Raw genomic sequence first — 122379 nt, 5'->3', positions numbered from 1 at the left:
AAAACTAAAAACTAAAACTATGTATATATTTAGATGTTTTATCTTTATGTACTCGTAGGTAGTGTGAATTAATGTACTTTTAATATACCTATCTAAGAAATTAAACCAGATATAGATATACGTGTTACTGTCATTTTATAAATATACAATAAGTAGTAATATTTTATTCTATACAATTTCATTTTTAAATCACAAAATATTTTTATCATTATGAGGTCCGCATGTCTGTAAGATATCAAAAACTATTAAAGAAAATATTTAGGCTGACTCTTTAAAATAATAATATCATGTGGTTTTGAATTATATACATAATTTATGCTATGAATGGATATGATTAAATATTGTTGCTTGAGGGTTGGCTTCTTATGTATCCATATGTATTGGTATCAGCCGATAGTATTACTAGAGTAGATCGTAGATATAAGTAGACAATTGTTTTCATACGCTTATGTATAGAGGAGAATATTATGTTAACTGTGCATTGCATTTATTTCTGTGAAAATATGTTTTAAAATGTTCAAATTTTCGTAGCCATTTGGAAATGTTCTTTCTTGCTTTAGCATGAAAGAGTATTTTTGAATACGTCTCCAAAAATATCTCCATATCTGTTAAACATATTTTATTAATGTGTGTGTTACGGTATTTTATTTATTTATATAAAATATTCATCATGTATGACCTAAATGTATCATTTAGATATTATTAGCAAACCACCATTCGATAAAATGTAGAAATATAATTACCATCTCAATGTGCATGTATTAAATTTTAATCATTAAAGTTTTATAATATCAGTGAGCTAAAGATCTGCTTAAACTTAAACTATTATAAATGATAATGTACCTACTCGTATATTTGAGAGTTAAGCTACTTATTATTTGAGTTTAAACAAACTACCATGTAAAATGATGCCTATAAAATAGGTATCCCATTAGGTGAGAATATAAACATGAATATTAATATAGCAGTAATCCATAAACCGCATGGAAAAATATTAAACTTTTGTATTATAATTATTTAGGTTACTATGTGTGTGGGTGCTGGACACCAAACGTATAACACTTGTCTGTCGAACAACCGCAAGCCACTGATCATTGTGATGACTACATACGAGACAATCCATGTTTTTCAATCAGTATTGAATGTCCTATCTTCTTTCACTTGTATGCGGTGTATCAAGTCAATAGTTATATGCAAAGGTTTATGTTCTAGGTAGGAAATACTAGCTTTTACTATAAATATTATCTCAGACTTTTACGATAGCTCAGCACCTTGCATAGAGCACCAGCATCATCATTATTTATTAACCTAAGTTTTCGCCAAAATATGATTTCTCATGTTGTAGAGTAGTTAGTGGAGATGTTGCCCTCAGTGTATAGTATTCGACACATAATCAGACTCGATGTGATATTTGTAGATGACATGAAGTGTCGGCGATGTTGTTGACCACAACTTGTCGTTTGTTCCTAGATATTTTATTTTAGAATCATTTTATTGTTTCACGTGTTGTTTTAATTATTATTTTGATTATAATTTAAATGACAAAATGTGTTTTTGTGGTGAGATCATGCCATTGTGTATTAGTTTTAGTATGAACTTTGACAAATAAATAGGAGATTTATAACATACTTACATTGTTTTATTTTAAATAAGTACCACTAAAGTTGACTTCAATTTTTAAATATCTATTGGAATTGAAAAGGCTTGGTAGCCTTATGATCGGATCGCTGGTAGTAGAAGCAATGTTTATTGGTGTATTACAAAGGATTATTTACATGAAAGATAACTTAATACCGCGATGTAGTTTGCGGGATAGTGACATCTATGTAAATACGTAAATACTACTTGATAACTGAACAGGAATCGTATTCAATTTAAGCATTTGCCCTTATATGAATGAACTGTAGGAACTGTATAAATGGCACACACTTCTTTAATTCAGTAAAGTAACATAAATATGACTTTATATGACGGTAATTATACTGATAGGTACAGTTATTACTTAGTTACCTACTGCGTATATAGCTACCGAGCAGGCAGTATCGCTCTAACCCGGGGATTGCTGAGTGCGCAGATCAAATTACGTTCCTGCACAAAACTGCACTCGCAAGCTCAGTCACCCGTCATACCGCACAATGTTAACAATAAATACTTTCATTTTCATAATTATTTGCGTGACACCTCTCTCAAACTGTAATTCCACCATCAGTGCGACGCTGGACCACATCAAGCACGTATTGTATAACTACGACAGTTCATTGAGACACCGTAGAGACGCCAACAGGACTGTAGTGGGGGGGTTTACTGATGATTTGCTGGGGTTCCTCAACGAGACGGAGCGCTACGGCGAGTGGCTCCGCTACTGGGACGCGGGGGCCTGCGGGGGCGCGGGGGACGCGGCGGGGGGCGGGGGCGACCCCCGGTACGTGAAGCGACACATCCACCACGGACTATTGCTGGATGCGGACGTGCCGGAGACGCACTGGTTCGAGTACAAGGTATGTTCTAAACTGTATGGCTATTGGGGCTGAAAGCTACTTCTAGGTGTAGTATAGGTAATTAGGTACTACTAAGCAAGCAGCATCTTCATATGAGACAACATTCCGAATTCCGAGTTCGAGCAATGGCGCGGCCACAAATCTATAGGTACAATAAGTAGATTAAAGACATCAGAAGCCAACTTGGGGTGATAAAACTAATAAACTGAAGCGGTGAAGCCTCAACATCATCAACCTAATCTTTGTTATTCATTCCTACTTCAAATCAATATCTTTGGTGGCAACTGATATGCTTAGTAGGTATCAATAGTAGTGTAGTGCCTATCCATGGAGGCATTGCCTACCTACTTACCAAGCTATTGCTTACTTCCCTAACTTTCTGTACCTAACATCATGCCGCTGCAAATGACATCCTTATCCCACCTTCCCATAAAACATTAAGAAAGTAAGATTACTTAATATTTTCTGTTCTAAGATTAATTAATTTAATTTAATTCAGATAATAAAATGATTTAATTTAGAGCTTTTCCATCTGAAATACAGGAAAAACTCTGTTATTTCCTAGTTCAGATCAGCATTTTAAACTACCTTTAGCATTAAGAGTTGACCTATTATTGTAAATCACATTTAGCATTGAGTATTTTCTGAATAAATATTCTATTATATTCTACCTTCCACCTGCCCAGTCGGTGTTCAAGAAGCGCTACCGCACGGGGCGGCACGAGGCGGCGGCGCGGCGGCGCTGGCGCGACAACGCGCGGCACGTGGCGACACACAACCGGCAGTTCCTCGCCGGGAGAAAGGGGTTCGCGCTGCATCTCAACCACCTCGCTGACTTCGTGAGTAGAGCGGTATACACTGGGTTACAAAAGTTCAGCAGAGGAGGGTTTGACACCAGGAGCGGGTCTATTCCATTCTCTGTGCGGGTGATGTAAGTAGCTGCACCTGGTTTTCTCGAGTGGAACCTTTATGCAATTTATCCCCAGGGTCTAAACTGCCTTCCTAAGCTTGGACCATTTACCACCGCGCTGGTCCACTGGGGCTCGGTGGGTTCACTAAATATCATGGTTTCCTCTTACTCAAATTCAAAGAACACATTGGTACATGTCAGCGCTGGTATTCGATCCCGCTTTAGCGTGAGAAGCGGGCGCTCCGCACCGGTCTCAAAACCGGGAGGGGGTCATTCTGAACAACATTTGTTCTTCAATAAATTAGAGATATGATACACACAGATATACAACACCCTATAGAGGCTATGTCGTGCAGGGTCCCTCGGAGTACACTCGGCGCATGCTGAAGCTGCTGGAGACACCTGACCTGCCGGACCCCGCGCTCGACCCGCGCCGCCGCGCCCTCGCGCGCCCCCGCCACCCCGCGCCGCGCAGTGTGAGTTTGAAATTACCTATATATTACAATGCCACAGCCTTTTACCTTTAATAATATTGAAATAGCTGAGAAATAGTTAAGGTTAATATGCTACCACCACCACAAGTACTACCAACCTACTTACTTAATAAATGTAAAACGCTAGACCGACACCACGCGCTTGCGTGTGTGTGTACGCCTTCGATAGACCGCTATACCCCAAAGCGCGCGCTTCAAAACGCCTAATGTGGTAAAAGCAAATGTTACGGTAAACTGTCAAGTCTATTCGAATTTACAAGCAATAACGCAAAGCTAATTCCAGATGTCGCCACTGGTGAGTAGGCCAGATTCCCCGGTTCTAATTGGTTGGTTCGTTCAGTCGCCATTTTTCTCCCCAGTAATGTAATTGGTCAGAATCTGAAAGGCACAATCGATTGTGCTGCCAACGTTTCACTTAGATTTCTTCCCCATTATGTAAAATGAAAAGTAATGTTTCAGTCGCCATCACAAATCTCTTTACATTGCAGGTGGACTGGCGGTCGCGCGGGTTCCGGCCGCGGCGCGCGCGGCAGGCGGCGTGCGGCGCGTGCTACGCCTTCGCGGCCGCGCACGCGCTGCAGGCGCAGCTGTACCGCCGCGGGGGGCGCTGGGCCGACCTCAGGTACGAGGGACAGCTCACACACGCCCATCCGACCCCGAGCTAGGACAGCTTTGACACATTAACACCAAGACCCAAGTACAAATATCTCTCTTAAAGTAATAGCTGCCCCAGTCGGGAATCGACCTTTCGCAAGTCGATCGGCACGCCATCGCCATTTAGCCGGAGGGCGTCCAAGCTCTATTGTAGACACTCTTACCCTTCTCGTTAGAGAATTATAATGTACCTTGCTTTTGTCCCATCGGTTATCGGTTTTTCGAGAGATTTGACCAACTTGATGAGCTATGTCGGTGACTTTATATATTATAAAGGTAAACAATGATCTTATTTTTTTGACGGCTGAATCGCGTAGTGGTTAGTGGCCCTGACTGCTATGTCGAAGGTCCCGGGTTCGATTCCCGACTGGGGCAGATATTTGTTTAATGACAGATATTTGTACTCGGGTCTTGGGTGTTGATATTTATATTTAGTATGTATCTATCTATGTATTTTTGTAGATATATCAGCTGTCCAATACCCATATTACAGGCTCTGCCTATTTTGGGATCGGATAGCCGTGTATAACATTTCCCCACATATTATTTATTTATTAGTATTATTTATCTACATTAGTGAGAAACATAAAGTCCATGCTTGCTTTCCTGCAGCGCGCAGCAGATCGTGGACTGCAGCGGCGCGGACGGCAACGCGGGCTGCGCGGGGGGCTCGCTGCGCGCCGCCTTCCGGTACATGACTCGCGATGGACTGCACACCGAGGCAGACTACCCTTACCGGGGAAAAGTATGACCAATTATTTATTATACACCCATTTTACCATTTGGATTTTATTCTATTTTTAGCGCCATCTGTTGCATTATTTTGGAAGTAACTCAAATTGCTACTCAGCACTAGATGGCGCTAGTGTATGCTTTTAGAATTTCAATGTATTTTAATTCGTTAAATAGCTAGCTTTAGTGAAAGGTGATAGGTATTATTTAAAAATAATCCTCGAGGTTTCTCATTTAATTCAGTCTACCAGCAACATGTCTTATTTCGTCAAACTAGATCGACTCTTCCACATCCATACTTACATCTTTCACTCACGCGCCCATTTCATGCTTACACATTTCACACTCGTGCCTAACTACCTCCTCCCCTGGCTGTGTGTAGAGAGGCGTGTGCCGCGTGGGTCCGTGGTGGCGGGCGCGCGCGCGGCGCTGGGCGCTGCTGCCCGCGGGGGACGAGGCGGCTCTTGAGCGCGCGGTGGCCGCCGTGGGGCCGCTCGCCGTCGCCGTCAACGCCGCGCCGAGGTCCTTCCAGCTCTACCGGTAACTAGACATCATCAGCCAGCAGCTAATAATCAGCCACAGCTGAACGTAGGCCTCTCCCAACGAGCGCCGCAGCACTGTCCTCAGCGTTACTGCATTAGATATCTTATTGAACAGACATACGAATTGAGAACCTCCTCCATTGACTTATACATACATATATTATATTACTAGCAAACCGCTCAAGGAAATAGCACCCTTGCGCTGGCCCTAAAATCTGTCATAATCAAGTCATAATTTGATAATATTTCATCTGCTACTCGACAGCAGATGGCGTTAGCTGTAGTTTTGGTATGTATATTTCACTACGGAATAAAGTATTCTTACCTATTATTGTAATTCCATGACCATGATCTCCGTGGCTCCAGGTCTGGCATCTACGACGACCCGCTGTGCGCGCCGTGGGTGCTGAACCACGCCATGCTGCTGGTGGGCTACTCGCGCGACCACTGGACGCTGCTCAACTGGTGGGGGCGCCACTGGGGCGAGGACGGATACATCAGGTACATCAGAATGGCTAGCACAGGGCGCTTTTAAGACGTGACAAAAGTTTTGCATCGCGCTCACTCAAATCGCGCAGCCTCAAGAGCGAGCGCGACGAAGAACTTTTGTCACGTCTTAGCGCCCCGTGCTGCAAAAATAAAGACGATTTTTCTGTGGTAGACAGGCCAGCATTCGGTATTTCTCATCCAGTCATTTGGATGTCTAATTTAAACCATATAAAGTCATGGTGATATCGATAGGTCGATACCACGCCAACTTAATACATTTAAATACTATTTGTTTATTACAGAATTCGCCGAGGCCTCAATATCTGCGGAGTCGCGAACATGGCTGCGTACGTGGAGCTGTAATAATGTTAAGGAATACTGTTAATAAATAATCAAAGTATAAAACGTACCCTTTTTATTCCTTTTAAGTGCAAGGTAGGGAGTGGTAGATTAAAATTACTATGATGATAAAGACCAATCATAGATAGTTTCCCTTTCACTAGTACTTTATAATATTGGTAATACTTAACTGCAGAATATATATCTACATAGCTATACAGGTTATGTTAGGAATCACAAGGAACCATAATTATATTATAAAACCATGATAAGTTGATAAGTAAGAACTACACCTACCTATTCGTTATTTTATAACAAAAACAGACCTAAATGAACATTTTAAGAGTACCTACCTATTTATAAAAAACAACATTAATATTAATTTTATTAAAAGGTGACTAATCTAATTATTTTATCATACGAAGTAATTTTTATAATTCAGATAAATTAGTAAAATGTAACGTATTAATAATAACGTGTCAACAATCGTTAATAACCGTTGTAACGTATTCAAAAATAGAAATTTCATCTCACGATGTTTTCCTAATAGATACTTGTTCAACTTCACTTTATGTATTTCCAGTTAAATCAAACCATACCGCGATGTACAAAACGATGTTACAGTGCCATCTACAAGGCATTTTGGAAACTGAATATTTCAGTCTGTCACTGCTGCTGCACATGCATTACAAAAAGATATCTTTAAGTAAGTATAATAATGGATGACCATAAAGATTTATAGATACTTATACATAAAAACGTATTACTTATTAGCTTAACGCCGTCGCCGTACGCCGATTGGTTCGGTTCGGCCTTAGACAAGTAAACCACCCTTTTAGTGAAGAGGTGGCAAGTGGCATAGACTAATACACCTTGTGCAAGTGGCAACCCTCAATACAATATTCCTTCCCTTCCCTTCTCGAACCTAGTGTAGGCTTATCAACCGTTCGAGCATTGGCAACGCAGAGCATGGCGGGAGCTAGTGCAGCGCGGCTACCGCTAGGTGGCGACTCTCCCGAGCCATATAGATTGGATAGATTCGCGTTTACTCGCCTCTACTCGAACGGTGTGAAAAAACTTGCTATCCCAGTAGTCCCAGTACCGCGCAAGCCGCTGTCGAGTGTTCACTGTACAGTTGTAAACGTCACTAGCTCACGGGGATTTGTTTGTCATTGGGATTATTCCAACTATAGTGCCACAAACTTATCTGTTCCGGTGAGAGCGAACTAAATTGGTCCATATAATCTATGTCAATATGAAATTCATTAGTACAGTAAGTTATGAGGTATGGACCAATTTAGTTCGCTCTCACCGGAACAGATAAGTTTGTGGCACTATACCTAGGTACGAGTAATAGAGGAATACAAATTCGCTTCTCGGTGGTTGAGTTGAATAGTTATTTGTGTGACAAGTTTGTGATAGTGGGAATATAACCACAATAAGACCTACATGATCCTTCGTATCTAAACTGCATTCATTCATACTTGTCACAAAAGGTAAACAATCTTTGTAGTGTATCTTTTTATTACATAAAAACTAATGAAATACTTATATAAGTACTTACTAAAAGTCCGTCTATTTCAGATACTAAATTGACGTTAATTAGTTTTTGATTAAAAATACACTACATAATTGTTTTAGTACCTTTTTTGCCAAGCTAGTAGGTACCTAGCTACTTAATATAAGTCAATGATGGGAACTAGAATAAATTAATTATACAGTATACATTTTTATATTAAGTAGATACTTACTTCATATAAATTTTTGTATGGCACGTCTAAGACATGTCTAAGATCTGCCTCCATGCTGTATCATGCCCTTCTAAAATCAGTCATCAGACTCGTCAGGCACTCACTCTCAGACTCACTGTAAAAAATAGAAAAGTTACTGAAGTCTATTCTTTTATCTCAGATAAAAAAAACTTTTGTGATGATAATTATATTTTTAAGTAGTTATTCAATGCGTCGTCGTCTGACCCCACATCTGCCGCCACACAGTGCCCCCTCCCCGCCGCACACCGGCAGACGCGTCGTCAGTCGCCCGCCAGTCGAGTCCGCGCCGCCGCGTGCCGTCGTCAGTCCGCCCGCAGTCGCCCCGCCGCCGCCGCCGCCATGGACAACCGTCCCGAGTTCCTGACGGCCTTCATCCAGCTGTACGAGCAGCACCCGTGCCTGTGGCGCGCGCGCGACCCCGGCTACTGCAACCGGCGGCTCAAGGAGGCGGCGTACGAGCAGCTGGTGGCGCTGCACCGCACCGTCGTGCCCGACGCCACGCGGGACACCGTGCGCCGCAAGATCAACAACCTGCGCTGCGCCTTCCGCAAGGAGCTGAACCGCGTGCGCCGCGACCCCGCGCACCGCCCCGCGCTGTGGTACTACGAGCTGCTGGCATTCTGCGCCGACCAGGAGCCGCGCGCCGCCCGCAGCGGGGACCACCGGGCGCCCCGCGCTAGCGAGGTGAGTCACACGCACGATACTACTACTATTGAGAGCCTGTGCCGTTTTGTCGTCGCATCGCGCAAGTGGCTCTCATCAGACCTATCCGCAGACGAGTCTGACGATGTATAAGTAATAACATTTATAATTACCTACTTAAGTATAAACAAGGCAAAGTTGTGCTATATGTGTATATTAAGTAGGTAAGTACCTAACTAATTATAAGTTATTATAAGTAGGTATTGTTTAGTTCAAAAGTACCTAATATTAATAAATTTACTTAGGTCATTAATTTTGGACTCAGTGGGCCTTTCGTACATTTTGTTACATTCCATCGTTCTTTGAGACACCTTTACGACTACTGTTACCGTACCACCACCAAGCAGCGTCGCTCGCCTATCAAATATCTGTCAGATCCATACAAGTTATGTCAAATTTTACAAGCGAGCGACGCTCATTTTTCGTGGTGATGTTGGGTAGGGGTCCGGTAGATATGCACTCTGAAGTTTAGGACGATCATTAAATCCGTTTAGTAAATAAATTATCTTCGTAAGGTATTCCACTTTTCACAATAACATAAACGTCACGCAAGATACCTATTCAACTATTAATAAAAACCGTTCCCGCAAAGCACGTGGCAGGCCAATACCTCGCGGTCATTTACAAGTGAGAGTAAACAGTGTTGTGACTTGTGATTGTGCGTGTTGTGAAGTGAAGCAGCGAGCATGAGGACGAGCCCGCAGCAGTTCGAGCTGATGGTGGCGTTCATGGAACAGTGAGTATCAACATCCCCCCACAATTATACTTGACTTAAGTAAGTACTTGTTTAATTATATTCATTCTTCTGTTCATTAGACATGGAGATCTCTCCGGGCCGTTCCTCACCAGCAGAGGCAAGATAAAAGCTATAAAGCTGTGGACGCAGCTCACCGCGTCCCTCAACAAGGACTTCTACGGAGACGCCAAGGCTCAGGAGAAGTGGAAGAAAGTTAGTTGACCACACGTGGCCTAGCACGGGGCGAAAGACGCACACGCCAAGACGAGACGTGACAAAAGTTTTCTGTCGCGCTCTAGTCACTTCCTACGGTTTCGAAAGCGAGTGCAACTTTTGTCATGTTTTGACTCTTGAACTTGCGTCTTGCGCCCCCATCTGTACATTAAATTTGTCATACTGCGGTTGAGTTGTGTTATTTACATTTCTTGTGCTTATTAGGTGTGGAGTGATTATAAAAACAATGTGAAGAAGAAGGCGGCACGACTACGGCGAGCGGCAAACGGCGGCGGCGGCGGCGGGCGCAAGGTGTTCGCGCAGCTGACGGATGTGGAGCGGCGGGCGCTGCGGCTCGCCACGCAGCGGCAGCGGCCGGCGCGGACCCCGGGGGCCGGGGACCAGCCGGGGGGCGGGGCCCAGTCGGGGGGCGGGGACCAGCCGGGGGCAGAGGAGCCGCCGGGGGTCGCTGTCAAGGTTGAGGTGGAAGCACTTACGCAGGTAACTCTTTATTCTTTTATGACGATTTCATTGTAAAGTTTAAATTTTGTACATCACTGTATCTGCAGAATAAATGAACTACATTTAACTAAAAAAATATTTACCAATTGGAAAGAATCTAACATTACGAAGAAGACGGTAGGTAACCATAATAGAGATCAGCCTGACCGGCCTGTAATCTCGAAATTTCTAAAATACCGAAACAATATTCGCTCAAAGATTGACCGATATTTTTCGAAATAACAAAATTCGTCGTGGCACGTTGAGTAGTTTTGTTAACCGTGAGTGCGAGCGAGAGAGCAGCTAGCTCGCGTCCCTCGGAGCGCCTCGGCCGGGCTCGGCGGCGGGGGGGAGGGGCGAGGGGGGTGCGAGATCTCGGCTCTGCCATGAATACCGTAATACCGTGCGTTAGTCACTTTCAGACAGCTGTCCAATCATTGTTATTGTTTTTATTCTGTTTAACAAGTAAACAATACAATATATTAAAATGGAAACAGTGTTTATAGAATATAATAGTGGTGGGATTGTGTGGAACTACTTCCTGCGCGCGGACGACGCGGGCAGCGCTCAGTGCAAGTTGTGTTGGAAAATTATCAAAACCAAAGGAGGATCCACGACCGGCCTGCATGTACATCTAAAATCAATGCATAAAATTGATAGCAAAAATGTGCTAGCAACAGTCCGTCCCAAGACCGAAAGAGGTGCCACGCGGGTAAGTTCGGAAATTTAACATTTTATCTGTATATCTACCCAATTATCTATATCTCACAGCTCTCACACAATCTTAATATATAAGTAGCTACTTAAGTATGTAATATTTTCGTCATTGTATCGAAATCGAATTTCGGACCAGATCTGAAACTCTCGAAATTACGTTCCCATCCTCACACCAAATGTATAACGTGCAAACGCGATACACCGTGCCTTGTGCCTTGCTATTTTGTTTTTTTACGAAACGAGTAAGTAAGTACCAGGTAGTTCTGTTGGTCGTCGAAAATAAACCATTTTATCCGCACTTACTAAGGAAGTATTACTGTGTCAAATTAATAATATTCACTACTCGTAGAACGCGGTATAAATACAAGTGTCGATGTCGCTTATACGGACGGGCGAGTGAGGTGCGGGGCGCGGGGCGGAGCTACACCGTGCTAGTAGCGGCAACGTGTTGCCAGTCCGCGCCCGCCAGTAGCCGCTAGCACGCCACTAGCTCGCACGCTCGCTGCCACCCGCTAGCACGCCAGCACCACTAGCTCGCGCCACCATGGTGCGCTGGGGAGACGAGAAGACGCTGCAGTTCGTGCAGATGTACCGCGCGCAGCCGTGTCTGTGGGATCGCGCGAGCCCGCAGTACCGCAGCCGGGGGGCGCGCCAGCGGGCGCTCGCCGCCATCGTGGCCGCGCTCAACCGGCAACACTTCGGCCTCACGCTGGACAGCGCCAAGATGAAGATCAAGAACCTGCGCACCACGTACCACATGGAGGCGCGCAAGGCGCGGCGCGCGCCCCCGGGCCGGCCCTACCGCCCGCGCCTGCCCTGGTTCTACGAGATGGACGCCTTCCTCGGCGACGTGGTCGACGTCAAGGACGAGCCCTTCCTGGGTGACAGGACGGTGAGTTGCCGGCTTGAGGAAGTCTTGGTGTAGGCGGGGGTCAATACTTGTAAGGAGTTGATGTTTGTAAACAAACGATTTGGCAATCTTTCACGTGAGACACTTGTTTGGGGGGGTTAATATAGTCGTCGTTTAACCTCCTGGACATTCTAATATATTATAATCTAAACACTTACTTACTTATAAATCCTGTTTGGAAAGAAGCATAGTTTACGAGAAAACTGTCTGCCAATACGAATGGTTGCCATCTATCGCTGGCTTGATGTTTGCTCGTGTATAGCTGCGTACACACCGGGCCAACGAAGGCCAACGAACGGGTTACGTTGGCCTTCGTTGCTGCAATCTGCCCTGTATTATGTATGATAAATATCCATCGTTGGGATAACCGTTGGCGTTCGTTGGGCGTTCGTTGGCCCGGTGTGTACGCAGCTTATGGCGGCACGCGCGGCTTTTGGTTGCCGGATGGTTGCCGGCGGCAGTTTGCTTGCGGCTTCGATACGGAGTGGTAGTGTTGTCGTATAATTTCATAGAAGTAAATAACGAAATGACAGAATTTAACTGGGATAATAGTGCAGTACTTTTATTAATAGAAAAGTATCAAAAAAATGAACCATTGTGGAACCCAAGGCATATGGATTTCAAGAATCGCAACAAAAGAAATGCTGCTATTAGGGATATTGCTTCTGTGTTCAACATAGCATCATCAGAAATTGAGAGAAAACTGAAGAATTTATCCAGCCATTATTTTCGAGAAAAACGCAAATTTGAAGAATCTAAAAGGAGTGGATCTGGACGGGTAGATGTTCAATTGCCGAAATGGTTTGCTTATAAGGCGTTATCATTTCTTCGTGACAAGAATGCACCGGTACCGACTCTGAACAGCCACGCACCTATTGTAAGTACCCATCAAATTATTATAATCAAGTAGACTAGTTGGTCGCCCATTGATCGAAATTCGACCATAATTAATTTAAAATACATATTTCATTAAGTAATATTTTCGTAAATAGGGGTACAAAGATTTTTTCTCGCGTATTAATATTAGATACCTACTACCTACAACCCGGTAACAATACCACGGAGAGCGGACGGGCATACTCTCGTATTTGAACCTTATGCAGTCGGCAAAACGCTCACCGAAAGCGAAGTATCATATATTTGTATGAAAAACAAAGTTATTTTTTGTTGCCGAAAAATGTTTGTATTTTGGCTAGTTGTAGGTAATAGATACGTTCATTTTTCATAGATAATGGTACGGAACCCTTCGTGGGCGAGTCCAATTATTGATAAATGTTTCTGATTCCTAAATAAAACAATTATTTGAATAATCATATTTTATTTCTTTAAAACATTATATTTGATATTGCCAAGGAAGCTGACCTTGTTCCGATAGAAAATAACATTTTAGCTCATTTCTAATTAGGTACACTTGGTTCTACATTTCGAGCGACCTGCGGAATATTTTGTTGCTCTTCGTTCAAAACTCCATCAGTAGTTCTTTCATTTCTCTTCATAAAATTATGCAGATGCACACATGCGGCAAGGCGGTCTGAAACCCGGCGGCATGTGTGGATGCGCCATAAACAAACCGTATTTCTCACGTCACAGAATAATAACTAGTACCAGGTACAGAATGGCTATCAAAGAAATATGACTCCATCCCATAAGCAATAAGATCTAATTTAGATCGCGCTCCAGCCGCACACGTTTTTATTTACTTACCTACCAATTTATTTTTGAGGGAATATGCGCCTTATTTCACTGGACTACGGTGCATAATCAGTTATACGTGGTTATACGCATTGAAAAAGAAGCCACCTTAGGGTTGCCTCAGCACCACAGACTACAACGTTTACTAAGCAACGGACTGAGTTTGTAAAAAGAATGTCATGATATTAAAACAAAATAATTTGAATTTAGAATACAAAGCTATTCCAAACTTTTTTTCTATTGGAAATAACCAGTAAAAACAATGACAATTTCATAGTTAAGATATTTTGAAGTACATAAAATATGTATGAATCTAAGTAGGTACCTAAAACATTTAATTTTGTGAAAACATGTTTTTTTTTGTTATAATTTATATTATGGATATAATTTATGTTATGATACAGAACGTGTTAGTTTCGTTAAGCACTAATCCCACTCAGTGCACATTTTATAATCGATTCATTAATACATTTTGAAGGTAGTTGTGTCTGTAAATTTAATAATTTAACGAAAAAAATATTGGAATAGACTTTGTTCAACATGGAGAAAAAAAGGGTTTGGTTTGTAGTTCGGATTAATTTCATTTCAAATAAGGAACGTAGAAGAAATCAATAAAATACACGCACTCACGCCTTGTACTAATGTACTCCCTTGCGGGGTAGGTAGAGGTGCATTGCTGCACCCACTTTCAGATCTCCCACCCACCCCCTTATCAATAAAATACTTAGATTAGTTTTACCTGTCAGCATCTTTTGGTAATGTAAAAAAATTTAAATTTGGATCACGATCCGTATTTAAGCAATTAAATACGGCTCAGTATTTTTTTGCTGCTTTTTTTCTATTCATAATTCGCGCGCGCGTGTATCGTCTTCCGCTTGCGGCAGCCGACTAGATTTGCCCCATCGATGGGGCAGGCGCCAGGCTGGCGCCTGCGCCGCCCACGCGCGGAGTGACACAGGCCTGCCCACGTCTAGTCTAACCAGTGACAGACCCACGCGCCAACGTTGCCGCATCTCGCCAGTAACTTGCAAACGTTTGGTAGTACAGTACTTATCTTCTTTCAGTTTTTAGTAAGTACTTACACTTTTTCCATAACTGCCATAACTGACACGTTTTACAGTTACACCCTCTCTCTTCATGCTAATTCCAATATTTAAAACCTACCTCCCAATACCCAGTACCTTGAATGTAATGTGGGCCTTATTGTCTAATTTCAACATTTATTACCATGCGTTTTATTGTATCGTAAAGAAAAAATAATTCAATAACCTTTATTGAGGATAAATGGGCATTTTTCTGTATGGTATTTGCGGTGGCTGCGTTTTACGCGTAGTGAGACCAAAGGAGTAACATTATTGAAATGGATAGCAACGGTGCACCATCCGAGCTCTATTGTCTTATATGAATATCGATCGCGCCGCGTGCTATGTCCCGGAGCCGCGTTCGAGTGATCGTAATTTCTAATCCTCAATCGAGTGGACAGCTGCCCGCCTGCCAGTGTCAGTGCAAAGTGATCGCGATAGCGGAGTCGTTCCGTGGCGCGGCGCGGGGCGCAGTCGCGGCGCGCTCGCGGACACAGCCGCCGCGTTCATCGCTACACTGCACACTGAATAACGCTTCTAAGTGAACCGATATTTGGATAATCTGTAATGTGAGTATATCTATCGCTTTCCTTTTATGATTACAACATATTGTACAGCATAACAATAGTGATAGTATCACGATACGAGTAGTGTTGCTGCGTGTTAAGGAAAAATCGTTAAAGAGGCAAGTGGGGAATGTGAATGATATTGGCATTCCGCTCGCTCTCGCAGGTTCCGTTCGATGCGAGTGCGAGCGAGACGCAAGCAAAATAAACTGAAAACCGCATTCAATTCTCCTCTTTAACGACTCTGCTAGTGTCCGCAGCGCAGTAATATTTATACCTTACATTAGCACTCAACAACCTTTATCCCCTTACGTAGCATCGCTTATCTGTGTAAACTAACTTATGGATGTTAGATGTAATGCTACGGCGATAACGGTTCATAATCATCATCTATGCCTATAGCAGTTCACTGCTGGACGTAGGCCTCAACCAAAGCACGCCACTGGATACGATCTATAGCTTTCCGCATCCAATCATCTTTCGCAAGTCGTCACCCCATTTAGCCGGAGGGCGTCCTACACTACGTTTGCTTAGTCGCAGTCTCCACTACAGAACACGTTTACCCCATCGGTTATCGGTTCTTCGACAGATGTGACCAGCCCACTGCCACTTAAGTTTACTAACTCGGTGAGCTATGTCGGATAAGAGTTGTTGATTGCTTATGTGTCGGTGGTGGTTGTAGACTAGTTCTATCATCTGGTGCGTGTGTTGTAGCATGCCGGCGATGCGCAAGCTGTCGGCGCAGCAGACGGAGCTGCTGCTGTCGCACATGGAGCAGGACGGCGCGCTGGCCCGGCGCCGCGCCGCCGACGGGCTGCCGCTCACCAAGGCCACGTACCACCAGCACTGGGAGCGCCTCGCCGACCGGCTCAACCGCGCCGGCGCAGGACGCTACACCAAGACCGCCAAGGAGTGGAGACTTGTGAGTGCCGGCCTTTCAAACTTGGTGAACAATATAAGATATAAGAAAACGTCACCGGCTCCTCTGGTGGTACTCTGGAAATGTATAAAGATAAAATAAAAATGAAAGTATTTTTTCCTAGACGAGACGATAAATACTAGGGAATAGGGGCATGACATTATGATTACAAAAGCCAATAAATTTGACTAATACGGGTGGGCAATGGGCATGTCTACAACATACATCCACTAAACTGTACCCGTCCATGGCCCGCAGTACTGGAACAACTTGAAGTACAAGGCGAAGTTCAAGGCTGCTGAGAAGATGAAGCTGCTGAGCGGCGCGGGGGCTGTGGGGGGCGCGGGGGCGTCGCTGGACACGCAGCTCACGGGCGAGGAGTGCCGCATCCTCAACATCCTGGGCAGCGAGTGCGTGTTCCCGGACCCGGGGGGCGCGGGGGACGCGGGAGACGCGGGGGGACACGCTGGGGGCGCGGGGGACGACGCGCTCGCCGACGCAGGGATGTTCAAAGTAAGTCACATATTGAGCTCAGCGGCCTTAGCACCAACGTTTTTCTTTGAAAGGGATTTTTTAAAACTTTTCGGGGATAATCTTGATCTTGTAAATTATTATCTGATGAATATGGATGGCAGCAGAGATGATGATATGTTTGATTTTATTGATACTGTGTATTATTTATCCATATTACCATTACCTACCTCATTAATTTTAATACGGCAATTTCATTTTCATAAAACTTTAAGGTTGATTGAACCGGATATCTGTTGAAATTAGACAATATCACTCCTATAGCATTCGTTATTATTCTGTGACAACTGACATTACTGAAATCTTTTATGCTCTATTCAGACGTGAGCGACATGGCTATCACGATCGATAGCGATACTGTGTCGGTACTCGGTATGCGATATACCATATGAGTCAGTAACGCCTGGTACTGATGATGTCTTCCATGCCGATGCGGCTACGGCGACTGCTACTTGTTATTTAGGCTTCGCTGGTGTGCCCTTGTGTGGCTAACATAGCCAATCTTGGCGGTAAAAGTTCGTTCGCATATACCACACTTCAAAACTCCATTCTCATAATTATATGTTATAGCCGCAGGTGGTCGGGCCTTCAGCTGATCTCGCTTAGTGTCGAGATCTTTACGTCTTTTTTCTTCAAACGTGAAAACATTTGTCTGAACCCGGCGTCTCCATTCAGGCCTCTCAGCGGCGCACTTCTCCCAGTTCTCTGGAGCTATATTGCAGCTCTTCATGTGCCTCTTCAACACGTCTTTATATCGAAGAAACTGGCCACCTTGTTTCCGTTTGCCATCTCGGAGCTCCGAATAGAACACGCGCTTGGCCAGCCTCTCATCGGACATACGGGAGACATGCCCGCACCAACGCAACTGTCGTCTCATCAAATAGGCTTCAATGCCGCCAACATTTGCCCTGCGCAGTACCTCTGTATTGCGAACGCGATCTGACCATTTGATATTCAAAATGTCTCGAAGGCACTTGAGGTGAAACCTATCCAATATTCGGATGTGCTTGCGATATACGCACCAGGTTTCCGCTGAGTATAAAAGGTTAGGCAACACGATAGCCATATAAACAGCAATTTTTGTCGATCGTTTGATATCGTGAGAGCGAAAAAGCTTCAACTGTAGCTTTCCAAAGGCTGCAGAGGCCGCACCGATCCTGCTGTTTAGCTCAGCGTCTAGATCTCCTTTAGCTGTCAAGGTACTTCCCAGATATCTAAACTTGTCTACCTGCTTTAGAGTATCCTCACCAAGGCGAATGTTCAGTGCAGAGCCATCCGTTTGTAGTGTATCCAAGGACATAACCTCGGTTTTCTTGACACTGATTTTCAGCCCGTATCTACAGCAAGCCTCATGGAGTTTTGTCATCAGCTTTTGCAGACCGCCTGGGGAATCCGCCACAAAACACAGGTCATCTGCATACATGATCTCTGTTACGACATCATAGGAGACTTTGGTGCTCGCCTTAAGTCTAGCCAGATTGAATAGCTTTCCGTCCGTCCGAAAGCGAATGTGGATGCCCTCCGATTTGTCTTCAATCATTTCACGAACCACCACGGCAAAGTAAAGGGCGAACAGAGTGGGTGCTAGGACACATCCTTGTTTGACTCCACAGGTAACTGAGAAAAACTCTGTCTGCTCGCCATTAGCTGAGACACAGCATGTCATGTTGTCGTGGAGAAGTCTTATTAGCCTTACAAACTTATCCGGGCAGCCATATTTCTCCAGGATTATCCATAGAGCCTCTCGGGGGACACTATCGAATGCCTTCTCTAAGTCTACGAAACACAGATGAAGCGGTTGTCCTTGCTCTTTGCTCTTTTCTTGTAGTTGGCGTAGACTGAAGATCGCTTCGCAGGTTCCTCTTTGAGGTCTAAAGCCAAATTGACTCTCTGGTTGTAGTGTTTCAGACACCGGAATGAGTCTATTCAGAAGTATTTTGGCGAAAATTTTTCCAGGGATGCAGAGTAAAGATATGCCTCGGTAGGAATTGCAATCAGAACGGGCTCCCTTGTTTTTATACAAGGAGCAGATGCGTGAGATTTTAAAGTCGCTTGGAACTCGTTCTTCTTCCCACATTCGCAGAAATAATTTCCAGATGGTATTGTACAACTGCTCTCCTCCATACTTTAAGAGTTCTCCTGAGATGTTGTCAACTCCAGTCGCCTTGTCATTTGGTTGCTGCCTTATCGCTGTGACTACTTCTTCTAGTGTGAGTGGAACACACAATTCAGTCTTTTCAGTAAGTTTTGGTAGCGCCCTTATGTGTTGTAGATCTGCTGCTCGGTCTACATTAAGAAGGTGATTAAAGTGTTCAGCCCAACGATTCAAGGTGTCTACTTTAGAAGTTAGTCGTTGGGTGCCATCTTTGGATACGAGTGGCACATTAACACGGGGCACACTGCCGATTAACTTCCTTATTTCAGCGTAAAACAGTCCTAGACAGTTTGACTTTGAAAGCCAGTTGATGTACTCGGCTTTATTTTTCCACCACTGATCTTTTAATTCCCGAGTGAGAGTTCGGAGGGCCACACTGCTCTTCTTTATCTCGTCCAGTAACTGTCGTCCTCGACCTTGACGCCGAAGGAGAGCACGGTGCTTTGCAATCGCTTCGGTCAGTATCTGATCGTTCTCGTCGAACCAGTCTTCGTTAACTCTGGTTAGTTTCCCTAACGTGTGTTTGGCCGAGTCGATTATTTGCGAACAAAGGAGATCCCATATCGCCTGAAGATCACCGTTTGCGTCCAGTGTCGAGGTTGCGCTATTTAAAGCTTGACGATAGTCCTTTTGAGTTTCCAAGCTAGCCAGTTTTCCTATATCTAGACGCGTAGGTTTAGGTCTGTTGGATCTGATGGGAGGGCGAAGTTGCAATCTGGTTTTCGTGACTACAAGCTTGTGGTCCGTCCAACAGTTGGCTCCTCGCATTACTCTAGTGACGAGCACTTGGGATAGGTCAGCCTGTCTTACGATTGCATAATCTATCAAATGCCAATGTTTCGACCTCGGATGCATCCATGTAACCTTGTGCTTTACAGGTAATCTATAGTGGGTATTGGTTATAGCCAGGCCAAATTGAGCACAGAGGCTAAGTAACATTTGGCCGTTACTGTTCATATTACCAATACCATGTCGACCTAAAACACGCGGCCAAGCTTCAAAGTCCCGCCCAACTCTTGCATTAAAGTCGCCTAGAAAAAGGATCTTCTCCACCGGGCGAATGCTAATTAGTAAGGCTGACAAATCTTCATAAAAGCGATCCTTAACCTCTTCGTCGTTTGTCATAGTTGGAGCATATATGCTAATCAAATTCAGGAACTGGCTATTCTCCATATGAAGGCGCAGTGTTATTATGCGATCTGAGACATATACAGGGCATTCCACTAGGTCTTTAGCTATAGCGTTTTTAATTGCAAAACCAACGCCCGAACGTCTTGGCTCAGAGGCGGGTGTACCCTTCCAGTAGTACGTGTATTCGCCACCGTGTTCCACTAATTCACCTTCGTCTTCTAGGTGGGTCTCGCTTAGTGCAGCTATATCCACGTTGTATCGACGGAGTTCACGGGCCACTATGGCAGTTTTCCTTTCTGGGCACAAGTTGGAGTCGCGATCGATCAGTGTCCGTACATTCCAAGCTGCAAACGTCATGTTTGAGGTTCTTAAATTCTTTTTATTATTGAGCTTGTGACCACGAGTGATGGGATGCTTAAGCAGCCGTGGTTGCTACCTCCCTGTTGGTTTGAGGTAAGCAATTTTTAGGACACCTTTTCTAGTCCTGTCCCCATGCAGGGCAAGCAGTGCTTCCCTAAAAAGGGCTGCTTGGTCGCCCAGAGTGCTGCCGAGCTTACACTGTTACCTCTGATCAGCGTAAAAGCGACCACTCTCTCTGAGCCGCCTACGTGCAAACATCAGACAAAGCCCGGTGTGCATCACAACCGAACCTCTCTACCTTTGTTCATCGCCGTAGGGCTTTTTTAAATCCGGGTCCTTGTCCAAGAGCAGTCCGATGCGCAGATGATATTATAGTGCACAAGTGGGCGCGCAGTCACAGATGCACTCTCTCGTCCTCCCTCTTCTTAACCCGATGGAACGGAGACCGCTACGACCAGAGAAGAGTTTGGATGCAGTGTCTGGCCGACAGCCGCTAATAACCTCTACTGTCGCCCTTGGCTTTCCACCAAGCCTTTGCTATACACCGACTCCGCCAATGTCCTTTGCTTATCAGCCGTGGATTGCCTTCGTCGCCGATATAGTCTTCATGCACTCGCGGGAGGTGACCGCGCGTAAGCCTGTCCGCAGATGCGTGCAGGTCCCCTCGACCAGGTTTAGCCCACGAGCCGACGTGGTTTGCCGTGGTGTGGCCGCTGCGTGCACAACAGCTTCTTGGAGCCACTGGTGAGAGATTTGCAGGACGCCTGTGGACCAGTGTGATTTCTACACCCTCCCGGAGGAGAGCCGGCTGTAAGAATCTGAAAGGTACTACCACTAGACATCCCACTACACCACCACTGGTACTAGTTATTATTCTGTGGTAACGCGCGATCGCCATACTGCACCGTCTTATTTACCCAATGTTACCTACTTAATCAAAAATGGCGTGAAATCCATAAGACCACTTATTCCTCTTTTTAGTGTATATGTCGCAGCCGGATCGTATAATCCGCCGTATTACATTACGGCTGGCCGCATTACAAAACAGGGCCGCTTTGTAATACGGCGTATCAACGTTTAGCCGGATTGTCATTTCGATACGTTCTTCATTACGGCGGCCCACGTTTAGCCGCATCGTACTACTACTAAATTGTAGGGTGACCATGTCCATGAAATTACTGCTGAAGGAATTTTGCGGTTTCGGTAGTTTGACAAACATTTTGTAATCATAATAGAGTAAATATGCAATCATATGGACTTCCGTTAAAGTATCAAAATACTGTGCAAGGGCACCACTCGGATTGTAGGATCTTCAAAATTATTATTCTTCATCATCATCATCACTTCTGGACGTAGGCCTCTCCCAAAGCACACCACTGGATGCGATCTATAGCTTTCCACATCCAATCATAACCAACCACCTTTCGTAAGTCGTCATTTCATCTAGCCGGAGGGCGTCCCACACTACGTTTGCCTAGTCGCAGTCTCTTCAAGATCAAATAATCTTTGCCGGCCACAATTATATTTTTTGACCCAGTAATACTGTGTGGAAATCCGCCGACCAGCAGAATCCATGGTCACTTTAGCTGTTTGATGTGCGTTATAACTTTTGTACGTTTTTCACTGTTCCGCATTGATCGGAATAGATATTATTTAATTTCACGTGAAAATTCTTCTTGAAGTCACTGTTTACTAACATATTTAACACGATTACTTTGTTTTAATCATCATCAAATATCTGTATCCAACGCCATTATTGTTGTTATGTCAAGCAGCGTCACGAGTGTTAAAAAAACGAAACTAAAATATTTTGATGCGGCGGCTAATCTCTCGCCGTATTACATAACGGCCAGCCATATTGAATGACGTATGATGTCGAATACAATCCGGGGTATTTTCATTCAGCCATATTCAATACGGCTAAACGTTGATCCGCCGCATTACAAAGAGGCCCTGTCTTGTAATGCGGCTAGCCATAATATAATACGGCGGATTATACGATCCGGCTGCGACATATACACGACAAACTAACAAAGTCGCTCAATATATCAATACCTACGTCCCCGGAACTGGGCAACCGATACTGCACCGTATTATTAACCATACCTATGTCACGCTGTTTTTTTTAAACTAAACGTTGGAGGACTTTGTTGGAGACTTTACTTCTTGTTCTCTAGCACTTCCTACAGTAACTGGACCATGAATTAACATCTCGGATACAATACGATCCATGCTCGGCATGTCATTAGGTATATGTAAATATTATATCGCTCGACTATATGCCTCGTTTGACTTCAAAATGCTCCCACAATTACAGGGTCCACGGTCGAGGCCGTCGGCCGACATTCACCGACCAGCAAGCGCGGAAATTTTATACTTATAAATAGCTGATGTCTGAATATGTTTATGTTAAACAAATTCGGATAAGTATTGTGCACCCATCAACAGAATGTGATCAAAAATACCTAAATAGGTATTTTCTTTTGGCTGTCTATTCATGTTTAGGGACATTCAGTTACACATTTGTTTATCAAATGTTGTCGCTCGTCTGCCGGTAAACATTTCCCGTGGTATCGGAGAGCGAGGCAGCGCGAGCCGCCCGCACCAGTCTCGCTCGCGCAGCACCCGCAACAAGTCGCCCGACATGTCGCCGCAACCCCACGCGTGGAACTGCCAGTCTGTGCTGCAGCTGCTGCAGCTGTATCGCCGGTACCAGCTGCTGTGGGACACCGCCAGCGCCGACTACAGGAATAAGATGAAGAAGAACGAGGCGTGGGAGGCCCTCGCCGCGGGCATGGGCCTCACGCGGAGGGACGTAGAGATGAAGATCCACAGCCTGCGCTCGCAGTTCATTCGTGAGCGCAAGAAGGTGTCGTCGAGCGGCGCGCGGAGCCACTGGTTTGCCTTCGAGCCCATGAGCTTCCTCAACCAAGTACGTCACCACAGACTACCCGTTGTAAATGAACTAATCATGCACCTTCGCTGTAGTGTAACAGTTAGTTCGTGCCTAGGTATTCGGAATGTCGTGTTATAGTTGAATCGATAGCGGTTACGTCATGCGCGCGAAACAAGCCGCCCCCTGCCTCGCGCGGCCCCGCCGCCTCGCCCCGCGGCCCCGCTGCCTCGCCCCGCGGCCCGTATCTGCCGCGCTCTGGTTGCTATTATTATTCCAGTATTCAGAGTGTGTGCAGTGTACACCACTCCATACTACGTAAGCTATAATTCGTTGCCGCGCGCGATCTCAAACAATCTTTTAACTATTTACCTGCTTCTCGACTGACAATGGACAGGGATCAGTGCCTTCAACTAATACACCTCTACAGTCAATACAGATATTTATGGAATCCAAGTGATCCAAATTATTGCAAAAAAGCCCTGCGGGAGAAAACTTGGGCCAAAATAGGGCGGGAAATGAAGATGGCGCCCGCGGAGCTGAAGCGCAAGATGGAGTCGCTGCTGGGCTCCTTCCGCCGCGAGAGGCACCGCGAGAAGAAGAGCCGCGAGTCCGCAGCTACACTAGGTAACGTCCTCCTACTCCTGACCCACTATGTCTGGCAGTCACTGAAGTTCTCTTTGAACAGCTAAGTTCAGTTACAAAGTGGTGTTCCAGGCGACGACGCCGTGTACAAGTCTGCGTGGTACGCGTACGACGCGTTCAGCTTCCTGCAGGACCGGCCGGGCGGGGTCGGGGGCTGCGGGGGCGGCGGCGGGGGCGGGGGCTGCGGGGGCGAGGACGTGCACGCGCTGCTGCTGCTCGCCCCCGACATGCCCGTCATCAAAGTGAGTTTCTATTTCAACTGTATATCGCTCGCCCGTCACTATACCGTTATGTTTTGTTTCAAGTTCATGGCCGTGAGCGACTGTCACCGCCGCCGCGGCCGTCTCTCGTGTTGGCTAGACAGAGACAACACTCGGTGCGGTTTCACCGGGTCGGGACTCGGGTGTTTGTCATCGTCATCACTATCACTTATCAAATTATCATTCGGAGCAACCCGCTGCTAAAAACCGGGAAGCCTACTCTCTAACACGTTCCGTCGTGTCCATACGTTGATGACCGCATTATCGGTAGGTATTCTGGGTTACTGCTGGCTACTGCCAATGAACTGACTTCATGAACTTCAGAATAGCATGCTAGCATAGTAGCTATTTTGCGAAGCCGCGAGACGTGGCGCGCGATAATCGCGGAGGCGAGATTCGTGCTTTGTAGCGTCTCGCTCTCTCAACGGTGCAACGTCGCATGACTCGCGTGAGAGCGAGCGAGACGCTGCGAAGCTGCATGTTTCAACGGGTGATAGGGTGCGCTCCGCTGTCTCATTCAGCTGATTCAGCAGTAGCGATTTGGCAACGGCCACGGTTGACGCTATGCTATTTGTTTCACGTGCAAATTTGCGATCGCGTTGTTTGTTGTGATTTAACTTTGAAAGGATCATTTATGTACCTAGAGGACAATTTGTGTTTACTGTGTGTTAAACTTTGAAAGGATATTTGATATTACTTTGTGGTTTTAAAGTATTTTGTGTACCTATATTTTGGAACCTAAACCTAAATAGTTATTGCAATTAAAGAACGTTCGACAATAATTAATAAAAATGCCTAGTGTTGTGCCATTATGGCACTTTTTTGAAAAGTCTAATGATGGTAATAAAGTAGCGACTTGTAATTATTGTCGCCGGCAGCTGTCATATAAAACAACAACCACGAATCTCAAGAGTCATTTGAAACAAAAACACATTTCAGCATACCATAACTTACTAAACTTTGGTAAAAGTGTGGAATCGACTGCTGCGCTTCCAACGGTGAGTCAACTGCAACAGCAACCTATACCTGGTTCGCGTGATGTTGAAATTGTTGTTGGTGGAGGACGAGCACGTGGTGACACTCTGACACTGTCCCTGCGGGCTCCGCTGGTGGTGGGTCTGGGACACAACACAGTTAGGACTTTAGGACAGACTAACAATGTCAACCTTATTGAGCCGCCTACAAAAGTTCAAAGAGTTATGCATGCATAGGTATCTCAGATCATTGGTCTGAGAATCACTTGTCCAGTGTTTTTTTTATTATTATTAAAATTTTGATAGATAGATAGATAAGTTATTTATTTTGCACGGTATAATTTAATTAAAATTACGTTATTAAAAAATTATCAAATTACTAGTGATGGGCTGAATGTGGTATGAACTATGAACCGAAGTTCGGCTTCGGCTGAACATTCGTTTTAATTTTGCTCTTTGTCGATATTGATATTGAGCGGCAAGTTGTGTCTGTGTGTGACTCGCGTTCTCGCGAACAATGCACCCCTCCCCCCGCGATCCCCCGCCGCCCGCCCCGCGGTGCGCACAGTCCGGACTCGGCTATTCGGTATTCGCATTCGGTAGCAAATACCTACCGAAGTCATCGGCGCGTGGAGCGTGCGATTGTTTACATTCAACCAAAAAACCCAGTTGTTTTAAGTGAATTTATCAGGCTATTCGGTGATAAGTTTCGTTACCCTCACCTCACATCTTCATAAGTAAGCTTATTTCAAAATGATTGCAAGGAAAAAATCAAGTGTTTGGGCGTTTTATACAGAAAGTGACCAACCAAGTGTAGTGAAATGTGTCTTATGTGATTCTCTAATATCTCGTGGTGGAGTTGGACGTTGTGCGTCGACGTCTGCCCTGCACAACCACCTGCGAGCGAAGCACCATCGAGAATATGCACAGTTGAAACATCTCGTTCATTCCCCGCATCCGAGCGTTCCCCCAACTACGAACACTACTGTGAAGATAAAGGTAACTTCTCACTCCCACTGCCCACCTCCACCTACCCAGTCTACCCACACGCACTGCCCCGCAGTGTGCAGGCAGGGGGGCACTTCCCCAGTGATGCTCCTGAAGGACATGTTCCAGAAGGTCAGTAATGAACATCATTCAACCTGCCGAAGTTCGGTTCAACCAACCGAATGTGTACGGAACTTCCGCCCATCCCTACGAATTATGTAGTACCTATGTATTAGGGTATAGGTAATTCACCTAATTACGATCATGTGATTATTGGGAATTGACAATAAATTAAAACTCCGATGCCCTAATTAATAATATTAATTTGACGTAAGAACTAAATATCACAAAAAAATATTTTGCAGCAAACTTGACATAGCAAACTTACTTTCACAAGCTTACAGCAAATTTGAAATAAACTTCCCATAGCAAATTTGACGTAACTATAGGTATACTCGTATCACACAAAAAACAAACTTGCAGCAAGCATACCTACATGTTATCTGGGTCCGTTTTGCGAATTAATTTTTCTCACTGACTTCACAAACGTGTGCTCAACGTGACAACTACTAACTTACTTACTCTATGGCGACTACTCGTACTGACGTAAACAGTGGAAGTCGGCTAGTCGGGCACTGGCGCCGATAACGATAACTGACTGTACATTGACCCTGTCTAAATCTGCCTAAGCAAATCGCTATCGAGTGCGACCAATTTTTTCTACTTCCATGCATAGTTATTATAGTTCGTTGACTTCGTTGGCACTCACTCACTTACGCATCCCATTTCTGTGTGTCGCGTCGCGTACCTCGGCGGAGACGGAGCACTTACCTCCGCATCGTGCGAGACAGAGACGGAGCACGTACCTCCGCATCGTGCGAGACGGAGACGGAGCACGTACCTCCGCATCGTGCGAGACGGAGACGGAGCACGCGCGGCGAGACAGAACATCCGCCGGCGTCAGTTAGCGGAACTTCGCGCGCCGGAGCTCACGCGGTCTTATTGTTGTTATTACTCGGGCATCAATCGGTATCATGAAGCCGGTGAGCGCGCTGTGGGCGTACTTCGACCGCGTGGACAACGCGAAGGCGCGCTGCCGGCTGTGCGGCAACCTGTACTCGCGCAAGGGCTGCTCCACCACGCCGCTCAAGTGCCACCTGCGCTCGCGGCACCCCGCCACGTACCAGCAGTTCCTGGCCAGCGACGCGCGCCGCCTGCAGGCCGCCCAGGTCCGCCTCCGCCTCCGTGTGCGATCGTACCCACACGTACGGTCAGCTGCATAAGTAGCTATACACTTTTGTGCCAAGTCAAACTACTTATAAGATATCATGAGGGAATTCAATGAATGAAGCGGCTGTTTATTTATGATTTTGACAAAATACAAAAGTGGCTACTTATGCAGCTGACTGTACCTACCTAGTCATAGACCATAGTGACTAAAGCATAGTTTACACGAAGCCAACACTGGCTGCCAATAAAGCGCTGGCTTGGTATTTGCCTCGTGTAAACAGTTTTTCAAGCCAAGCCAGCGCTGGCTGCCAACGTGCCAACGCTGGCGAGAATAGAGCGCCCGTCTATTTTTCTAGCCAGTGACTTCCGCTCGCGGAGTGTCGGTCGCCAGTCATTGGCAGTTTCTTTGTTTGTTTGGAATTTCTGCGACAAAATGCCGAGAAAATTCAACGAAGAGGATACTTTAAAATTTGTACAACTTTATAGAGAGCACGAATGCTTGTGGGATAAGCGTTGTGAGGCATACAAAAATAAAGAAATGCGCGCTTCGGCATTAGAACAACTTCGTGTAGGAATGAATATAGAAGAACTGACTATTGATGAAGTTAAATCAAAAATAAAAAGTATTCGAAATACGTACTACTTGGAACTTGACAAAATCGAGAAATCTACGAGATCTGGGGCTGGGGGGAGCGTTTATAAGCCAAAAGCAAAATGGTTTGATGAATATGATTCGTTTGTGAAGCCGGTTTCTATAAGGAGAAAAACCATAGTAAGTAAAATCACATTATTATTTATTATTTTAAACGAAAATTACATTTAAGCAAAATTATTTATCTTGTATGTTTATAGTACTTTATAGGGTTATTCTGAATTACCTTTCTTTAATTATATCGGTTACTTAGGTACGTAATAATAATGGGTTCCCCTCATCTCGCCTAATCTTTATTTCCCAAAACTTGTTTCGCATAACTCGTATTGTCTAAACTTTTTTGGTCGAATCATCACTTTGCCAAGACTTAAGTGGCATAAGGCTCGTTTCGTCTAAAACTCTTTAGGCACAATCTTGAAACGCCTAAGGCCCAGTTTTTTGATCCGTGGTCAACTTTAACCATTAGTCAAATCACGTGTCAAGCATGACATCTGCATACGAATTTCGTTGGTTTTTAACCAATGGTAGCCATTTTTGACCAATGGTTGAGATAACTAGGGATCAAAAAACTGGCCCTAAGTCTCGTTTTCTCAAATTTATGTTCGTACAGGTATATAATCTTGTTTCTCCTAATATTGTTAAAATATAATACTCGTATATCAAGTATGTATTAAATGTACAAATTGAGTTATTTTTCTCCTACATCTCGAAAATCATTTAGGTATAATTATTACAAAAGCCATTAAACCCCATGGGATCGAAACCTAAAGATAGCCTCCATTTTTGCCTTTGCCTATGCTTATTTCTTTATCATATAGGTGGAAACTTGTTAAACGTATTTTATACTTAGTCTTAATTAATGTATTCTTGTTATATAGTTAAGTTTTCCTACAAAAATAAAATAAAATAAATAAATAGGTGCGACGACGAGCAAAGCGAGGAGGAGCGTGTTAGGTGCACATGGTCATCAACACATCACATAACGGAAACAATACAATGTAATGTTTGCGCTATGTAGGGAGACGCTCCGTCAAAGCCAAACGAATATTATTACTTTGTATAACCTATGCATTATTAGGCTATTCAAGATTTGGCCATACCATTTTTAGGCTAAACAAGATTATGTGAAATAAGTTTTTACTAAACGGGACTTATGCCATACGATTTTCGGCGAAACGAGACTTTGACCAAACGTTACTATGCAAGTATGCAATAAGAGATTAAGCAAATAAATCTTAGGCCAAAAAAGGTACAACCAATAATAATATAATTATGAGCATGAAGGACGGCAAACTTTATCCTTACTGATGATTTTGTCGTCATACCTACGGTCGACGACGACGGTTATCGGTTCATCGGCAGATATGACTTTCCAGTGCTACTTCAGCTTGCGTAAGAGAACTAGTTAGTTAACTTTATCAAAATACCTACATAATACTTAGTGCATTCCTGTGGGGTCACCAACTCACCACCACCAAACATTATTATTATTATTATTATGTTGTGTCGTTACCGTCTCGGGACCATGGGGTCCCGGGCATTTGGAAGGCGTGCATGGGGCCGAAGCCAACATGTAGAGGCCCGTTTGACAACATTAATCTATATGAAATGTGACACCAACCGACGATTTTCCCTGTGCAGACTATAGAAGTAAACCCAAGGAAAATCCCCGGTTAGTGCAGGACTATTGTAGGATATGGAGAAAACTAATACAGGGTTATGGAAGGGGGTGCTAAATGGACTGGGTAACTGGGACTATGGAAGGACTATGGCCCCTGCCTGACCTATGTTTCACACACGGATAAAAAGGCAGGGGGTGACTCGCACACACATTGAATGGGCCCCCCAAAACAGTCGCTAGCACATAACAGTGACGTAGCAACAAGGGGGCAACATGGCGTGAGGTGCTGAGGGTGGAGAGGTATACCAAGGCTCTCAGAGCAATCGCGGATGCCGGTCAAGACCCCTACAAGCACTTACTGGATATACATCCTTCCTCCGAGCATTTCTGCTCTAGCGGTACACCACTCAAGCCAGCCAATGAAGGCAAGCAAGAGGTGGGAGATCCTGTTCCTCGTCAGTGTTCACTCTGGACGACCAATAAAGGCAAGCCAGAGATGAGAAACAGGGGTTCTCCCTGGCATCGGGTGGGTGGGGTCGCTAATGCCCAACAGCTCGCCACAAGCTGCCCTGCCGCGTTATTATTATTATTATTATTTAACTCTTTATTGTACAAATATTACAAATAAAAGTACAAAGGGTGGACTTAACGCTATCAATTACTTAACAATATTTAAGCAGCGTCGCTTGCTAGTAAAATCTGACGTAACTTGTATGGATCTGACAGATGTTTGACAGGCGAGCGACGATGCCGCTGCTTATTTCGGTGGTGGTAGCTGACACCATCTATGACACTATTTATTAATCTTACATAATATTATTAAGTACCTATGCAATGTAAGTAAATTAAAAATAATATTTAGTTTTAATTATGAACAATTATAGCGGTCTATGAAGATAGGTAGCCTGCTAAAACAGACAGCTGTTATATCACACAAACACACACACTATCTCCCTTGCACACCGACACGACGCGTCCCCCCCCCCCCCTCCCCGCCCCCCGCGTGGACTCCGCTCCGATCCGAACCAGCCGGGCGGCCATCTTGCATCGTTTCGTTTCGTTTCGTCTCAGTTCAGTTTTGGTTCAGTTTTACGGCGCGTGTTGTTGTGGTTCTGCGTTTTCCGCACAAATAATTCTGCCTCGCGATTTAACTCTCTCTTCGTTTGTGTTTTGGTGCATATTCTGTAATCATACTTATATACGTTTAATACTTACTTAAAATACTATCTTTTTAACCCGGCTACTGCAATATCCGTTTGCATATTCGGTCTTGATTATCCGGCGGCGGCGCGGCGGCTCGGTAACATTTCTATTTCGGATTCCGACTAGTCGTTTCGGTTTCGGCTCTGCGAGCGGTTCAGTGCGTGTAGATAGGTGCGCAGAGGCTGGTGGTGGGCATGGGGAGGCGCGCGTGGATCTGGCAGTACTTCTCATGCGAGGACGAGTCGGGGCACGCGGCGTGCGCGCTGTGCGGCGCGAGCATCTCGCGCGGGGGGCAGCGCGGCCGCGCCGGCACCTCGGCCATGAGGAACCACCTGCGCAACAAGCACAAGCCCCACTTCGACCGGCACTGCCCCCCGGCCGGGTCCCCGCCGCCCGGGGGCCTCGTCAAGGTGATTCTCTACGCTCATGGGCCCCCGAACTCATCCCGGCCCCATTCATACCGCCTTCTTTACGTTTACTGAGTGAGTGCCTGTTTGACTGATAATTCTGCTACGATAAGAGGTAGGGTCATTATCATTAGGTGTTTTAATATAGGTAATATAGGTATCTCCCATTTATATTATTTGTTTTCGCGTACAGAGATCTAACCAGAGGGTTACCTTTTCTGAAACTTTTAAACGGGACGGTAAACAAGAAACCTTTCGTCGTCGTCGAAACAAGTGTTTTAGTGTTGCGATACCTAGTGTTATGTGCTATAACGTAGTGATTCAGTCAATCGTAGCCGCCATGATCGGGCCACTCTCCACACTATCGTGGACGTTTAATCGTTTATTGGCTTGACGGTGTACTGACTGTGATAATAATTTCTAATTCCGACTAGTTGTTTCGGTTTCCGCGAGCGGTTCAGTGAGTGTCACGTAGTCATTGACATATATGAAGGGCCCGCAGACTAAAGCACATAAGTCATTTTTTCCTATATTTTTTGTTAATCGCCAGGGGCATTATTTTGGCTCGACTCATAGCTGGACTAAAACACACATGTCAAATCATTATTATAAGTAGCTAAGTCTCAAATTGTTCCTTATGAACATTTTGAAAGCTACCAATTTGTAATCAGGCTAAACAACATAAGTGAACTTATGTGAAAAGGAACAAACACTCCACAGTCGCGTTGTGCCGATAAGGAACGACTTATGTTATAAGGTACCTAATAATTTTAACACCGTTTCTCAAGTGTCTTACTACCCACTAAATAAAAAATATATCTTCAAAGAATTTTGTTGAACAGCAGTCAACTACGGGTGGTCTACAAGTGGTTAGGTACCTACACGATATTTTTTATTACAATCCTGTGGGATATAAGTGTTATTTTGCTTCAGTCTTAACTTTGATTCTATTTTAAACAGTACGTTTAATCGTTCATATGGACTAGGCATAAACATCAACGGCAAAAACATCTTGCACCTTCGATTTGCCGACGACATCGTCATTATAGCCGTATCTGCAGGAACTTCAACAAATGCTGAACAGCCTATTCAAAGCTTCACGCCAGGTTGGCCTCGAGATGAACCTGGATAAAACTAAGGTTATGTATAATAACCACGTTTTACCGTGTCCAATAACCGTTGATGGCATGACCCTAGAAGTTGTTCAACAATATGCAGCTGGGTAGAAACAACTTCCAATCAGAGGTCAATAGAAGAATACAGTTGGGCTGGGCAGCATTTGGCAAACTTCGTCTTCTCGTCGCCCATACCACAAAGTCTCAAGACGAAAACGTCTTTGATAAGTGTGTCCTACCGGTTATGACCTATGGGGCTGAAACGTGGACACTAACAGTGGAACTGGTTCACAAACTGAAGGTCACTCAGCGAGCAATGGAAAGAGCTAATGCGAGAGAGAGAGAGATGCTTGGAGTCTCTCTGAAAGATTGCATCCGGAACGTAAGTAATCCGACAGAGAACTAAAGTCACCGACTTAGCACACCGTGTTAGTAAGCTTAGGTGGCAGTGGGCTGGTCGCATCTGTCGAAGAACCGATGACTGATGGGGTAAACGTGTTCTGGACTGGAGGCCGCGAAAAGGCAAACGTAGTGTGGGACGTCTACCGGCTAGATGGGGTGACGACTTCGCATCGACTGGCGTGCTTTGGGAGAGGCCTACGTCCAGCAGTGGACTGCTATAGGCTGATGATGATTATTTTGTTCAAGAATACCTTAGACCGAAATAGTGATTTCCAGACTATGAATCTGAAGAGAAGATAGTGCCCGATGCTATACCATTGATGTCCAACAAACCTATATTCAAAGAGAAAAAGATGATATTTCTTAGTTTTACAATAATTTGCCTTCTTCTGAAACAGCTCGGAACACACTCCCAGATGTTTTCAGTAGTGAAGAAGAGTTCAATAATTAGATAATTATTAATCATACACACACACATCTCTTCTGTGAGTGTATGATTAATATTATTATCTGAAATAAAAGCAACACTTCACTAGGCCTAATCACTTAAGTCATATCTAAGGTGTAGTTAGTAAATAATACGTATCACATAAGTCACTCAAAGTCCGCTTTTGACTTATTTTTTATAGTTTTTTATGTTCATCTAATGTATTTCATGTTTAACAATGAAAGTGTAATAAATAAATTATTAAATTCCAAATACATTGATTTTTATTATGTTTTTTGTTGTTCCTGTAAAAACTAAAGTGAAAATGAATTATGACTTATGTACTTTAGTCTACCGACCCTCCATATATTACTGCGTATTTTTATTGAAATTTATTGAAATCATTGCACGTAGTACACGTGTAGGTAGATAGCAGAGAGTTTGTTTTTAACACTTTGGTGGACACTTCAGTCAGGCCTGGTCCTCGTGATGTGACACTTTTTTTCCCCATACAAATAAAAACGACGTGTTATAACGTCTTGTCACATCGTATAGGATTGACACCGTTGTGATGTGACAGCGACGTCTTAGATAAACGTTGAAATTGGTACCTATTTTACATATAGGAGATATTTTCATAATCACGTTTTATCTCACAATAATTGCTTACATAAAGCCAAGGATTCGAAAATATCATTTCATTGTCTCTTAGCAAGCAATGGAGCATCGTAATCTGATGATATGTCTTAATTTCTACGATTATAGTTGCAAAAAGCTGTTATTGAAGTCTCGTGCATTTGCATCTTCAGTGAAAACATGTTTAGACAGATATGCTAATTGTTTCTGTGCATGTTAGTATACATAGTTATCTGCCATCTTGTAAAAAAAAAATGTTGTTTGGTGGTTCTCTGTGTTGTGACACCTGCTGACTGATGGGAACAAAAACGACGTCACTACACGTCGTGCGCATTTGGAGGCGGCCGTGTTGGCGTGCCGACACTTACACATTGACATTCAATAATTTCGTTGTAATATGACATATGATTAACAAAATCCTTGTAATGTGACACTTAATAGTAAACTAATATAGTGATGAATCTTACAAGTGAGTAAATAGAGCTTAAAATATAAAAACAAGAGCTCTAATTTCGACGTGTATACACGTCCGTCACATCGTGTTGTTACCTTGAGGACGTCTATACACGTCGTGTCCACTAAAGTGTTAAGTGGTCGTTTAAACGATTAGTTAGCTATAAACAAAGCTTTTTAAAAATAGCAGGATAGCGCGTTCCTGAGAAATAGCCTTTTTTTTCGTTTAAAGCTGGTAGCTCTTTGCAAATTCATCGATTATTGATTTGATTTGTAGTTTTCAACGCCATAGTTTAGTTTTAGTTTCGGTTTCGGTCCAGACATCTGCCATCTACCATTTATTTCAGTAACAAACTAAAGCGATGTACCTACCTATCACCTTCAACAGCTTGTGTGCAGTGTAGTCATAATTCACGAACATGAAATGATAAAAACGTTGCTTGATCTTAGGATGATAAAAACGCGTGGTCTTATCCACCTCAGCTAAGGCTATTGAAATATAGGTACTTAATTGAAATTGTAATAGAAATAAGATAAATTGTACCTAGGTACTAGAAAGTTGCAAAGATGCTCAGAGGTGTTTCACCGTTTCTTCTCCTCAGTGACTGAGGCTTTGGAATGGTGGTAGAGTAATATTATGAAAATGGACAAATAATTGTAATAAAATTTGATATACCTATAGGTAGGTATTCTATTCTATTAATTCTTAAATTGAATTAAATAAGTAGTCAAATAGATTGAAAAATACGTTGTAGGTTTAGACATTGACATTATAACGTATTTAAAACAAATAATTGATTATAATATACATATTTGGTAAGGATTAAAGTATAATTATTAATGCCTAACTAATATAAAATTAAAATTAAACTAAAAAGAAAATGCTGGCCAGATCGCTGCCACTGTCGGGTAGGGTACCCAAGACGCTGGCCGCGTTACCCCGTTGTATAGCGATGCTTAGCCTTTGTGCGAGGTAAGAGCCAGCCCTAGGGTCCCTTGAGACTTCTATTAGTCTGCTGCTGATGTCTTTAAAAAGCTGACGTGCCTCCGGTCCCCACGGCCCTAGGGTTTCGACTCCGAAAGGCACAAACATGTACCCCTCTCCTAGGGATGCATATTTGCGGCCTTTCATCATCTCCGCCCGCCCGGCCGCAGCGCCAGCCTCTCTGGAGGTAGATGGAAGATGGGACGGTGCTAGTGTGTCCACGCATGTTGCGTCCCACACCAGCAGCCGGCCCCTCTTCCATGGCACCAGACTCATGCCGTCGGGTCTCTTGCCGTCGTCCCGCATGATCCCGCTTGGCTCTAAGGTAGCGGGAACGTTTGCACTGGCAAGGGCCCGGCGGATGGTGTCGTTGAGTGCGGCATGGCGCGCTATACGCCCGGCACTGCGGCCGCACGATAAGCCGTGGTGACCGCGGCGGTCAGCATGTTCCCCACAGCGGCAGCGATGTGGTTTGAAGCCCTAGTCTCAGGCTGATGGCCACTGTCAAAGTAGTTCTGTCCAGCAACGTGCCTAGATTTGACGAAGGGTAGGCATTCAGCCATAATTGATTGTTTCACATTATACAAATTAACGCGAACGAGTTTTATAATTTAAAATCGTTTTGAGCTATTTTGCTGCGTTATGGCTAGTTACTGACGGTTGCGGTTTGATTTGCGCGGGAATTTCAGTATCCCAAAATAAAATTGTTAATATTTATATGTTATTTAAATCTTGCAGATACTTAAGTACTCAATTAAATTTTAAGTGCTGAACAAATTAAATTGTGTAATTATGTTCAGAAACCGTTCTGCTCCGTTGTGGAACTATTTTAGTAGAAATGAGGGATCAAAGATTGCGGAGTGCAATTATTGTAAAAAAAAATTATCTTTTAAGACAACAATTACCAATTTGAAACAACATTTAAAATTGAAGCATAGAAGTGTACATAAAGATTTTATAACACGAAGTACAAATGCTGCTGGTGGTGACTTGGAAGTAAGTTAGTCTTGTTTTAATTAACGAAAAAGACATCCGATATCGAATAATCATCATCAGCCTATAGTAGTCCACTGCTGGACGTAGGCCTTTCCCAAAGCACACCACTGGATGCAATCTTTAGCTTTCCGCATCCAATCATAACCAGCCACCTTTCGCATAAATTTATAAACATTCACACCTTGTACTAATGTACTCCCTTGCGGGGTAGGCAGAGGTGCATTGTTGCTGCACCTACTTTTCGCCAGTGTTTATGTTAGTCCCAATACTCCCAATGTAATAGAGGGCGAGCCTATTGCCGTTTTACGAGCACATCCAAGTATCGTAGTGGTTAGTGACCCTGACTACAGAGCTGAAGGTCCCGGGTTCGATTCCCGGCTGGAGCAGATATTTGTTTAAACACAGATATTTGTTCTCGGGTCTTGGATGTGCCCGTAAAATAGCAATAGGCTCGCCTCACCTACTTTCGTTTATAATTAACCTGAGAACTTAATAACAAATAACATTTAACTTTTTAAACGTGAATTTCAACGCATCGCAGTATCGTGTGGTATCGTTAAAAAGCATTTTAAGCGTTTAAGCATTGAGCTGATTTTATTAAGCATAGCATTTCGTATACAATTTAAGCCGTTATTTCCATTTCGGGCCTCTTCAAGGTGTGCTCATCTCATGCCTTCTTTTCTCTCGTTACTCCACATCCATACCGCTTTCTTTACGTTTACTGAGTGAGTGTCTGTGCCACTGATAATTCTGCTCTGATAAGAGGTACCTAGGGTCATTAGGTGTTTTGTCTTGACATATTAAAAACCTGTTTTTATTAAATTTCGCCTACACCGTACAGAGATCTATCCAGAAGGTAACCTTTTCTGGAACTTTAAAACGGGCCGGTAGTTCAGTTACCTACAAGAAACGTTTCGTAGTCATCGAAACAAGTGATTTTTGTCACTGCAGTGTTATTATTCTATGCTAAGTATATAGCATATACCTAGTGATTTGTATTCGGCTACTGTGTTTGTTGTAGTCTCATGGCTTGGTTCCTCTTCACAATGGGCCATGATGGCGACGGGCCACGCTGCACACTGTCGGGAACGCTCATTTGCTTGACCGTCTACTGTCAAAATAACACGTCTCGAAGATGGATATCGAAATGATCGCGGCTGCGGCAATATTTTTACTTATAGGTAATCATTTAAGTACTTAATACGGGTGAAAAAGGAATTATGAAAAGAAGATGTTGGAAGAGAAGGTGGTGGACGGTGGCCATTAAGCGGAACAGAACAAGGCACCTAGTTACTTATAGTAAATAAATAAAAATAAAATGTTGTTCGTTGATATCAGATGAATCAACGATTTAACATTTTAATTTGCATTTGATTTACTTAATAATAATATACATATAGGTAATAAATGCAGATTTGATTGGACCAAATTCCCAGATTTTATCAGAAAACGCGATAAAATGTCTCGATCGAATGCTAGTCCTGTGTGGGAGTTCTATCGAAAGCTGGATTATGGCGACAGGAAAGCTCAATGTAACACTTGTGGTGAAATTTTGAGCTACAAATCTACTACTACAAATTTGAAAGCTCATTTAAAGCGAAAACACCTCCAAGCGTATGCTTACGTTGTAAAAGCGGCGGCGGCGGAGGGCGCGGCGGCGGCGGCGGCGCGCGGGGACACAACGCAGCCCCAGGTACGCAGCCTACTTCATTTACTCATATTACGGTAGGTAGGTATCGCTTTTTTCGTTAGCTGAGGGACTATCACAGGCTAACGTGGCAATTCGCTAGCGTTGTAGGTACGATACTACACAAACATATGGAAAACAACAGCGCCAAATTCACAAATCACCTTACATTTTTGATAGTGACAGTTGACGATATGTTCGAAAACGTGATCGCAAACTGAAACGTTAGCGGCGGCTGCCGGCGCTGTGTACTTCTGTGTACATAACTACCTACGCGATTCGTGCGTCGTCGATTTTGGTAAAAAAGTACCTACCTACTAGGGCATGCAATACCGTAATACCGGTATTCGTAATACCGGTATCAGGGACAAAATTCACGCTTTTTTCAATACCGGTATTGAAAGTTAATACCGGTATTGAAGTAATACCGGAATCGGACTTTTTTAGGCTATAATAAAGCGATTAAGATATAGTATTCCTATGTACTGTGAAAGCGCACTTGCTTCCAACCGTTTGATGCAGTTTTCGGCCGTTTGATATCTACTGTTGTCCATGCGTAAACGGACACTTGATGTAAAAATAATAATTTATTGTAAAATTTAAACTCTAATACTCAATTCTCGTTAAAATCTATTACAAAATACTGAATTTCATTGCTTTTCCTCGTTTTATTTTGACCTATAAAAAAAAAAAAAAAAAAAAACACGCACTCACGCCTTGTACTAATGTACTCCCTTGCGGGGTAGGCAGAGGTGCATTGCTGCACCCACTTTTCGCCAGAGTGTATGTTAGTCCCAATGTAATAGGGGGCGGGCCTATTGCCATTTTACGGGCACATCCAAGACCCGAGAACAAATATCTGTGTTTAAACAAATATCTGCCCCGGCCGGGAATCGAACCCGGGACCATCGGCTCAGTAGTCAGGGTCACTAACCACTACGCCATTCGGTCGTCATTTTGACCTATATGACCTTTAATCACAATATATGCCATTTATTACAAGGAAATCTAATACCGGTATTAATACCGGGATCCCGGTTTTGAGTTGTAATACCGGAACTCAATACCGGTATTGAAAATAGTTCCGGTATTGCATGCCCTACTACCTACATGGATAGCGACTCGCGTTTCTTGCTTTTGCTCAAAAATATTAATAAAAAATACTGCATTGAATAATAGTCTCGTTTCGGGTGTTGTATCACTTTGATTAACTAAGATAGTCGTTGTTCGTGCGTCATTGGGATTTTATTCAGAACCCACTTGCTATATAATTAGGTATTAAGTACTCCTAAATTATTGTTTTTCCTAGTGTCATAGTTAAAACCTGCCTATACCATGGTTTCATACTCTCCGAGGGGAGCGGCGGCCGCAAGTGAGTAACCACAAACATTTAATGGCTCCTCTTCACAATGGGCCATGATGTTCATCAAATGATAGTCTATCATCGCCGCCATGATCGGGCAACCGTCCACACTGTCGTGACATTTGCTTGACTGTCTACTGTGAAATAACACGTCTCGAAGATGGATATCGAAACGATCGCGGCAATCACCGGCTATACTCTTACCCTTGTTTTATCTCTATGATGCTTAATTTTAGGATTCCAAATGCATGTTTCTTTTGGTATAGGTACTTCTATGATCTTAAAAGTTGCTTCTTCTTCTTATCGTGTCGACGACAAACCAACAAAGTCGCTAAATAATACATGCCCAGAACTGGGCCACTGATACTGCACCGCTGGTAGCGGTCATGAGCTCTTCCCGCGTACAGGTGTAGGGACACGCGGGGCATGAAGTAAGGTGCACCATAGTTTGTGGCGCTTCACACAAGCAGTTCAGATTTTGTGCATCCGTGAATCCCCACCTAGCCATATTGTCCTTACTACGACCGACCTGTGTTCGAAGTCGGTTTAAAGACTTCCAGGTCTCCCAAGGCAAGTTATGTCCAGGTGGGAGGTTCTCGGACAGCTGCACATATGGGGTTGGAAGGGACACTTTTTGACGCCAGAGAGCACACCTCGCTTGCGCTTGGCCAGTGTTCAGTGGATCAATACATTTCATAAAGCTGCGTCGACTTGGTAGCCTTTGCGGCGCAGGGATGAAGCCATGCATCGTGTGTCGTCCATTTAGGCCCTTTCTGCGGAACTTGCCACATTCCTGCGGACGTCCGGGGGCGCTATGCCAGCCTGTGGATAAAGCAGCTGTACCGGAGTCGGTTTTAAACAACCAGTTATAATTCGGCACGTTTCATTAAGTGCAGTATCCACCAGTTTGGCGTGGGCAGATCGACCCCATAATGGACACGCATATTCTCCTATGGGAATGTCACCTACTTTCTATACAGATTATTATCATCATCATCATCATAATCATCAGCCTATAGTAGTCCACTGCTGGACGTAGGCCTTTCCCAAAGCACACCACTGGATGCGATCTTTAGCTTTCCGAGAACAACATTGTGTGGACGCCATGGGCCGTCATTCCTGTGATGTACTCACCGACACGACGACGACTGTGCACGGTCGTAGCCGACGATGGCCGATCATAGACACTCATGCCCTCTACACTAACGTGAATGCTGTTGGCCATCATGGTCCATTGTGATGAGGAGTCATATGACCCCAGAGCAATAATGTCTTAAGCTGCGTACAGACTATGTAACACAACATGTTATAGGTACAACATGTGTTACATAATATGGATACTGAATGTTATAAAACATGGTATAGTAACATGTTCTAGTAACGAAGGGTAGGGGTAAAACGTACGGTATAGCCTATACCGTATATAGGTAAGATTCTTCCGGTAAGTGGACGCGCAACAGGTATATTGAGAATCGTTTTCCAACGTGGTCCATCTCCGACACAGTTATATTCACCTCGGCCATTCATCGGATCATTCGGTCCTATGCTAGCGTAGTGCTCGGCCACGCGCCCCGCAGCCCGCCCCCAGCCCATGGCTCGCCCCCAGCCTCCAGGCGATTCAGAATCGATTTCTTCGTCGAGCCACTGGTGCTCCCTACTTTGTTGGAAATTACAACTTGCATAAGGACCTTAGGATTCCGACCATCAGGAAATTTCTTAAGGATACCTCAGCCCGTTATTTCGACAAAGCATCGCTAGATTCCGTTAATCTCTTCCTCGTGCGATTATACTGTTAGGGTTTACAGGGTGTCCACTATCTGGAAAGTCAGGGAAAGTCAGGGAAAAGTCAGGGAAGCTCTAGGTGGTCAGGGAAAGTCAGTGAAATTGATGGGCCACCTGGAAAGTCAGGGAAAAAGACCTTTTTGTAGCATAATTTTTAGTACTTTCCTTTACGTAATACTTCTTTTTTACGTGAAATACATAAGTCATAAAATCAAATCTCGTTTAGTTTTGGAATATTTTTGACTGATCCTTACTATTAAATTATAATGATACGATTAAGTTCTTCAGAACAAATTAAATTTAAAGAATTTTAGAAGTTCGTGATAAAAAATAACGTGATTTTGTTGGTGCAGACGCGCTTATTAACTGGCTTTGAAAAATGGAGGAGGTTCTCAATTCGCTAATTATTTTATACGACAGCGAGACCGTATTGGTTGCCTCCGCGCGGCATCTATTAATCAATAACTTATTTTTTACTAATTTAGCAGAGCAAAACCAACTTTATTAGTTATATGTTGTACTGCATGTTTAATCAAATTTCATAAAAAAACTTACACAACTAATAACTTTGTTAGGCAAGAGAGTGCCATACAAAAAAATGGATCGGTTTCTGTTTCAATTTCTACTTCGATGGTAATCAATCTAATTTTGGTCAGACTATTAAACTAGGCAGTATAGCAACTTGGACTAAGGAAGCTGCAAGGCGGCTGCGTTTTTTTTCAGAAATTTTCAATACTCACACAGCAAAATTTGTTTAGAAAGACCTCCTAAGGCTTAAGAGGGAACCTCGAAAACAGGTATGTAGGAAAAAAATTACTACCGTTTGTGCACTCATGCCCCGGGGCTCGGGTGCTATACGATATGCTATGAGATAAATGCAGCTCGTCACTGACATAGGTACTTTTCTTTATAAAATTTCGGGAGAAACCGTTTCTCACCAAGTAAATAACAACAAATCTTTTTGATTTTGATGTTAATCGCATCAGCATAATATATTCAAGGGTTGTAGGATTTGCTATTTTAAAAAAATACATAGTTTTTGTTCAACATCGGCGTGATTTGGCACAGTTTTGATCACAAAAATTGCGTTACTTGAGCTGCGTATAAGTTTAATTCTATAGCAAATTTAGAGAAAAGATAAACGTAGTAATTTATTGTGTCGTTAATATCCTAAAAAAAACATAAAATTTCAGAACAACGTTTTCTCTTTTTATATGAACGAGCAAGAGCTATACTTCCCACTTCATATAATTTTTTTGCGGACCCTACTTAAATATTTTAAATTCAAATTCAAATTCAAATTCAAATTCAATTTATTTGCATAAACACAGGTTAGTTTTACAATGGTCTTATATGTAAGTTAGAACATGCCATGCTTTGCCATGAGGCGTACACAATAGAGAGAAGGCGTCGGTCTTAATTTAAACAATTGAAAAAAATATAAAAGAAAAATATGTCGGTACTTATTTACGAATTATTAAATTAAATTATACCGTTATTTAAAAAAATAATAATATATATATACATAAAATTATTCATTATTAATTGAGGGTTTATGTCAATAGAAATTATAAATTTTCAAACCTGCTAGCATACTTAAATATATTGTCATATAATATTATCTGTAAAAAATTCATTTAGGTTATAGTAGGTCTTTTCTATTAAAAACTTATTTAATTCTCTTTTGAAATAGAGTAGGTTATCAATGTCACGTATATATTTTGGCAGTCTATTGAAAATCTTTGGGCCCATACCAAGTACACTTTTACTAAATAGTGCAGTCTTATGAGGCATTGCTTTTAATAAAATAAATAAATAAAATAATTTTATTTCAGACTTATTAAATTAATTACAATCAATAGTCCATATGGTGGTTAGTAAACATGATATTATAATGAAATGGTTAATAAATACACAAACACAATAAAACGCACAAAATAACAAAAATATAAAAATATAAAAAGGGGTACACGGCCCGTTTGGACTCTCAGATACCTACACCTGCTAGAAGGCTGTCAACTTGACTGCATGTAGCCTTATCCAGCGCGCCAGCATCGGAGAGTCCCACCGGTCCGCCAACGCATTCAGGATGCCATTGGAGCCGCAGCGCATGCGGCGCCACATGGAGAGGCACCGCGAGCGCATGATCGCCTGGAAGCTGTCCACACGCGCCTCGGCCAGCATGCCGGACGCGCTGCAGAAACGCCGCAGCCCCATCAGAGCCCTGAATGCGTTGTTGTACTGGACACGCAGGTCGCTGTATGCCCGCTTCGTATAGTTCACCCACAGGCTGCAAGTGTAGAAGGACTGGCAATACGCCTTGAAAAATGTCACCTTCACTTCTTTGGTACACCCTGCAAACCTGCGGGCCAACATATTACATCGGACAGCCAACGACCTGCGCTCCCGTTCTATGTCTAAGTTGTCACTTAGGTCTGGTGTGACCCAGTGGCCCAAATATTTGAATTTGTTCACTCTTTGCAGAGGAGCGCCGTTCAACTCGATCTCCTGTTCGAACGGGTATGTCTTATTACCCGCTCTGAATAACATTAGTTCGCTTTTTTTTTCATTATATTTGAGCCCATGAGTCACTGCATATCGTTCACACATACCTACCAATTTCTTCAGTGCACTGACCGAGGGGCTCAGCAGGGCCATGTCATCGGCGTAACTAATGTTATTTACACACACCCCGTCTATGTGACAACCTATTTTGCTGCTGCTGAGCTCCTCGATCAGGTCATTGATGTACAGATTGAAGAGACGGGGAGAGGTCAACCCCCCCTGCCTCACCCCGCACTCCAACCTATACTCATCGGATAATGCATCCGCCCATCGCACATAATTTGTCTGATTATTATACCAAAACATAAGCATACATATTATTTCATTAGGTAAACTGGTTCCTTTCAACTTTTCCCAAAGCTTATTATAGCTAACAAGGTCAAAAGCCTTAGAAAGATCTAGGAAGCAGGAAAAAATAGGTGTTTTCCTAGATGTGTAGTATTGGACAGTTTGTTTGAGAGCCAGGATAGCACTTTCCGTTGAGAGACCCCGCCGAAAACCAAATTGCGCGTCATTCAAATTTATGTGCTTCTCCAGGTGCCGATCAATCAAACTGTCCAACACTTTTGCAATGATAGTCGCTAATGAGATAGGTCTATAGTTAAGCAGATTAGATGAGTCACCTGTTTTGTTTTTAACAATAGGAACGACAGTTGTACGCATTAACTTCTCGGGTACATAAGAATGATTCATACATAGATTAAACAGTAATGCCAGTAGTCTGGGCAGGTGAACCCCCGCATGCCGCAGGTGCTCGATACTGAGGCTGTCATGGCCCGGAGACTTTCCTCTAACCATTTTCGCGATTACAGAAGCTACGTCTTTGGAGGAGAATTTGACGGATACACCTGCGGGCTGTATCTGTTCCTCAGTATCAAGCACCGGCGGCGGCGGTGGCGGCGAGCCGAGCGGTGACGGCACTGTAAAATGGCGCTGAAATACATTAGCGATGTCGCGGGGCTCGTGCACACCCGCCACGCTCACAGGAAGGGACACTCGATTATTTAATTTGTTTGTAGATTTCCAAAATTGACTAAAATTATTTTTTGAATGGTGTTGCGCAATTATGTCCAGCTTTATTTGTTGCTCATTTTTTTGACACCATTTTAATTTTGATTTGAAAAATTTCCGCGAACTATTCATATTATCATACAAGCATCCACCTGGTGGTTTACCATGTAATAGCCATTCTTGATAACAAAGCCTAGCCTTACTATGAGCGTCGCGTACGTGCTTATTCCAACCAGTTACATAGGTACACTTGCGTTTAATTTTTACATTATAACTGCATTCAGCTGCCTCAGTGAGAATGACTACGATATTATCGTACAATTTATCTATAATAGTTTGATGACCTGTATCATAGCACATTTTATTACAACAATTAGCAATCTCAATGGGAAAATCTATTTCGCGTAGCTTAGAATGACATACATCATGATATTTATCAATTTGCAATAAATCACGTTCACCCCATACTATTTTATTTAATCTGATAATTGGTACAGTAATTTTAGGTTTCAAAAGATTAATATTACAAGTTATCATTAAAGGAAAGTGATCGGACCAGTAATTGTCATATAGAACCGAACAGCTGATTACAGTTAGTTTAGCGGCGTCCGTCACAACACAGTGGTCTAGCCAGCGGTGGGAGCCGTTCAGTTCACTCACGTACGTGTAGGTATCTACCGGGAGCAGTTCAGTGTCGATGCACGACCACGATTGTTCTAAGCAAAAGTCAGATAACTCTGTAGCAAATAACTCACCGGGATGTGCGTTGTAATCGCCTATCATGAACACAGAATCGATGTTATGACTTTCTATAATAGCATTCATTTCACTTAGGCATTCCGTGAATTCAATTAAGTTATCATTTATGTTTGTATGGAAATTCACGCTAACAGTGGAACCTGTTCTTGTGTTATTATACGGCATATACACTGAGAATAATAGCATTTCACGATCACAAAGATTTATTTTAATTGCTATCAAACGTGCACTCTTACACTTCACAACGGTCACATTGGGGAACTTAGCCTTTCTCCAGAGCAAGGCCACGCCCCCTTTTATTAAGTTTCTGTGTCGTCTGTTGTTGATTTTATCAAAAAGCTTATTATTATTTCTTATAAAAACTGATATTTCGTATATGTAGAGACACGGGAAAGTCAAAATTTTTAAACGTTTAAAGTAATCTTTGCAGCTGTCTGTTTTGCGCAAGTTACAAATGGAGCGTAAACATCTTTTTTGTGCTTTGAAGACATTTTCTCGGTCTGTACAGTTTCCCCAAAATATGACCCCATATCTTAATGTTGATGTCACGTAGCCATGGTATGACATGAGAGCTATATGTTGACTTACAGTTTTCGATAGTTGATAAAGAGCATATGAGTACTGACTAAGCTTTTTGCAGACTTGATCAACTTGGCTCTTCCATGAAAGTTTTTTATCTATTATTAAGCCTAAAAATTTGGTTTCGTCAGTCTCACTAATTGTATGTCCTAAGATATTTATATTTAATTTTGTTGTATCGTCATTATAGAAGTCCATTAGTTTCGTTTTATTTACATTAAGGTTAAGATTATTAGCGATAAGCCAGTCAACTACGTTATTAACGTTATTATTAATGTCAAATTCGTAATCATTTTCATTCATTTTAGTAAATATAATAGTACTGTCATCGGCAAAGAGTATCATTGAATGTTTGGTAATCTTTGGAAGATCATTAATATAAATAATAAATAGAAGAGGACCTAACACGCTTCCCTGTGGGACACCATTTTCAACTACTTTTTCGCTTGATGAATAAGTTATTTCAGTTTTAGTAAAAGGACATATCTTTTTTATCTGAGTTAGTTGAACTCTATTAGTAAGGTAAGAATTGATCAGCGATAGTATGTTACCTCTAATACCATATTTCTCCAATTTATTCAGGAGTACCTTGTGATTCACAAAGTCAAACGCCTTTGACAGATCCATGTATAGCGCTGATACACATTGCTTTGTGTCGATATTAGTTATTATTTTCTTGATGAAATTATATATTGCAACATTAATGGAGGTATTTTTTCTGAAGCCATGTTGTTCTGTTGCCAAGATGTCTAGATCTTCAAAGAATGAATATAGATTATTATACATACATTTTTCAAAAATCTTCGAGAATATTGGTATTAGTGCTATAGGCCGATAGAAGTCCATGATTTCTCTATCGTCCTTTTTAAATAATGGTACTATAACCGTCTTTTTAAGTTTAATCGGATAGACGCCCGTTTCAATACTTAGATTGATCAGATAGCTAAGAACGGGAGCAATAGTTGCTGCAACGTATTTTACAACTTTCGTTGATATTCCATCGTAACCAGTGCTGTTAGTGTTTTTCAGCGAGTTTATTATTAAAAAGATGTCATGTGCAGTTGTTGGTTTCATAAATAATGATTTGTAGTTTTTAATGTCCAATAAATTATTATAATTGTATTTTTTGTCATCATGAGAATTAAAATTATTATTATCAGAGTTTTTACTAGGATTTAAATTAGATTTCACTACATTTACAAAATAATTATTAAAATTTTCAGCAATGTCCGAAGGATTTTTTATTAATTCCCCTTTAATTTTTATTTGGCTTATTGGTTCAGGTGGTAAATTTCCCTTAGTCTGGTTTATGATTTTCCACGTTGTTTTAGATTTATTCGTAGAGTTGTAAATTTTATAATCGTTCTGATGTTTCTGAGTGAGCCTGATTATTAATTTAAGTCTTTTTGAATAGAGCTTGAGCTGTTTCTTATTATTGGAGTCTGGAGTTCGTCTATATGCCCACAGTAGCTCTCGTTTCCGCTTGCTACAAGCTTTAATACCTTTAGAAATCCATTTTGTTTTATTTAATGTCGTAATTTTTATTCTTCTAAGTGGAAAACACAAGTCATATAAAAGCTTAAAGATATTAAAATAGGCGTCAAATGCTCTATCAGAATCTTTTTCCTCATAGACATCATTAAAACTAAGACTATCTAGGCATTCTTTGAACTTTGCGAGATTTTCTGGTGAGTAATTTCGTCTATACGTGAACCAATATGGTAGACGACAGCTTTTTTTGACTGGGCATGTACCTAATTGCGCAGTGTGGTCCGATAGCCCCAAGTCGATGACTTGGGCTTTTCCGCCCTTAATATTAAGTATGATATTGTCAATGCAAGTACCACTACTCAAGCGTGTCGGTTGCCGAATTTTAAGTTTTAAGTTGTAGTTAAGGAGCAGGTTTTCAAAGGTTCTCGTTTGTTCACTATTTTTTAGAATGTCTATGTTAAAGTCACCGCATATGACACATTTTTTCCCTAAGCTGTATTTAGATAAAATTACCTCAAGTTTATCAAAAAATATATTGAATGCCTCCTGAGTATATTTTGGTATTCTATATATGCATACTATAATAATTCCATGGTCAATGAGTTCCAAAGCACAGCACTCAAAACGGTTTGGGCAGTTAAGTTTCAAAATTTCTTTTATAGGTTTAAACCTTGTGTTGTTTTTAACTAAGATGCAGGATCCTCCATTTCTATTATCCCTGCAGAAATATGTAGCCAGAATATAGTTTGGTATGGACAGTTGATTGACATCAGAGGCCATCATATTATGTTCTGTGACACATAAAACATCAACATTTGTATTGTTATCAGAAAGTTCATTCAAATTCACTACTAGCAAGTCCGATTTATTTATAAGTCCATTGATATTTTGATGCATGACACAAATTGAATTATACACGAAAAAAATCTGATGAATTATTATTATTACATGATACATTTGTGAAACTATGTTTAGTAGTGGCAGTTTGATTACATTTTCTATATTCAACGTTAAGCCTGGTCTCTATCAATGATGTGATGATCTCATTGACGTTTTTACATATATGTTGTAGCCCAACAGAGTTTAATTTGCCTGTGCGTTCTGAGAACATACTGTAAGTCAAATCATGATTACTATCGAACAATATAGCATAATTATGAGTCAATATATCAAGGCACATAAGATTATTAAATGTTTCTACTCTACAATTATACAATCCAGCTCCACAGATATAGGTAGGTAGACATATTATAAAATTAGTATGAGTAAGATTGGATATTCTTTCTCTTATAGTAGTGACGAGTTCTACGTAGTTGTTAGTGCTGAGAAAGTCGGTCTCTCCTATCATTAAAATACAATAGTCAGACAAAGTAAATCCCTCTAGTTTCTTCTCAATATTTGTAAGAAGTGCTTCAAGTTTTGAGTTTGTATTCTTATAATGACAGTATTTGTACTTTGTTGATTTGAAGGTACTGTCCAGTACATCACAAACTCCACTCTGTGTGTTGCTGCTCAAAATACAGAGTTTTACTTTATTGTAGGTCTTCTTAGGCTCTTGGCAGGCATCATGTTGCACGGTAGCGCTGTTCGTCTTTGTTTGATATTGGTTGAAGCGGATCGGTGGTGTCAGGTCGCCCTCCGAATTGGCTGACTCCTCTAGGTGCCCCAAAGAGCTGTCTGGTAGGTCTGAGAATATGTTAGGCATTGTTTTGTTACTGTTCTTACACTTATTCCGTTTTTTTCCTTTTTTAGGAGCACTATCTGATGTGAGACATAGCTTTGATAGATGGTCAACCTTATTTTTATACCTCTTTAACTCATTTTTCAAATCGAAATTTTCTGACAGCATGGTTTCTATCTCCTTTTCAGCTGATTTCAGTTGTATTTCGAGCCCAGAAACTTTTTCTATGAGTTTGTCCAGTTCGTTTGTTATTTTTATATTATACAGTTCTGAACAGCTCTTACTTCTGGAAATGCATTTTGATATTTTCGTTTGAAAATTCGTATTGATAGAACTGTATTCTTCTTCGCTTTTGGAATCGATAGAGTCCGATAATGATTCAAAAGAATTGTTTATGGGGATATTTACAATTTCTTTCCTGCGCTGAGTAACATTTTCATGCATCACAGGTGTGCATGACATGTGTTTGGTAGTGTAAACAGGCGTTTTATTGTTAATGGAAGTCGTATACTGTGTGGGTCTTTTTAATATAGGTGTACTTGATTTTTTCAAACATTTTGTGCACTTCCATGCCAGTCTCTTTCCCGGTTCCATAATGAGATATAGTTTTCTGGAGACATTTGAGCACTCATCCAAGCATAATATTACTTTACAATTTGTACATTGCAAATAGTCATTCTTTCGGCATTTTTTTTGGCATTTACCACATGCAAGAATATTTGGTGCCATGTTGTAAAAGTTCAATATTTAAGTGTTCTTCGTGCCCTCTGTTATCGAGTACCAGTACCAAAGAGTATGAACAATATCGATTTAACGTACAAGTTCGTAAGTTTTACGCTAGAAGTCTTATCCGTTGTTTTAACTTGTAGTTGCTCTAGTGGTTACTAGATGTCGCTGTGAGCTAAATATTATCGATAATTTGAATATTGTGTTCTTCGTGCCCTCTGTTATCGAGTAGCAGTACCAAAGAGTATGAGCAATATCGATTTAACGTACAAGTTCGTAAGTTTTACGCTAGATGTCGTATCCGTTGTTTTCACTTGTAGTTGCTCTACTGGTTACTAGGTGTCGCTGTGAGCTAAATATTTTCGATAATTTGAATATTATGATCCGTTAGTCCAAAGGTCATTTATAGGTCATATATATTGTAAACTGTTAGATTTGTATCTATTATATAATGTAAAATGCACTCACATTATGCTCTGGGTTTCTTCTTGGTGGTAAAATATTGACACTTTGCACAAATTGTTTATGTTTATATATTTTGTGAGATTCCGATGATTAATTCTTGAGGGAATCTCCCATAGCTTTAATTTTACACTTCGGCACAGATTCACACGGAGATAACAATAGTTCTTGTTATTTGGTCTGTCATAAATATAATGTTATTGTTATTTCGTTGATCACTGCACTTTATCTTTTTAAATAATTAAATTTACGCGGCGACTATGTTTACTGTGACACTAGCGCCATCTCTCTCTCTCTTTTACGCAGTCAAGTTTTAATAAGTGTCCATCAAATGAACGCAAAACTTTAAAATCAAGCTTTCGTCTTCAAACTACTTAATTAGGTTTATATTTTGATCTTTGGTCAGGGAAATTTTCTGAAACGGTCAGGGAAAAGTCAGGGAATTTTTTGAAGGATTCTGAGTGGACACCCTTTTAATAAATATTTAATAATATACCTCATTAATGCAGATTTTATTACTTACGCCAAATTCCCAAATCAAATATCAGGAAACGAGATAAAATGTCTCGGATTAATGCTAGTCCTCTGTGGGAGTTCTATCGAAAGGTGGATCATGGAGACAAGAAAGCTCAATGCAACACTTGTGGTGAAGTTTTGAGCTACAAATCTACTACTGCATGTTTGAAAGCTCATTTAAGGCGAAAACACATCGAAGTGTATAACGCGGTGACGGCGGCGGCGGCGGAGGGCGCGGGCCGCGGGGCGGGAGGCACGCAGGTACGCACACTTCTTCATTTATTCATATTTCGGTAGGTCTAGGTATCGCTTCTTACATAATAATAATTTATTTCACACCATATTGACCGAGATTTTATCCGTTACTTACCTACCTACGCCATCTATCGTCACCATGCCCCACGACTCTAAAAACTTACAAAAATCACTGACATTGATGCAGGTACTTATCAAATGATTTAAGGCCGGCTCCACACGTTGGTCCCAACGCTCATACCAATGTTGGACTGTCGAATGTCGAAACAAGTGATTTTTGTCACTGCAGTGTTATTATTCTATGCTAAGTATATAGTATATACTTAGTGATTTGTATTCGGCTACTGTGTTTGTTGTAGTCTCATGGCTTGGTTCCTCTTCACAATGGGCCATGATGGCGACGGGCCACGCTGCACACTGTCGGGAACGCTCATTTGCTTGACCGTCTACTGTCAAAATAACACGTCTCGAAGATGGATATCGAAATGATCGCGGCTGCGGCAATATTTTTACTTATAGGTAATCATTTAAGTACTTAATACGGGTGAAAAAGGAATTATGAAAAGAAGATGTTGGAAGAGAAGGTGGTGGACGGTGGCCATTAAGCGGAACAGAACAAGGCACCTAGTTACTTATAGTAAATAAATAAAAATAAAATGTTGTTCGTGATATCAGATGAATCAACGATTTAACATTTTAATTTGCATTTCATTTATTTAATAATAATATACATATAGGTAATAAATGCAGATTTGATTGGGCCAAATTCCCAGATTTTATCAGAAAACGCGATAAAATGTCTGGATGGAATGCTAGTCCTGTGTGGGAGTTCTATCGAAAGCTGGATTATGGCGACAAAAAAGCTCAATGCAACACTTGTGGCCAAATTATGAGCTACAAATCTACTACTGCAGCTTTGAAAAATCCTTTAAGGCGAAAACACGTCCAAGCGTATGCATACGTTGTTAAAGCGGCGGCGGAGGCCGTGGGGGACGCAACGCAGGTTGGTACGCAGCCTAGTTCATTTACTCATAAGCACAACGATAGGTCTACTTATCGCTTCTTACATACTAATAATTTATTTCAGACCACATTGACCGAGATTTTATCTGTTACCTACGTCACTGACACTGATGTATCAAATAGTATCAATATGAGAGTTGATTTGAAAATTACAACATATTTTTTGTACTTAGGTTTACAACTTTTTACAAGGTTTTTCTTGTCATACTTAAACTGGTCTAATTTGCGAAATGAAACGGATATTGTTCAGTAGTCGGGTTCACTGAACTGCTCTCGGTTTGATCACTAATTTAACTCCACTGTGGATGCAAGTTTCGCATAATTGCTACTTAAGCCCCGTAAATGCTATTACTTGAATGAACGAAAAACGCTGTATGGTTTGCGCGAATAACATGTCCAAAGTAATTTAGCTGAGGGACTATCGAAAAAGAACAGCGGCAAAGTCACAAATCACCTTACATTTGACAGTGACAGTAGTTGTGATACGCAACGTTAACGGAGGAGAAAATCTGGTGGTCGCAAACGTTAACGTTAGTGGCGGGCGGCAGCGGTGTGTTGTGTACTACTGTGTACGCGATTCGTTCGTCGACGATTTTGGTAAAAAAAGTACATGGATCGCGATTCGTGTTTCTTGCGTTTACTCAAAAATATTAATAAAAAATACAGCATTGAATAGTCTTGTTGTATCACTTTGATTAACTAAGATAGTCTTTATTCGTGCGATTCGTGTTCGGGATTTTATTCAGAACCCTCTTGCTAATTATTACGCCCAAATTATTGTTTTTCCTAGTGTTATAGTTAAAACCTGCCTATACCATGGTTTCATACTCTCCGATATGGGACCATTTCACAAGGTTGGAGGGAAAACGTAAAGTAGCGAGTTGTAATTATTGTGGGAAGTCTCTCTCGTACATCAGTACAACCGCCAACTTGAAGTGTCACTTGAAGCACAAGCACGTGGAGGCCTACCGCGTGGTGGCCACGGAGTCGCGGGCGCGGGCGCGGGCGGGGGCGGTCGCGGGGGCGGCGGGGGAGCGGCGGCCGCAAGTGAGTAACCACAAACATTTAATGGCTCCTCTTCACAATGGGCCATGATGTCCATCAAATGATAGTCTATGATCGGGCCACGCTCCACACTGTCGTGACCGTCAATTTGCTTGACTGTCTACTGTGAAAATAACACGTCTCGAAGATGGACATCGAAACGATCGTGGCAATCGCCGGCAATACTAAAGCTGCGTACAGACCGGGCCAATGAACGCCAAAGACAATTTAACAGTTAACTTACCCTTGTTTTATCTTTATGATGCTTATTTTTAGGATTCCAAATGCAGTGCCTTTTGGTATATTTCTATGCTCTTAAAAGTTGCAATAATTGCGTATGCATTGCGGCCATTGTGTGGACGCCATGGGCCGTCATTCCTGTGATGTACTCACCGACACGACGACGACTGTGCACGGTCGTAGCCGACGATGGCCGATCATAGACATTCATGCCCTCTACACTAACATGGATGCTGTTGGCCATCATGGTCCATTGTGATGAGGAGTCATAAGACCCCAGAGCAATAATCTCTGCGTGAATTTACGCCGCGGTTCGCGCCAAAGTGTATCCCTCCACACTCGCGAAGATTCGCAGTGTTGTTCGCAACTTCAATGGATGATGACGTGATTTCTGCTGCTGTTGGAGCTCTGCTTGCCATTGCTTACTATAATTACTTGTGTGTTAAATCTAAAAAGCCAGTCTTTTTTTCTATTATGTTCATCGCTCCCAAACTACACACGGACGGTCCAGACATATGCCAGGGCGCTTCCCGCCACCCCGCGCCCCGCACCCACCGCCGCGCCTGCCCCCACTGCCAGGTAGAGTTGCCAAGGTCCAAGGCCCGCAACAAATCGTCCCTAACTTCCTCCAATATGACGGTTGGACTATACGGTCTATACGTGGACGCAGAAGCAGGTACTCTATTCTTATGCGCCGATCAATTTCATTGGTCTGATTTTTCTTTCCCATGACGACTTCTTGACCAAGATAAACGTACTTCTGTACACTTTTATGACGTCATAGAAAGGGAACTTAATAATATGTAATATGTACCTCATTAATGCAGATTTTAATACTTACGCCAAATCCTCAAATCAAATATCAGGAAATTAGATAAAATGTCTCGATTGAATGCTAGTCCCTTGTGGGAGTTCTATCGAAAGCTGGATCATTGCGACAAGAAAGCTCAATGCAACACTTGCGGTGAAGTTTATAGCTACAAATCTACTTCTGCATGTTTGAAAGCTCATTTAAGGCGAAAACACATCGAAGTGTATAACGCGGTGACGGCGGCGGCGGCGGAGGGCGCGGGGCGCGGGGCGGGAGGCACGCAGGTACGCACACTACTTTATTTATTCATAATTATTACGGTAGGTATCGCTTCTTACATACTAATAATTTATTTCAGACCACATTGACCGAGATTTTATCTGTTACCTACGTCACTGACACTGATGTATCAAATAGTATCAATATGAGAGTTGATTTGAAAATGACAACATAATTTTTTGTTAGTTACAAGGTTTTTCTTGTTGTACATAATTATGTTAAATTTAATGGCTCCTCTTCACAATGGGTCATGATGTCCATCAAATGATAGTCTATAATCGCCGCCATGATCGGGCCACCGTCCACACTGTCGTGACCGTTAATTTGCTTGACTGTCTACTGTGAAAATAACACGTTGTTGCGGCTATTGAAGCTGGCAACATCGGTGCAAGAGGAGGAGCGCGGGGAGCGGCGACACCACGTATAAATGCATCATCTTCGGTTGTCCGGACCCTCTTACCCTCTTACCTTTCGGTCGGACGCACGATATTTTCATACATACATATTTTCTCATACAACCATTGTAAAACCTTACATTAAAATGTTCATACCAAAAATACAGTCCACTCATTTATTAGCTTAGGGCTTATCCAATCATCATAGTCAGGACCCTAGGCCCCATCACACGTCTCGAAGATGGACATCGAAACGATCGCGGCAATGGCCGGCAGTACTAAAAATCACCTGTCCCGCTGTCCCCGTAATTCTTGTCAACGGTACTTTCAGAAAATAAATAAAATCAGTCCGTTGGACGTGAGCTCCTCAACGGGGACAGCGGCACCTATTAAAAAAAAAAAAAATCAGACCCCGTTGTCCCCGTTTTCAAAATAAACTTTAAAAAACACAAGTATATTTTTTATATCATGAATTTTGTATAATATGTAACTTCACATCAAATCACTTTTTTAGCTTAGATCAATTCATAACTAACCTGTGATAATTTGGCAAATTTGATGAACGTGTAAATTTTAAAGGATGCGCTAACGGCACGACGAAATACTGCCGCGAAACAAAAGCACAAATAAGATTGTTGTTTGCAAAACTCTCATTGGCTTATTCTAAATCAGTCAACCAATAAGAGATTCCGTAACTACATTACACTTTTGAACCAAAGGAGCTGCTTAGGCAGCGTTCCCACTACGCCGGACCGGCAGATCTGCCGAAAACCGGACACCGGACAGAGTGTTCACATTACATCGGATCCCGGAAGAAATTCAGACAGTTTCTGCTTGAATATCCATGCTCCGAATGACGTTAGTGGAACACGGGCGGGGCGAGGGGAGCACGAGCGGGGCGAGCGGGGGACAGATACCGGCACAAACTCGTTCACATTACTCCGGGCCCGGTCGTTCTACCGGAAATTCGTAGTGACAAAACGTTCGGTAGAAATGCCGGGCTCGGCAAAAATGCCGGACCCGGGATAATGTGAATAGCTTCATATAAATTGTACAGCCACTAGCTCTTCCGGCAGATTTACCGGCGCGGCAGATCTGCCGGTCCGGCGTAGTGGGAACGCTGCCTTACTGATGTGAATGTAACATAATAAACGGTGTCGTTGATGAAATCGTAAAAAATGCATGTAAGTACATTTATGAAACTACTAAATACCTACCTATATTCGTTATTATGTATATTATTTCATATATGTTTGATGATTACATAAAAGTGTTGTTTTTTCATAGGTATCAACAATGTCACAACCGGGCACTTCGGGAGGAAGTGGCGATTTGAAGTACATAAACAGAAAGGGCGGTACAATACTTCTACATGCCGGACATCAATTTACAAAAAAATCTTTGTATAAAAGTGGAGCAGTCGTATGGGAATGCCACTTACGAAAGAAAAACAAGTGTACTGGTACATTAAAGATTAAAGTAAGTATTTAAAAACACATTATTTTGAATTGATTTTATTAAGCAACGATGACGTGTGGTCTATACATTTTATTTATTTATATATTTTATTTATTTATAGGACAGGCAGATATTAGCAGAAAGTTCCCATTCATGTAAACCGGATTTTAATAAAAATGAACTTGATAGTTACATGGAAGATTGCAAGAAAAAAATCATATCAGCGGATGTACCAGCCATACCGACAGTTTTCCATGCAACCATATCTAAAATCAAAGACTTAGGACTTGACAAGGTAATTGCGCTTTCTAAATATGAAAGCAAAAAAACTTCTCTTTATCGCAACAGAAATTCCACTTTTGTTGTTAAAAGAACACTTTTTGATGATATTCAAAATGTTACAATACCTCCCAAGTTTGAACATTTTGTACTAGCAGATTATTGTGAGGGTAGTACACGAATAATGGTGTTTTGTTCTGAGGAGGCAAAAAATAGAATGGCAAATCTTATGGACTTTTTTGGACTTTTAAAAGTTGCCCATCGCTGTTTCACCAAATTTTTACAATTCATGCCGATTTAGGAAGCGACTATGACAGCTCATTAGAAAATTGAGGTGGCTGGGTCATACCCTTAGAAGACCTGAAGAAACTCCTTCGAAGCGCATACTCACCTGGCAGCCCCATGGAAGACGTAAAAGAGGCCGCCCAAAAACAACAGTATTATAAAATCGCAAATTCCTGGCTGGAATCCATAGTCTTTTACTTGCGATTTCGAGGAAGCAATCATGTCTGCAATAAAGGAACTTTTTCCGATTGTAGGACTCCATGGTTGTTATTACCATTTTAATAAGGCTGTATGGCGAAAAGGTCGTGAACTAGGCCTTACAAAATCTAAGATCTTACGCCGCCAAGTTGCATAGTGCAGTGCTGCCATTGTTGCCAGATCATCGGATAATGGAGGGGTGGTTTTATATTGCCAATCAAAGTCCTGATGACAGCAAAAGCACTCAACTTAGAAAATACATGTTATCCCAATGGCTTCGCCCGAACTTTATTAAAGTATGGTGCAGTTTTGGCAAACGCCACCGAACAAACAACTTTGCAGAAGGGTGGCATTGTAAATTAAATAACGAAGTTGGCAAAAAAACAACCATTTTAAAACTCCTTCAACTTTTATACCGAGATGCCAATTTATTCAGCGTTAGGGCCAACCAATCACCAAACCGCCGCCGCAAGCTTAGTTCAATAGAGACTGACGAATTTATTATGGAGCGCCAAATTAAACATATTAACAGTGAAGTAACTATAGGACATTTCTTAGAAATGATTCGCTGATGAAACTGTATTATGATATTATTGTATTTTTTTGTATAGGTACTACATCTTCCTGGGATAAAGGCGCTGGGATAAACATTATGTTATGATTTATTATATATGTAGGTACTTATAAAGTTGATTCTGTGATAGATAAATATAATAATAATTGTGATAATTGTTTTTTGTGACCATAACTTTCGAGTTATATTTTTTGTTAATTAGACTGATTTTATTATGGTAGGTTAAGTATAAAGAGAGTTATTATTACCTAGGTAAATGGCATTGTTGATTCTGTGATCAAAGAAAATAATTGTGATATTTTTAAGAATAATACCTTAATTATTTTCTAATTAGCATGTGTGAAAAACATAAATAATTACTTATAATATGTAATCGTTATCTTTGTTTTAGATTTTTTTATTTCAATTTAAGCCGATCATGTAACATTTTGTTTCATTTTATTTTGTCCTTTTCGTGCTAATAGTATTCGGAAGGGACAACGACACGTAAAATTTTGACGGCCCGTTGTCCCCTTTCACTATTGCCCGCAAAGGGGACAACGGAATGAAAATATAATGACGTCCCGTTGTCCACGTAACGTAAAATTTAACAGTTAACTTACCCTTGTTTTATATTTATGAGGCTTATTTTTAGGATTCCAAATGCATGCCTCTTTTGGTATATGAACTTAAAAGTTGCACTAATTGCGGCCATTGCGTGGACGCGTGGATCATCATCATCGGCTAAACAAAGGGCAGTGGGAACCCGGCTTTATAACCACCTCTACCTGTAGCGGCCTGTACACTGACACTGTACGGGCGCGCCTGCGTCGGTTCAGTTTCCGATGAATCTATAGTAGTCTTTGGGTTCAGTTCCCCCGGGGCAGTGTGGGACAGCACGGACGATGGAGTGGACGAACGACGCGACGTGATATTCCAGTTCTTAACTCTCTACCAAAATGAACCAGCGATTTGGAATCGCTCGTCGCCACAGCACAAAAACAGGGGCGATGGCCATGAGGCGTGGTTACGGATAAAAACTGGTCTAAAAGGTGTAACCCGTGTAACTATACCTATCACGGAGTTAAAAAAGAAAAAATACTATTTTTGCGGGCGAGTGTATGTATTAATTTGGTTTTGGTCATTCTTCTTTGATGTCCTAAAAATTGTCCTTATAAGACAGAAATCGAAACATTGTGAACTAAACAAGTAGGTACCTAGGTATTACAATATTACAAATAGTTGTCCACGTCAACAATCCGTCTGTTCGACTTCGTGATGATGAGTTGGTGACCGAGTGTTAATTAATTGATTGCAATCACTGTTGTATATACCTATGTATATTATGCATGTAAACAAAATAAAAAACGAGTGTCCTTGCTTTTCGAAATAAATAAGTTTCGGAGAACGCAATGCAACCGGTGCATTGAAAGCAGCACCCAGCGACCGCCTGGCGCGGCGGCGGCTTGTTTAAAGGTCCGTTTAGTAGGCTATTCTTATATAGCACAGAGTACTTTGTTAATACTCAAAATTATATAGGTATATGTGGTATATAGGTAGGTACCTGACGTGATTTTAAACTAAACTAATTAAACTTTGAAAGTATAAAAAAAAATAAAAAAAAAACACGCACTCACGCCTTGTACTAATGTACTCCCTTGCGGGGTAGGCAGAGGTGCATTGCTGCACCCATATTTCGCCAGAGTGTTATGTTAGTCCCAATGTAATAGGGGGCGGGCCTATTGCCATTTTACGGACACATCCAAGACCTGAGAACAAATATCTGTGTTTAAACAAATATCTGCCCCAACCGGGAATCGAACCCGGGACCATCGGCTCAGTAGTCAGGGTCACTAACCACTACGCCATTCGGTCTTTGAAAGTATAGTTATTACTTTATACATAGTGTTGTGTACTTACATAAATAGTTTGTGAATAATTTATAAAAATGACAAGATACAGTGATATTTGGAACTTTTTTGAAAATTATGATGATGCTAATAAAGTAGCGACCTGTAATTACTGCGGCGGGCGGCTGTCGTACAAATCAACCATCACGAATCTGAAGACGCATTTAAAACAAAAACACCTTTCCGTATACCAGAAGTTATTAAGCAGTGAATCTTCTGCGCGGCCAGAGGTAAGTCGCCTGCAGTCTACACCTGTGGGGTCACCACCACCGAATGAGCAGCGTCGATCGCCTGTCAAATCTGACGTAACTTGTATGGATCTGACAGATGTTTGACAGGATAGCGTTGATTAAGGATACTTTTGTTAATCACTAGTGTCTCCAGTCGGTGGTGGTACGGTAGCTGGTATTTTATGGTCTTTAATGGCAATGTAACAAAGCAGAGCTATAAATGTATGACATAGCGTCTATCTATACTAATCTAAAGCATGTCGTTGTCAAAATGTAGCCGTTTTCCCCAACACTACACTATCTAGCACGTGACTTGTCCGTCATCCGTCCTACACTGGCCCGCTAGTGTCCGTACTGACCCGTGGCCTCGCGTACTGACCCGTGGCCTCGCGTACTGACCCGTGGCCTCGCGTACTGACCCGTGGCCTCGCGTACTGACCCGTGGCCTCCCGTACTGAGCGGCGTCTCCGTTGTTGCAGGACGAGCCGGTGGCCAAGAAGCCGCGCCCGGACTGCTTCTCGCAGGTCAAGCGCTGCTGCGTCGACCTGGTCAAGGTGCACGGCCGGTGAGTACCTGCACGACACGCACATATACATTACTACATACATATAATATATAGGTATAATACATATAGACTAGTACTAACCCCCATTTCACGCTCAAACGCATTCATCTCAACACCCTGTATAATAGTTTGACGGTACTGTAGCTTGTGGTGGTGAAACTGCTTCCGAAGCTTGGAGCCGCGGGTCCGAATCCCGCCTAGGGCAAACATTCGCGTGATGAGCACTTGTGATTTTCTTGTGTGAGGCTGTTGTTTATCTACAATGTGTGGTTTTTCAAATCCGACAAACTTTAAAAGTAGATTCTACGAGTAATTTCATCGAGAAAAAACCCCTAAATGTGGGGTCAAATCTCAATATTCTAGAAATGGCGGCCATTTTAAAGTTTTAGATAATTCGTTTTTTCTTCTTCATAAAAACCATATCTCGAGATTAAAAAGCCCTACGGGCATGAAATAAAATGCTTTTATCCGCAAAAAGTCATCTCTATCCAATAAAAATATCATAATTTGCTAAAAAGTTACATAAAATAAGTTAAAATAAAAGCACCTATACCTGGATCTTTTATTCGACGGATTTCTGACATTTCAAAAGTGATGCTACTTAAAAAGCTCTTAACCGAAAAAAGGAAAAATTTGGATCCATTTCTGGGCAATCAAAAAATAAAATGACAGATAATATATGGAATTCATATTAATTACTTTATTTTATTCTTTAGCTGGCATCACTTCCTACTAATTCAGGGAAAGTAAACCTTTTTAATCGATTTCAAAAAAAGATTCTTTATTCGGTACATACTTGTATGTACTTATGTAAGATTATTGGGACTGCACAACAAACAAATATACTTGCAAAATTTTATAGATGTATGTATGTTTATGATGTTTGTCCACGCATATCTCCGAAACGATTGAACCAATAGCCACTATTAATTTTTTTAATGGCTTACATTGAGCAGTCTAAGTATCATCATAATCGGTTAGTATTAATAATGATTAGATATTCTATTCTATTCTAATTTATACTTTAATTAAGTATATTATTTTTGTGATGTAAAGGGACGTAATTATTACTCACCGTAGGTATATCCCCTTTTAATTTGGAGCGCCGCACTTAATAAAATGGAAAGGTACATTCACTAACAAATAAAATGTATAGAGTAGTTTAGACTTAGATGTTCAGGGGGGTCACTCTCTAAATCGACGAACAAACGAACAAGAATTGTCACGCAATCGGCACGCTTAATACAACGAGATAGAGCCGAGCTCTTGTTCGTTCGTTCGTTTGAATTTGGTAGTAGCCCTCCAGACTCGTATTGAAAAAAGGGCTCAGCCAAAAAAGGTTTGTGATCTCTGACATGTCAAAAGTAGATAACTGTCAGAATTCCGTCGAATAAAAATCCAGGTATAATGTAGTTTTTTTAACAATAAAAAAAAGCAAAATTTTTCATTTTACTTGAATTTCTTTGAAAATAGCCCCCTTTGATGGTATTTTAATGTATTCTTTTAAAAGTATTTGAGTTAAGCTAAACAATGATACCAAAACCGTATCTCTACGTCGAGGCAATCAAGAATTATTGCAAGTTCAAAACACACCTAACCACTTTTTTCGGTGTTTCTTGCATAATTTTTTGTGAAAGAGTTCTGATTGTAAAGGAAATCAACTAACATGAGCTCCGTTAGGTGTGTGTGTGAGATGTCCCCACATATTTATTATTTATTATTATAATATGACCCTGACGCTGGTGGTTGCAGGTCGATCACGCTGTTCGACGACGCGGCGTTCCGCGCGCTGCTGCAGCTGATCCCGCTGCCGGCGGCGCAGCGCGCGCGCATCTCCTCGCAGTTCGTGCAGGAGCTGCTGGACTCCGACGACGCCAGCGACGCCCCCCACGATGACACACACGACGACGACGACACCCGGGACATGGTGGGTCACGCGCCACGCGCCGTGCACACTAGCACACACTCAGTTATATACACGCTGTTGCAGGAAAGGCATTGGTACTAAGTCAAAAGGGGTGACTCCAACAAATTTTGTTGAAATCGTTCTCCATAGTAAAAAGTCCTTGTTCTATAAAAAATATATTTTTTTTGTGATTTTTTAAAACTTATGGAACAGTAGTAAAAAGTTGTTCATAATGACCCTCTTAGAACCATAATGACCCTTTCAGCTTAGTATACCTACCCTTTTTGCAACACCGTGTATTGTACAATTTATAATCAACATCACAACCCTTCACGTCCCCACTGCTGGTGCACGGGTCTTCCAATGAAGGATGGGTTCTAAGCTTAGTCCACCACGCTGGCCTAGTGCGGGTTGGTAGACCCGTGGTAACAACGGGAATCATAAACAAATTCCCAGAATAAATAGATACATAACACCAAAGACCCTAGTACGTAATTCCAATAGGTTTGTCTTTAAATAAACATCTGCCCCAGCCGGGAACGAAACCCGGCCCGGGTTACGGCATAGCAGCCAGGGCCTAACTTCTATACCATCGGTCAATATTAGTCTGCTGATGCCCTGACTGGTTGTGTGTTGCAGGACACGACCACCGCTGACGACCAGGACGACGACGAACAGCCGCTGCGGATCAAGAGTGAGTACCACATACCTACCACACCTCGGCATTTCTATAGTCTGCGCATTTTAGCAGAGACACAATCATACCGCGACGTAGAAGTGGCACTAACTGTGGACATTGTGGTAGCTCCTAAACCGCATTGCATGTTCAATAAGTTACCTGCTAGATTTAAGACAATGAGATGGAACATGTTTGTCAGGGAAGAAAAAAAATGGCTATGTAGTAAATGTTTCTACACCGTACAAGAATTTATAAATGGAAAACATGACTCATCATAATTATAAGTATTAATACTGTGTGTTTCTTGTAAAACTTAATAAATATATGAATGTAATTTAACTAATATTTTAATTTGTAATGTTGCATGTTTAAATTTGACAGAATGTGCTGTACTTTCAGTATGATTATTATATATTATATGTCTCAATGATTTTCACTGATTATTGTAAACCAGCTTATTGTGACCACATTCTTTGCAATAAATGATTTTGATTTGATTTGAACCGTTGAAGCTATTTTCGTTAAGTTTATTTCGGATCATAGACAATGTTGACCAGAGCCCTGCTACCCATTACCCTGCAGCTATACATGTATCTGTACATTGCAGGCGTGGTGAAGGGCGAGGTGGGGGGGGAGTGCACGTGCGGGCGCGCGGAGGGGGGCGGGGGGCGGCACGACCCCACGTGCCCCGCCGCCGCCGCCGCCGCCGCCGCCGGGCAGACCTATTGGAACTTCTATGAGGTAAGTTTAAACACTATTTTTTGGTTTGATTAATTGTTTGTTGGTTTTCCAACGCACAAAGTAAGTATACTTAATAGTCTAAAAATCTAAACCAACGAACATAGGTGATCTAAACCCAATATACTATAGCGCATCACAATCTTTCCATAGATGAAACAATTCTTCAATTCGGCCGGTTTCTGAGTGTGAAAAGTGTAAAAATAAATATCTAAAATCATATAACACACCTTATTTGATTTTGGCCACAAACGGACTATTTCCTCTGTGAATAGATACCTAGATAGCAAATAGTCACTTACAACTCCCTCGCATGTCATCGTTATTTTGGTCCAAACATGTCCTCTTATGCGTAGCTCCCCGCGTTTATCGTTAATTAACGATGTCAACTATTTGATTACCGGTGCCCACGTCTATGCTCCTATGCCCTCGGCTGTCCTCAGCTGTCCTCACATGTCCTCACATGTCCTCACATGTCCTCACATGTCCTCACATGTCCCCTCACGTCCCCAGGTGTCGCTGGACGAGGCGACGTGCTCGCTGTGCCGGCGCGCGCTCACCTGGACCTCCGTGGCCACGCTCAAGGACCACCTGGCGCAGAATCATCCCGATGTCGAGTTTATAGACGACGTGAGTACCTAGCTGTAGCTAAATACTATAGCACTGTGCCTAAATACTATAGTATCTTGTAAATATTATGTATCATCATCAGCCTATAGTCATCCACTGCTGGACATAGGCCACTCCCAAGGAGCGCCGCAACACTCAGTCCTCGGCCTTCCTCATCCAACCACTGCCGGTCCCACGCTGCTTTTGCCTCTCATTATGTATACAGTCGGCTAAATAATATAATGTCGGGAGCAACGGTGTACAGTGTGCGAATAGCGATAACAATTTGTATGACAATTTGATCAGCGCCCCTGTCGGTAACGTTAGAAACTAATACAACGCATACAAACTATTGAATTACTATCGACTTAAGTCGACAATATTCGTGATACGCACGTGAGATGCACTTCCCAGCCGTGTCTCATAGGCGTAGGAATAGGGATGACAATGAAAGTCACTTTAAATAATCACTCCGTTTAACTATCTCACAGTAACACAACACAATAGCAATTTTAATAACAATACAGAGTAAGTCAAAACCCAGAACACAGTAAATACATCACAGTGTAGCTAAATACGGCTCTACTCTCCGTCGTCTCGCTAGCTCGCTGCCATCTCTACTCGTCGCCGCCAGTAGCAGCGCTGGCGTTCCATTAGCTTCCTCAACCATTATTTGTTTACTGAGTGTTTGTTTTATGGACTACTGTTCTGAGACGACCGAATGGCGTAGTGGTTAGTGACCCGACTACTGAGCCGAAGGTCCCGGGTTCGATTCCCGGCTGGGGAAGATATTTGTTTAAACACAGATATTTGTTCCCGTGTCTTGGTTGTGCCCGTAAAATGGCAATAGGCCCGCCCCCTATTACATTGGGACTAACATAACACTCTGGCGAAAAGTGGAAGCAGCAATGCATCTCTGCCTACCCCGCAAGGGAGTACCAGTTAGTACAAGGCGTAAGTTTTTTGTGTGTGTGTGTGTGTGTTTTTTTTTTTGGTCTGAAATCTTATTTATATTATAAATTTTACAGGACGAGGAGTTCCAGAAGGGCCCGGCGTCCAGCCCGGGCGCGCGCGAGCTGGAGGAGGTGTACCTCGACGAGAACCCCTTCGACGACCCGCCGCCCGCCAGGTACAAGTAGAACACCCTCTATTCTCTATTACATTATAGCATAGAATAACAATTAAGTACAGTAGTACTAGTACTCGTTATTCTATGTTTATAGACTAATCTGAAGTTTGACGAAAATTTTGCGTCGCATTCGCTTTCGAAGCTGCGCGACGTGAATAGAGCGCGACTCGCGTCCCGTGCTAGGCCTGTTGCGTAAAGAACCTTTTTCTAATTGTGTCGGTGACAAACACAAGAGCTATAATAAAGTTTGCCACCTTGCTGAAACGGAAAGTCAATTCCCGCTTCTCGTCTGCCTGTCTATATGTGGGTACGCTTAGTTCTTTGCAACTGATATAGGAAGTGACGAAGTTTTACCTGTATTCATACTAGAAATACAAATCCTAACTTAATATTACAAATGCGAAAGTAACTGTGTCTGTCTGTTACTTTTTCACGCCAAAACTACTGAACGGATTTGAATGAAATTTCGTATACATACGGTCTAGACCCTGGGAAAGAACATAGGCTACTTTTTATCCCGGAATTCCCACGGGAAAACATTTTAAGGCGGAGCGAAGCGCGCGGGAACAGCTAGTTCAAAATAAACAAACAATCCATTCCATTCCAGCTCGGCTAAGAAGCGCAAGAAGGCGGCGGCGGCGGCGGCGCAGCTGCTGCAGGGCGGGCGGGCGGCCACGCGGGAGCACATCGCGGCCTCGCTCGACAACTTCAAGAGCCTCGACGCCTTCGGGCAGTACGTGGCCGAGCTCATGAAGCTCATCCCGCGGGACAAGTGCGTCAAGTACCAGATACAGATCGTGGAGCGGCTGCTGCAGGAGCAGGCCGCCGCCGGGTAGGGGGGCCGCGGGGGGGAGTGGGGGGGAGCGGGGGGGGGGGGGGGGTGTCAGTGGAGGGGGGCGTGCTGTGCGAGTGAACTAGGGTCAACATCTAAATTCAATCATTTTTATTTGTCGTAAAATCTTTATAAGAAGTAATTGAAACCTTTTTCCATTAGGCTATGAAACCATAAAAAACCTCAAAACCACAATGATTTCTTTGTAATGAAAATATTTGAACAAAATTTCAACTAAACTGAATGTTCACGGCACATCACATCACATCAGGCGTCCAACACTTATCATTCATACATAAAATAAATTTACTTACGTGTTTATCAGAGTTAGTACAGCTTGCCCTCTAATACATAGTTTGAATTGATGTTTCCAAATGCGATTCCGTAAAGTACCGAACGGAACTTCACAAAAGATCTTAACATTCCACAACTAACTAACTAAATGATCATACATTATGAAAAATCAAACTGATCTTTAATTTACTGAATGATTCACACTCACTTAGCTATATGACTATTTAACTCCAACAAGCGATGCCCACAAAACGTCAATTCTACTATAAATACATGGTTGAGTCGCGCGCATGCTAAATATTTTTTTTCAACATGATACTCCAATCAGAAATGCGGTCGATATACACATCAACTATAAAGTCCTGACAGTAAAGAATACGATTTTTCAAAGACTTTTTATCATTATCAGTTATTTCATTATATTTACACACATTTTAAAAGCAAAATACCGATTGATAATGTTTTTAGCGGATTTGTCCTTAAATTATTAGAAATTGGAAGTTGGAAGGAGACCCGTGCCCCAGCAGTGGGGACGTGGTGGGCCGTGATGAAATAGAATAGATCGATTGAATACGGTCTTTAACAATTAGTTACGATCCACTTCCGTTTTCAGGACTTTATAGTTTTACTGTAGTAAGGGTAGTGGTGCCATCTGCCAACTTTATACTCGGTATTATAAAAAATATCATGAACTCCACTCCACTGACACAGAATGAAGGGCCAAATTAACAAAGGCTAACTAGGACCGCCACTAAAAATAAAACATGACTTGTGTTTAAAAGCTTTTTTTGCGAAAAACTGCTCACGAAGCAGTCGGTACTCGGTAATTTCTAGCACCTTACTTGACTTGACCTCCTCATATTTGAACTTACTTTGAGTAACGCAATAAAGTGTGTTTCTGGCGGAAATTAAATTAACTTCTACTACTTCTACCTACCCTACCTAGGTGCTGGGCATTTGGAAGTAGGTTCTAAAAAAAATTATTAGCATGATGATCAAAGTTACCTAGAAGTTTAAGAAAAAACGCTTTTATACTGAAGTTAGTATTTTTTGACGACCGAATGGCGTAGTGGTTAGTGACCCTGACTACTGAGCCGATGGTCCCGGGTTCGATTCCCGGCTGGGGCAGATATTTGTTTAAACACAGATATTTGTTCTCGGGTCTTGGATGTGCCCGTAAAATGGCAATAGGCCCGCCCCCTATTACATTGGGACTAACATAACACTCTGGCGAAAAGTGGGTGCAGCAATGCACCTCTGCCTACCCCGCAAGGGAGTACATTAGTACAAGGCGTGAGTGCGTGTTTTTTTTTTAGTTTTTTTTTTCAATTTGCGGTACTAGTTATTCTTTGTTAATATGAATGAATGTTAAAGGTATTATGTAATTTTGTTTGTTAAACTCAAAATGTATTACAAGTACAAGATTATTAAGTACTACGGCACGGTATGTTTATTTTTTCACAAAACCTAGGGTCAGTAAATAGCCTACTTTATGTTTACTTTTAGTTTGTAATATTCATACTGGTTCTGTAAATTCTCAGCATTTTGATGCGTATATATAAGTCGAGTCATTTACTTTTATTTGGTTGATTATCACCACTTAGTCTATTAGAATTCTGGTTGAAGTAACTTGTATTACAATTTGGATTTGTTATTTGTACATACTGTAAATAAGACTAGAAACAAATTACATGTATAAGAAAAGTGGTATCGCAGCGGCGCGCCTCGGCACCGGTAGTACAGCGGCGGCCATCACGCCGCATCGTACACCCTTACAAAATGTGATTGGGACCCAGAGGCCTCTAAAACCTATTTTGAGCAAGTGTTAAAGGAGATTTGGTTTCCCTTATTCTGGTTTTATTACAAGAATCGTGGCCCGGGCTGTATTAGCTCTGTTATTATACATTAACTACTATAATAAGTAAAAAATCGGTTTGCAAAGTACTTTTACTTTAGTGCTTTCGTTATGATAATATAAAAAGATCTATATAAATTAATAATTATATTAATTATTGATGAACCTGGTACAAATTACAAAAATTTGGAAAATCAGCATCACTCAAGTTTTTCTTTGCATACCGAATTATACATTATTATTATAAGTTATACAGATAAGTGTTTTTTTTGCCTACTTTACGTATTTTTTAACCTGGGTTCTCAGACATTCCGATCAATGAAGCGTCTATCTGAATCTGTTATAAATTTTGGACCAATTCAAAAGTATGTTTTGTAGACTGGATCTCTAATTTGATTGATTTTGAATTAAGTACCTACCTGCTGAGGTATTGATATTTCTGCTCTTAAAGTGCGAACATAATATTTTTGTTAATACGAACGGTCATGTTCGTTTAGTGTTTATGTCCATGATGTAGGTATACTAGGTATATCTTCATGATATTGTAAGGTTAGAATTCATAACGTCGTGAGTTTAAAAGTTTCGAATTGCACGTAAAAGGGTGTCATAGTCATAACGCCTGGTTTAACTTTTAATTTACTATGTTATGAACATTAAAATATTACATAAGAAGTAGAGTAAAAGTAACTAGATTAGTACTTTGCCAGAATGTGATATTCATTTGAAACCTACACTAGGTTTAACAATGTATATAAGAACATGTATGACGTGTTACGTGTATGCTAGAATCTAGGTGTTGTTTTGTATGACATGTGTTGCATTTATTAATTCTCTTATGAGTGTCATAAATAATATACCTACCTAATATTTCTAAGTTATGGTGACGCTGGACTAGGGTTTCGTTTTTCCCGACCTTTTTCTGTTCCCGGGAAACGGGAATTTTTTTCAAGATTTCCCGGGAATTCCCGGGAAACGGGAATTTATTTTAAATGCTAGTTTTTGCTTTTTTTGGGTATTAAAACACTAACAATTAAATCAAATATACTTTTATAACTCTTACTTTGATTACTCGTATAGGTAGAAAAAAGCAACAGTCAGATAAATTAACAACCAAAATTATAATGATTTGTTTTACATGCAAAATCATTTGTTTTTCTTAATTGTAAATTAAACCAAAGGTATTATGATTAACAGTTTGAAAATAATATTATTCAAAATTAATTACACTTGAGGCAATGTCTTAGAAAAAATAATTCATTCAGCGATTTAACGCTCAACCTACTTCTTATTTTAGTTTTTTCTCTGCGTTAGTAATTTTATAAAAATAAAAACGCGGACACAAAACCGGGACATAAAAAAATATAATTATAAACAAACAAAAACCCGACTGCACGCTAAAAAGGTGAAAACAAGTCCCAATGTTAATGGAAAGTATCGTGGGCGGGGACCACCAGAGGTTTCACCATTTAGCTGAATGTTACTTAGAAAACGGCCTTGTGTGACGGTCAAGTTGGTCCCCGGAGTCCCCGCCTGGGATACTTTCCATTAACATTTGGATTTGTTTTCACCTTTTTAGCGTGCAGTCGGGTTTTTTGTTTGTTTATAATTATATGTTTTTATTTGTAACTTTTTAGTTGTTTTTATTTTATGAAATTTTACGTCAGTAGTCGGGTTTTAGTTCATGAACTTCTTCATTTTTTATTTCAATAATTTTGGTGTTGTTATTTAAATACCTACAATATGCATATTTTTGTAATGTGCAAATCAAGCCCATCCATTTGATACCCCAAACGGCATAGTTGCAAAAATATTATTTTTTCGATCATCACGTTATGTCCTCTAGAGGGCGCTATGTACATTTTAATGTAACGTCATCGCGCCATCAATACGCTTCTAACGATACCTCATACATCAAAATCTATCAAGCCGTTTAGGCTACAGAAGGGAACAAAGAAACAGACAAACATACATACATACATACAATCGAAAAAAAATTACCCTCCTCCTTCGGCAGTCAAAAAATATGACAGGCGTCACACTACCGTTAGCTTTTACATACTCTTTGGTCACATATGTAAAGCCGATATTTTTTTTGGTTTTAGGTAAGAGAAACAGATAAATAAAGATGAAAATATAGCATAGAATCGATGAAAAATAATACCCGGGAATTCCCGGGAATGAATTTTTTTTTCCCGGTTTCGGGAATGACATATTTCCCGGGAATTCCCGGGAACGGGAATTCCCGGGAACACGGGAACGAAACCCTACGCTGGACTCAAATCTGCGTCTGCAGACGATACTGAGGTCTTCGTGACCTAAATGTGGTCGAGATATGACTGCTTAGAGTAGTAATGACTCTGGCTCCCACAACCTACATATTTTGACATTGTGTACCAATTTTTGTTGCTTTCTTTTATTTTAAAACCCTTGACGCCATTGTCATTGTATAGAAGTTTACCCAGCATTATGGCTTGTAGTAGGTATACACTTTGATGAGTGAAATGACTATTGATCTGCTCCCTAAATATAATAATGTACATGGAACAAGTCATTCGCACTATTTGAGGTGTATATCATTCATTACATACTGTATAATTAACTATGAAAAATCCCAAGAATGTCCGGCGGTATAGAAACAACGGTGTCCCAGTTATGAATGAATCATATATTTCATTGACACAGCTTATTAGAAACCTGACTATTCCAAATATGAATTACACCCTCTGTAGAGGTTTATAGCCCTAAATATGCCATAGATATGCTACTAAATAGATAAAACAGACAATAGATATCAATACCAATTAGTTACAAATAAGCCTAATAGAGGTCGTTGCCAGCGCCTCTGATAGCGATTGAACATACCGCCCGCCATGGACACACTGTCCATCAAATAACTGTAGAAATCGCTATACATTGAAATAAACAAAACTAAAAGTACACAAATCTCAGTAACAAAAACAAATAGTACACATATTGCATTACATAAACAACACTTAAAATATTAAATAACAACATAACAAAACAAATAGCAACTGGTAAAACACAAAGTTTGTGCTTGATCTTTTGACAATCTCCTTAAGTACATATAAGACTAACCACACGGATGAGATTGTCCAAACCAGCATGCCTTGCTTTGCTGCTTTGTCATCATAACGTCCATGAGCCCGAGTCATACCATTCTCCCTTACAACACAAATATCTCCGACTCTAGGTTCAGGTGTTGGATGTGCACATTTGTACTTTACATACTTGCGTACATAAAACCTAGCAAGGTTTATCCTATCGAACACCCAATACTTGAATCGTAAGTTCAAATTAAGGAGCCTGAGGATTGGTTGTTTAACCCTTTCGTCACCACCAGCCTCATCAACATCACCGCCCACCCTCAGGGCTCTCTTTGAGCCAATGAACGGATTCAGTTTGGTGTTTCCTGTGTTCTTTGACCCTACACAATAAATAACAGTAGCTGTTGCATTTGACTTCAACTCTAAACCAGCTTCTGCTACCTGTTCGGGGATACTCAACTCTTCTGCAACGTCAATCAACAGATTGGATAACAATGCTACCCCATACGGCTCCAGACGAGGTACGGAGATCTGTTTGATCACGTGATCTTCCTCCCCCCTTGCATCTACGATGCGAAACTCTACGGCTGCGGCAAATGCTTCAAAAACTGTTTGCAATAGATCTGTCATCTGTTTGTGAATATCGATACCTTGTTGTACAGATTGACAGCCCGCCAGTACATCACCCCTGGCGACAGTTTCTGTAAACATCTGCTCGCCTTCTCTCTCTACTTCTACCTTTTCTTCGACCATCTGAGAATGCTGTGACTGTAATTGCCAAAACCCTTGAAAATCATTCTCAGATATCTTTGCATGATTATTAACAACACTTGTGGTGGAACAGAGCTTGTTGTCCTTGCATTCGTTGGTGACTTGCCCGAAAAGTATCCAACCAAGTTTTGTGTTTTGGGCCAATGGGGTACCCGGAGGGCCCCTGATTAAACCATCGACTATAATTTGGCCACAAACCTCTGCCCCTAACAACAAGTCAATCTTGCTGGGGGTTGCGAATGTAGGATCTGCTAACTTAACCTGATATAACTCTGGCCACCATTGGAGCTTCACTTGTTGATCAGGAATAGAACTTGTAAGTTCTCTCAAAATGTGTGCCTTGACTTTAACTATACAAGCAGGGTCGTGTAGTGATTGAATTTGTATTTCTACGACATACTTAGAAGCACATGAAGGCTTCTTGTCACTACCGACACCTGAGACAACACATTTGTGGGGCACTCTTTGTAACCGCAGGCGCTGCACGGCAGCTTCGGTTATGAAAGAGGCTTGGGAACCCTGATCTAAAAGACTGCGAAGCACTTTATTTCCTGCTGAAGACTCGACCTGCACTAAAGCAGTAGCTAGGAGAACCTGACTCTGCATATTAGTGGAACAGGAAACAACCTTATTTGATTCACCTGGGACAGTTGGTGAATTGAAGGGCGTAACTCCTTCCTCGACTTTGTTCCCGGACAACCTTACGGGACATTTTTGTGTATGTAAGAGAGAATGGTGCTTTTTGTGACACACTCGGCATCGTGTGATCACCCTACAAAGGTACACGGTGTGGTTCGGTGCTAGACAATTAAAACAAAGCTTGCTGTTCTGGACAAACTCACGCCGCGTCCCTACATCCTCCTTACCAAAACTTTTACAATTTGCGATTTTGTGGGCATCTGAGCAATATTTACAGGTTACTGATGAAGTTTCAGTTGTGTGCAGTGACTTTATATGATTACTGTTATTGAGCTGAGTTACCTTTGCGTTACCTTTACCATCTAAAAACTCTAGAGATCTAAATCGTTGCTCAAGAAACTCTTTGAAATTAACTAACTCTGGGAGTTCTGATGATGAATCGCTGGTCCTAGCTTCCCATAACTTTCTCGACTCTGGATCCAGTTTTAAAGAGATTACATAGATTACAATTATGTCCCACGACTTCATATCAACACCTAAACTAGACAGTGCATGAAGACATTCATTTGTTGTATCTAGCAACTCCTTGATTGCACCAGCCGATTCACCTTGAAGAGGTTTCTGACTAAACATTCTTTTAAGTACACAATTTGCCAAATATTTTTTATTGTTGTACCGCGACTCTAATTGTTTCCAACAAACTTCAAAGTTGTCTCTACTTATAGGGATGTGTCTGACTAACTGCTCCGCTTCACCTACAAGGTAGCCCTTTAAGTAGTGTAGTTTCTGAACTTCGTCTAAGGAATCGTTTGTTCGGATTAACGAGTCAAAGAGATCTCTGAAGGTAACCCACTCATCATATTTGCCAGAAAAGGTTGGTATGGATATCTTAGGCAATCTTATGTTACTACTACTATCGCTCTGCTTCCCCGACCCCGAAGGCGCAGGTGTCTGAATCAACCTTTGCAATCTACTCAACTCTCCCTTTAACTCAGACTTATATTCGATATAAATCTCTTCAGTTGATTCATACACATTGCCTTTCATATAAGTAGACGCATCTAACATTTTAGCATCTACCTCGGTTATCATTTGCCTATGCGTATTATAGAACAATGTCCAATCTTTCTCTAAGTTATCCAACCTAGCCTCTACATAAGCCGCAGTACGCCGCTCTTTGGGCGCCTTTTTATAGTTGACTCTACTTCTTGAAATATTATTCTGAGTGTCAGTTTGAGTTTTAATGTAAGTTTCCATTTTGAAATTACAATAGTCTATGCCAAATCGATGATTAAATTTTGAAAAGTTTGTTTATGTTCGAATCCAAATGTCAATGTCAAACTGAAATAACAAACTCTTGACAAGTCAACAATGTAAACAAAGCGAAAATATGTAAACAAAGAAGTCCATAAACTAAAGCGTAAATTTTCAAAGTTTTTTCTTGTCTTGACTTTAAGGTTCTAAATTGTCTGACTCTCTTGAATGTACCATTCACCCGATCGGCCTCCACTCAGACCAATGAAATTAATGTACTCACTCACTGCACAAGACACTAAACCTGTCTTGCTCGTCGACTGTCCCGCCACCAGGCAGGGTGCGCGGTGCGCCGTCGCGGGGGCTCCTCCTCGGCTCCGCAGCAGCAGCTCTTCCTCGGGGTTGCCGCTCCCCGCAGGTCTCCGACTGCAGCCAGGCTCCTTCCTCCGCTCCCGTTCAGGCACAAGCACTGAGCACTTTTCACAAACTTTTTAGCCGACGATAGCTTTATTACCAGCACCATAGGTCGCTGGTTCAAATCCGGCTCGAAGGACCATGAAAAATCCCAAGAATGTCCGGCGGTATAGAAACAACGGTGTCCCAGTTATGAATGAATCATATATTTCATTGACACAGCTTATTAGAAACCTGACTATTCCAAATATGAATTACACCCTCTGTAGAGGTTTATAGCCCTAAATATGCCATAGATATGCTACTAAATAGATAAAACAGACAATAGATATCAATACCAATTAGTTACAAATAAGCCTAATAGAGGTCGTTGCCAGCGCCTCTGATAGCGATTGAACAAACTATTTTGTGATTGTACATAGTATTATAAGAATTACTTGTTTAAAAATAAGAATTTCCTAAAATAAATGAATGCTAATAGCATAAGAACCTACTTGTAGCTGTTATTTACATCCTTCTCACCACAGTATGGCTTCCTGCATGAGATGGAGCGTGCTTCGACATCGACCTCGGTGCTGCGGTCAACAGAGCGATGACGCCAATTCATAGAGAGTACGGGAAAGAAGAAGTCGAGTGTACCTACACTTTTATAAGTTTAATTTTAAACTTAAACTTATAGAAGTGTTGTGTTTAGTGAAGTCAAATATGAAGTAGGTACTTACCTACTCTAGGAGGTACTTAAATGTAAGCAAACAGGGACACAATCGTAAATTTATTCATAGAATAGAATAATTCTAATAATTTATGTCGTGTAAATTGTAAAATGATTGAAATTGAAATTCACATAGAACATTACAGTAAAGCTTACCTATACATGCTTATACCGCTTATACCTATCTTCTGGCTGGACCTTCTACCAAGGTCTACGGTACTCTACACACACTAGATGTCCTACTCTACTGTTTACTGTAATAGCATGTAGATGGCACTATAATTTAATCATCATCATGATCAGCTCATAATCGTGAAGTCCGGGAGGCCGGAGGGCGTCCAACGCTACGCTTGCCTTCGTAGTCGCCGTGCTAGTTTCCTGTTTATCGGTTGTTCGGCATAATATGGCCAGTCTAACTGCCAGCCTAACACAGAACGACAAACTCCGAATAAGTAATGTCTAAATAATCTGTACCGAAGTGTCATTGAATAAAATCTATTCTGTGTGTATGTTTTGACGTTGAAAGTTGAGTTGTTGATTTCATCGATTGCATTTTAATTTTCTTGTAAAACAAAGTGTTTTCTCTCATTCTTATCAAAGAATATCCGTAACAGAACATGAGTATGATGTCTCGGCGCGGGCTGGAGGAGGAGCCGGCGCCGGTGCGCACGAAGCCGTCGCAGTCGCAGCAGGAGAAGCTGCTGGAGCTGTTCGCGGCCAAGCCCTGGCTGTGCGCCGGGCCGCCGCGCTCGGGCTACGCGCGCGACCGCAACCGCGCCGCCTGGCAGGACATCGCCGCCGAGCTCAACGCCGACCTCTCCGGCTGCCACAAGACCTGGAAGCGCTGGGCCAAGGTGGGAGCCGCACCCGCCCGGCTATGTTTACTTAAAAAGATGTGTTTACAGAAAAATACAATTAGCTAGTTTTAGGCTTTAGTTCACTATTTTACATAGGAACCATTCTTTTTAATCAATGCTGCATGAAATTTTGTCTCATTGTAGTTCTGGTCAGACAAAAGGAGCAGCATAAAGAAGAAGGTCCGGCAGCGCACGATCGAGCGGCTGCACGCGACCGCGGACGCGGAGCTGGACTCCGAGCTCACCGGCATCGAGGAGCAGATGCTGGCACTCATGGGGGGCGAGGCCGCCGTGCTCGGCGACCGTGACCCCACACTCAACCCATACATACCGCATGTGAGAATTTAGGATTCCGATACCCATTGAAAGTACAATGTTACCCATCAATTGTTATACATAATGTACTTATATTATTATCTTCGCCCTCAACATGGTCATTCCTAAGGCAGGATGACAATCTACTTTGAACCTGTTTGTGAGTTTGATTTCTCCTTACATGACATGCCTCTGTGTGTGTTCAGCAAGTGCTGCCCATGTCTAGAGCCTGCAGAATGCCTCTCTGATTCATAATTATTTATTTATTTTGCAGGTTTCTGTTGAATATGGAAGCAATGAAGACCTCAATACACCTTCACAATCATTAGATGTGAGTATTCATCTCTTAAACAAAACATACAAAGTATGTTTTACGTAAAGTAAAAGTACAGTCACAGACAACATCTCAATTTCAAATTCAATTGGTATTTATTGCCCTTAAATTCATAAAAATATACAGATAGTTGGTAACTTATCTAAAGGTATTCTAGGTTCTCATGTGACAAAAGGAGCAGTTTCAGTCATGTTGTATGTTCTATAACAACAACATAAAACAACACATGTTGAGGATGCCCCCTGACACACTTACACAGCTGCTAGTTTAACAGCTCCACCACTGTGGCAGCAACTGTGCTCACCTTATGAGGGCCAGCTGAGAACCAGTGCTGTGGCCTTATTGTCTCTAGCTTCTTGACACTCTGGACAGCAGCCTTATAAGTTTATTCTTTGGTTTGTATTGTTGAAAAATAACTTATTTCCAGTTTTTTTTCGTAATATCAAAGTCAGTGTGCCAAATAAGTGTATCTCTGTCTGTAGCAGTGCTCGTCCCCCGCGGCGCCGGCGTCCCCCCCCGCCCCCGCGTCCCCCGCGCCCCCCCTCGCGGCGCGCGCGCGGCGCTGCCTGCGGGCGCTGGCGCGGCGCCACCCCGCGCTGCGCGGGGACCCCGCCTTCCGCGACCTGCTCGCGCTGCTGCCCGCGCCAGGTACGGGCAGGTGCAGAGAAACCTGATCCCCCTCTCATACTAACAATGCTTCTGAGGGGGGTCAGGTTTATCTGCCCCTTACTGTACGCACTGAACACTGTGACCTGTGACCCATGCGAGGTACACCCTGACGGGACCGGGTAGAATGGAATCTTTCAAAACCACTTCCACAATTTTTGTGATGAAAGGCATAATTTTTTTTCAATTGATTATTTATTAAGTAGTAAGAGTAATGTTTTTAATAATTGTTATTAACAATTTCTGTAACTCATTTTATGTTTTAATATCTCTGTTCTGACATGTAAATACCTAATTATTTATTTATGAATAAATGAGTATTTCAGTATAACAGTATTTATTGTGCGGTGGTTGTTGCTGCAGAGTCGGAGCGGCGCTCGGCGGCGGCGGGCGACAGCGACGAACTGGACGATGTGAGTCATTCATAATAATAATAAATACTTTATTTCGCAAAACATACATACTGTTAAACAACATTGATGGCGCACTGTGTTGCAGGAGCGGGCGGACAGCGACGAGCCGGGCGAGGCCGCGGGGTCAGGTACGGGGCAACGTCAGCATCACGTAACACACGATTATACTACAGTTAAAAACCCCTACACTAACATGACATTTGAACGGCTAAGCCGATAGAACATCGGATCAAGATCAGAGTAACATTACCTATGACCCTAAATAAACAAAACAAAAATCGGTTCAGGCGTTTGTATGCTACGCCAACACCATAAACTTATAACACCCCACTTTTCCGTCGGGGGTTAAAAACAGCGACATAGACTTAAAGGCATTCACCTATTTCTTTAAACCTGTCTCTAAATGATATTCTAGACTAAACCCTTATATATAATGTGGCTCGAATTGCTTGTTTTTGCAGAACCAAAATTTTATTAATATCTGCCGCTCGGCCCCACAATAGAATTCCGTAAGCCAACATCATGAAAATAACTAAAATACACGTATGTATACCTACGAGATGACGTAGATTTCGAAAATGAATGAATAATATGAATAGTATGATTTGCTTCGTGTTGCAGAGCCGGCGGCGGTGCGGGTGAAGACCGAGCGAGCGGACAGCGTGGAGCGAGGCTGCGGCTGCGACCAGGTAACAACACTGCACTATGCGTACCTTGCGAAACACATGGCAATATTATTAAAATATTTGTGCAACATCAAAATAAAATATCAATTCAATATCTTTATCTCTACAGATGTCAACGAAGTGTGCGGGGTGCCTGCGCGAGGGGGGGCCGTCGCGGGCGGGGGGGGGACGCGGGGGGCACGCCACGCACGAGGCACACGGCACACACGAGGCACACGCCACACACGACACGCACCACGCACGCGCTTCACACGGGACGCACGGACATGTGAGTACTGCTCTCATTAGCTAATCCATCTTCGGAAGAGTTATAACTCCGGTTAAGGCGGGACCAGATGGTTCATTCGAGTGAATATTCACTTGAGTGAACGGTTAATTTTTGTTTGCACTTTTGTTTCATTTTGAGTTCACACGTATCATTAAGAATGAAAGATGCCGAATGAAAGACAAAAATGAACGAAAAATTTACCGTCTGATCTCACCTTTAGCGGATTGGTATTTGGTATGCACTTGTCAGTTTAGCATGTATCTGAATGTTTCTATCCCGTTTCAGCACAACATGAGCGGAGTGGATCACGAAGAGGAGCTCAGCCTTGAGGGAAGTCTCTCGCCAGGCGCGGGGGGCGGAGGCGGGGGGCGGCCCCCGCGCGCCAAGCGACGCCGCGCGCTGCCGCCGGACCCCGCGCCCCCGGAGCCCCCCGCGCCCCCGGAGCACGCCGCGCCCACCACCAGCGAACACAAGCACCACGCGAGCGAGTGCACGGCGGGGGACGCGGGGGACGCGGAGGGCGCGGGGGACGCGGAGGGCGCGGGGGACGCGGGCGCGCTTAACGTGTTCGCGCAGTACGTGGCGGCGCTGCTCCGCCCCCTCCCCCCGCCCCGCCGCCGGCGCCTGCAGCGCGTCATCGTGGCGCGCCTGCTGCGGGAGCAGGCCGCCGCCGGGTAGCCGCCCCCCGCGCCCCTACATATTCTAAACTAAGTTGTACGTTTTGGGAAGCCTAAATTGGATGGCCCAGAAAGGATCCAGATTGGAAGATCGGACTTACTCACAGACAGCGGCATGTATTCACTATGAAAGTAGATTATTTTAATACTAAGAAGAGCAACATTTATCTACCTGGATTTACATAATATTGTATACAGTGACTGTAATGTAGGGACACAGCCGAGAGGCTCTTGTAAATAATTGTATTTATGAATGTGGTTAAGTTATTGAGCACGAGTGTATTAATAGTCAATACGTTGTAAGGAAGTACCTGATGATACTGTGAATGTGAGGTACGAGTGAGAGGAAGTGATTTAAGGATATTTAACAATCATTTAACGTTATATTGTATTTAACTGCTACCAACATTTTTTTTTACAAAATGAACAATTATGTTTTCTATGAAATTATCTGACTTTCAATTAAAAAGTTCATTAAAGTACCAATTGTTTTTTATTTAGAAATATTATGACGTTAGGTTTACTTTCGACAAACTTTCTAACCTACATGTACTTAAATTAATTGGTTGGGATTTTAAGTAGCTCATCGGTTAATAAAAAGGGAGGTTAATTAATTTGGTCGACGACAAATCAACAAAGTCGCTTAATGATACATGCCCAGAAATGGGCTGGACTACTACTGTACTACTGTCTCGCTTAGTCCTTAAATTACAAGGAGGGGAGGTGTCCTTATTCACCACCGAAACCATCGAAACATCTATCATAGGTACGGACTCTTGGTACTTTTTTCGTCTAGCAGTGGACTCTGCTGAAGGCCATACGATTTCATACAATGCTTTAACAAAGAACTAGGGGACCATAAATTACAAGGAGGTGTCCTTATTCGTCATCGTCATCGTCATCGTCATCATCGAAGTCGAAGTCGAAATCGAAATCGAAGTCGATGTCAAAGTCCAAGTCCAAGTCCAAGTCATAGTCAAAGTCAAAGTAACGGTGTTGCGTAATACCGGGATCCCGGACAAAATCCACGCTTTTTATTGAAAGTTAATACCGGTATCGGACATTTTTTAGGGCATAAATCAAGCGATAAAGATATAGTTAGCCTTGTGCTCCTGTATACTCTCCTATAAAATCTAGGGCAAGGGCAAGGGCAAGGGTATTTTCATTTGATGATCATTCCTTCATACCTTCATTCCTTTATTCCAGAATTCCTTCATTCCTTCAGTCTTTCATACAGAAATCCCTTCATTCCTTATTTTTTTATTCCTTCATCCCTTATTTTTTTTATTCCTTCATGCTTTCATTTCTTCATTAACTACTTAGTTCCTTCATTCCTTTACTAAAATATTTATAAATTTTGAACCCCATTGTGACACGTATAAAATACCAGTATCACAAAAAAAATATTATCAATATTATTTGAAGTATGTGCTATCTGCCATGCTAAGGTTAGACCAAACTTCAATAAAATTAAACGGTCACATTTTCTTACCCTAAGCTCAATGATTTCAAAAGGATATATATGTCAATGCCTATGCCTATGCCTACGCAGTAATATATATGTCAATGCCTAAGCTAGTGAACGCTAAGGGGACAGCAAAATTGTTCATTTTAAGAAAGAAGCAGTTTTTTTTGTAGATATAATCGTTTGCAATAGAATTCAACAATCATGTAAACAAATATGGCGGGCTGACATTGACAGCGTATTGTTTATGCCCATAGTGATGTCATAGTGTTCTAATTAGATTAAATATATAAGCCATAGACTATAAAATAAAACTGATTATATATAAAAAGTGTTTATTAAAACAAATTTAAATCTTCGTCTTCGTCATCATCACTATCAGAAGTGTCACCGGTGACCGTAATTATAAATGGAACCACTGTGTCATCGCTTGCCGTGTCTAAAATGCCGACGAGCTTTTTCATTTCTTCCTATTCCTTTTTTCGTTTTGGTTAATTATATTAAGCTCTTGAAAAATTTTTTTTATTGTATTCAAATAATATTAAATTAAAATAATTTATTAAATTAACAATAAAAGATAACTTCAGATTACGAACAACACTAACTTTTCAATGACTTATAGAGTTCGATGAGTAAAAAACTGAGATGACAGCTTGTCAAATACTTCAAAATTTTTACGTTGCAAATGTTTTAACAAATTTAACTTTTTTTTTTTTTAATCTTATTTATTTATAGAGGACATTGTACATAAAATGACGATGTAGCCCTCGTAGGAGCAAAATAAAGTTATGTTACAACAGTTTGTTAACTAAAACTAGGCATATATATATAACTAATGGTATTATACTATTTGTGTATTTATATAAAAATCACTTATCTTCTAGATTTCATACCAAAGCGAGCTAGTCTGTACAGTAGCCTGGCCTCGTCAGAAAGAGGATAGGCCAGGACACTGTTACAGCCGCCTACGCCATAGAACATTGCATTATTATAGATTTCTTGTCTCTGGGACTCCGTGCGGACACATTCATATAATAAATGGTACACATCTTCAACTCTGCCACATTCCTCGCAATTAGGAGATTCCGATTTACGCATAAGGTACGCAAATTTATTCAAAGGAAGATGTCCAGCTCGGAGTCTCAGAGATGTCACAATGTCGGTTCTAGAAAGTATGCTTCTCTCGAACCAGGGACTGCCAAGGGGACTGCACTGAATGGTTTTATACCAAACGCCTTTCTCTAACGAACGCTTATCGAAGTATTCTTTCCATTGAGAGTAACCTGCTGTTCTAATTATTGGAAACATATCGGTAAAGAAAGGAAGGCAATCGAGAACTTCACCATCCATTGAGGCCTCTCCAGCTAATTTATCCACTATTTCATTACCTTCAACACCAACGTGGGATGGAACCCATTGAAATTTAATTTGTTTGCCAGTACTTTCTAACTCCAAAATAGCCGCCAAAATACTATAAGCTATCGGTGTTCCTCGACAATTCGAGGTACAGCGAGCCAAGTGTTGTAAAGCACTTTTGGAGTCAGAGACCACAACACTTTTAGTCTCTACAGTGTTCTTAATGTGTGAAACAGCTTGTTCTATCGCTAAAAGTTCCAGGTACATAATAGAGCAACGCGCCTCCACCCTAAATTTAGAGCTTATGTCTACTTGTGGATCATAAAACGCAATTCCTTTGCTGTCCCCAGTACGAGAAGCATCTGTATACATTTTATAGTGGTAACCATACTTAGACATTAACATCTCGTTGCACTTATCTTTTAGGATACATTTATTAATGTTTCGTTTTGCTCCGTCAATCCCCTCAACTTCAACACATATTTTTTCTGATAGATTTATACTACTGACCCATGTATTCAACGAGAACATTTCAACTATAGGGCTTGACTGGATGACTACATCTTTGTACTTATTATGAACAGAGACTAGAAGAGGTTTCTTTTTTCTTGCCCAATATGAATTTTCACACAGTTCAGATAATTCGTCCAAGATGTCTATTGTAGGATTGTTTTCTAACGATTTAGAACGAAACCAAAATTTACCAGCTAAATAAAAGCGTCGAACATTTAAAGGAGGCAAACTTAGTTCGCTTTCCATCACATGGACAGGTGTAGATTTTACGAAACCTCCAACTATTCTCATGGATTGATTTTGAATAACATCTAATTTTTGTAAATGATTTTTGCAGCTACTATCATAAATAAAACTACCGTAATCTAATCGACTTCGTATTAATGCTATATACAATCTTCTCATGTGCGTGGGGTGAATACCCCATCCAGGGCCCGATAAGGGTGATTCTTCGAAATTCCATTCTTCGTCTGATTTATATGGCCGTTTTTTAATTTCATTTTTAGCGCTATAACTTATGTTTATATGAAAATGGATATAGCAAACAACATATAATTGGAAAAGGCACCCTTTTTTATCAAGTAGTTTTTGAGTTATTGACGTTACAATTTTTTGTTGCCATATGAATCAGAAACAGAAGAAAGAACACCATGGAAAACCATCCACCAAACGACTGTCATCAATAGAAAAACTATGGAAGGTTACGCAAAATAAAATTAAAACTTAAAATATTGAATTTTGTACCAGTGACATGCAAAAAGCTGATCTGGGGCGACTATTTTCATAAAATTTATAAAAGTGTCAATATCTCAAAAACTATCGTCATTTTTCTAAGGTCATATAGCGATATTCGGTCACTCCGAAGCTGTACTATCAGCCCTCCAAGGCATGACGTAAACTTTTTGAACATCCTGTATAGGATGAGGTTTTTTACCGTATGAATCATATACATATGAATCAGGATTTTGCATAAAACCTTAAGTAGTTTATAATACATTCACACTATAGTGTTGTATATTTTTTTCATAAATCTGTAACCCAAGAGCATTACATGAAACTCACATTGAAGAATCATACTCATAAAACAGAATATTTACAGGAGGAATATTAATCAGAAGGTTAACTGAACCAATACCATATGAATCAGACATTGACCTTCTTTTCACCTGGATGTAGGCATACTAGGAGCACCTCCATCTACTGGCTGGTGCGTTGGAGAGCTGGCTTCTAGCGAACGGATAGCCAGACTCACATTGCCACTACATGACCAAGTATGGTCATCAACATGTTACGACATATGAATCAGTACTACATGCCGGACACTCCTTAATCATTGATTCATAAAAAAACTTACGTATTTATAAGTACTAAATATTTTTTTTGTCAAAGGAAACCTCGTTGCCCTTTGATAAAATTTTAATTTATGTTAATAAATTAAAAGGGAAATGTGATACAGAACATTTTGTTCCTCAAGCTGGCAAACGGACGCCCTATATGAATCAGAATAACACACTTCAAATATTTTTTTTCAGTACTGAAACAGTATTTACTGAAAAAATGAGATTGGTTACAAATAGAGATAGAGCTAGACTGTATTGAAAAAAAATTACGTGTCATTATCTTAATTGGTTACAGAGATATCCTCAACGCCGTCGAAAATACGGTCCCCGTAGAATCACCCATAAACACTTCAAAATATTTAAAAATTTCTGTGTTTTTTGTTGTGTCTCTTTGATATGTCTATTCCATTTTAAGGATCGATCGAGCCACATACCTAAATATTTAACTGAGTCAACTAATTGAAGTGATTTATCTTCGACTATAATATCTACGGGTGTTCTTCTGAAACCTCGGCTAAATAAACAGATTTTTGATTTCTTGTTTGAAATTGACAGGCCCAATTCAGATATTAGTCCACAAAACGTATCAACGGCTCGTTGAATATCATTATTAACACTATTGACGAATTTTGCCTGAGAGTATATAACAATATCATCTGCGTATTGTGATACATGTACATTTAAATGATCTATAAGGCCAATAGTTAGTACATTGAACAGTAACGGTGATAACGGGTCACCTTGAGGAATACCCTGACCGGTGAGTCTGTTTAAAATACTTTTTGAGTTTATATATATTTTAAGATTTCTTTCCTTCAGAAACTCCCACAAATAATCGCATATTAAAAAACCCACACCGACACTGTCCAATGTATATAATACTTTAAGAATATTAACATTATTATAGGCACTATCTACATCGAAAAAACACCCTAATGTTATCAAATTTTTACTGAAACCAATTTGTATTCTAGAGGTAATACGGGCCAAACTATCCAAACAAGACTTAGATTTTCTAAATCCTACCGTGTATTGAGATAATAACTGGTTTTTCTCTATGTACCACTCCAATCTTTTATTTATAATAGAATGTAGAATTTTACAAAGACACGACATTAATGCAATAGGTCTAATTGCTGAAATACCCTGACCTTCTCTACCAGGCTTAGGGATTGGAGCTAACAAAATGTTACGCCACTGAAAGGGGATTATACTTTTCTCAAATATCAAGTTATACAAGTCTACTAGTATCTTTTTACCGTTGGATGGAAGGTGTTTAACCATAGAAAATGATATGTGGTCATCCCCCGGACATGTATCAGTAGATTTGATTGAATTTACCAGTTCCTGCAAGGTGATTTTTGATGTTAATTGGTTATTTTGAGATTGGAAGGAGGGTTTATTAGGGCATACATAGTCTGGAGCCAACATATCTAAGAGGGATTCAGCTTTAGCGGTATCTATTGAGGCTCTTTTACTCTTAAAACCTTTAATCCATTTCATTCTCCTCCACATCTCGCTAGATGATATGGAGCTGTCGATAGAGTCACAAAACTGTTTCCAAGAGTTACTTTTAGCATTTCTTATTAAACGTTGAGCCTCTGATATTTTTAATTGTAATATGGATAAGTTATTTGGTGTTGGGTTTTTCCTAAATTTTGACAAAGCCAGCCTTCTTTGGGCAACAATTTTAGATAGATCAGCTGACCAATAGGGTTTAGGTTTGAATTTTTCTTGCCTAATAGGATTGTCACAATATTTTATAATTGGAATATATTTATCAGCTGCTTTGTTTAAAATTTCAACAAATCTATTGTAAGAATTTTGGGGATCAGCACATAGCGAGAAAGAAAGAAATTCAGATTGTAAGAACGAGGAGTAGTTGGGCCAATCAGCTTTTCTAAAGTTTCTTTTCTGTATGAAATCTCCTGACCTTTCGTATTCGATACTGATTTTGATCATAAGATGGTCGCTTCCAAGATTTTCGCTATAAACCTTCCAATTAAACTTTAAAGCAATATCTTTTGTAACCATTGAGATATCTGGTGAGGTTTTTTGTAAGCGACCATTTACAAGTTTTATTCGAGTATGGGATCCATCATTAAGGGTTACAAAATCGTTTTCAATTAATGTATTAAATATTTGGAGCCCTCTACTGTCACTTTTGGTAGACCAGTTTCTATGATGCCCATTGAAATCACCAGCTATTAAAGATTTATTTTTAAACATCGAAAATAATGAGTCCCAATCTCTATCATCAGTCCTGACGGTGGATGGGCAATAAACAGAAACTACATATTGAATAGATAGGCAATTGTGAATCTTAATACATACAGTTTGAATTCCTGGGTTAGTGTTGTGTTGTTGAAAACGTTCGGCCTTCACTGAGAAGTGAGTCAAGATCGCAACTCCGCCAAAACCATCGTCTCGATCCTGGCGAAACACTTCATAATTACTCATATTCAGAGAGCTTTCACAGTCTAACCACGTCTCAGATATAACAGCTAGATATGTATTTTTTCCTGATTTAACATTTGTTCTAGTTCTATGAGTTTTGGCCGAATACTCTGTGCGTTCCACTGCAGTACATTTATAGAGGAAATGTTTTTATTTTTATTGGCCATTATGATCAAGGAATGACTTGAATATTGGCCACTCTGCTAGCATCTTAACCGCCAAAGAAATTATCCAATCCCACGTAAGTTTAAAACTGTTTTTAATCTTCTCTCCAATACTCAATCTTGATTCAAATATTACTTCTCTCAGTTTACGTAGTAGCTCCTGTATTTTTGATTTATTTATTGTATTTTCTTCTATATTTTCCTTCGTTACTTCGTCCCCAGATACGATCGATGACTCTTCTTCACTATGTTCAACACCTTTACGCTCTTTATTATTAGTAGTTTTCTTTGGATAGTGGGATTTTTTATTGGGCTTGCGGTTGATATTCTGCCCCTGGGGTTCCGTTTGGTGAATAATGGCTGTTGTTTTCACTATTTCTGCGTAAGTAGGACTTCTGTTGGGTTGCGTATCCGGCATAGGAGCGTAAACGTTAGGTTTATGGACATGCTCATTTACTGTATGAACGGGCGGGGATGGGGGAACATATAAAGTAAGGGCCTTTCGGTAAGTACAGTTGAATTCTGACATAATTTCTCTTATTCTTTTCTCCTTTAAAAACATCGGGCATAGTTTCGCTAATGCTAAGTGCTTCCCGGAACAGTTGGAGCATTTATAGGTTGTTGTTTCACAATTGGGGTGGTTTTGACTACATTTAGGGCAGATAATTCTATTAGATGGGCACAGTCGTTGATTATGTCCGAACTTCCAACAACGTGAGCATTGGGTGACTGGAAAGATATATGGCTCAACGACCGCTCTTATATCGTGTGTAAGTACATGTGTAGGTAATGAAGGCCCCTTGAAGCATATTCGGACTAACTCACATAGTTCCCAATTCCCGTCATCAAAATTGCGGCGTTTTAACCTTTTAATCTTTATTATTTCCTTTTCAGAGCTCAAACTTTTTAATATTTCTTCGTCTGTTAGTTCTAATTCGATATCTCTAATAACTCCGTAAGATACCCCAACCTCAAACGTTTTTTGGCACCTATAACCTTTTTCTTCCCAGTAAGAGGATTTTATCATCTTGTCTGCGTTTTCTTCGGAATTAAATTGAATGTAAACTTTATAGGCATTCAGAAATTTAATCCTTATAATCCCTGAGATATTAAGGCTTTTTAAAGTTTTAGCTAACCCGATTTGTTTAGGTAATTTTTCTTTCCCAGTAATGCAAACCTCTATTCTCTCTTCCGGAATTCTAATACTGTTCTCAATACCAGTACTGCGCAAAAACTTCTTACCGCCTCTGGCCACAGAAATCCATTGCTCTTCATTGTCCTCGTCTCTGCTTCGTTTCCCGCTCCGACCCGCCCGCAATACCTCTTCGTTCTCCAACAATGTGTTTTGGGTGTTATTCTCCGTTTGAATCTCCATATCACTCAATAAAGATGTGTTAATTAAATCCTCATTCTCACAGTTCCCGTCACTAATTTGTGATTCGCCGTCACTCATTGTAACTGTAGGTATAAACTCGACTCATAGCACAAATTGTAGTAAACAAGAGCAAGTGCGCGACGCCACGCGAAACCGGTTTCCGATATCGAAACAGCGACACGTCCTGCGACAGCGAGTGCACGGCCGCGTATGCAAATTTAACTTATAAATACAAGTTAAACCGTGTTGAAGATAATGTGAAAACAATGGTGCGTTCGTTGAAATCAGACTATGTTCATAATTGCTCGTCAAATGTATGTGATTACGGAGTAATCGTGACAATTTGGTTTGTTTACATGATTGTTGGATTCTATTGCAAACGATTATAGATCATTCTGTGGCATAATGGATAAAACTGTGGGTTCAAATCCTGGCCTGTACCAATGAATTCTTTCAATTGTGTTTTTAATTAAGGAGTTTAAGTACAATAGACCCCGTGCTCTGACGGTGATGGAAAACATCGTGAGGAAACCTGCACATCCAGTGCATTTCACTTATCCCAAAACGGCGATATGGTTCGCAACCTATCACGTGAGTACAAATGTCCTTCATTCCTTCGGTTAGGTTCAACGACCGGGCAACCTCACGTATCGTCTGACGCAGGTGCTGACCGGGCACGGTTGCTTCGGTGAGTACCTGCGCCGGATAGGGCGGGAGGTTGCACCGTCGTCTCACCACTGTGAAGGCAGCCTGGACTCCGCGCAGCACACACTTGCAGTGTGCCCAGCGTGGGAGTCCGAAAGGCAGACCCTGGCTAACAGGATCGGGCCGGATCTGTCACTGCCCTCAGTGGTGGCAGCCATGACTCGAGGCAAGGAGTGTTGGAAGGCCGTGGTCTCGTTCTGTGAGACCGTCATGGTCCAGAAAGAGGCCGCAGAGCGAGATCGGGAGAGGGCCGATCCAGCTCGGAGGCGACGGCGAAGGGCTCAGGCCAGGTGAGCCCGACGCGTCCCTGTAGCCCGGGAGTAAGAATAAGGCTACGGTATCTCCTGCCCGTCGTAGAAGGCGACCAAAAGGAGGTTAGGGGCTGTGGGCGGTGAGGACGGGGGTCCGAGCCGCCGCATAATAGCGGCCCCGGGAAGAGCGGCTGAGCATGTGGCCATGTACAGCCGCGCAGGTTGCGAAGGAGTGGGGAGACCTTGAGTCTCCCGGAGAAGAGCTGCGGCACAGTGCGAGGTGACTCCGGTGCGTTCCCCTGGAGATCCCGGAGCACCTACCTGCACTGATGGTGGCCACCGAGGGGGTTTTAGTGGGTAAAAATCCCACATATCCTGCCTTCCTCCCCCGAGGTCGGCGGGAATCTTCCTGAAGATTTCCCCCTCGTAAAAAAAAAAAAGGTTAGGTTAGGTTAGGTTAGGTTAGGTTAGGTTAGGTTAGGTTAGGTTAGGTTAGGTTCCCACCCGAAGGGTTCTCGGCTTGTCGTGCCGGGGGGGCTGAGTAGCTGTAACTGTCGAGTCTGCCGCTTTAACTCGACTGATACGGTGAAACCAAGAGGAACCCATGGGCGGCTAGCGTGCCCAGCCACGGGCATGCTTTTGCTTACGCCACCCGTAACCCTGGATGTACTGTGGTGGGACATCATAGGGTCGGGGGCCGCTCTCCTTGTGTGGGAGGGGCTGCGAGGAGAAAACCTCTGTAAAAAATCCAAGGTGGAGGCGGAAACGCCCGTGCGCGGTGCTATTTGATTAGTTTCCGGGCAACCCGTATCCCTTGGATATTTTCGAGGAACGGGGGCCGCTCTCACAGTTCGTGATAGGGGCCACGAGGAGACAACCTCTTCAAAAACCACGGGCGGCGGGTCTTAGGTCTGTGAATTCACAGGCTGCTAGACAGGCTTTTCTACAAGCCACCGCCGGCAAACCTGTTATCCCAAGGTGACGTGGTCATGTCTCGCGGCCTGGGACCAGGGAGCTTGCCTTAATCGGCCGGCTCAAGAGGAGAAAACCTCAATAAAAATCCTCAAGTTACTGGCGTTGTGGTACCTACGGGTCTAGCGTGGCGTCAGGCTCCTACTCGCAAGGGTAGGAGGCGGGGGAGTATCTCCGTCGTTAACGACCAACCCTGGAGAAGTCCCGCACTCCAGGTGTATAAGGGATATTTTAAAATGTTCATACTCGTGGGATCTAAACATGCAACAATCCAACAAAGATGAAGACGAAGTTGTAGATAGTAGGAGGCGTAGTTTAAGTAGGTTAAGTTTTGAGGTTGAGGAGGGAGAGGAGAGTAGCTGTAGCAGTAATGAACATTGTGCAAAGGCACACACTTTGGGCACTAAAGCGGGCGGAAAGCCCGCTGAGCAAACTGGACTGAGACCGGGTTCCACCACCCCGGAATCGGTTCAGGGCTCTGGCCAGGGCGCTCGCGCCAAAAAGGGAGGAAATAGGGACGGGGTCTCTGAGGGATCGATCCGAAGCGGCAGGGGTCGATCGCTGGAGTCTCCCGCCCATGTAAGCGAGGCTAGTGTGGTCATGCTAGAGTCTGCAGAATCTACAGACAGCGCGGAGAGCACTGCAGACGAGGAGAGAGTGGGTCCCTCTGGCAAATATTGGCAGAGTAGGTCCCAAAAACGCAAGCGATCTGCGGTCTTCGACTCTGGAAGCGGCTCAGGAGGAAGCCCGAGCGGTGTGCCTAACAAGATTGGCACACCCAAAAGGGGCCGAGGCAGGCCGCCTACCACTGGCCAATATGTTGGCTTAGCAAAGGCCAAAGCTGAACTCGCGGCAGCCAAGGAGATAGAATTACGGCTCCGCTTGGAAGAAGAGGTTGCAAACCATTCTCTGAAAGCCAGAGAGTCGTTTTCCCGGTTGGATCAGGCCATCTCCCAAACACTTGGGGATGGCGATAACAGGCTGTCTGCTGACTTGCAGACAGTTATAGCCAATAACTTGGATGTTATCATGGACGTGGGGAAAAAGTCCCGAAACCTAAAGGGCACCTTTGTGCGGGCGATAAAAGATTCCGTCGAGGCAATTTCCACGGCCGTGAGAACTCTTAGTGTTCGGACTACAAACGAAGAGGTGGCCAAACTGCAGGCTGATAATAATCGCCTGCAGTCCGAGGTTGAGCGCCTGAGAAGGGAGAACGAGGCACTCAGAGCGGAACAAGTGGACCTGCGAAGCGAGTTCCAGACTCTTCGTTCCGGCTTCGAAGCAGTGAATGGGCGCCGATCCCCCTCCCCTGCTCCTTTGGTAGGCCCTAGGCAAATAGAGGAGGCACGGCGGGTTTCACCGCCACGGACGGTACAACCAAGCAAATCCAGCCGGGCTGGACCGCCGGCGGAGCAGGTGAGACCGGAGTTCGCCGAGTTTGCGCGTGCTATAATGCTGGAAGTGGGGAACATGGTGGATGCCAAGCTCTCCTCACTAGAGTCGCGTCTGCCACCCGCTCCTCCGATCCGCCCACCGTTAGCTGCGGACAAAAAGAATGCGGAGACTGCAAAGAAGCAGATCCAGACACCCTCAGGAGAAATAGTGGCTGAACAACAACCAGGACCTAGCCAGGGGAAAAAGAAGAGCAAAAAAAGAAAAAGAAGCAAAAAACCTAGTGGGCCCGCACCAAATGTGGCAGCACCAGTGGACCAAGTGTCACCCTCACAACCTGTTCGTCCAAATAGGAACGGGGAGACCTGGACCACGGTTGTCAAACGTGGTGCCAAGAAACAAGCGCCAGTGTCCACTAAAGCGCCTACTAGGGAACCCCCAAGACGAAAATAAGGCCTCCACGATCCCAGGCAGTGGTGATAACTTTACAGCCGGAAGCGGCGGGCAGAGGAATGACTTACGCCAAAGTCTTGACTGAGGCGAAGTCCAAGATCGACCTCTCTAGCCTAGGAGTTTCAGGGATGCGGATTAGGAATGCAGCCACGGGTGCCCGCATCCTTGAAATTCCGGGAATTGCAAGCAAGCTCGCTGCCGACGCTCTAGCAGCAGAGATTGAAAAAGTTATAGGATCCGAGACTGTGAAAGTGTCTAGGCCCACAAAGTGTGCGAGTCTACGCATATACGGTCTGGATGACTCTTCAACCTCGGAAGAGGTGGTTGAGGCAATTGCCCTTGTCGGAGGATGCCCTAGAGAGCAAATAAAAGTTGGAGAATTACGTATGGGACCTTCCACCACGGGCAGTGTGTTGGCTAGCTGTCCCGTCGCTGCTGCTCAAAAAATCAACAAGGCTAAACACCTCAGGATTGGTTGGACGTCAGCCTCGGTAAAACTGCAGCCACCGAAGACAATGCGATGCTACCGTTGCCTTGAGGCAGGACACGTTGGCGTCTGTTGCAAGTCGGAGGTGGACCGCAGTAACACTTGCTACCGCTGTGGGCAGCCTGGCCACAAGGCCAGCACCTGCAATGCCGACCCTCACTGTCCCATATGCAGTGCCGCTGGTAAACCGGCCAACCACAGGGTGGGTGGCAAAGCCTGCGTTCCTCCCTCGAAGAAGCAGCGGAAGAAGACCTTGGCGGCCACACAACCGCTGCCTACCAGTGCCTCGGCTAATGCTGAAGCTGCAGCGGCGGTGGAAGAAACAATGTCCAGCTAGATGGCCCTCAGAGTTCTCCAGGCGAATATCAACCACTGTGAAAGCGCTCAGGACTTACTGTACCAGAGCATGGCGCAGTGGCTGATACACTTTGCGGTGGTGTCCGAGCCATACTATGTGCCTCCAGACTGGGTCTCGGACCGGGATGGAACGGTGGCCCTGGTTTCGCGGGGTGCCGTTGGCTCCCCTCCTTTTGAAAAGGTATCAAAGGGCAGGGGATGTGTGGCGGCACTGTTGGGCGGAATAGTGATCATTGGATGCTATTTCTCGCCCAACAGGAATGTGGCGGACTTTGAGCATTTCCTCGCGGAGCTAGGATCACTGGTTCTGCAAAGTCGACCATACCCAGTCATTGTGGCAGGAGACCTGCACGGGAAATCAGAGGCGTGGGGATCCCCGGTGCGCAATGAGCGTGCTGAGCCTACGCAGGATTGGCTTGTCCAGGTGGGACTTTCTGTTCTCAACCGGGGGTCAGAATGGACTTGTGTGCGTCACAATGGGGGTTCCATTGTGGATGTCACGTTTGCGAGTCCCGCACTGGAGTCCCGTGTCCAGGGCTGGAGGGTTATAGTGAATGTGGAGACTCTGTCAGACCATCGGTATATCCGATACGATGTCTCCGCAACACTGGATACCACACGCTGGACCAATATATGTGGTGCCGGCCCCCGGTGGGTATTACACCGCCTGGACCGAGAAGCACTAGAGGAAGCGGCCATCGTCCATGCTTGGGCATCAAGCCCGGAAAGCCTTCCGCATGTAGATGACGAAGCTAACTGGTTCCGGGAGACTCTGTCGCAAATATGCGATGCGGCTATGCCTCGCGCCAGACCAATTCCTCCCAAGAAGGAAATGTACTGGTGGTCTCCCGAAATCGCAGATCTACGCCGCGCGTGCATGTCGGCCCGCCGCCAGTACACCCGACACCGAAGACGAACCAGGCGCAGCAACGATGTGCCCCCAGACGCTGAAGAAATTGCCCTACTCACCGCTTATAAGGCAGCCAAGAAGGCAATTAAAATCGCTTGTCCACGCTATTGAGCGAGACATATGGAGGTCCTAACTAACTTTCCCTATTTTGGATTTTAATTAAAACCTCGAAAACGTTTTTATACTTGTATTTTAGACCAATATTTACAATGATAGATATACGAGTAAGTATGATTAGCGTAAGTAAAAAGGGAGCGGGGCATCGCGGGGCCCGCTTATATAGGCTTCGTGACGTCATCAGAGGGCAGGAGGAGGTGGCGCGTTCCGTCTCACGCATATGTAGAATTGGCGTGAACATAGTCCCCGCGCTTGAAGATTCGTTCTTCAAGAAATCTGGTCATCGTCGCCCTTTGGGAGTGGACAGAGTCTGGCAAACGGTCTTCGGATGCGACCCTTCAGAGTCTCGAGATCAGCGACTCGAGAGATGCCATCAGCGCCGGGATAGAGACGTGACACTCTGCCAAGTGCCCAGTTCAGAGGTGATGTGTTGTCTTCTTGGATCAGGACAAGGTCTCCGATCTGTAGGCTGGAGTGATTGGTTCGCCACTTGGAACGTTGCTGTAGTTCGCTGATGTACTCTCGCTGCCATCGTTGCCAGAAGTGTTGGCGAATCTGCTCGAGTCTGGCGTAGCGTCGTAGTGGACTGATGTTCTGTTCTTCCACGTAGGGTGACGGCAGTGATCTTAGTGGTCGGCCAATCAGGAAATGCCCTGGGGAGAGAGAAAGGAGATCTGTAGGAGAGGAAGACATGGGAGACAGGGGTCGGCTATTGAGGATAGCCTCAATTTGTGCGAAGAGAGTGCATAGCTCTTCGAAAGTTAAATTAGTGTTTCCCATGACTCTTTTTATGTGATATTTATCTACACAGACACCTGGGAAGGGGACCCAGGTAGTGTCGGCCTTTAACCGACTAAAAACCCCCAGTTGTGCATTTCTTGTTTTTTTTTTTTTTTCTTTTTTTTTTTTTTCTTTGTTTCACACAGTCACACTTACAATTATAATGGCAACAAACATTTGAAGGGTAGGGCCAGTGTCAGCTGTCTTCAGAGAACTTAACAGACGCCTGTCAGTGGCCACACACTCCTTTTGTCATCGCTGTTGTTTTGCCTGGTGTTAATGTGTGACAGTGTTCTTAAAACTATCTTAATTTTATTGGTTAGTTCTTATACAGATAATATTAATTCATGATATACTATACAATACCTACATATCAAAACTATACAATACATGCTATATACTATACATAACAAAACTATAAAATACATGCAATACGGTTTGGCCGTCAATATAAAATTAAAATCAAAATTCTCCTATTCCGCTCCATTTTGCGTTGCCAAAAGCCTTGATTGCTGGGCAACGACCTCTTTGTCCCGATTTTTTATTGCCATCTTTAGGTTGTACTCGAGGATCCGTTTCTTCGGTGCTGTTATTGCCGTTTTAGCGAGGTTGCCTATAGCGTCCTCGGTGTCATCCGCATAGTAGGTGCAGGCGGAGGTGTGCCTCGACAGCGCCACTACTGCGTGAGGTATGCTATCGTGCAACTTTATTTTATCTTTTGTTTTTATGATGATGACGGATTCGTACGTCAATCCCTGTGCTTCGTGTATGGTTAAGACGCGTGATCCCGTTCCTTCTCCAAACCCTTGGCTGGTCAGGGTCTCTTTTTCTTCCTGTGTATGCGTCAGGAATAGAGTGTTGGTTTGGGATTTTGGAATTGCTGCGTCTGTAAACCTTTTCAGCTGCAGGGATTGGATACGCGTTGTGGCTGCGTATATGCCTGAGTATACTTCTCTTAGGGCGTATGCAACATCCATGGGGTTTCTGTATGAGCACAACAGCTCCTGGGTGATGTTTGCTACCAGTGTTGGGCGACTGTACCTTAGTTCGAATAGGTTCTCTCTGTCTATGTACGGTAGCTGGTTGATGTCTCCGATTAGAGCAATATCACTGGCACGGGACAGGCGGGCGGCAATTACGATTGCCCCGAAATGGTTCATCAGGGCCTCGTCAATTATCAGGCGTTGGCATCCGACATGTTCTCTAAAGCCGTTTACTAGGACTGATGCCATCGTACGTACCCTAGTTCTAACCATGTCCCCGATCCTATGCGCTAGCCTGTTTCGTATATCGACGGCCGCCTCAGTTGTCGTGGTGATAATGGTGTCTTTGCTCACATCGAAGTTATTTACCACCCAGGTTGTCTTCCCACATCCAGGTACCCCGTTCACCCAAGCGATGGTGGGCATCGTCCAGCTATTCCAGGTAGCGTTAATGGTTTCCGCTTTTGCTAGGATTTTGTCCTCTAGCATAATCCTGGTACACTGAGCTACGACCACCATTTGGTTGTTGTGTGGGAGAGTGAGTTTCGGGATGTTGCGTTCCCAGGGCACGAATCCGCATTCCTCGCTATAAGCCGCCATATACGCTCCAGTCATTTTGCCTCTGAGGACTTGGCAACTACTGTTATCGTATATGCAGGCTTCGGCCTCCTCGAGTAAAACTTTTAGCCGGCTTTCGTTCTCTTGCCTGTAGGTCTGCATGATCGTTTTGCAGGACAAGAGATTTACCTGCTTTGTGGCGGTTGTAATTGCCATAAATTCGATGGCGGCATTCTCTAGATGGTCGTTTGAGGTGGTAGCTGTTTTCAGCTTCGGTGGGACCACCTGGCCCATATCCGCTCGAGTAATTTTCCTCTGGGCAAGCCTTTTTCCAGTTTTAGGTTCTCTGGAGATTTGGCGCCTCTCGGGTGTCCTCTGTGGTTTTCCTATAAGGCTTGAGGCAGCTGCTTTAAAAGCCTGGAGGAACCCTTGGACACGCCCTTGCGATGTTAAATTGTGCATCCTCCTTTCCATGTTCCGTTGTTCTGAAGCGGCGACAGCCCCAGCGGTCATCCTCTCCTGTAGGCGTTCAGATCCGGTGACCAAGTATTCGGCTTGTTGGTGGCAGTTGTCAATGCCCCTCGCAAGTATATGACCTTTGAGAAAGCTTAGATCTTCGCCTCTGTCCTCGTACACCACTATTTCATGATGTTTTGAGGCTTTTAGGCAACCCAGCTGGTCAACAATTTCGCCTTTCCTATACTCGATCACCATTGCGTCTACGCTTATTATCCTGGGGACGTTACTGTCTAGCGCTATCTCTCCAAGCTTACTGAGCCATGAGCATGCCTGAACGAACGGTGTGTCGTCGGCCCACTCGAATAGTGCGATGGTCTTGTTACGCCATCGCACTAGTCTGCAGGGCTGATTTCCCACTAGGGTTACTGGCAATGCGTCGTAGGCTTTACGCTTCATGGTAGCCTTCGATGTGCTCCCATTTAGGAGAGAGGCTAGGCCGGGTGATATGGCCACGCTCTTTCGCGCCCCTGAGATACAGAAGCTGATGCCGAGTCTTTCACTGCTTCCGTCCATGAACAGAGCCACGCTTCGGAGTCTTAGTCTAGCTTCTCCTTTTTCTCCACAATCCAACAGCTGATGTGTTGCTGTTTCTTTAGGAGTTGCTTGTGGTGGTGCTGTGATGGTTGTGACTGAGGCTTGATATACTGGTATTGATTGCGGGTCGGGGCGGGGTATGGTGCTGTTTCTCCTGGCTGCTACTCTGAAGACACGATCTGAATAAGATAGAAAATGAGGTCTATGCTTGGTGTCTGCCAGAATATCTTTTAATTCTGACTCCACCAAATTCCTGTCTATCAATGTCTCCAGATCTTGTCTTGCAGCAAGGAAACGGGGGCAGTCGAGAATTATATGCCAGACCGATTCAATGATGTTGGGGTCGCATTCACATTCTGTGTAGATTTTCCTCCAGGAGTGCAAAAAAAAAAAAAAATATATTATTAATAATATATAGGTATATATATATAAAAGATAAAATATATATATTATAAGCTTCCACATTGAGTAGTGAGTAGTTAAAAGATGAAGACAAAAAACAACCAAACTCTCACAATATATTGATCTCTCAAAAAGGCACGGACATAAAGTCTGTGGAGTGATAATAAAATATAAAAAAAAAAAAAAAAAAAAAAAAAAAAAAAAAAAAAAAAAAAATGTGATATTTAGCCGATTTTATGCCGGCTTCCCAGTAACCAGCAAAGTGTGGAGCGTAAGCTGGTATAAATTTGAACTTTATTGATTCATTGGTTGCAAAGTCAGATAGGGGCGCTGAATTTGTCTTTAAAAATTGACCTACTTCTTTGGATGCAGCAACAAAGTTTCTTCCATTGTCACACAAAATCTCTAGAGGTTTCCCCCTACGGCTAATGAAACGACGAAGGGATAAAATAAAAGCTTCCTTTGATAGTTCGCTTACAGCTTCTAAATGAATGCATTTGAATCTTAGACATATAAACAAGCACAAGTAACATTTAGAAGTTTTTGCGCCTCGTCCTTTCCTGCTAAGTATTGAAAATGGGCCTGCAAAATCTATTCCCACTGATTCGAACGGAAATGCTGGCGTGACTCGTTGCGTGGGAAGGTTTCCCATTAGAGGATGAAGTGTTTGACCCTGAAGTCGCCTGCACTTGACACAGCCTTTTACTACGCGCCTAGCGAGTAATCGTCCGTTTACCGGCCATAAGTTTTCCCTAACTGCGTACAGTAGCGCTTGAGGACCAGCATGCATTAATTCTTGATTATGCTTGTGTTCAAAAATTAATTTGCAGAAATGATGTTTTGCACAAATCAGAATCGGGTTTTTTTTATCGTTTTCGTAAGTTGAAAGATTCAATCTACCACCTACTCTTAGAATGCCGTTCTCATCTAGGAATGGATTTAGATTTATGATTCGATTTCTTGAACTTAATGGCCGTTTTTTCATTAGTGAATTAATTTCCGTTGGAAAGTTTTGACTTTGACATAATTTAATAAGTTCAAAATAGGACTTATCTAATTCTTCTAAGCTAAGATCACCGGAAAGTTTGGAGTTGGATTTCTTTATATTATGTATAAATCGTAAAACGTAGGCAAGGGAACGTACCAAACGCCTATATTTTGAAAATCGTTCAAAATCAACTACGGGTGGATCAGATGTAATGACAGCATGCGATTTTAATTCAGGTAATTCTGTCTTGATTGAAATTTTGAGTTGAGGCCATTGTGATTCTGCCTCTGTTAAAAAACTTGGACCTGTCCACCACTGATCTAAGTTCTGCAGCTGCTTAGCAGAAACCCCTCTTGAAACATGATCCGCGGGATTTGAATCGGTAGGAACATGACGCCAGGCATCAGATTGAGTAATCTCTATTATTTCAGCTACTCTATTGGCGGCAAAGGTTTTAAGACTGTTCGGACTCGTTTTGAGCCATCCTAAGACTACTGTGGAGTCGCACCAATGAACAAGCCTGGTGAAGGATAATCGTAGCGATTCAACGACCGCTTGGCATAATCTTGCAGCTAGAAGAGCACCACAAAGCTCAAGTCGCGGAATTGTGGATTGCTTTATTGGTGAGACTCTAGACTTTGCACAGAGCAAGCGAACAACTACTTGCCCACTGACATTCACTGATCGTAAGTAAACACATGCTCCATAAGCTAGCATGGAGGCGTCACTAAAGGAGTGCAGCTCAATTTGAACAGGGGAGTCTATTAATGAAAGTCGAGGGACTGATATTTGTTGAAGATACAATAGACCATTCCTAATTTTTTCCCATTCTTTTTTAAGTTCGTTCGGTACTGGATCATTCCAGTCAAGCTTTAGTATCCACAATTTTTGAATGAAAATTTTTGATTGAATAGTAAATGGACAGAGAATGCCTAGTACATCAAATATTTTAAGTGACTGAGACAATATTAGTCTCTTAGTTACTACTTTGTCGCTATCATTGCTATCTTGACTGTTGACTGGAAAGTATAGATTATCACATGAAGGGTTCCACCCTAAGCCAAGAGCACTAGTTGAATCACTTAGGGTGAGATTTTTTTGTAAATCTAGATTTGCAAATTTAAAGATAGACGGGTTGTTTGATCGGAATTTTCGTAGAGGAAAACATCCTTTGCTTAAAGCTTCTGATACTGACTCTAATATGTATAGTAGCTGTTCCTCAGTATCTGCACCCGTAATTAAATCATCTACAAGAAAATCATGCTGAATAATTGTTTTGACTAAGTCATCGGAGCACTCTTCTCCAAGCTGCCACAAACACCTTGTACTTAAGTAACTGGCGCTAGCAAAACCGTATGTCACAGTGTTTAACTTTAGCATTTTAATTGGTAGCGATTCGTCTTCTCTCCATAGTATCATTTGAAGATTCCTATCATCCGGATGACACATGATTTGCCTATACATTTTTTCTATGTCTCCAGTAAGAACGTATTTGTGCTGACGGAATCTTAACAGTATGGAGAATATAGAATCCTGAATATTCGGGCCTACTAGCTGCAAATTATTGACGGAAAAGCCTGATGAGGAGGGATTAGAGCCATCGAAGACGACCCTCAGTTTGGTGCTCTCGCTGTTAAGTCGAAAAACTGCATGGTGACATAAAAAGAACGAAGGTTCAGGTTTGACTCCGTTGAACTCCGAACAGTGACCCATGGTTGTGTACTCTTGTATAAAATCACAATATGCCCTTTTAAGCACCGGTTGCTTTCTAAATCGCTTTTCTAGGTAAAGAAGTCTTTTTTTTGCTACTTGGTATGAATCTCCTAAACAGTCAGGAGAATCTTTTAGTGGAAGGCGAACACAAAATCGCCCGTCGGATAATCGAGTTGTGTGTTGTAAAAAGTGTTTTTCGCATGATTGCTCATTTTCGCTTAAAAGCGATTTGCTTGGTAACTGTTCGAGCTCCCAGAAACGAGTTAATTCGTTGTCTAAACTATTAATAGGGGATTCGACTTCATTGCGTGAAAAATTGCATGTAAGTTCTTTGCTAGGTTCGCTACTCAAAATGATAGGACCGGAAACTATCCAGCCGAACAGCGAACTACGTAACCAGGGTTTATTTTTCCCCAATGACGTTTGATTATTAGTAATTATTTCCCAAAATAAATCTGCGCCTATCAAAACATCGATTGGTGCCGGCTGATTAAAAGTAGGATCTGCCAATTTGATATTGGCTGGGAGATTAAAGTATTTTGTGTCTACTAAAATCTTAGGAATATTACCCGTGAGCTCTGGCAACACTGGGCATGACATGCTAACTGAATAGTTAGTGTGCAAGGATTTGATTTGGATGGTACAGCGTTCGTCGAGAAAACTGCACTCCGTTTTACCTATACCTATGAGCTTGACAGTATCCATAGGCTGACCTTTGAGACATAATTTGTCCTTCAGTGCCTTTGAAATAAAAGTGGACTGGCTGCCGCTATCTAAAAGGGCGCGAACGGTCATAGTTTTCAAATTTGATGGGTTTATTATTTTGATTTGCGCAGTAGATAGATAAACCTGATTCGAGGGCTGGCAAGAAAGATGGGCAGCTAAGTTTGTTTGCGTTTCATTGTTTGGAGTAATGGTAGTGGTGGTCGGCCATCTTTCTTGTCAGGCGAACGCGCGCTCCGCCGATAAAAAATCGAAAGCCGACCTAATATTTTAAAATCGTGAGTGATTAAAGTTTTAAAGTGAAGCTAAAGTGTTGATAGTCCTGTGATATTGTTATCTCGGCGTGAAAACCGCGGAAACGTATTACAGTGATAGTTAATAGTTTAGTGAATCAGTGACACAAAACTACCCGCCATATTTTATTTATTGCAGGTCGTTATTTTATTAAGTGTTTTTAGTTTATTCTTCACAACACAAACACCACCACACCATTGATACCACACATGGGGCAAGCGCCGCGGTCCCCGCCTGTTCCGGCTCGCCGGCGCCGGCGGGGCCCGACCGCGGCGCCCCCGGGGGCCCCGGGGACCCGGCCGTCGATGGCGCAACACGCACCCGCCACCGCATGAGCGGCTCGGCGAGGAGGAGGCTGTATAGGCGGAGGATGCGGGAGGAGGCAGCCAGACTGGCGGCGGTGCCCCTGGCCGACATCGCCGCTCGAGTCACGCCGTCCAGTGCTGCTGCGGGTCGCTCCAATGAGTATGACCGTGGCAGTGCTACCGTGACTCGGGGGCACACGGGGGGTTCGATGCCGGCAGGGGGGCCACCCCTCCCAACACCGGCCAGGCCGATTCCCGCCTCCTCCACGGCTACACACAAAGCCCCCACCTCTGTTGCACACCCGGGTGCGTCCCAAAAGGGATGCCCCAGGTTAGTGCCGGGTGGTGGGCAACCGAAGACCCCGGCGAACACCAGCGCACGGGTCAAACGTATGCGGTCCGACGAGAAGGTGTCTCCAGCGGCGGGGGGAACGAGAGGTCCCCCAAAGAGGGCCTGTCTCGCTCGGCCCAAAGACCCCCAATCAGCAAGCCTCAATTACGCGGGCGCTCTAAAAGCGCACTTGAACGCAGTAATCGTGGCAGCTGATTGGCGAGAACTGTCCCCGGACCAGATGACGATCATCCGGCGGGCAGTTGAACTGAAACACAGTGAGGCTGTGAATGACCTCACCAGGGATGTAGTCCCCGCATTCGACCATTTCCCCCAGCAACTTGCTCGCGGGGGACTTAAATTGAGGTGCTGCGACGACTACACCCTGGACTGGCTGAAGGAGACCGTCAGCAGCCTCCCCCCCTTATGGGATGGAGGCTGCCAGTTGAAGGTCGTCGCGGCGTCGGAGATGCCCTCCTTTATTAAGGGGGCCGTGTGGGTGCCTGACTACACTGAGGAGTCAGTAGAAGCCCTGCGGTTCCACCTTTCGAGGGTTAACCGACGCTGGGTCGACCTCAACAGTTGGCGGCTGTTCTCCTCCGATATTAGGGAGGTCGAGGGGGTGCGGTGTGCCCTGCTTATATTTGGCATTCCGCAGCCCGAAGTAGAGCGCCTTGAGCTGAGGGAGAGGAAGCTGAGCTACAAGGTGGGCACAATACACGTCAGAGTGTCACAGGGCGGCGGTCAGGCAGCTGAAACAGCTGACGTGCTTGCGACCGCAGCCCCAAGTGCCCCCCCCGGGGACACGTGTGACGCGGTGACGGCGGTGGCGGACAAACCGGAGTCCGGTCGCGAGCGCAAGTCTTCGGGGTCGGGTGCGGGCGAATGGTTGGGCCTCGGGGCCCTTGGCATTCGGTCGCCCTCGACTCTGAGCTTGTCCTCGGCCACCGAGGAATATATGTTGGGGCGGGACGACGACCGGGCGACCACACCAACATAAACTTATTAAATATGTATAAGTACACTTACACATATAATATTAAATATATTTATAATATATAATATTAAATCTATATATAAAAAAAAAAAACAATAAAACAAAAATGACGTCGATTAAAGTGATACAAGCGAATATTCAACATTCGTACACTGGGGCCGCGGCTCTGCGACGTAAACTAGAAGAAAACCCGACCACCATTGCGCTGGTCACGGAGCCTTTACTTAGGAGGGGTAAGCCGCTCGAACTTCATCAAGGTAATACTTTTTATTGTAACTCTTTCTCCACTGTAGATTGTAGTAAAATAAGAAGTCTAATACTTATACCTAAATGTTACACTGCTAACAAAATTTCAAATCTTTGCACTCCGGACTTAACCGTGGTGGGACTCACATTGGACGAGTCGCACGCGAGGCGGGTGTTGTATATCGCCTCGGCATACCTACCTGGGGACGGGTCAATGCCCCCGCCCGAGCTTATCTCTCTGGTCACGGAATGTAAGATAAACAATATCCCACTCATTATAGGTTGCGATGCAAATGCGCATAGCAGTCTATGGGGCTGTAGGGAAACTAATAAAAGGGGTAGGGATTTACTCGAGTTCCTATTATCTAATAATCTAAGTGTTCTGAATAGAGGGTCCGAGCCTACGTTTGTCACGGCTCGTGCTCAAACAATTCCAGATGTCACTATTACTAACAGTCAGGCGAGGGACATGGTGGTAGGCTGGAGGGTGCTTCCAGACGTGTCCTGTGCGGATCACAGATGGATATCTTTTAAGCTAACCTCTATAACACCCAAACCTAGGCAATATAGAAATCCGAGGAAAACAAACAGAGTCGAGTTTCACGATCGTTTACTTAAGGGACTGAGCGACACTCAGCCGTATGATAACTTAAACACCTATAAGTTGATAGACGAAGCTGTTGACGAATTTACTAACATTATCGTTAAAAGCTACGAAGAATCATGTCCTTTAGTGACCGTGAGGGCGTCACCTCGCAAGTGGTGGTGCAATTCACTGGAGAAAATGAGAACAAATGTAAGAAAACTTTTCAATCGCGCCAAAAATACGAAAAAAGAGGAAGATTGGAAAGCGTTTCAATTAGCAAGAAATAAATTCAAAAAAGAGACTAGAGCAAAAACTAGGGAATCCTGGAGGAATTTTTGCGGGTCAATTAAAAGTGAAACTAAAGCTGCGAGGGTAAAAAAATGCATGTCAATTGACTCTCAAAATCAGCTAGATTCATTAAAAAAACCAGATGGCACCTACACAAAAAACGAAACCGAAAGGAACAGCCTCCTGTTGCTCACGCACTTCCCTGGCTGTGAAATGCTAGCGGAAGAGTCGTGTGATCAAGAACAGCTGTCACCAATAATTAATTCTTCTAGTTACGCTGAATCTATTGCGGCCGCCGTAATAAATGAAGAAAAAGTAAGATGGGCTATCACCTCTTTCCTTCCCTTCAAATCGCCGGGAGCAGACGGTATAGTGCCGGCTCTCCTACAGTGGGAGGTAGATATTATCTCACCACGGATAGTAGGTATCTTCAGAGCCTGTATAGCCCTCGGGTATATACCTAAGGGATGGAGGGAGGTGAAAGTAGTATTTTTGCCTAAAGCGGGTAAAGATGACTACACCTCTCCGAAAGCCTATAGACCCATTAGTCTGTCATCATTTCTTCTTAAAACTTTAGAACGACTGTGTGACAGATATATACGTGACGGTGCACTTTCCGTGAAACCTGTCCATCCTAACCAACATGCATACCAACCGGGTAAGTCAACAGAGTCGGCCTTACACGCAGTGGTAAGCAAAATTGAAAATTCAATATTGTTACAACAATCCTGCCTTGCAGTTTTTATCGATATTGAAGGAGCTTTTGATAAAACTATGTTCAATAGCATAAGTAATAACCTTAAAAATCATGATGTAGACCCGGTCATCAGTGCCTGGGTAACAAATATGCTTAAATCAAGAACAGTATCTTTTACTTCAACAAATACAATAAGATGCAAAGTAGCAAAGGGATGTCCGCAGGGTGGAGTGTTATCTCCATTGCTGTGGGTTTTAGTTGTGAATGATCTACTTTGCGATCTAAATAATAAAGGTTTTACAACAATAGCCTACGCCGATGACGTTACGATTCTCATTGGCGGTCTGTTTGTAAATACCTTATGTGAAAGGATGCAACTTGCACTGAACATCATAGAGGAATGGTGTCACAAACATGAATTGTCAGTGAACCCAACCAAAACGGAAATGGTTCTATTTACCAAAAAGACTAAGATAGGTAATTTAAAGCTACCTAAACTTTTTAATACAACCTTAAAATTAACAAATGAGGTAAAGTATCTCGGCATATGGCTAGACCACCGCCTAAGCTGGTCTAAACATGTGGAGAAAACCCTAAGTAAAGCAACAATATCCCTATACCAAACTAGGAAACTTGTTGGATCCAAATGGGGACTCAAGCCAAAGCTGTGTAAATGGTTGTACACAGCGGTGGTCAGACCTATAATAACATATGGAGCAGTGGTTTGGTGGCAAAGATCGAACCTCATTACTGTGAAAAACAAACTACGACAGTTTCAAAGGCTTGCATGCGTTTCAATCACTGGATGTATGAAGTCAACCCCAACAGCCGCCCTAGAAATAATTCTAGGACTTCCACCACTCGATATTATCATCAAGCAGGAAGCTAAAGCGGCGGCGATAAGGCTAAGTAACATGGGACTATGGTCAACGAATACTACTGCACAGGGACACAGTCGCATACTTGACATTGCCAAGTTGTCGGCTCCCGGGTCCACTGAATGCAGCGACACTACTATAAAGACGTTTATCTTCAACAGAAGCTACACTATCCAGCGAGATCAGTGTGGCACATCAGACGAAAACAATTACGACATCAATATCTACATTGACGGAGCCAAGAACAAGAAGGGCAGCGGTGGAGGTGTCTTCTGCCCGGAACTTAATTTACAATACTCTGTCAGCTTCGGGAACAAAGCTACTGTTTTTCAGGCAGAAGCTGCCAGCCTACTTGACGGAGCTACACAAATAAAAGACACAAAAAATAGCAATATCTGCTTCTACACAGACAGTATGGCTATTTTAGGTGCCTTAGGCAGAACTGTAACAAAATCTAAATTAATTTTAGAATGTCACAGAACACTGGAAAACCTAAGCATTTCAAATAATGTAACAGTACAGTGGATTAAAAGTCATAACGACAACATAGGAAATTGCGAGGCTGACCGACTAGCAAGAATGGGATCAAATACCCTACCAATAGGGCCAGAACCATTTATTAGTTTGTCATCAAAGGCAATAAGGCAAGTTCTCACCGATAAAACACTATCTGAACACAATCAGGAGTGGAAAAATCGTGTAGATTGCAGACAAACTAAAGCGTTTATTGTATCACACAACCATAAACTTACACGCTACTTACTCAACCTGTCCCGTAGTAATATATCATTAATGGTAGGATTATTAACAGGACATTGTTGCGTGAATAAACACTTATATACCATAGGTAACTCAACTAGTCCCTTATGTAGGACATGTAAGGAAGTAGATGAGACGGTTGAACATATTCTGTTAGCTTGTCCACCTACTACAGAAACAAGATTATCTATTCTTGGACCAACAGAGCGCCTACCTCAGCTATTACAACACCCAGGCCTGCTACTCCAGTTTACTCGGGAGCTAGGCTGGCTGAGCTGAAATCAAGGGGATATGTACAAAGGTTCCACTCGAGAGAGCCACGTACAGGAACTTCACCCCCTATGAGAATAGAATAGAATAGGTAGTGGTGGAATTGGACCCTTCCTGTGACGAAGGAATCACGACTCTATGCAATAAGGAATTGTGACGTTTTCTACAATGCCTACAAGTGCCCATTAGGCACCTAAAACTTTTGTGTCCAGGTCGTAAACAGTTTAGGCATAACTTTAACTTAGAAGCTTCAGATTTGCGTTGCTCAATTGATTTGGATAGAAATACTGGGCAGTCGTAAATTATGTGGCTGCCTTTGCAGATGACACATGTTTTATTCGGACTGTTATTATTTTTGTTGCTGTTGTTTTTTTCCTCGGTTATGCAGGAAAATGATTTTGAGCACGGCCTATCTTGTAGCTTCACTGAGGGTGAAGTGAGACTGATACGATTATTTTTTATCAACTTATTTTGGTGATAGGTTTCTAGAACATCGGCCCTGTCCTTTAGGAATTTATTAAACTGTTCCAATGTTGGCATATCTTGAAAGTTATTACGGCACTCCTCCCATTTCATGCTAGTATTGCCGTCTAATTTAGATGAAATCATATGTATAATGAGCGTATCCCACTGGTCAGTAGGCTGTCCTAAACTTGCTAACGCTCGCAAATTTTTATTGACACTGTCAACTAGTGATCGAAGTGCCTTTTCTGATTCACGTGATATCGGCTCCATATTAAATAAAGAATTTAAATGGTTATTAACTAACTGCCTTTTGTTATCATACCGCTCTGTGAGTAAATTCCATGCCTTTGAATAGTTTGAATCCGAGACTTCTAAATTGCTAATTACTCGAGAAGCGTCTCCTTCTAAGTAGGAATTCAAATAATGGAATTTATGCACAGGTTGAATACGGTCGTTTTTGTGTATTAGTGACGTAAACATATCGCGAAATTCAAGCCATCTATAAAACGAACCATCAAATTTAGCTATTTGAATCTGTGGTAATTTAAACCCCTGTAGATCCGATTGTTGACAATGAGAGGAACTACTCTCAAATTTATTACTTTCTGGCTCATTATTTGACGCATTTTTACTAGCTATATCTTGTGCGATTGCAATACAGGACACAAAACCTTGTTCAATAATTTCCCGCTCGGCCAATTCGGAATCAATTGTTGCTGAATTCACTATTTCAATTTCGGTTTGTAACTCTTCAAATTGACTAAACAAGTGTTCATGTTTCGCCGTTCTAACATTAAGCTCATTTAATTGGACAGAGTTTAACTTCGGTGTAGAAGAAATAGTGTTTAAGTAGTTTCTAAATTTTGTAACGCGGCCTTTCATAGAACTGCGCTTTGTAAGTAAATCGTCCAATTTAAGCATCTTGAATGAATAACAGTTATATTTCTTGGTTTTATATAGGTAATTTAATTAAACTTAATGTTAAAACATACGAAACACGGAACAAATACTGTGAAATTATCAACACGCAACCACAGTAGACCACCTTAAGTGACCTTGCAACATTAGAACACAAAATACACAAGCTAACTACCAAAACAGAAGAAAGCAGCTGATGATGATGATGATGATTAGTTATAAAAAACTGTTATCTTACGCTCGTCCACGTTACTGATTACCCAGGTAGCTACAGCGAGGCGGGGCGTGCGCGGCGGGGGAACCAGTTTGTTATTTTGCCAGTTGTGTGCCGTCTAATTTAGATGAAATCATATGTATAATGAGCGTATCCCACTGGTCAGTAGGCTGGTCTACGGCGGTCTAAGGAGGCTGCTCGGAATGAGATGCTGGAGGCTCTAGACGTGGATCCTTGGGGCCGACCGTACAGGGCTGCGAGGAAAAAGCTTCGCCCCTGGGCTCCACCGCTGACACAAAGTCTCCGGCCCCAGCTAGTGGATCAGGTGACATCGGCCCTCTTTCCGTCGAGGCCTCCACATGCCCCACCATCGATGGCGGCCGTGTTGGAACCAGCGGAGGATAATCATGTTCCTCCAGTAACGGAAGCGGAGCTTCGTGTAGCCCTTCATAGACTCCGAACGCGAAAAGCCGCCCCTGGGCTTGACGGCATCCCTGGCCGTGTGGTGTACCTGGCTCTCAGGGAGCACCTTGGGCCAAGATTCCTCCGCTTTCTGTCACAATGCCTAGAGCAGGGGAGTTTCCCACTGCAGTGGCGGACTGGCAAGCTAGTGTTGCTACAGAAGGAGGGACGGCCTGCAGATTCACCCTCAGCATACCGTCCAATCGTGCTGCTAGATGAGGTCGGTAAGCTCTTTGAGCGCATCATTGCCGACCGCATTACAGAACATCTGGAGTCAGAAGGACCCAACCTGTCCGAAAACCAGTTCGGCTTCCGGAGGGGTAGGTCCACTGTCCATGCCATTCTGCGGGTAAAGACCTTGGCGGACAAAGCAGTGCGCGATGGTGATGTGATGATTGCGGTGTCACTTGACATTTCCAATGCCTTCAACACATTACCCTGGCCCTGCATAAAGGAAGCATTTGGGTACCACAGGATGCCCAAATACCTAATAGAGATAGTGGACTCCTACCTCTCCGAAAGGTTTATAACATACCCTGGGCGGGAGGCTTGGGGCCGAAAGGCGATGTCGTGCGGCGTCCCACAGGGATCGGTTCTTGGCCCGCTCCTGTGGAACATCGGCTACGACTGGGTGCTGCGTGGCGCGACCCTCAGAGGTATCGAGACCACCTGCTACGCAGACGACACCCTAATTACGGCTCGGGGCATCACATTCAGGGATGCTGCCATTCTTGCAACGGCTGGTGTCGCCCAGATGGTGCGCCGCATCCGAATGCTGGGGCTGGAGGTAGCTCTACACAAGTCAGAGGCCCTGTGCTTCCACGGGGCCCGCAATGCTCCTCCGCCTGGATCAGGCATAGTAGTTGGCGGAGAACGTATCGCTGTCCAGCCGACGATGAAATATTTGGGACTCGTCCTGGACAGCCGGTGGAATTTTGCCGCCCATTTTGAAAGGCTGGCTATAAAACTGGTCGCCACGTGTGCGGCACTGAGTAGGCTCTTGCCCAACCTTGGTGGGCCAAGAACATCTTGCAGGCGGCTTTATATGGGCATTGTGCGTTCTATGGCCATGTACGGTGCTCCTGTGTGGGCCGAAAACCTATCGAGGTCGAACATCACCCATCTGCGCAGAGCGCAAAGAGTGATGGCCTCAAGGGTGATTCGGGCATACTGCACCATCTCCGCAGAAGCCGCCTGCCTGATTGCTGGATCCCTACCGTGGGACTTAGATGCCGGTGTCCTCTCATCCCTGTATCACTGGCGGGAGGAAGCACGTCGGACAGACATGCGTCCAGCACCAAGAGAGATCGGGGCTGCGAGAGACGGGTACGTGGACGATGCCATAGAATTATGGGCAAGAAGGCTCGACGAATCAGCCTATGGCCGGCGCACAATCGACGCGATTCTCCCTGCTCTGCGACAGTGGCTAGATAGGGAGCATGGGTCGTGCACTTTCCGTGTGTCACAGATGCTTTCCGGGCACGGATGCTTCGGGAAGTATCTGTGTCGGATCGGGAGGGAAGAGACGCAAGCGTGCCACCACTGTGGCGCTACAGTGGACTCCGCGGAGCACACACTGGCGGAGTGCCCGGCCTGGGCCGATGAACGCAGCGCTCTCTGCGCGGTCATCGGGCAGGACCTAACGCTGCCTGCAGTAATTGCAGCGATCATAAGCAGCAGACCTGCCTGGCGTGCGTTCTCCACATTTTGTGAGACCGTCATGTCGCAGAAGGAAGACGCAGAACGCGAGCGGGAACAGGAGGACCCAGCTAGGCGTCGTGCAAGAAGAGGCCGCCGACTCCGGGCTGGCAGAAGATAGCATCTCTGTCGTGCTGCGAGTCGAGCGATATAAACGGTATCCCCTGCCTTAAATGGGGCCCCGCCCTGTAGTTCGGGCATTACAATAGAGCTACGGTAACCCCTGCCTCAAAGGGGCCCTGGAGTCGCAGGCGCACGAGGGGCGGGAGACCCTTAGTGCGTCGAGTTGCGGGTCCTGCGGCGTGGTAACACGTATTGTGGATGCGTGCTACTGCGGAGGGTAGGTAAACCCTTCCCTCAGGAGTGCTGCTGTTCTCACAGCAGCCTGCGCGGAGGCTACCGGTAGTATGCCACAAGGCGGTTCCCGGGACACCTCCAAAATGCGCGATGGAGTCCACCGTGGGGTTTTAGTCGGTGCAAGCCCGACATAACCCAGCCGCTTCCCCGAGCGGCTGGGTATGCGTTAGGCATTTCCCCACGTAAAAAAAAAAATTAAAAAAAAAAATTAAAAAAAAAAGGTTAGGTTAGGTTAGGTTAGGTTAGGTTAGGTTAGGTTAGGTTAGGTTAGGTTCCCCCGTGGAAGGCCGTGGTCTCGTTCTGTGAGACCGTCATGGTCCAGAAAGAAGCCGCAGAGCGAGATCGGGAGAGGGCCGATCCAGCTCGGAGGCGACGGCGAAGGGCTCAGGCCAGGTGAGCCCGTCGCGTCCCTGTAGCCCGGGAGTAAGAATAAGGCTACGGTATCTCCTGCCCGTCGTAGAAGGCGACCAAAAGGAGGTTAGGGGCTGTGGGCGGTGAGGACGGGGGTCCGAGCCGCCGCATAATAGCGGCCCCGGGAAGAGCGGCTGTGCATGTGGCCATGTACAGCCGCGCAGGCTGCGAAGGAGTGGGGAGACCTTTGAGTCTCCCGGAGAAGAGCTGCGGCACGGTGTGAGGTGACTCCGGTGCGTTCCCCTGGAGATCCCGGAGCACCTACCTGCACTGATGGTGGCCACCGAGGGGGTTTTAGTGGGTAAAAATCCCACATATCCCGTCTTCCTCCCCCGAGGTTGGCGGGAATCTTTCTGAAGATTTCCCCCTCGTAAAAAAAAAAAAAAAAAAAAAAAAGGTTCCCCCCCGAAGGGTTCTCGGCTTGTCGTGCCGGGGGGGCTGAGTAGCTGTAACTGTCGAGTCTGCCGCTATAACTCGACTGATACGGTGAAACCAAGAGGAACCCATGGGCGGCTAGCGTGCCCAGCCACGGGCATGCTTTTGCTTACGCCACCCGTAACCCTGGATGTACTGTGGTGGGACATCATAGAGTCGGGGGCCGCTCTCCTTGTGTGGGAGGGGCTGCGAGGAGAAAACCTCTGTAAAAAATCCAAGGTGGAGGCGGAAACGCCCGTGCGCGGTGCTATTTGATTAGTTTCCGGGCAACCCGTAACCCTTGCATATTTCCGAGGAACGGGGGCCGCTCTCTCAGTTCGTGATAGGGGCCACGAGGAGACAACCTCTTCAAAAACCACGGGCGGCGGGTCTTAGGTCTGTGAATTCACAGGCTGCTAGACAGGCTTTTCTACAAGCCACCGCCGGCAAACCTGTTATCCCAAGGTGACGTGGTCATGTCTCGCGGCCTGGGAACAGGGAGCTTGCCTTAAACGGCCGGCTCAAGAGGAGAAAACCTCAATAAAAATCCTCAAGTTACTGGCGTTGTGGTACCTACGGGTCTAGCGTGGCGTCAGGCTCCTACTCGCAAGGTTAGGAGGCGGGGGAGTATCTCCGTCGTTAACGACCAACCCTGGAGAAGTCCCGCACTCCAGGTGTATTAGGGATATTTTAAAATGTTCATACTCGTGGGATCTAAACATGCAACAATCCAACAAAGACGAAGATGAAGTTGTAGATAGTAGGAGGCGTAGTTTAAGTAGGTTAAGTTTTGAGGTCGAGGAGGGAGAGGCGAGTAGTAGGAGTAGTAGCAATGAATATTGTGCTAAGGCACACACTTTGGGCACTAAAGCGGGCGGAAAGCTCGCGGAGCAAACTGGATTGAGACCGGGTTCCACCACCCCGGAATCGGTTCAGGGCTCTGGCCAGGGCGCTCGCGCCAATAAGGGAGGAAATAGGGACGGGTTCTCTGAGGGATCGATCCGAAGCGGCAGGGGTCGATCGCTCGAGTCTCCCACCCATGTAAGCGAGGCTAGTGTGGTCATGCTAGAGTCTGCAGAATCCACAGACAGCGCGGAGAGCACTGCAGACGAGGAGAGAGTGGGTCCCTCTGGCAAATATTGGCAGAGTAGGTCCCAAAAACGTAAACGATCTGCGGTCTTCGACTCTGGAAGCGGCTCAGGAGGAAGCCCGAGCGGTGCGCCTAACAAGATTGGCACACCCAAAAGGGGCCGAGGCAGGCCGCCTACCACTGGCCAATATGTTGGCTTAGCAAAGGCCAAAGCTGAACTCGCGGCAGCCAAGGAGAAAGAATTACGGCTCCGCTTGGAAGAAGAGGTTGCAAACCATTCTCTGAAAGCCAGAGAGTCGTTTTCCCGGTTGGATCAGGCCATCTCCCAAACACTTGATGATGGAGATAATAGGCTGTCTGCTGATTTGCAGACAGTTATAGCCAATAACTTGGATGTTATCATGGACGTGGGGAAAAAGTCCCGAAACCTAAAGGGCACCTTTGTTCGGGCGATAAAAGATTCCGTCGAGGCAATTTCCACGGCTGTGAAAACTCTTAGTGTTCGGACTACAAACGAAGAGGTGGCTAAACTGCAGGCTGATAATAATCGCCTGCAGTCCGAGGTTGAGCGCCTGAGAAGGGAGAACGAGGCACTCAGAGCGGAACAAGCGGACCTGCGAAGGGAGTTCCAGACTCTTCGCTCCGGCTTCGAAGCAGTGAATGGGCGCCGATCCCCCTCCCCTGCTCCCTTGGTAGGCCCTAGGCAAATAGAGGAGGCACGTCAGATTTCACCGGCACGGACGGTACAAACAAGCAAATCTGGCCCTGGTATCGCGGGGTGCCGTTGGCTCCCCTCCTTTTGAAAAGGTAACAAAGGGCAGGGGATGCGTGGCGGCACTGTTGGGCGGAATAGTGATCATTGGATGCTATTTCTCGCCCAACAGGAATGTGGCGGACTTTGAGCATTTCCTCGCGGAGCTAGGATCACTGGTTCTGCAAAGTCGACCATACCCAGTCATTGTGGCAGGAGACCTGAACGGGAAATCAGAGGCGTGGGGATCCCCGGTGCGCAATGAGCGTGCTGAGCCTATGGAGGATTGGCTTGTCCAGGTGGGACTTTCTGTTCTCAACCGGGGGTCAGAATGGACTTGTGTGCGTCACAATGGGGGTTCCATTGTGGATGTCACGTTTGCGAGTCCCGCACTGGAGTCCCGTGTCCAGGGCTGGAGGGTTATAGTGAATGTGGAGACTCTGTCAGACCATCGGTATATCCGATACGATGTCTCCGCAACACTGGATACCACACGCTGGACCAATATATGTGGTGCCGGCCCCCGGTGGGTATTACACCGCCTGGACCGAGAAGCACTAGAGGAAGCGGCCATCGTCCATGCTTGGGCATCAAGCCCGGAAAGCCTTCCGCATGTAGATGACGAAGCTAACTGGTTCCGGGAGACTCTGTCGCAAATATGCGATGCGGCTATGCCTCGCGCCAGACCAATTCCTCCCAAGAAGGAAATGTACTGGTGGTCTCCCGAAATCGCAGATCTACGCCGCGCGTGCATGTCGGCCCGCCGCCAGTACACCCGACACCGAAGACGAACCAGGCGCAGCAACGATGTGCCCCCAGACGCTGAAGAAATTGCCCTACTCACCGCTTATAAGGCAGCCAAGAAGGCAATTAAAATTGCTATACGGCGGTCTAAGGAGGCTGCTCGGAATGAGATGCTTGAGGCTCTAGACGTGGATCCTTGGGACCGACCGTACAGGGCTGCGAGGAAAAAGCTTCGCCCCTGGGCTCCACCGTTGACACAAAGTCTCCGGCCCCAGCTAGTGGATCAGGTGACATCGGCCCTCTTTCCGTTGAGGCCTCCACATGCCCCACCATCGATGGCGGCCGTGTTGGAACCAGCCGAGGATAATCATGTTCCTCCAGTAACGGAAGCGGAGCTTCGTGTAGCCCTTCATAGACTCCGAACGCGAAAAGCCGCCCCTGGGCTTGACGGCATCCCTGGCCGTGTGGTGTACCTGGCTCTCAGGGAGCACCTTGGGCCAAGATTCCTCCGCTTTCTGTCACAATGCCTAGAGCAGGGGAGTTTCCCACTGCAGTGGCGGACTGGCAAGCTAGTGTTGCTACAGAAGGAGGGACGGCCTGCAGATTAACCCTCAGCATACCGCCCAATGTGCTGCTAGATGAGGTCGGTAAGCTCTTTGAGCGCATCATTGCCGACCGCATTACAGAACATCTGGAGTCAGAAGGACCCAACCTGTCCGAAAACCAGTTCGGCTTCCGGAGGGGTAGGTCCACTGTCCATGCCATTCTGCGGGTAAAGACCTTGGCGGACGAAGCAGTGCGCGATGGTGATGTGATGATTGCGGTGTCACTTGACATTTCCAATGCCTTCAACACATTACCCTGGCCCTGCATAAACGAAGCATTTGGGTACCACAGGATGCCCAAATACCTAATAGAGATAGTGGACTCCTACCTCTCCGAAAGGTTTATAACATACCCTGGGCGGGAGGCTTGGGGCCGAAAGGCGATGTCGTGCGGCGTCCCACAGGGATCGGTTCTTGGCCCGCTCCTGTGGAACATCGGCTACGACTGGGTGCTGCGTGGCGCGACCCTCAGAGGTATCGAGACCACCTGCTACGCAGACGACACCCTAATTACGGCTCGGGGCATCACGTTCAGGGATTCTGCCATTCTTGCAACGGCTGGTGTCGCCCAGATGGTGCGCCGCATCCGAATGCTGGGGCTGGAGGTAGCTCTACACAAGTCAGAGGCCCTGTGCTTCCACGGGGCCCGCAATGCTCCTCCGCCTGGATCAGGCATAGTAGTTGGCGGAGAACGTATCGCTGTCCAGTCGACGATGAAATATTTGGGACTCGTCCTGGACAGCCGGTGGAATTTTGCCGCCCATTTTGAAAGGCTGGCTATAAAACTGGTCGCCACGTGTGCGGCACTGAGTAGGCTCTTGCCCAACCTTGGTGGGCCAAGAACATCTTGCAGGCGGCTTTACATGGGCATCGTGCGTTCTATGGCCATGTACGGTGCTCCTGTGTGGGCCGATAACCTATCGAGGTCGAACATCACCCATCTGCGCAGAGCGCAAAGAGTGATGGCCTCAAGGGTGATTCGGGCATACTGCACCATCTCCGCAGAAGCCGCCTGCCTGATTGCTGGATCCCTACCGTGGGACTTAGATGCCGGTGTCCTCTCATCCCTGTATCACTGGCGGGAGGAAGCACGTCGGACAGACATGCGTCCAGCACCAAGAGAGATCGGGGCTGCGAGAGACGGGTACGTGGACCTGCCTGGCGCGCGTTTTCCACATTTTGTGAGACCGTCATGTCGCAGAAGGAAGACGCAGAACGCGAGCGGGAGCAGGAGGACCCAGCTAGGCGTCGTGCAAGAAGAGGCCGCCGACCCCGGGGTGGCAGAAGATAGCATCTCTGTCGCCCTGCGAGTAGAGCGAGATAATATATTTAAACGCTATCCCCTGCCTCAAAGGGGGCCCCGCCCTGTAGTTCGGGCATTACAATAGAGCTACGGTAACCCCTGCCCCCTCAAAGGGGCCCTGGAGTCGCAGGCGCAAGAGGGGCGGGAGACCCTTAGTGCGTCGAGTTGCGGGTCCTGCGGCGTGGTAACACGTATTGTGGATGCGTGATACTGCGGAGGGTAGGAAATCCTTCCCTCTGGAGTGCTGCTGTTCTCACAACAGCCTGCGCGGAGGCTACCGGTAGTATGCCACAAGGCGGTTCCCGGGCCACCTCCAAATAGCGCGATGGAGTCCACCGTGGGGTTTTAGTCGGTGCAAGCCCGACATAACCCAGTCGCTTCCCCGAGCGGCTGGGTATGCGTTAGGCATTTCCCCACGTAAAAAAAAAAAAAAAAAAAAGGTTAGGTTAGGTTAGGTTAGGTTAGGTTAGGTTAGGTTAGGTTAGGTTAGGTTAGGTTAGGTTAGGTTAGGTTAGGTTAGGTTAGGTTAGGTTAGGTTAGGTTAGGTTAGGTTAGGTTAGGTTAGGTTAGGTTAGGTTAGGTTAGGTTAGGTTAGGTTAGGTTAGGTTAGGTTAGGTTAGGTTAGGTTAGGTTAGGTTAGGTTAGGTTAGGTTAGGTTAGGTTAGGTTAGGTTAGGTTAGGTTAGGTTAGGTTAGGTTAGGTTAGGTTAGGTTAGGTTTTTTTTTTTTTTTTTTTTTTTAAATGGAAACTTTATTTACTGACGCTATTTATTATGCGTCAACCTTTATACTTTAAAATGATTAAATAACTTTTTATATAACCAAAAAATAATAAATTAAGTTTCTTTTATCAACATTAATTGCAATAGGTAGGGGGAAAATCCATCATGGACACCTGGGAAGGGAAGACCCAGGTAGTGCCGGACTCTTACCGGCTAAAAACCCCCTACCATTTATCATTATTAATTTAAAACATTATTTTTATTTAAATAATTTTCTATTTTAAAATCAATATGAAAAAGTATACAATACACAAAATGATACAGTTACAAATTAAACAGTATAAAGAAAAGAAACAAGAGAAGAATACAATGTAGAAACAGAAGAATAAAGTTTAAGACAGTAAGTTAAAGTTACATTAAAATAAACATAATAACAATAGTAATGCATTATAACATAATATAATGCATCATTCATATAATTAACACAAATTACAATAAACAATTAAAATTAAATTCATTAAATCTAAAACTAATTATATCACAAATTACAATTAAATAAGTTAAAGCTTATTATTATTATTATGTTGAGTCGTTACCATCACGGGACCATGGGGTCCCGGGCATTTGGAAGGCGTGCATGGGGCCGAAGCCAACACGTTATTATTATTATTATTATTTTTTATTTTATTTACAAACATTTTAATTAATTATACTAAAATTATCACAGATTATTATCACCTGGTCCTATTCGCACCGTTTGCTAGTTTTACAACATTTAAGGCAAAACCCATAAACACTGATCGTGTGGATTCATTGGCCATGAGAGCAGGGAATTCCTCACTTCTTATTCTTCCTTTGACCTTTTGTTCGCAGTCAAACCTAGCAGCTCCAAACCTAGGGCATTCCTCCAACAGGTGTTCTATGGTCTCCGGAGTCTCATCGTCACAAGAGCAGGATGGGCTCTCGGAGAGTTTGAACCTGTGGAGGTACGCTCGAAAGCCACCGTGTCCAGTCCAGAGCTGCGCCTTGGTGTTGCACATTGTGAAGGAACCAAGGATTTTGTAGGCTGACGTGACATTTGGGAAGAACAAGAAGGTGACTCGGCCAGTGGAGGAGGTTGCGTACCTCTCCTGCCATTGCTTCGTCGTCTCCCATCTAATTGCATATTTTGCATGAGAAAGGGGAAACGAACTGTACGCCGCCGAGTCTTTTCGAGTTAATGCTGCTCTCTTGGCCAACTCATCAGCCCTTTCATTGCCAGGGATCCCAATGTGAGCTTTGACCCAATAAAATGCAACATCACCCCCACCCCCTTTTAGGTCTTCTATCTTTTTTTTAATTTCGTAGGCCAGGGGATGGGTTGATGATGGGTCCCTCAGCAACTCCAGTGCAGATCTAGAGTCGCTGAGTATATTGCCTCTTTTCGCATGGGGCTCCCTGGCGATAAGATTCAGTGCCCTTGAAATTGCCACCAGTTCGGCCTGGAACACCGAGTTGTAATTTTCCAGTCTGAAGGCGTTTGTTTTACACTCGTTGCCATTTCTCCACAGAGTCACCGCACCTCCCACTTTATCCTCGATCTTACTGCCGTCTGTATAAACCATAGGCCAATCATTCTCGATTTTTGAGAGCTCCTCCTCACTGGCGATTGTTTCGAAGGGTAAAATAGCCCTTCGGGCTGGGTGTGGCAGTGAGAAGGTGCTCTCTCTTAGTTCGGGTTGTCGGCCTGGAAGGCCGATGAAGGGTTTTCCTCTTTTGACTTCGTAGAGCTTATACACTTCTTCTGCTCTCAAGTCCAGAGGAAAAACCCTGGCCAACAGGACGGCAGATGTAAGTGACGTGGTGCGGTGGGCCTTTGAAATTCTAATGGCAAAGGCCCTGGTGACTCTGTCGAGTACAGTCCGTGCGTATCGACACCGCGCAATAGGAGCCCAGACACATGCCGCATACAGAACAGTTGGTTCAATGATGGCAATGTAGAGCAGCCGGAGGATATTGGCATTTAAGCCCCACGTTGCTCTCGCCGCTCTAGATACCATCTGGAACCGGGCCATGGCCTTGCCGCAAACTTTATTAAGATGGCTCAAGAAATTGAGGTTCCTGTCTATTGTGAGACCCAGGACAGTTACTTCCCCCGACAGACTGATTTCGACTCCGTTAAGTCTCAGCTGTGGGAGGTCGTATTTCAGTCGCCTAGTGACGACCATAGCCTGGGTCTTATGAGCAGCGAACTTCATCTTGGCCCTCTTTCCCCACTCAGACACGGCTTCCAGCGCCTCGTTTGTGATTCGTTCCAGCTCACCAGTTCCATTTGCCGCAGCGATTATCAAAATGTCATCGGCAAATGCCTGTACGTGAGCTGAAAGTGAGTCGGAGCGCTGGAGCAAAGGGTCGAGTTGGATATTCCACAACAGAGGACCGCATGTCGAGCCTTGGATGCAACCCTTATTGGTAGGTCTCTCCACCACTGCACCAGCATATTTGACCTTTACCGCCCTATCTTTTAGGTAGCTGCATAGCAGTGTGTAGAGAGACGGGTCACATCCTTTGGCCAGGAGCTGATCTTTTATCCCTGGCCACCAAGCATTATCAAAAGCGCCCTCGATGTCTAAAGACACTACCGCGACAATTTGCTTGTTCTCGACATGCGCCCTTATGAGGTTAACGGCGTCATACAGGGCGTCCTCTGTGCTAGTCTGCGGCATGAAGCCATACTGCCGTGGACTTAGCTTACCTTCCGAACCGAGCTGCCAGAGAAGTCTCTTAGCGAACATTTTCTCTAAGATCTTTCCCAGTACGGCCAATAATCCTATTGGCCTGTGTGATTTAGGCTGCGAGTAGTCTTCCTTGCATGGTTTTCGCAGGATTTTCACTACCGCAGCCTTCCAGTATTTGGGAAAGTATCCTAGTCTGAGGCAAGTATTTATTAGAGCCAAGAAGATGTTGACGTTGGCTCCAATAGCTGCGCTACAGATGTCCGCTGTGAGGCCGTCCTCTCCAGGTGCTTTTTTGGGACTAATACCTTGAAGTACCTCTGTCAGCTCGTGTCGGGTAAATGGTAAGTGTTCACACGGTGCCGCTCTTAACTGTTCCTCAGCCCGGTCTGTTCGGATCCTAATAGCCCGCTGTTCATCGGTCTCACAGTCCAACACGTCAGCTGGGTAGAATGTTTGCGCTAGAAAGTCGACCGACTGTTGGGCATCCAGGGTGATTCCGCCGTTGTCCTTAAGCAGGACGTCCTCTTGGGACTTTGAGACGCATCTTAACACCCTGTATATCCCGTCCCATACGCTTTCTCCATCCTGTTTAGCACAAAACTCTACCCAGCTGCTCGTTTTCGCCTTTTCAATTTCTATCTTATATTTCTCCTTCGCAGTAAGGTACTCTTCAACTACCACATCCCTCCTGCCGCTATTTGCATTTTTGATTCTACCCCTCAGGATCTTCAACTCTCTTTTGAGATTGTTGAGGTCCTTAGTCCACCAATTTGCCGGTTTGTATTTTTTCGATGGACTTATTAGAGGGATAGAATCGTCGCATGCTTTTTTGATCGCCGCAGTGTACTGTCCAATCGCCTTTTCTAGGTCATCCGGCGTCTCAATAGCCTCAATCATTTCGACCGTGAGGTCAGCGAGGCCTACGTCCATTGAGACGCCAAATTTGACCCAGTCGGCTTTTTTGGAGTTGTAGAGTCGGGTTGTCTTTGGAGGAGGAGGAGAATGCGCCAATTTGCCGAAGTCAATGGCAAAAGTGATGGCACGATGGTCTGGAGCAGAGGGAACCAGGTCTGCTTGCACGCTCCAATTTTGCACTCGATGAAACAGAGCCGAGGTTGCGAGGGTAACATCCACTCTACTAGTGTACAAGTTGTCCCCTCGCCAGATATAAAATGTCGGCTCTGTTCCCTCGTTTAGCACGTAAAGGTCCTGCTGTGCTGCAAACTCTGAAAATGTGGTCCCTCTGGGTTCCTCGTGCTCACATCCCCACCACTGGCTCTTAGCATTGATGTCCCCTCCTACGATGACTGTATTGGTGTTAACACGACTCATACAACTATGGACAGTTGAGAGATATGGGTTGAGGTTCTTATCTCCTTCGAAGTACACCGATACTAAGCCTAGCTTAACTGGACCTCGCTCTAACACCACGGTGACAATGTTTTCCGTCACCATGGTGTGATCTTCTACTAAAGAAAAAGAGGGGTCCAGAATTATTATGGCTGATTTAACTGGGTTATCCCTTGTAGCCATTTTTTGTACACAGCGGTATCTGGTGTCTACTCGGCCCGTAGATCCAACGTAAGGTTCTTGAATCAGAACTGCCGAGTAGCCACCTTCTATGGCTACTTGGAGCACCTCATGGAGTGCGGCCCGACAACGGCCTGTGTTGATCTGAATGATCTTTAGTCGGGCTTCCGTTTCCCTAGAGAGGTGCTGATGGGGCCCAGTTGGGTGGTCGGTGTACTGAGGTGTCTGGGAGATCACGACAGAAACTGTTTCAGCAGTATTGGACTGATTGACGGGCTATTCTGTCCCAGCGTTGACGTTCTGGACAAATGTCCCAGTACGCTGGATGCGCGGCGTCCCCTCCAGCATTCCCTTTGCAGTGACAGCAGCTGGGCGGGGCAGATTTGGATGCTGGGGGACAAGATCTTGTTTCGTGAGACCCGCCGCAGTGACCGCAGCGCTCCTCGGCGCGGCAAATCCGGGCAGTGTGGCCGTAGCCCATGCATTTGAAGCATTGGACTACTGGCGACTGATCCACCACATTAACTACTTGGTATCCTACCCGGACTCGTTGGTCACACAGCCGCTGCCAAATTTTTGGACCCAACTCAACGATGATGTTATGCATAATAGAGGTTCTACCCCTCGTGCGCCTGACTACCCGCATCTCCAGCTCTTCATGTTCCAAGCCATCCGTGAGGTTTTTATTCTGAGCTCGGAGGGCCTCCAAAACGCGTGCGTCCGATAGGTCTTTAGAAACTCCTATTAGTCGGACGAGCGGCCTCTTCATTGGTAGTTCTGAGGTTTTAAAATCCTTTCTTTCATCGAGAGCTCTCTTGAAAGCCGCTCGTCCGGCACTGGAGTCGCACGAGACCATGACTTTTTGGTTGCGGAGCTTTTTGACTGCGTTCACCCCGACACCCATGGCGATGACGTCGACATTCGATTTAATTTCAGACAATATATCGTCGCCGGTCTTATTCGGATCTGTCGACTCCACCACCACAGGGTGGCGAGGCAGGGACGCGGCCTCCGCGTATGTCC

At 43.7% G+C, this 122379-nt stretch overlaps 6 protein-coding genes across 6 annotated transcripts; 4 read left to right on the top strand and 2 right to left on the bottom strand.

Moving 5' to 3' along the window:
* Positions 1–1957: 1957 nt before the first annotated feature.
* Positions 1958–6724, top strand: LOC105386765 (procathepsin L-like). The gene is made up of 9 exons (XM_048631085.1): positions 1958–1989; positions 2210–2498; positions 3185–3337; positions 3765–3884; positions 4391–4524; positions 5169–5301; positions 5671–5828; positions 6197–6331; positions 6622–6724. The coding sequence occupies exons 1-9, from the start codon at positions 1958–1960 to the stop codon at positions 6680–6682; spliced, it is 1215 nt and encodes a 404-aa protein (XP_048487042.1). The 3' UTR covers positions 6683–6724.
* An 8290-nt stretch (positions 6725–15014) lies between these two features.
* Positions 15015–66575, top strand: LOC119691809. Its single transcript, XM_038109992.2, has 10 exons — positions 15015–15552; positions 16264–16471; positions 16727–16981; positions 60593–60678; positions 62431–62605; positions 63224–63278; positions 63871–64004; positions 64515–64631; positions 65639–65739; positions 66347–66575. Exons 2-10 carry the CDS (start codon positions 16265–16267, stop codon positions 66573–66575), a joined length of 1359 nt encoding a protein of 452 aa, XP_037965920.2. The 5' UTR covers positions 15015–15552; position 16264.
* Positions 23839–25237, top strand: LOC105388152. Its single transcript, XM_011559012.3, has 2 exons — positions 23839–24165; positions 24256–25237. The coding sequence occupies exons 1-2, from the start codon at positions 23928–23930 to the stop codon at positions 24645–24647; spliced, it is 630 nt and encodes a 209-aa protein (XP_011557314.3). The 5' UTR covers positions 23839–23927; the 3' UTR covers positions 24648–25237.
* A 9495-nt stretch (positions 66576–76070) lies between the features above and the next one.
* On the top strand, positions 76071–78873 carry LOC119691852 (the record flags this gene model as incomplete). Its single annotated transcript, XM_048631084.1, has 7 exons — positions 76071–76429; positions 76577–76768; positions 77022–77078; positions 77564–77729; positions 78111–78160; positions 78246–78288; positions 78782–78873. Coding segments are annotated over exons 1-7 (837 nt in total), but the record flags the coding sequence as incomplete, so codon positions are not given.
* Positions 78874–86561: 7688 nt separating this feature from the next.
* LOC125490736 lies at positions 86562–88669 on the bottom strand. Its single transcript, XM_048630973.1, has one exon. The coding sequence runs from the start codon at positions 88537–88539 to the stop codon at positions 87079–87081; it is 1461 nt and encodes a 486-aa protein (XP_048486930.1). The 5' UTR covers positions 88540–88669; the 3' UTR covers positions 86562–87078.
* A 5544-nt stretch (positions 88670–94213) lies between these two features.
* On the bottom strand, positions 94214–98892 carry LOC125490717. Its single transcript, XM_048630876.1, has 2 exons — positions 98099–98892; positions 94214–94897 (listed from the first exon to the last, which is right to left on the bottom strand). Exons 1-2 carry the CDS (start codon positions 98864–98866, stop codon positions 94373–94375), a joined length of 1293 nt encoding a protein of 430 aa, XP_048486833.1. The 5' UTR covers positions 98867–98892; the 3' UTR covers positions 94214–94372.
* Positions 98893–122379: the final 23487 nt, after the last annotated feature.

This window comes from Plutella xylostella, chromosome 27 (genome assembly GCF_932276165.1).
Source record: "Plutella xylostella chromosome 27, ilPluXylo3.1, whole genome shotgun sequence".
Taxonomy (NCBI): Eukaryota; Metazoa; Arthropoda; class Insecta; order Lepidoptera; family Plutellidae; genus Plutella; species Plutella xylostella.
This window is presented reverse-complemented; position numbering and strand designations above follow the sequence as displayed.

What these genes read in the sequence shown, in the direction of transcription:
- LOC119691809 (XM_038109992.2), top strand. Translation starts at nt 16,265, where the DNA reads ATGCCGGCGATGCGCAAGCTGTCGGCGCAGCAGACGGAGCTGCTGCTG. An exon ending in CCGCCAAGGAGTGGAGACTT is followed by an intron (nt 16,472 to 16,726) that starts GTGAGTGCCGGC and finishes CATGGCCCGCAG; the next exon opens with TACTGGAACAACTTGAAGTA. An exon ending in ACAGCCGCTGCGGATCAAGA is followed by an intron (nt 63,279 to 63,870) that starts GTGAGTACCACA and finishes TGTACATTGCAG; the next exon opens with GCGTGGTGAAGGGCGAGGTG.
- LOC105388152 (XM_011559012.3), top strand. Translation starts at nt 23,928, where the DNA reads ATGGACAGGGATCAGTGCCTTCAACTAATACACCTCTACAGTCAATAC. An exon ending in CGAGTCCGCAGCTACACTAG is followed by an intron (nt 24,166 to 24,255) that starts GTAACGTCCTCC and finishes GTGGTGTTCCAG; the next exon opens with GCGACGACGCCGTGTACAAG.
- LOC105386765 (XM_048631085.1), top strand. Translation starts at nt 1,958, where the DNA reads ATGACTTTATATGACGGTAATTATACTGATAG. An exon ending in GCCACCCCGCGCCGCGCAGT is followed by an intron (nt 3,885 to 4,390) that starts GTGAGTTTGAAA and finishes TTTACATTGCAG; the next exon opens with GTGGACTGGCGGTCGCGCGG. An exon ending in ACTACCCTTACCGGGGAAAA is followed by an intron (nt 5,302 to 5,670) that starts GTATGACCAATT and finishes GGCTGTGTGTAG; the next exon opens with AGAGGCGTGTGCCGCGTGGG.
- LOC125490717 (XM_048630876.1), bottom strand. Translation starts at nt 98,866, where the DNA reads ATGAAAAAACGGCCATTAAGTTCAAGAAATCGAATCATAAATCTAAAT. An exon ending in TAAAATCGGCTAAATATCAC is followed by an intron (nt 94,898 to 98,098) that starts ATTTTTTTTTTT and finishes GATAAATATCAC; the next exon opens with ATAAAAAGAGTCATGGGAAA.
- LOC125490736 (XM_048630973.1), bottom strand. Translation starts at nt 88,539, where the DNA reads ATGAGTGACGGCGAATCACAAATTAGTGACGGGAACTGTGAGAATGAG.